Source organism: Chrysoperla carnea, chromosome 3 (genome assembly GCF_905475395.1).
Source record: "Chrysoperla carnea chromosome 3, inChrCarn1.1, whole genome shotgun sequence".
In the NCBI taxonomy this organism is placed as follows: Eukaryota; Metazoa; Arthropoda; class Insecta; order Neuroptera; family Chrysopidae; genus Chrysoperla; species Chrysoperla carnea.
Genome location: NC_058339.1, coordinates 41870442 through 42014620, shown reverse-complemented (window position 1 = coordinate 42014620; position 144179 = coordinate 41870442). Strand labels below are relative to the sequence as shown.

Genomic DNA, 144179 nt, shown 5'->3' with positions numbered 1-144179 from the left:
ATGGGCTAATACAGTTTACAGTAGATCTGGAAGTCGAATAATGAATGATCCGCATATATGACTAGATTTTAGAAATTAAAGTTACAATATTATTCTTTATTACATATTTAACTACATACAAACAAAAAGAATGATAATTATGTAATTTTATGTTACATTCAATGCAATTCAATTTTTTTTTAAATACCGTCGTAAAGAAGTACACAGAATATTAAACATAATAATAATAATAATAATGAAAATTAAAATTAAAAACCAAAACTAAATAACACATACTTTATTTATTTACTTCTTCATCATGAATGACAAAAAGATTCTTATCATAATCACAAAACACCACACATGTACAATAAATATAATATTGTCGCATGTCTTACAATTATTAAAACCGGAAATATTATTATTATATTATTATTACAAACAAATATTATTTAATTATTTTTTTAATTTTTAATATAGTGGTATTATTTATATTTTAATAATTAGTGGTATTATTTATATTTTAATAGATACTGTTATTATGAATTTGCGGTAGGCTACACCTGTTGAAAAAAAAAATCAAGGGTATTTTTTTAAATTATTTAGTACGCCTCTTATATTAAATTGGCATATGCATTGCATTATTTTTGAATTAATCACCCGTTTATACATTCTTTTCTGAAAAATTTATATCGATTCTCTGTACGGTTTATGCGAAATTAAAACGATTTATAGTTAATTTCTTATAAATTGTATAGAGATCGGTATAAATTTTTCACAAAAATTGTACAAATGGGTGATTGATCATCTTCGCAGCCTTGGAATTTGTCAGTTGATTATATATACCAGTGAAATTTACAAAATTAAAAAAAAAAATCAGACAAATTTTTCGGATACGGAACCCTATGAGCACTTGAAATCTATCTAAATACACTATCCATTAAATTACCTTTCAAACGAGGACAAAAAAATCAAAATGGGTTCATCCGTTTAGGCGCTACGATGCCACAGACAGACACACACATCAAACTTATAAAACCTCTTTTTTTAGTTCGGGGGTTTAAAAAAATATTATAAAAGCTTATTAGTTGTAGAAAGTAGAGAATAATTTTTTATGAATCACTCATACACTTATACACGACTATTAGTAAAAGTAGGAGACGCTCCGATTCATTCTTGATATTCTAAATTGAGCGCCTCCAGCCTTCAGACGGGCAGACAATCAACCGGAAATGGACTTTTTAGTTAATTTTATGAACACCTATACCAAAATTTTGTTTGTAGCATCAATATCTTTAAATATTTCAAACTTGAAACTAAACTTAGTATAACTTGATATATATTACATACATACAGGGTATAAAAATAAGAATAAATTTCATATTGACTAGCTTATAAGTAATATGCACGCTAAGATCATTCTACTTCTTAGGTCTTCAAAAACTAGACTTCGTAATACGAAGGACTTTAAAAATATTAGAGGGTATCGGACACAGAATGCTCAAGACAATTATATACGTTATAATGTAAAATACAATATATTTACTTCAGTGACATAAATAACATAGAGACGAATTAAAATTAACATCTCTTTTGAAAATTACCTTATTACACCTTCATTATTTTTTTTCCATCAGCTGCTTTTCTTAAAGCAATTAAAATTTTTTTGTCTTTATTTTTATTTTATCTATTGTAATGTTATTTCATTAATGGTATATTTTTTTTTTTATAAATATTTTAAATATGTACAAATTGTCAATTTGTTTTAGTTTTTGGAAGGTTTTTTTTTAAAAATTGTAGATTTATTTACGTACTATATATGTATTTAAATTGTTTAAGGTTCACTGATTTGTTATTCAATTATTTTTTATCCATTTAAATAAAGTTTTGTCCAATTTAAAAGGACAGTTTTAATTAATGCACGCGATTTTGATCAATTTTGTTTATAATTTAGTAGTTTTATCCCTGTCACTATTACATCTGTCACGCTTATTTAGTTATATACATGTTTTAACTTTTAAAGAGAAGAATATTTCCATATTTATACCCTGTAGGTATATATGAAATATATCAAGGTATGCTAAGTTTAGTTTCAAGTTTGTAATGCTTAAAAAAATTGTTACTATGAAACAAGTTTGGTATAGGTGCTTATATAACCACCTTAAAAACGAAAAGAGATATAAAGCTAAACTTATATCGTGCTTAGAACGCAAAAGTCGAGTTCGTAAATGAGCAACACAGGTAAATGAGCAGCAACATGTTTGAAACAAGAAAGGAAATTGGTCTTGTAAGCCAGTAGAGATAGAACAAAACTTTAGATATAAAAAATGTTCTTTATAAAAAAAATAAGCAACTTTCGTTTGAAACATTATTTTTTTGTAATAATCACTGTTTTCAAAGTCAATAAGCTGCGAGGGCGCAAATTAGCGGCAAATTTTATAGTATATTTTATATGTGAATATCAGTTATGTGTGTGGCTATATCTAAAAGTGGATATCTTTCTTTACTTGCCTGACGTAAAAGAAACAAACGAATGCGTTATCAAAACTGCCGATACATGATATTTCAACAATTAACTCAGTCAATTGTTTGTTTTCAAATAGTTTTTCAAATTCTGGTTAGCAATCGATGAAATAAAACGTATGAATGTGATATAAGAAATCACATCCACTCAGCAGACCAAAGGGATCACAAGAGTCCACAAGTGATTGGAAGTCCAGTTCTCTTCTGCAATTTATAAACTCCCAAAATCAAATAATTTATTCCCGATTTTTATCAGTGAACCATAAAATACAGTCTTAATGGATACACTTAATAAGTATTAGTTTGGATTTTTAGTTTCAGTCCATTGATTTATAAATGCAAACTGGTCGGATATTAATAATAAATAAAATAATAAATGAATGATTTTTGTTACATGATAAACATTTTTAATTAAGATACCTCTAGTTAGTTTAATAATCATTAATAATAATATAGTTCACGTATGTGTGTAAAAAAAAAGGTGGAACTGTGAATATTATTTATTACAATAATTAATATTTAATAAACTTGTATGATTTATTATTAATAAAAATATAAAATATTGGTATAATATTATTATTCGGTATATGTTAACTTTATTTAACACATATATTCAAATTATAATTGTATTTGTACACAGATGCTGTAATGTTTTGGAGGTGGAGCTAGGAGCTTCTAATAGCTTCCCCAAACTTGATTATGCAGTATAATACATAAATTTTAAAAAACTTTTCTAATTTAACAAATACTTTAATAATTATTCTGGATACATTCTCCGAATTATGGGGTACATTAATTTTACAAAACAAATGGAAAAAAGGTTTTGCAAATTCTTAACCTTCTTCTCTAACATCTTCGATAACATCTAAAAATTCAATATTGTTTTGAGCAGGCGTGGACGAGTTATTTTAAGTCAAAGTCACCATTGTTATACGTTTATTGCGCGCCATAAAGTTTATTGTGTGTCTCTTTATACAAGTCCGCATTGCTCATAGAGGAGGAAGTGACACAAGTATACGACTCTTCTACCTATCTCTGTTTCTCTAATAGTAATGAGAAAGGTAGAAAAAAAATGTTGTCTCTCTGTCTTACTCGTATTATTGGTTGACACTGATTAGGGTATCACTGTCATACTCGTATGTTAGATACAGAAGTCTGAGTGGTTTCTCTAAGCCACGTTTGCCCAAGGATGGTTTTGAGGTATTATGTCCATTACAGTCAAGTTCATAAAAAATGTTACTGTACGTAATGCTTAGACATAATGTATGTACACCTACTCAATATACTCAAGTGCATACTTATAAGTTGTTGCTTTATTGTTACGTTTTCTTAATCAGTAGAAAATATTTCAAGTTATGATGTAAAATGTGATACATAAAGCCAACCGGTAAATTTAACCAATGCAAAAAGTTAGATAGTGAATATCTCTTAAATGATGGGGAAAAAATTATGGCGGACGGGTCAATGCAGTATGCGCCAGGCTCACACTGCATTGACTCATCCGCCATAACTATTGCTAATGTTACAGTTCCCTCAATACAGTACACACTATGGCGTTCACACCGACATTGGGGGCATGGCGATATCTACAAAAAAATTCCTACCGATCACCGTTCTTGCAGAATAAGAACTATATATCAACCACTTTAAAAAAAGGTTTGTTGCCTTTTTTGGGATATGGTACTCGAAAATTGTTATTGTAAAATTGCAATCATATTTTTCAAACTGTTTTCGGTCAGGGGAAGAAAATTTGTTTTTTGCTGTGAATATCCATAAAAAAATTATAAATTATAGTATAATATACCTTCAATTTTACAAAATTATTCTGTATATAGGATGTATGTTGGTATATGCAACTGTTTTATATCTCGTAAATACACTGTTTTTTTATGTTCTATGAATTTTAATAAACTTATATTATAGTTTTTGATAACATTTATGAAAATGAAATATTGTTATTATTTGCATTGCATAAAAATAATTTACAGTACAGCCTTATCTATACATGCAATTTGTATTTATGGGTAGACACAAATAAATTTGTTTTGTAGAAATACAATTTAAATAATTTTTTTAAATCAAAATATTAAATCAATTTTGCTGAAATTCATTTTATACCTATCAAAATAGAAAATTTTACTTATGATTTATTCATTACTCAATAATGTAAGGCGTGATTGCACAAATAAAACCTAAACGAATCACTTTGAGTAGATAATTTGAAACAATTTACTTACATTATGACCACTTAAGGTAGTACTAAATTATTATTTTATACTTTTTAGTCCGTTATAATAACAAGGAGTACTCAATCGGAATTATATAATGAATGAATGTAAAATGTTTTCAAGGGATGGGAGGAGATCTTTTGAGTCGGTTCTGGGGGGTTATTTTTTTCAAGCAGCTGTTTTAACTGCTAGGAGGTGTTTTTTAGTGCTCGTTTACAAACGTACGGTCGTATAATTTGAGATTTTTTGTTCGGTCGCAAAACGAGCAAAGCTCGGTCCGCTAAGGTACTTAAGCTTTAATATAAAGAAACTTTTCCAGTAAACAAACGAGTTATATAAGAAGAACAAAAGGGCTTCAAGAATCGATTTCATGTCGTATAAATGTATGAAACAAGCATTGTAATATATTTTTTGATAAAATCAGTTATTAAATTTCATATTTTTATGTTATTCATTTAAAAACTATTCTAATATCTAGTACAGGGTCTTTCAAAAACAATTCTTCGTACTTCAAAAGGATAATTTCAAATATATCGTTTGTATCAGAAATCCCTATCATATGCATTAAATATCATAAACTTTGAGGTTTTACTGAAAATCTTTCAAAGACAAATTTTTAGAAATAGAAATAACACTTAATCAAAATTAGTTTTGAGTTCAAAGTGAGTTCAAGGAATCTCGCCGAAAATCCAACAAAATTAAAAACAGGGACCTGTTTATACCTGTTTTATTTAGGCTTATTTTTATACCATGTATATGAAATATACCAAGGTATATTAAGTTCAGTCCCAAGTTTATAACGATTAAGAATATTGATGCTATGAACAAAATTTTGGTATTGGTGTTCATAAAATCACCTAATTAGTCCATTTCCGGTTGTCTGGCTGTCCGTCTGTCATCGCGATTACTCAAAAACTCAAAGAGATATCAAGCTTTTATAGCGTGCTGAGGACGTAAAAAGTGAGGTCGAGTTCGTAAATGAGCAACATAGGTCAATCGGATCTTGTAAACCGTTAGAGATAGAACTAAAGTTTAAAGGTAAAAAATGTTCCTTATAAAAAATTATACTACTTTTGTTTGAAACATTTCGTAAACATCACTGTTTACCCGTGAGAGCGCATATTATGCGCAAATTGTATTATTATATGGGTATATCAGTTATATGTGTGTGAGACATATATGTATGTGTAATGCGACAAATTAATCAACTCTGTCTATACATGGTATTTTAACAATTAATTCAGTCAATTGTTTGTTTTCACTTGTTAAATTTAATTCATGTCCGAGCTTTTAGATTAATTCTTGAAATGTAGCATTTTTATTTCAGTGCGATTTCATAGAGATGTGCCTTTAAATGTCCAGATTATTTCTGATACATACTGTTACATTTTGTAAAATAATAAAATTCTTTAGATATTATTTTTTTGAAATAAGAATGCTTGAATATTAAAAAAAAAACTTTTAATGTGTATTATACAAACTGTTATTTTAAGATTCATTTTTTTCCACATATAAGCCATGAAGATTGCGTGTAAATTACTAAAACATGCAATCAATATAAAAAAACAAACAAAAAAAAACCGGTCAAGGCATGATGGTATTTAATGCTCAGAAGATTCCGTATAATTTTTGACGAAATGAAAAAAAAAATGTTAGAAACGCACTCAACTGAGAATAGATACATCAAAGTCACTTTATTTTTAGATGAATAAATTTTTATCGTGCTAAATGTCAATTTTCGTAAGATTATAATTATTTTGTTTAAAATTTATATTTAAAGAAATAATTATTATTATAAGAAAATGTATTTAAAGAAATTTTTGAAGTTAAAATTCATTGTTTTTGCCATATAACGACTTAAAGAGAATTTTATGACTTTTATATGGACGATTATTTTCCGAATGTTATGTCTAAATGATCTATATTCGTTGTGTGTGCAGTCATGGTAGGGTCAATAAAATCGTTGCCAGCGCTTCCAGTGAAAAATTTTGGCGTTAAAGGAGGCTGTTATGACTAATTTGCAATTCTTTACATGTAAATGTTATAGTGAATGTCAAATTAAATTTTTGAAAAACACTAATTTATTAAACTTAATGCATAAAAAATTGTGAAAATAAGAAATTAAATTGCATAAATATTATTTTTTAAATGTAAATTATCATAATTATTTATTTAAATTTGTGAGACAATAATATTAATAATTCAATGTAAATCATAAATACAATCTATACAATTATATATGCATCCATCCAATTCTATAATTAAAGTAGTGTATCGTTACCATGGAAACGCCTCCTATAAAACTCACACACGGTGCTAATATGTTTGTTTTTCTGTTGTACTACGTAAAATTATTGTATGACTGTGAAATGATTAGTCCTGGATATAAAGACATTAATAAACTTGTTTAAAAAACTAAAAAATATCTAACGAAACAACGGTAACGGTGATCATACCTCGAAACGATATTTTAATCCGCTATTTTCTAATTAGAATTAGTGCAATTTAATATCACGGTTAACAATGAAGTAGTTTTTTATAAAAAAATATCATTTGATGGCTTAAAGCTCAAGTGCTTCCTCAATCGGGCAATTGAGAATCTATAGTGGATCTTGTAAAAATCCTCGCCCAAATATGTTTTCTTTCATAGCAGGTACTGCTCTTAGGATCATTACATTTCTGCAAACATATTCTTCTAACGCCTAAATGTAAATAACACTAACTTGCAAAACATTATCTTCAAAACAACACTCTTGATAACAACGCAGTCCTGATAAGTTAAGAGGCCCTAACTCCAACCATTTTCTAAAATTTGTTTCTAGTGTTTTGTGAAACTCTAATAAAATCACCACCAATTTAAAATATAATTTTTTCATAAGCAATTTATTACATTAACATTAACAGAAGTTCATTCCAAAAAAATCAAAATTACCTACAATGAAGATTTTTTTTAACTCACGAAAAATTTTTATTTTTTGGAGATAGGGCTTCTTATGTAATAACGGCAGAATTTATATTGCTTGGGTTCTAAAGTATGCAAATAAATTTCATATAAATATAATTATATATCTGACTAAATTATAGATACGTCTTTTTTTTAAAAATTACTCAGCTAGTTTTTAGGCTAAGTATTCCTCGTATTTTCTATCATTTCATCGTGTCGACCCCCAGAGTTTGTTCATGTTTGACGAAAAGAACGGAACCCTGAAAATTATTATTTAGTATTTATTAAGCAGGTATCTAAAAACAAATAATATAATATGAAATACATAATTTAGTTTAAATGTATGAGTCAATAAAAAAAATGATTTATTTTTTACGCGTAAAAAATGTGAAAAACTTGCCCTAAAATATCTGAAACAAAACCTTAACAACATAAAATTTTGTATTAAATTGAACTGATGAAGGTTTTTGCTGATGAACTTAAATTGAAGCTTTTTATGATCTGATTAAAGAGAATTATATACAAATATTTGTATACCATGTATATATGAAATATACATAGTATATTAAGTTTAGTCCCAAGTTTGTAACGCTTAAAAATATTGATGCTGAAAAAAATTTTGGTATAGGTGTTCATAGAATCATCTCATTAGTCCATTTCCGGTTGTCCGTCCGTCTGTGGACACGATAACTCAAAAACGAAAAAAGATATCAAGCTGAAATAAATTAATATTTACAGCGTACTCAGTACGTAAAAAGTGAGATCGAGTTCGTAAATGAGTAACATAGGTCAATTGGATCTTGGGTCCGTAGGACTCATCTTGTAAACCGTTAGAGATAGAACAAAAGTTTACATGTAAAAAATGTTCGTTATCAAAATATAAACAACTTTTGTTTGAAACATTTTTTTGTAAACATCATTGTTTACCCGTGAGGGCGCAAATTAGGCGTAAATTGTATAGTATGTATTATATAAATTGCATGAAACCCTGCATTATGTACAAATGTACGACATACAGGCGTGGATAGTAAACTACTCAACTATTTAAGCTTTCGCCAATCAAACAAAACTTTGAAGTTTAAATTATGAATACTATCAAAAAACACAATCGCCCAAAAGTGCATAGCTTGTCTTTATATGGCACGTGTTATTTTTCGAAGTTGTAACTCGTTCAAGGTGCAACCGCTACGTTAAGACTACGATAAAACTTTTCGTAGTCCTCAAGATAAAGATTTAAAAGGCTAAAATACGACAAACCAATAAACAGACTTACATATCTTGGTGGACATTCAATTTGAAATGAATTTTTTGAAAGATTTCATACCTGAAACAAAAAAATATATAAAATAAATTTTTGTGTTAAAAAATTTTGCAATTGAACTTAGAAATGCAGTTAGTACACACATACAGAAGCTACTTAGAAATATAGAATTCGAATTAAATACTCAAAATTTCATCAATAACTACTTTATCGGTGTTGCCTACACTACTAAAGTGGAATAAAGTATAATGTAAGTAACCTTCCTCATAGGCATATAATAATTATCACTCCAAATATATAATTTATAACTATTCAAAAAATTTATATGATATGTGGGTATATAAAGTACATATTATATGCATTGAAACAGATTATTATTATAGAAATGAAAAAAATGACCCGTTGAAAATAAGGGTACGATATTATTGTTAAAATATATTTGGTTTCAGTGCATATTACACAGGATTCTACAGTGCGGAACCCGTGGTTAAACACAGGCTATAGAAATAATATATAAGTAATAAATATCAAACCCTTTTATTTATAGGCAATTTTATTACAGATATGATATACAAATTACATACTGAATCATGTTATATTTCAATATTATTTCTATAGCCTATTTTTTTTTCAAAGAAATGATAAATTGATAAAAAACTATGGAAGATGTCTTGATATGACAGATAACAGCCTAGAGAAATAATATATAAGGTAGTATAACTGATAAGATAAAAATTTTTCAACAAAACTATATTTATCAAAGGAGAATCATGTTTATCGAATATATTTTGCACCTATAATTTATGAATGGCTGATTATTAATTTGGCAAACGCATTAATCTAAGAGGCTGGATGGTGCATGAGTTGTCGTCTTAATTGTGGCGATGACATTGGCTATAGAAATATTTAATTTATGTATCTCAAAATTTAAAATATTTTCAATACATTTCAAAATTCTATAAGACAAATGAAGAAAGTATTTTAGACAAGAATCAAAAGATTAAATTTTGAGAAAAATAAGCGCTACATTTTTAATGTACCAAGGTACAAAAAGAATATAGTTCCTAACGGGTGTCCCACGACTTCTCTCGTTCATTTTTTCATACAATCAATAGTTTGAGACACCAATTACGTATTTTATATTATAACAATTCTTTATATAGTAACGAACAAAGAAAATAAATAAATCAAAAAAACTCGACTACATAGAATGTATTCTGGAAAGAGGAAAAACAGGTACTTACGAATCTGGATTAGTCAATCCCTAATTGATGCAGTAAAGACTTAATTTTTTAGTTGGAAATTAGGGATTGTAAGCTTTCGATTGTTTTGATTAACTTTTCCAAGCTCAAAAGTACCTACCTATTCCATACTATCTTTACTGTCCATTTTTTTTAAATTTGTATTTTTGGTATTTTTTAATAGTATTATTTTTCTACCATGCATATGAAATATACCAAGGTATACCAAGTTTAGTCCCAAGTTTGAAACACAAAAATTTTAGTTAAAAATGTACCTTATAAAAGAATAAACAATTTTGGTTTGAAACATTTTTTCGTTAACATCACTGTCTACCAGTGAGAGCGCAAATTATACGAAAATTGTATAGTATATATTATATAGGAATATCAGTTATGAATGTGTGGCATGCATGTATGTGTAATCTGACATAGTAATCAACACTATCTATACATGATATTCAAACATTTAACTCAGTCAATTGTTTGTTTTCGCTTGTTATAAAATAATTTAAAGAGTTCTGATTGATTTAAGACTTTGAAGCTTTGGACATTCCATATAATGATTTACGTATTCAAATCTTACATATAGTATACATTTTACAGTTACAAATATACGATTTAAATAATAATATTAAAATGTAATAATAATACATTATTATAATATGGTTTAGTTATTGTTGTAATATATTTACAACCTAACACATAAATTTACATGATACCATACTTATAAATATATCGGGTGTTTCATAATAAACGTCACAATTATAAATATCATATTTTATATAATTTGTAATATATATGATGCCCACTCTTTGGCGGTGTTACCTATTTGATATGCTAACTTACACGCTTATGACTCTTAAAAAATATAGAATATGTACATTTTTATGATTTATTTATTTAAAATTAAAAATTCAAATTATTTTAAATTCAAATTAACAGTATTTTTAAGAGTTTAAAGTTATGGTAAAAATTTATAGTTAATTTCTTTATTCTTGTTATAATAATTACTATATTCATTTACGAACTCGACCTTCCTTTTTATGTCCTGAGTGCGCTGTAAAACTTTCAGCTTGATATCTGTTTTCCTTTTTGAGTTATCGTGTTGACAGACGGATGGACGGACATACAGCCGAAAATAGACTAATTAAATGATTCTATATGAACACCAATACCAAAATTTTTTTCGTAGCATCAATATTTTTAAGCATTATAAACAAATGCAGGTGTTTCAAACAAAAGAATGACGGTTCTTTTCTATATAAAATCTCTCTAAGCCTTTTTTAGATAAAGTTAATGCATGTATCTTTAACTCAAAATAAAAGACCATGTTTTTATTTTTATAAAAAAATAATTAAAAACACCATTTTGTTCAGCGTGGATGAATCCTTGAATGATATAATTACTATGTCCTTAAATCAAAATATAATTAAGATATTATCAAATGAACGTCAAAATGATGTTATGCAATATACAAACATTACACAAAAAATTAAAAAGAAATATGTAACATCTATAATTAGAAAGCATACCGCGCCTTATATTTCGTCGAAAAAGTTAGGTAATTGCAAGAATTGAATGATAACTGAAAAACTATAAGTATACCTGGAATATTTGTTTTTGCTTTTATTCGAAATTTACGTTTTGTATTCTTTTCTTTCGGTCTACACATATTTTGTTAATAATCGTTTTGTCGTTATTAATATGAAGTAAAAAAGATTATAAATTTCAAAATTTTTTATACCATTCTAACAGTCGTGTCCTTATTAGTATGAATTATAAAATTATCAAGTTAAATTTCAAACATCGGTCTTTCGAGCTTTGAAATTTATCATGAAAACTGTAATTTTCCATTAAAAAGTCTTGAATGAAGCCTTTTATTTTATATAAGTAGTCAAAGGGACTAACTTTGTATTGCAGGTCTTACCTAATATACTGGAATTATATTTGAATTTCATATGTTATAAATATTTTGCTCCTGTATAGAAATCAAAATCGGAAAGTGAGTCACCTTACTTTATGATTAATAAAGAGTTTATTTTTACATTAGATAACGGAACCTTAACACATGAGGTACATATTGGACTTTGTACTGAAAGTTGGAGACCACTTCACTACTCTAAGGGATGAAAAACTTTACTTATTTAATCACCAATGACTTCTAACAACTAATATAACGTTTACTTTAATATAAAAAGTGAGTTGCGTGTGCAAACCACTGGCATTATAAACTGATTATACATTAAAAGTATATATTTATTTATATATTTACATAATATTTTACATAAATATATTCACAAATAAAAAAAATTTTAACTTACCTACACTAATGCTGGTTTATTTAACTACCACATATAAGACTTCTATATAATACTACTTATTACTTATATTTACTCACTGATGATTACCTGATTATATTCAAATAAAATGTATAAATAGAATTGAAGCACGTTGAAATGTTTAAGATTATTAAGGGATGTTTAATCGAAAGCTTGCTCATTTATATTACAGTTGTTAGAAAACAAAATTCAATTCAAATTGGAATATGTATCTACTCTCGAAATGAAATAAAACTCAAACATTTTAGAATAAAACTACAATCTCTTATTAATAAGTAAACTAAAAAGTTAAAAAAAAATTTACCTGCAATGTAAAATTTTATTGAACAAATCGTGGGATGCAGTCTACATTTGGTCTTGAAATACCTGTCTTTAAATGATATTGTCTTGCATTGAATATTACAACATTACAATTAAAATTATTTTTAATTTAAGTTTTGAAACTACCACTTACGCTAGCCAAACATATGTTTTCCCGAAGCCTCCACCACAAAAGAATTTTTTTCATATTAAATTTTCGATTCACTTGGGTATTGAGATGCGGATGAAAATCATGTTAAAAATTTCATTACATTTATTCATACAGATCAAGTTATACCGATTATTTGTTAATTTTCCCAAATATTATTTTAGTTATTGACGTTGGTTTTTTGAGTAACTTAACTATACCTATAAATTTAATGTAGGTACACTTAAAACAATTTATTTTTGACATCAGTTTCATATGTTCAAAACTATCAAAATATTGTAACGAATCTGGTATCGTGAGTGGCGGTAAAGGGCTTTTCTAAGAAAAAATATAATTAGAGATATAGAGAGTTTGGTATGAACAGGCGATATAGAAAGTTTAAAGTTGACGGTTGATCATTTAATATATTATTAATTATTTAATATATTGTAAATTGATTTAATGTGACATCATTATAATTATTAATGTACTTTTGTGATAAACTTTTAAGGATTTTTATTGTATTAAACCCAAATGGGGGGGGGGGGGTTTCCACAACCTTAAAACATATTTGTGATATAAAATTGAAAATCGGTAAGATATATTTGAATAAAATAGAAATTTTCGGGTAAGGAAAACATTTCGTGAGCAATCATCGGACATACAAACAATAACTATCGATTTAAAATATAAAATAAATATGTATATGGAAATGCAAAGTAAAAATAATGATTATTGTTGTTGGTCTATAGCTGTTAACTGCTAACTGTATGAATAAACTCTTTAATTTTTAAATCATCACATGTTTTGTTATATTTGTTGTTAATGTTAATATTATTTCATTTTTAAATATGATAATTATTAAACAAGGTTATTTTATATAATGCCTACTTACCCACGTCATGTTAGTTTTTGGGTTGTTTTTTTTTACTCTAAACTTTGATCATTCAGCTAAAATGGCTACTAATTTTGCCCACTAAAAGATAGTGTAAAATTGTGAAAATGTTACCAAAGTATGAAATGAAACATGCTTCGTTGCATGAAAGTGCCTTAAGAATTTTGAAGCTATGTAAATACGAACCAATGCAAATGTTGGATACCAAATGCCTTGATGAAGAAAAAATGATAAATACGAAGTGTTAATCCTATGCCTGTAAACTAAAAACATTTTGTTTCCCGGAGTGTTTGATCTAGTGGAAAAATAAAATATCCTGACTTTTTAGAATTTTTTTTTACCCTTTATTGACTAATGAAACAACACTTTATTGACTAATGAAAACTTTGATTAAGGTGGTTGTCTTTGTACAATATTGTAAAAATAGTGTACCACATCATACAGCAGTGATATGAACTCAACTGTCCATTTATCACGTAGGTATTCTGTATGATAATAGCATGATAATAAACGTCTGTAATTCTGTATATAATAGACATTTTTCTTACACTACTTATACTCTAAATATAATTGTTTCTGTCGAAAAAAATTTTAAAAAACTTTGAGTAATTATATCTCGAGAATGAAACTGTCAATAGTTTTGGTTTTTTTTTTAAAACTCACACGCACAAATACATGAATGTTCAGTTAGTTTTTTGCAAATACTTTAATTTAGTTTTCTTTCTAGAATTTTAAAAACTTGTTAAAAACACAACAAAACGCAACCTTTCCTTTGCTCTCCATGTTAATTATCCGAACTTTAATTGTATTTAACTCGAGTTAGAGACGTTCAATCGAATTCAAATTTTTTTGGTTAATGTATTATTATATTCCTTATAAGTATACACAAATTTAGAATTTTCTGTCGATATGCCCATAGCAAGACAACAACCTTAATGGCCTAAGAACCATGTATAGTTTCAAATTTTTGCTTAGATCAGATGTGTTTGTCTAGGTTAGGTTTCTAAGTTAATTCCCGGATTTCTCTTCATTTAGAAACATATATATTGGCATTGTTCATTTTTACAGCCGGACAAGTTACTTTTCACTATAATACACCACTATGAAATCAGTTCTGTACTTTTATACTATTTTGTAGCATTTTGGTTCATTTGGGTCCACATTTATGGACAAAATGTTTTTTTGTATTGACTTTCATCTCGCAGTGTAAATGAAGTAGAGAGTCGGGTCCAGGACGATACCTTGTGATACACCAGATTGAATAGGAAACAAGTCGGATAGCTTCTCTTATAATAAAAACTAAAATTATGAATGATTTACGACAAAGAATGTACTTTTCTGCTTCCATTTTTATGATATTTTTTAAAAAATCAGCTATTATAATAGTATAATTAGTATTATTTATATATATATTTTTAAAACAATGAACAGTATATACATACATAGCTAAGTAGACCTGTATATAATACAGTACCTATATACAATATTTATTACTACTTATTAATAAAAATCACATTTTGTTACGATGATGTGTGTTTGAGGAACTTCACATGAGAATTGTTCTTTTTTAAAAAAGAATAATATTATTATTATAAATGTTTATAGGAAGTCAGTAAAAATTGTTTTAATATTTTAAACTTTTATGAAAGAATGTTTTATTCTTTTGCATTTTCATTGTTCTTCAAAAAAAACATACATTCCTTTTAGATAACTTTTAGATAAAAATATTGTTTTATATATGGATATATTTTTTTAAAATTTATTTTTAAATGAGTAATTAACATGCTATTGATGAATGACAATCCATCTTCATCAGGTACATTGTCACCAAATTTTTATAAGATGGGCACAATTTTCAGTGTACAATTTTTCAACGGTTGTTTTTTTTAACAGTGAGAAGTTATCGTAATTTGGAGACATATTGTCCAAAAAAATTTTATCCTTTAAATGCGGAATAGTATTTTAAGAAAATAATTTAAGTGTAATATATATTTTAATATAATTTTCGATAAAACTATTACTATTTTATGTTAATAAATACACGTAATCCCCATTGAAATGTAAATACGTTTTTGGACAGGCGCGTTTTCTCAGCTATTGAATCAATCGAATGTGCTCATCCTATTGATATGATAATTCTTATTTGCAAACTTTAATCCATGGAAATTTATCTCCACAAAACCAGCAAACTAAAAAATTGGCGATGATCTTCAAAATAGATTCAGTTTGGAAAAGGCATAACATATAATTTTAATATTATTAATTGCTATGGAAATGAAGGGTCAAATAAACCTGACTCAATTCATTTTGAAAAGTGAAATGGTAAAATAATAAGGTAATTCAAAAAAATAATTCAAAAGAACAAACTCAATTCAAATATTTCAATTTCAATTGTAATATTTCCAAAAATTCGTCCCAAAAAATAATATCTCTTAAGTATCCTATTCATCTCATTTGATGTCCTTGACCATCACTATGATAATGATTTACGAAGGAGTGTTTAAAGTTTATAGTGTTTATCTGTACGTCTGTGTGTTTCTCAGTGGCATCGTAGCCCCTAAACGGTCGAACCGCCTTGATTGATAACAGTTCATAGCTTAGTATCCAAAAAGCGGTTTACAAGGAATAAATCGCATTTGTCGGGGGTTTTTTAAATTTTGTAAATTTTACTTATTTATAGGTTTATTTAATCTATTTTCACACTTTTCATTTTTGTAATTCAGTGAAATCCTTATGCCACCTTAATACAAAATAATATCAACTATATAATAAAAACCATGCCAAATCGTGTACTTAAACATTTTACGATAAATAAAATACATCATGACATCTGGCAACCGTTGTTGTATCACTGATTTAAGTTCACCAATTATTATAACTGAAAATCATCAAACTCTTAAAATAATCATCAAAAAAACAAATGAATAAATATTACATGCAATTATACCTAATTACACATTCATACTTATAGACCGTGAGCCCATTCTAACAAAATATCTTTGATAGTAAGGACTCAAGTATCGAATTAATTCAAATCGATTTTTTCAATTTACGATTTTTTATAATATTTTTGTCTGCCGTATATGTTAAAACAAAGTTATTGATTGACAACATTAACTAACATGGAAAAAAAATGTTGGGAAGTTTCTGCTGTTGAATGGGTTCCAAAATAAAGTACAATTATAAAAACAAATCCATTTTTAACCCCCGAACTAAAAAAAGGGGTGTTATAAGTTTGACCGCTATGTGTGTGTGTCTGTGTGTTTGCCTGTCTGTCTGTGGCATGGTAGCGCCTAAACGGATGAACCGATTTTCATTTTTGGTTTCATTTAAAAGGGAATTTAACGCTGTTCTCATCTATGTTTCATGTGCGGGCTTAGAAATTTGTACCCAAAAAACTAAAAAATTGGCGATCTTCAAAATCGATTCAGTTTGGAAAAGGCATAACGTATAATTTTAACATATAAATAATTACAATGGAAATGAATGGTCAAGTAAACATTGCTCAATTCATTTCGAAAAGTGAAATGATAAAATAATTAGGTAATTCAAAAAATTTGTCCCAAAAAAATGATAGCTCTCTAAGTATCCTTTTCATCTCATCTGATGTCCTTGATCATCACTTTGATATTGATTAAAGAAAGAGTGTTATAAGTTTAAAGTGTTTATCTGTGCGTCTGTGTGTTTCTCAGTGACATCGTTGCCCTAAAACGGTCGAACCGACTTGATTGAAAGCATTTTATAGCTAAGTTTCCAAAAATCAGTTATCAAAAAATAATTCGCATTTGTCGGTGGTTTTTTAAATTTTGTTAAATTTGTAAATCTTTTGTTTGATATAAGTAAGCTTCATGTGTTGACATTGTCTTTGTTTTAATTTGATTATTACGAAACTTAACATTATCAATCCTTAAAAGGCTGGCAGGTAATAATCATTAAAATATCTCTGGTTATGGGCTTAATGTCTATAAAATTACATGTGCATACTTATGTGTGGTGCAAAATAACAGCCGTTACCTTCATCTAAAAATCCTCTCTAAACTTAAAAAAACATAGCCAAAACAATAAAAAAGCGTACTCAAATCAAACAAATAATAATTGAAATAAAAATAAAAACAAATGTAATTCAAAAATAAAAATAAATAAAAATGAAATAAACAAATGATAATTTCTATTTATTTTTTATTTATTTATTTATTTGTGTACTTAGTAATTATTTTATTTGTTATACTTTTTGTATTCATTTGTTTTGTTAATTCCCCAGTGAATTTATATACTTACTCACATATACAATAACTCTTTTCATTCAAGTTTTGTTATTAGTAAGAAAATAAAAGGTTGGTGTACAAAACTCACATAACCTCAACACATAAGTTGAACTAAAACCTTGAAGGGTATTATGATAATAGCCATAAAGTTATATGGAAACTTAAACTTTACGGTGGCATCGCTAATTTTTCCGATCTAGTACACTAATCAAAACAAAACTGTTAAAAATAACTGAGAGTTGATCGAGGTTGAGACAAAGTAGCCTGTGAAAAAATCAAACACTATCGAAATCTTGCTAATATTAGTCCGTTTCGAAATTATGCGAGTAAAAAAATAACGGTCACTTATGAAAAGTGAATTCCATTTATTTGTGTTTAGCCTACTTTCAACTTAAAGCTACCGCTATGTGAAAAATCGCAACCGGTCATTTTATTTTTATTGCGGAGAAGTATCTTATTCTGGGTAAGCGTCGGGTGATTCAACTATAAACAATCTTAGGTACTACACATGGTTGTTCAGGTTGTGCCAACGCGTAATGCAATCAAAAAAAAGAAAAAAAAACTAAGTTCAACGAAAGTAGATTCAAATGTAGTTTTCATGCTCATAGAAATTGACGCCCGTGTGATTATCCCTCTTGTGACTATTACTCAGTATTTTTAAAACGTATATGAAAATAGTTTCACACATAATGCAGTTTTTGCTTCTCAATTAACATTATTCTTTGCAATGACAACGCATGGATCGCTTAATCAAATGGAAATCTTAAGATCATGCTACATTTTGTATTTAAAATAAATTATCAAGATAATAAAAATAAAAATAAGTACTCTATCAATAAAATAGTCATGGATAGGAACTGAATATCAATTTTCGAGAAAAAGTAATAAGAATAAGAGTGGCATTTTAAAGGCCCCTAAATAACTAAGGTTTTCAGCTTCAAACAAAAAAAATTGTACTCCTAGAATTTCAAGTGCCAATAGTTCACACGGTTTGAAATTACCAAGATTTAACTTTTGTTTATTTTTTAATTATTCTCGACGCTTCCACCAATATCGAATAATAATGATTTTTTTATTTTGCTTTATTAAAAACGTATTATTCGGCAAACAGCAGAAAATAATACTTTTCAGTTTTTATGAAGCTATAAAAACAACGAAGATGAAAGCTATACCAAAAATTGGATTTTACAATTAAGATTTCAGCGCCATAATGTCAAAAATATCAACTATCATCTCCTATAAAATTATTTGCATCGGGCCAAGTAAATTATTTTTATAGAAATCATTTCATTTAAGATCAAATAGAACTTTTTTATTCTAAATATATTTTCACACCATAGAAAACAAAAAAAAAAATTGGAAATTTTTATTAATTTATGTTAAATTTTTCTTTCTAATCAAAATGTCGAGTTTTTTGAGAAAAATTAAGAAAATTAAAAAAATTATATGTTTTTTTTACGGTGCTTTCAGATATTGTTATCAAAAGCGGAAAAAATTTCATGTATATATTTCGCCATGTTTTTTTACTATATAGGTTAGGTTATCCGCTGATAATTTCATCAGCTCCTTAATTTCAGAGGGTGAGTGCACCTCCTTCATGCATATACCATGCACTACACTAGCTCATCACAACTATTAATTTAATTAATTTTGTTGCGATGAGATGGCGGGAATCGAACCTGCTACCCTAAGTATACCGCGGACGGAATTGGTTACGCCTTAACCAACTGAGCTAATAGGGCGACTTTACTATATAGATAGAGGTACAAAATAAAACAGACTCACTTATTCTCTTACGCGAATGTATTATTATTATTTTTTATATGAAAGAATTAAAATATTATACCCTAAATCATTTTGATACATAAAATAAATAAATATACAAGATATAGTTAACGGTATCATTTGTGTGAATTTTTGGGCGGAGTTGGTGTGGTCGATGTAATTAATTATTATTATAAATGAGAACGTTTTTTTTGTTTTGTTTTGTGATGTTTTGTTTATTGTTTTACATGTAGATTGTAGGTATAACTATAGGTGTGAGTATTCACTAATCTTTGAAATCTTGTATGTGAGTGATGTATGTTTAGGTATCGTTTATTATTAATTTTTTATATTTTTTTATTATCAAATATAGGTTTTTTATTTTGTGTTATTTTATGCCACATAAATGGGTGAATTGAGTAACTTGTAGATTGTTTAATGAGTTCTTTAATATAACCAATTAGTCCAGTGCATTGACGAAAATCGAAAAGGGGAGACCCCAAAGTTTTTATCAGTAGATATTTGTATTCATTAATTCAGTGTTTAGAGACCTTAGAGAGAGCGGGTTGTTTAGAGACCTTAAATCTGATTTTGCGTATTCGCGAAATAAACTCTTCACCTTGAATCTTTTTTGTGTTTTGGCCCTTATCTTGCGTTATTCATTAAAATTTGATGATTTTGGTGTCGTTGGACTTGCTTTTTATTATCAAACCGATTTATTTCCAAGTACACGCTACATTTGATAGAAAATAGTTGTTCGTGTTCGAAGACAAAAATTTTTTCGTGAATTTCTTTCTGCAAATAGGTTTTTAATATTGTATCTTATTTTTCAATAGATATGGAACTGAAATTATACAGCGTAACTAGCAGATACCCACCCGCTTTGCTGAGAAATTTCTTAGATTAAAAATTTTCGGTGGAGAACTTTAACTTTTTTGATAATGAAGTTTTGCCATTTTGACATTGTAACTTTCGATAAGTCCAATCATTTAATTAACTTGATTTTTATACTTTTTGAATCAAAATTACCCCATCTATAACCCCCTCTTACCCCCTCCAATTTCGATAAATCTCAGTATTTAAGGTAATTTTGACCCAAAAAGTATAAAAATCGGGTGTATTTGTTTACTGGTCGAATAGTTTTTGTGATACGGACTAAAATCGATCCAAATATTGCGATATCTCAGAAACTCTGCACCCAATCATTAAATTAACCAGATTTTTATACATTTTGGATCAAAATTACTCAATCCACCAAGTTTCATCAAGTTCCAAAACAAAATTGCGTTTTTCTTGATTTTTTAAAGGCCACCCCTTAAAAAAATTACAAAAAATCGAAAATTTTTTTATATCTCCAATTTCGATACTCAGTACATAAGGTATTTTTGACCCAAAAAGTACAAATATCGGATGCATTTGTTGATAGGTTGACTACAAAATAAGCTCTTAGTCATTATAGATTAAAATAGTCCACCCTGTATATTTTATGGTTAACAAAAACGTAGAACATATTTAAAATTTTATGACCAGTCTTATACTCTTATAGTGTATAAACAATATTGTAAAAAGTAATGTAAACTATCAGATTAGCAATGAAATGTAGTTACTTTATAGTAAACAATTGTAGTGAACCATGTTGATAAAAAATCGATAATTTTTTATAACTAATATACATAATATACCTTTTTATTAGTTTTTTTTTTTTTATTATTTATACCTATGTAACTGTTATTGCTTATTGTTGTAGACTAAATCTTGATAATATAGCTGCCTTCAAACAAAGCAACAGTTAGTTTTCATTATTTGTTTTTATAAAATTTTTAAAGACCTTTCTTGATCTGAATTATTGATTGAATACGTCGATAACAAGGTCCGTATATTTATTTCTCGTTTAAAAAATTTTTTTCTGAAAGAATTACAGGGTAGGCAATCAATTTTTATACCATGTATATATGAAATATACATAGTATATTAAGTTTAGTCCCAAGTTTGTAACGCTTAAAAATAATGATGCTAGGAAAAAAATTTTGTCATAGGTGTTCATAAAATCACCTAATTAGTCCATTTCCGGTTGTCCTTCCGTCCGTCCGTCCGTCTGTGGACACGATAACTCAAAAACCGGCCAATTGGGTCTTGGGTCCGTAGGACCCATCTTGTAAACCGTTAGAGATAGAACAATAGTTCAACTGTAAAAAATGTTCCTTATCAAAAATTAAACATTTTTTGTTTGAAACATTTTTTCGTAAACATCACTGTTTACCCGTGAGGGCGCCAATTAGGCGGAAATTTTATAATATGTACTGTACTTGATTATTAGTTATGTAGAGTGTCACATGTCTGTATGTGTAATGTGATAAAGAAATCAACACTGACTATGCATGGTATTTCAACAATTAACTCAGTCAATTGTTTGTTTTCACTTGTTCAATTGAAAATAAAACACGTTTTAATGAGGATAAATCGCAATAATTCATTAGAAATACAAAGTTATGCTATTTTTAACCCCGAACTAAAAAAAAAGGAATGTTATAAATTTGACCGCGCTATGTGTGTGTCTGTGTGTTTGTCTGTATGTGGCATCGTAGCGCCTGAACGATTTTAATTTTTTGGTTTTTTTTTAAAGATAATTTAACGGAGAGTTTTCTTAGCTATGTTACAAGTGCAATATTAGGTTTCCGTACCCGAAAAAACTAAAAAATTGGCGCATATGTTCAACATCGATTCAGTTTGGAAAAGACATGAAATATAAATAATTACTATGGAAACGAATGGTCAAATAAGTCTGGTTCAATTCATTTCGCAAAGTGAAATGGTAAAATAATTTAGGTAATTTAAAACAATAATTTAAAAGAACAAAGTAAACTAAAATATTTCAATTTCAATTAAAATATTTCCAAAAAGTTGGCCCAAAAAAAGATAGCTCTCTAAGTATCCTTTTCATCTCATCTGATGTCCTTGACCATCTCTTTGATATTGATTTAAGAAGGAGAATTATAGGTTTAAAGTATTTATCTGTACGTCTGTGTGTTTCTCAGTGGCATCGTAGCCCCTAAACGGTCGAACCGACACGAATATAGAATGTACTACTAAAAACCTAATATAAATTCAATTAGTAAATTTACCATTTTTTATTAGTAGGAAAAAACATCAATTTTTAATAACTAATTAATAAAATTTATATTTAATTGTAAATTGATTTAAATAGCATTTTATACCACACGTCGATAACATAAAATTTAGCTATAATTTAAATTATTATTGATTTTTATTATAAATAAAGCTATAAATAATTTAAAAAGAAAAAAGGGCATGATTAAAATGTATAAAAAACAAACCTTTTAATAGGTTTACTAACTTATTACACAAATTTAATTTAAATAGGTTTTTTATTTTGCAATACAAAATAACTATACACTTTTATTTTTTTTAAAGATTTCAACATAAAATTTTATGTTTAAATTTTTTTGTTTTCATTAATATGGAGTAAAAAGTGTAAGTTTTTATATATGCGAAGTATATCGTTTCATCGATGCGTGACTATAAGCTAAATTTCAAATTATTTTTTATATTGTGTTTCTTCCATTATATCGAAATATTGATTAAATTATTAACATCCAAATACATTCAAAGAATACATTCAGAAATTCTTAGAGTTAATGATTTTTTATATTTTATATACAGAATGAAAAATGTCACAATTGAAAATATTAGCATTAATTTTGAAAAATACAAAGATTATTTATATTACCAGATGGAATGGTGTAAAAATTTGTTGTGAAAGTTTATTGTTTTATAATAAGGATAATAAATTTTATATTTATAAGGTAATAATTAGTGATGAGCAAAATTAGTCTTGATCTTGGTATTTTCAAGATAAATATAAAATATATTTATCACTTCGACAAGACCGATCGAATTTACTTGTATATTATATATAAAAATTAAGCTAGTAGGTAATACGGAAAACGATGGGTTTCATATTGGGTATTGGACTGTCCTTGAAAAAAAGTAAATGTAAGGATTGTAGGATTGTCGTCATTTGAATTTCAATAATTGAGTAAGACTAGTAATTAAGCCCTATCTTTTATACAGTATTCATTAAGAAACTTGCTGAGGGTAGATCAGACTAGGTCGGGATCTTCCAGAAAATTACATCTTCATTCTCTCTATATTTTTTGTAAGTATAAAAATATAATAATAAATTTTACGTCACTGACAATATTTCGTGTTTATGTAATAATTTTAATTTTTTGGATATAAACAACCTTGACAAAAATTAACAAGCAACACTTAAAATCGTACATTTGATATAAAATTCTATTAAAAAAATTACTGCATTATTATTAAAATTAGATAGATATATACAGGTAAATATTAATTATTATTATTAAATAAATGAATTTTAAATTAGTCACTTTACTAATAACAAAAACACCAACCAAACACACAAATAAAATGCAACAGATTGTGAAATTTAATTACATTAATAAAAATATTTATTAATAATAATAATTTTTAAATTTTAATACTAATAGGCAATAATGTTATGAATAATTTAAAATTTGTACCATTCAAATTAATATTTATTAATAAATTTAATGGGTTATTGTTAATATTCTTTATTACATCTCTGCAAAAAGCAAAAAATTATAAAAATCCAATTTTTGAAGTGAAAACTTCTTTAGGCACGTTGAGCTTTTTGTCACCCGTCACACTCCATACATACCACATTGAAAATAACGATTCTAAGCCGATCATTGAAGCTAAGCAAAATTGAGCACGCTTAGTTCTGGGATGAGATATTGCTTGAAAACACTGTGTTCAGAAACGATTACTATGAAAATTCAGGATATTGATTTCCATTAATTTGTCACAATGGTTAAGGTTCAAATGTCATTTTTTCTCATTACCAAACATCTTCTTGTTACCAATCCTCTAAACGGCAAAAAGACCCAATTGGCCGATGTTGCTCGTTTACGAATTCAACCTCACTTTTTACGTCCTAAGCACACTATAAAAATTTCAGATTTATTTATTATATTCGTTGCATCAATATTTATAAGCGTTACAAACTTAGGACTTAACTTAGTATACCTTGATATATTTCATATATGCATGGTATAAAGAGCTGTAATAAAACACCTTTTACAAACAGGTAAGCAGAAAAATATAGAATAATTTTAAGTTTAATTTTAAATTTCAATTTTGAAAAGCGTTTTGTAATTGAAATTAGCTAAGTATTCTTAACATATTCAGAGTTTTAATATTCAATATACAGTTAAAATTCTTTTCTACTGTTCAGGCCACTGGTAAATGTGTTTTCGAAAACTAAATATATCTTATTTAAAAAACTTTTGACAAAACAATATTCTAGGTTTGTTTTCATTTGATTAACAAACTTTAATAACGTGAATTCCTACCTAAATATGATGAAACAGGAAATTGTAAGCAACAAATTATTTCAGTCTCTATTCACTATCGTCCATCGTTTCAGTATCAAAAAGAAATCTCCATAATTTCATGTATAAATAAATTCAAAACTAAACAGATTAAAATAAAATAGTTAAACCAATAAAATGCATAAATATGCTAACCAGTAACCACTAACCATTCTTACACGTAAATTTACACAATAAGTAAAGCAAAGAAGTAAAAAAAAACGATATGTAGTATTATATAAAACGTAACCAAATACGTTGAACACCAATCAACATGGTACAAAATATCACCAATTCAAGTGAAAAGAGTGACATCATGTCACTATTGTAATGAGAGGAGATTCACTTCATTCGTTTGTTCTTTCAACTGTAAAATAAGTATGTTCTGGTTATGAAGTGTGATTGAAATTGATTATGAAAAAACAAGTTTTATTAACCCCCGAACCAAAAAATGGAAGTTAGACCACCAAGTTGAACCAAGAAAGGGGAAGTTTGACCGCAATGTATTTGTGTCTATCTGTATGCCTGTGACATCGTAGCGCCTATAAGGATGAACCGATAATTTAATGGACAGTGTCCTCAGGTATGTTTCTAGTGCGAGATTAGAATTCCGTACCCGAAACAACTTAAAAATAGGCGATGATCTTCAAAATCGGTTCAGTTTGGAGCAGGCTCTAAGGAAAAAGATAATTAATGGAGAGTGTTCTTAGATAGGTTTCAGGAGCGAGCTTAGAGTTCTGTACTAGAAAAATTTGTCGGGGGCTTTTTAAATTTTGTAAATTTTACTTGTTGATAAACTGAATCATTTTGTTTAAGTGATGAGCAAAGTAACTTCACAACTGTTCGATCGACTCGCCTGAAGTATCGAAGTTTCTAACCAGATGAAGCATAGCATCGACGCTCCTAAACGGATTAAGCGTGCCATCAAAGCTATTAACCGGATGAACCTTGAAACATAGCAAGAACAGTGTTGAACTTGTGAGAAAATGTTCTTTATGAAAAACTTTTGTTTGGAACACTTTTTCCAAGGAAAAAAATTTTTTTTTTTAAATCCGTTTCAACGTACGTAGTTTCCAAAAATGCCATTGAATCTTGAATAACGATACTTTGGTGACCGTCCAATTTTCTCATGAAAATTTGATAATTATCAGCTTTTTTTCAAAAAACATTGTTTTCATAATTCGGGGGTGTTTTAAATTTTGGAAATTGTAATCTAAGCCAATATAATTTTTAGAAAAAAAAACTAACATCGCAGAACGCGATGTAAGCTGCTTTTTGATATGTTATTTGGAATTCTTTGGAGAGTGTAAAACTACGCTTTGAGCAAGAAAACATTTGTACTACCCGCGTTATGCTTGAAAAAATGCAAAACTTTCAGACTTTTCTCCATTTTGCAGTTCAATTCAAAAATTATGCACTTTTGACATTAGTTGCTACTACCAATTAAAGTAAATTGATTTGTTGGGTATTTTATTTGGACCTATTAGAGGAATGCGAAACTACGTTTTGCAAGCAAAGAAAGTTGTACTTCTTGCGTAATAGGTAATATATTTTTTTTTTTGCTTGCAAAACTAAGTTTCACACTTCCCTAAGGGATCCAAATAACATACCAAAAAAGCAGCTTTACACGACGTTCTGCGATTCGAATGTAGAATTTGACTGGAATGTAGAATTTGACTATTATGCTGACAAATAATAATTAATCCAAAACAAAACAGAACGACTATCTTCTTTTATCGAACAAATTTTATTTCTATACAATTTAAAGATTATTTAAGTCGATGGTATCCAATATAAGAACAAACTTATTAGGTTATATGTTATAAAATACTTGATAAAACGCAAAGACTTTGAGAGTAGTATTGCCCTAAGTATATACAAAAAAAGCCGCTTACAAAGATTACACAACACAAACCCACCTATATTTATCTGATAACCCATATGTGGAAATATCATCGGCAAAAAACGGACGATTAGAGAAATGGCAGTTTGCAAAAAAAAATAAAGAGAAAATATTGTGAAACAAATACAATGGATAGCCAACGGTGAAGTAGAGTTTATTTTGAATACACATTTTGAATCATTCTTCCAGGCATCATGGTGGCTGATGGTTGGATTGTTGATTGGTGATTGACTGATGTCCATTTTAACACAATTATTCGTGAGATCTGATGTTTAAACAATATCTCTGTTTAAAATCTTTTTTTTTTTTTTTATTATATGGGCAATATCAATTGTATTTTATTAAGTTTCAAATCGATTTCAATTGAATTTTTTTGAAAAAAAAATTTTTTTTTGTTATAGAAAATGATAATAATTTGTCTTAGATTTCCGTTAATTTTATTAAGTATCTGATTTGATAATTTAAGTGCACAAAGTTATCATTTTCTTTACATCTCTTAATAGATTTTATACATGAATGCCTGTAGAAGATCGAATTATTTCTTTGTTATTTCGAAATAAATATCGAATATAGTGTTTTATTTTTACGTATAATCAAAAAATTTTAATTGCATGCTACTCATGAACTATGTTTGTAAGTTGGTGTGGCGGATTAAAGTAAAATTAAATTTGATAGATTTTGATGAAACTTTTTACTTTTTTAAGAATGCTGTAGCTAATTGATTAATTCCATGTTCAAGGAGCTTGTAAACTTAGGTAATATGTTTATTATTTATGTTCACTAAATTATATCTTTCAATTATTTGAATTAAAATTATGTCGACAAATTATATGTCTTTATAGTTTACGACTATTGTTTCATAAAAACATCAATACTTATACAAAGTTTTTATACCATGTATGTATGAAATATACATAGTATATTAAGTTTAGTCCCAAGTTTGTAACGCTTAAAAATATTGATGCTACGAAAAAAATTTTGGTATAGGTAAATCGATCGGAAATCGATCCGAAATATCGTTTTTTTTCGAAAATTACTCGGCCAATCACCAAATAAACTCGATTTTTAAATTTTTTTGATCAAAATTACCTTATAAACTGAGTTTCATCAAATTCCGAAACAAATAATTTTTTACGAATTTTTCTAAGGGGTACGTACCCCTTGAAAAATTGATACAAATTTATCGTCTCCAATTTCGATAAAACTCTGTATATAAGGTAATTTTGACCCAAAAAATACAAAAATCGGTTTCATTTAACGATTGGGCGAATAATTCTCGAGATAATACCGGAAATCGATCCGAAATATCGTTTTTTTTCGAAAATTACTCTGCCAATCGCCAAATAAACTCGATTTTTGAATTTTTTGGGTCAAAATTACCTTATAAACTGAGTTTCATCAAATTCCGAAACAAATAATTTTTTACGATTTTTTCGAATTTTTCTAAGGGGTACCCCTTGAAAAAATTGCAAAAAATTGATACAAATTTATCGTCTCCAATTTCGATAAAACTCTGTATATAAGGTAATTTTGACCCAAAAAATACAAAAATCGGTTTCATTTAACGATTGGGCGAATAATTCTCGAGAAAATACCGGAAATCGATCCGAAATATCGTTTATTTCGAAAATTACTCGGCCAATCGCCAAATAAACTCGATTTTTGAATTTTTTGGGTCAAAATTACCTTAGAAACTGAGTTTCATCAAATTCCGAAACAAATAATTTTTTACGATTTTTTCGAATTTTTCTAAGGGGTCATAAGGTCATTTGGGTCTTTGCTCCGTAGGACCTATCTTGTAAACCGTTAGATATAGAACAAAAATTTAAATGTAAAAATGTTCCTTATAAAATATTAAACAACATTTTTTCGTAAACATCACTGTTTACCCTTGAGAGCACAAAATTATATAGTATGTATATTATGGTTATATCAGTTATAGTATCAGACAGAGTAATCAACACTGTCCATACATGGTATTTCGACAATTAACTCAGTCAATTGTTTGTTTTCTCTTGTTGACGTTTAAATTTGTATACAAAATTTAATATATAAACATAAATAATAAATAAATTAGTCATTACAGTGCTAGGAAAGAACTACCTTAAGCAATTACATATGCAATTGGTTAAGGTAGTTCTTTCCTAGCACTGCAGTCAAAAATTATTGGCTTATAACCCATGCTATACGTATATTAATAACTATAGAGCTCTAGAACTATGTATAGAAGAAAATTACCAGTTAGGAATTAAAATACTTCCGTTCTTACGTTTTGAAAGCAACAATTTTCGCTGTTTTTCGCTGTTTCGTTAGTCACCATATACAAATTCCGTAGATTTGACGAGATAAACTTAATTAAACATAAGCAACTGTATCTATTATTAAAATAAAAATTTTTTATCAGGAATTTCACAAATACAAAGATTTCGAAATACCTAAATAACTCAAATACCTAACAAAGCTTGAAAGCAATAATTTTTCCCAACATAATTATGTTCTTCCTTTCTGATATAATAAAAAAATTTCTAATTATACTAAAAAATAAATGAATTTTTATAGTACGGGAGCTTATTTGGTATTAAATAAAATATTTTACTAATACCTACTGGAACCGAGATATTTGCAATAACCAAATCCATCGTAAAGCAAGTCATCTCAGAAAAATAATTATAACCGAGATATTTGCAATAACCAAATCCATCGTATAGCAAGTCATCTCAGAAAAATAATTCTTTTTTTTAATTATTTATCGCTTTACTCGAAAGGGGGTACCCCCTTTTATTGCAAATATCTCAATTTCTATTGCAAATATCTCAGCTTCTAAATACGTGAGGAGTCATCAGAAATGTTTTAATAGAAAACTTTGATATCAATATTTCTTATTTCAAACTTTCTTCCATATCTTATGTTTTCTAGAGATTCTGAAAAAAGTGATTTTCAGGGTAGTTTTTAAATTTTTTGTACCCCTTTAATAGAATTTAATATTTTTTAACTATGTATACTTTAAATTTATGTCAAAACGAACTTATATTCCAAAATGCTGGCTTCCAGTTTGAATGGTAGTTAAAAAGTTTATTTTATAGGACTATTCTTTAAAACAATGCTAAAACCGTGTAAAATTTAAAATTTGAATAACAAAAAATGAAGGTTCTAATTACAAGCTCTTACAAACTACTCCTAGACTATAAAAAATAGAAAGAATCTGATGTATAGACGGTCAATATTGTAGAAAAACGATTCGGTATAATCAATTGCTATTCTACACCATTGTATTTAAATGAAAAACCAATAAAATTATATAAGAATGTCGCATAAAGATCAAAGGTATATAATAATTTAAGTTTTACGAAACAGTGCGAATGAAAACAAAAAATTTTTACAAAACGGTACACGGTAATAAATATATTTGTAATAACAATTGGGTACACTTTATATATCTATATATACATGTATATGGTTGGTTCTTATAAATACGCTTGGTTGTGTGAAGAAAAATTCACATTGAATAGAAAGAAGATTTGATGGTTGTTTTTTTTTTCATGTGATTTAAGTTGGTAATACAAACTGTCATTCTAAATTCTAACCTTACAATCATCATTACTTGTTATGGAAGTGGAACGGCACCTTTGTGGTATAGAAAGAATACGTTTTTATAGCTACTGTGCATTAGTAGCGACATCTGTTTCGAATCATATAGTGATATTTTTTTATTTCTACTTTCTTTTCGTTTTTTCTTCATTAAACATTTTCTGTGGATTATAAAACTATTTTATTTATGATGACATATTTGATAATGTGCACACAAAATGGTTGATGTATTTACTTACTTTTACTTTAAGCGTACATACAACACAGTTACATAATATATCAAATGTAATTTTACCATTTTTGGTGTTCTGTAGTTTTATTTTTACTGATTAATTATAAAACGGTACATATTGTTTAGTCCAATTTAAAATCAATGTGTAATTTATGTTTAGGGGAGAGAAGCCATAATCGTACTTTAAAAAAACAGTGCAATCGATCTAATTTTTTTTTAAATTTGTTTAAATCAAATGATGTAGTATTGCTTTGCCTATAGCTTTCCAAGAAAACATAAATTTATAATCAATTATCATAAGTGATACATATATATCGATATCCTAAATAGCACTCCGTCCGGTTCCATTAGAAACTTATTGATCTCCAAAAAGAGGATAATAAATTTATAACAGTACTTCACCGTTTAGGTATAGTTTAATTCATGGGCAAACGTGGCTTAGAGAAGTCTCTCATACTTCTGTATCTAAAATGCGAATAAGACTGTGACAACCTAACCAGTGACAACCAAAAATACGAGTTACAACATTTTTTTTCCTATCTCATTATTATAAGAGAAACTGAGATAGGTAGAAGAGTCGTATACCCGTCTCGCTTCCACTTCTATGAGCAATGCGGACTAGGATAAAGAGACGCACGATAAAGTTTATGGCACACAATAAAGTTAACTCACCTAATTAGTCCATTTCTTGTTTTCTGTCTGTCTGTCATCACAATTACTCAAAAACAAAAAAAAATATCAAGCTGAAATTTAAAAAGTAAAGAAACGTAAAAAGTGAGGTTAAGTTGGTAAATGAGCAACATAGATCAATTGAGTCTTGGGTCCGTAGGACTCATCTTGTAAACCGTTAGAGATACAACAAAAGATGTTCCTTATAAAAAAGTAAACAACTTTTGTTTGAAACTTTTTTTCGTAAACATCACTGTTTACCCGTGAGAGCGCAAATTATGCGCGAATTGTATAGTATGTATTATAGGGAAATAAGTGTGACATGTATGTATGTGTAATGTGGCAGAGAAATCAACACTGTCTATACATGGTATTTCAACAATTACCTCAGTCAATTGTTTGTTTTCACTTGTTCCTTATTACAATAAGTTAATAATTAAAGTAAAAAAAATTAAAGCAAAAACCCTTTTTACGATACTTTATAAAACACGAGTGTTTAACGATTGAAAACCTGAAGAAGAAAATTTTTCTCTAATCTTTGAAATTTAACGACGAAAATATTCATTTTTATAAAAAATTAAAAGAAATTATTTAATTGGATACTTGTATAAACCAACCAATAAAATGATAAATGATATAAAAAACATAAGAAATATTATTATAGGTACTACCAACTATAAAGAAATAAATGACTAAATAAAATAAACATACAAATGTGTGTGGTATTCATAATTATATTATTATGATTGCTTATATTTTTTAGATGTACTAAATTATTTTATTTATATTTTGTGAATATGAAAAATGAAATAAATGTAAACACGAGCCAACTGTCTAAAAGATTTATAAAATATTGTGTTTTGTCTCCTTCTGTTTAGCTAAAAACTTTCAGTAATAAATACCAATTAAATTATTATACATTTTAATGACATAATATTTTTGGCCGAATATTATTAATTTATTTAAGGTTTTTGATCTGTCTTTCGTTTTCCATAACATACTTTATCTTTCATGTTTAAATTGGCTTATATTAATTAATTTGTAGATTAATTATGATTAAATATGATTTAACCCTTTGATGGCAATAAATCTTATAAATGCTTCTATATATCATGTCTATGTCTTCTCTGTAGGATCTTTTGGAGTATATAGAATGTTCGATATACATCTTGGCATATAAATATCACGAGTATGTCAGAATACATGCGTTAAGCAATGCATCTCAGTGAGAGGTATTATATACATGTGTTGAAGCTTCGATATGCGTTGAGATAGTTGCTAGACAATTGGAAAGTGGAAGTTTATGATGAGCTACAACAGATAACCCACAATAAAAGTCACTTTTGAAATTTCATATAACAGCTATAATATCTCTTACTTAAATGCATTGCTTAACGCATGCACTCTGTCATACTCGTGATATTTATATGCCTAGATGTAAATCAAACATTCTGTATACAGAAAAAATGTTTTAAATGGGTGCAACAATTTTTTCGTTTCAATAATATAAATGAAATTTTTATTAAGGTAGTACCAGCATGAAATCACTTTTCGACAGATTTGGCCGAATTTTTTTTCTCGGGTTTATAATAGCTTTATTTATGAATTCCTAAAATTTCATAATTTTTGACCGTTTAGATCGCGAGATATTTAAAGACAAAGTTCGCGATTTTGAGGGTCATGTCCTATTTAAAGCATGTAAAATGTCCGGTCTCTCCAACTATTTTTTATGATATTATTATATATTGAAGAAAAAGTAGAAAAAAATGTTTATACAATAAAATTCTAAAAAAAAAATTTTGAAATTAATTTTCACTTTCGAGATATTAATTTTGACGTAAATTGATCGAAATTGGGACGTTGGCATAATTATTTCCCATTTTAAACGGTCAAAATTTCTGAAACTTTGGGAATTAATAGTAAGCATTATTAAATTCTTAAATTTAATTTTTCGTTAAATTCTGTCGAAAAAAAAATTGTACCATTGCTTTAACATAGAAACTGCAAATACCATGCTGGAAATACCTTAATGTTATTATCCTCACATTTCTTGGCAATGACGATTTGCTTGAGTTTTCGATTCAACAAGACCAAAAGATGTTTTTACGCTGAAATGTCTCGTTCTTTATTATCTGAAAGACTATACTACTTGTATATGTTTATCTACTTAATTTTAAAAAAAAATGCAAAACCATTTCATCAATGCTACGATGCCATAAACAACTTGGTCAGACCTGATATGATGTCGAGGGCTCAGTGGTGTATTATGTATTAGACGAAGTAAACACGCTTGGAAGTTATTAGGTAAAAATGACATTAATTGTGTAAATAAGTATGAACAAAATTATTGTCTGTTAATTTCTGCAGAAAGGGAAGGGATTCCATATAATTTCTGCGGAAAGGGTAAATTTAAAAAAAAAATAAACAGCAAGCCTTGGTGCTCGCAATAGCCAAAAAATATGAAAAAGAGACTACGGAAGAAAAAGTTTGCAGCAGGTGAAGCTGCCTAAAACATTACTTCTTCATTATATGATCGGAAAACATTATAGAGTGATATATATACCTAGTAATTATAGACGGACTGGTAGATGAACTTCAAAAGAAGCGAGAATTGTTTAGTAATTTTTAGAGTAAATTTTTAAGCAATTTTAACACAGGACAAGGTCAAAATATCAAAATAGTGCAAATTTGTTAGTAACGAAGTATTCTGGTAATTCACAAAAGTGCTTTTTTGATTAAAGTGTCCATTTACGTTCTTATTTAACAACGATAGCTCCAACCGGAGAACAGTCTCGAATAATCAACGCAATTTTACAGGTTCTAAAGAACTAAAAAATAGTGGATAATGGATAGAATTTTATTACGAGTGGCGCTAATTTTAGAAACTGCTTATGAGCGTAAAGTTTCTTAATCCGCCTCAACGGTGGTTGCTTCAAATTTCCAATTTAATGATCTTTGGTTGATATATCAGGACTCCAATCCAACAATATACCACTCACTCATGACTTAAAACAAAGTATTATAAGAACATAAAACTCATGAAATTGAATTCATCGAATGTTGATCGGTAATTTACCATGTGGTTGCCATATAAAATAATAAGTGTATGCAAGGCAAGCATGTATATTTGATATTCGTCTCTACAAAAATACACACCACTTATAAAACTGCGCTGGAGGTAAATGGTGAAATCGTGACCATTAGCAATCCATTGGATTATCACAGAAGAAAACTTTTAACTCTTTTTTAATATGTATAAGTTGTAATCATGCTTACAAAATCGTATTATTATTATTATTATTATTATTGTTGTTGTAAGCAGAGCTCTTGTTTACTTGTTACTTGGGTACAATATTGGTTTTTATTAAGAATTTAACTGGCGCTTCAGAAAACTTTTGATTTTTATTTTTGTTTGCATTATTTAAAATGTTCTGTACACTTTTATTATGTTTTGAAAATGTATAAGATAAAATTTTATTTGTTATTTGATGTACAGAATGATCGTTTTCATTTGTAATAGAATTATAGTTTACAAATAAAAAAGATTGTATGAAAGGCCACTACGTAAAGATACATTTTAAAGAATGTAGTACTCCGTAACCTTTTTCCGACAAGATTAATTGTAAAATTTTAAATCAAAATGATACCATAAAAATAATACTTATTGGATTAAAATAGTATTATTATTAAAAACTGACCACCCATAAAGCATATAAAAGCTAAAACAAGAAATATATTGATATAAGTATTTATATCTCTATAATCGTTGGTGCATCTGTTTGAAATTCTTCTTCTCTGATAAAACTACTTAATTGTCTTCAGAACTTCTTAACTGATAAAATTCACATAATAAATTTGAAAGTTTACCGCCGGTGATGAAGGTTCATTCGAACTGCCATCCTCTGCAAGTAAAGCGACCTCAGAAGCTAAAATCTGAAAACAGATCAAAAATCAAAACAAGGTCTCAAATTGAGAGTTCACTTGATTCAGCACTCTGTCATGATCCTTCTTTAGAGTATAAAACACTGGTAATGTAGAAACCATACAAATTATAAATGAGCGATACTATATTGTGTAGCGACCACTGAGGCCGAACATCAGAGGTTGATTAAAAGAATCCTTGGCTTAACCAATTTGTATATCGTAATTCATATAAGTAGGGTTTGTCCAACAAAGCGTACGGGTAATGGTTAGTGACTTAATAAAATATTGGAACTGATTTATAATAATTAATATATCAATATGGAATGTACAATGCGAATGTTATACGTTTGTGTAATTTAATAAGATGAAATAAATAACTTGGACAATACATGGGTTCAATATATTACCTAACCTAACCTAACCTATAATACACAACAAACAACAAACAATACCTATATTAATAAAATAATATTGTATAATTAAAATAATAATATAATTTGATATATCAATTAAATAAAAATCATATACCTGCAATATTTGTTCAAAAATATAATTTTAAATTCGATTATACAGTCTATACAAAAATCATTTATGTCCTATGCTGATCAGTCGTGAGCTATAATAAAATATTTGAATTGAATTTTTTGATACTATCTTGTTGAGAATGTAATGTTGCATATAAAAGTGCATGCAGCCAATCCAAAATGTGGTCGGGTATTTTTTAACAAATTGTTTTTACTTCTAGCCATACTATTTTTTGGTTCTGGAAATAAAAAAAAGACTTCAAAAGAAAAACTTTTCCAAAACAAATTAATATGCATTAAAAAGTAAAATAATAACGATTATATAATGTAGTTAAAATTTTTGTTATTTTTGCAGTCGGTTTCAGACAAGAAAACAAGAACAGCTTGCTATATTAGCTTGGATGACACAGACTCCAAAAATAGAAATAATTTTAACTACCTTATATTATCATTATTTTTTTACTTTTTAGTGGATATTAATTTTTTTTTTTTTTTTAAGTTTTTCTTTTGAAGTTGGTTTTCTATTGGTTAAAACTTTTTTTTAATGTGATTTTTAGTGAATCTGAAGTACACAAAATAATTTGTCACTAAAAAAAGAATCATCGAAATCGGTTGGCGTGATATTGAGTTATTCGTCCTCTTGTTGTGCATACTTAATACAAATTTAAGACTTTTATGGTTTTCTCATGGATGCCGTTGTCAGAATGGGACCAACATAAAATGGGTTCTGAGGTAACACACATAAAAAAAAATACAATCGAATTGATAACCTCCTCCTTTTTTGTTTGAAGTCGGTTCAAAAATATAAATCTTCCCAGCTCACAAGAAAAACATTTACTTAGAAAATATTAAAAATATCACACAAACACACACAAAAACCTGGAAAAGAATAAAACGCGTGAGCTAATGGATGGAACTTAAAGATAATAAAGAGTTATGATGTAATTTTTTGATTAATAATTCGACACGAAATCATTTTAAATGCCATAATAAAATAATGATTTTAGTAATAAAACAATAGCATTAAATTTATTCATATAAAAAATATAATAATAATATTTTATTTATTAATGTTATTGTTATCTTTAATGCTTATAATCATATTATATAGAATTAATAATGCTTGATACTTTAACATTTTTCCATTTTACTAGACAGATTATTATCAATATCGCCATTAATTTAACTTTGGATTTTTACTTTACCGTAGACAAAGTTTAAAGGTTAAGTATTCGCACCATGCGTGAGTTTTATAGTAGGCGTTTCCATGGTTACGATACACTACTTAAAAATTAATATTATTGTCTTACAAATTCAAATACATAATTATGATAATTTACATTTGAAAAATAAAATTTGTGCAATTTGATTTCTTATTTTCACAATTTTTAGTGCATTGAGTTTAATTAATTAGTGTTTTTCAATAATATTAATTTGACATTTTCCATAAGATAAACATGTAAAGAACTGCAAATTAGTCATAGCAGCCCCTTTGTCGCCAAAATTATCCACTGGAAGCGCTAGTATCGATTTTATTGTCCTTACCATGACTTCGCAAACACAACGAATAGTGATGGTTTTTGTTATAGGTAAAAATTAATTATTATTACTAACTTTGACTTTTTTTTGCTACAAAAACTATCTGTTTATAAATAAATATACTTGATATAAAAATTAATTAGATATTATTTGAAGTAAATCATTTTTTTCCCATAATTATACCAAAACACAAACCTTATGCGAATTGGGTCCCAGCTAAATTATCTGAATTTTCGATATGTTGTAGTTCTGAAGATCAGTCTCGTAGTTATGAATTCTCTTTTCTCAATCCATTCTCTTTTCAAAATAAGTAGTTACTGATATTATTAGTCTAACCGTGGAATATTAGGTTTGGTTAGGTTAGAGTGGCTGGCCTGGGGTGGAACACACTTAGACCATAGGGTCCGTTGTGATACCGAAAAAGGGTTGGTCCATCTCCGGCCACTACTCCATGAACCATTTGGAGCTGTTTAAGAACAGCAGGGGAGCTTTGAGAGCTCTAAGTCGGAGAGGTCGTGAAAGAGAGGCTGGCTCAAGTAAGTCCATCTCCTCATGACAAGAGCTGGGCAGTGACAAAAAATATGAGACATTATCTCCTCTTTCTCATGGAGTGTTACTAATTTTGTCTATTTTCGAAATGCTTAGAACTACAACAAAACAAAAATTAAGATAATCTAATTACAGAATCAATTACAATTCCAAAGATTATGCGTATTTTAGACCAATAAAGCGTGTTTTTTACTTTTTTAAACTATAATTTATTTTATTATTTTTCATCGTGGTAAGTTAAAAGTTTGTGAACTCTTTGGGTAAAAAATACATTAAAAAAATATATATTAACGTGACTGTATTCGACCTAAAGACCTTCCGAATGCTGAGCGGCTACCATAGCCACCAAACGATCGTTAAAATGTCTATTAATACTTCAAGATAATATAAAAGTAATATCGATAAGATTAATAATTGTAATGTTCCTGGTCAGGCTACTAGGATTAAATTAATTCGTTGTTATTGAACCTTGTTTGTGTGCAAATTTTCAAGTAAATCGGACAATTAGAGGTAAGTTAAATTTTACTTTTCAGATTTTATTACATTAGCGTTATATTCTTAAAGAGAATAACATAACTACATTTATCACAACTTTATCAATGTTTTGTAGATATTTATCCGGAAGAGATTTTAACCTTAAACTAACAAATCGGTAAATCTGATATTATTTTGGCTAGCAAAGTATAATTATAGTTTTTATATACATTTATAGTCTTAACCACAAAAAATGTTTATTCACAAACCGCAACTCACTTACATGAATAAAATTATAATATTTATCTCCTGTGGTCAATTTCATACATCCGTATGCAGAATTTTTTGTTATCTAACACTATAGTAAGGTGTGGTAAGCACGTCAAGAGTCTGTTCTAGAAGTCCTTAGCTACTTTTACTCCCTTCTCCCTTTCAGGAATATGGCATGTGATTTGGACCAACTGTTTGATCACTATATATAATTTTTAATAATACTCCTTCAAAAGGTGAAGTCATTTTTGTCTACTTCTTCACTCAAAAATAAAAAGTGGATCTTCTGCAGTAGTTTACTTGTTCAAGGCAGTTTTCTATGACTTTTCGTATATTTTTGGATGTTATTTTAGCCCAAACTTTACAGATGTTAGCTTTTAGGTGCTCTAACGTTGCAGGTTTTTGGATATGGATGCGTTTCTGAAGAAAACCCCATAGAAAGAAATTCATGGCGCATTCCTGGCTAAATGCGCGCAACGATGATACGATACACACGCCTTTCCTGTACTACTATAGCACGTTATTAAACACACATATCACGTCATAAAAATATAAAGGCAATTTTGTTAGAAATGTGATAAGGTATTATGTAACAAATAAACCGGCGGTATAAAACCACAACTTTCAAATTCACACTGTTTATAAACTTCATATATACTTTCCTCTCTCAGAAAAATTAAATTTTATTACAATAAATAGTGCATTATGCCATTATACATCTAGGAACCGGTTCAGTGGTCGAGCGGTCTAAGGCGTTAGTCTTTAACAGTTTGGCTACTGACTGGGAGGTTTCAGGTTCGACTCCAGGCAGCGGCAGTGTGAACTAATTATAATTAATGGGGGTGCAGAATTGAACACATTGTCGTCGCTTGGATAAGAACGAAGTAACCGATTCTACCCACATCATAAAATGTAATTGTATATATGTAGTTAAATAAATAAAAATTAACAAATAATGAGGTTAAACCCCATTATTATTATTACATCTAGAAAGCAATAGTAAAGCATGATTTAAATCTCAAATTCATTTCCAAAAACGAAGTCGAGAGTGAAACACATTCAGAGACACACATTCTTTACTTGCTCCCGTGATTTCTATACTACTTTTCTGCTCGACGGAGGCGAAAAGTGGCAACTTCGTTCAGCACAACGGGAAGAAATTTGACACTAACCGCACGAATAGGAGAAAAATTTGTTTGCAAAAGATAGAACCAACTCCAAAAAAAAAAAATGCACAAATAAGTAAAGAAGAAAGTACCGACTTCAATAAATAATTTCTTTCCGAGAAATTTCGCTTTGAAGTCGAAGCTAATCATATTGATTGGAATAAATAGTTATTATTATTTTTTATTGTTAGTACATTTTCTCAGTTCTATCTTAAAATATTTCTATTCCAATATATTTCTACTTTCTAAGTTTTATACTTTAATTGAAATACACTCAGAAATCATTCTTTTTAAACCACTGATGAATTGTTAAGTCACCAAGATAAATAAGAATATTGAAAAAAAAAGATACAGCAGAAAAAAAAATTTAATTATCAGTTAAATAAAAATCCATAAAAAATATCAGCACAGAAACTCATAAATAAAATAAATATAATAATTTATGAAGAACATAAATTTATAATTAGTTATAATTCTATCGTCTCGAATGATAAAATATAAATTTAATATTGATGACCCATAACATTCCAGATCATGTCACCTTTAACACCCGTCCGTCCGTAAAACTGTATAAATTTCAACAACAACAAAAAATTAAAGAAATGAAAAAAAAAATCTAAACAATATGAATATATTGAACAAGTAAATATGACGCCATATTTATGGATTAAAGATATTGTTTTATGTTTAAGTGACGAAAAAATCGCAATTGCTAACATACATGAATATTTTTACTTCCATATACTAGTTGCAGTTTTAATTATACAGAGATATTGCGTGTTTATTTACACAAAATCAATATTATAGACCGTGAATTCATAATTTCGAAAATGCTATTTAACTAACTGTATTGATTTAATATTTATTCCGGAAAGAAGAAGAAACTTTTCCAAACATTTGGTCATTTGCTGACTCTACATTTTCGAGAATAACATTGATAAAAGTTCAAGCACTTTCCTTATTTCTATGCAAGAAATTTCACATTAAATTGAAATAAATATTTTACTCAATTATATTACTTTTTTCGTTAGAAATTGCAATGACTTTCACCATAAGTTTAATTGAACTTTCTTACACCCGATATATATCCCATAAATGAGCGTCGATAAAAGTCTGAGACGTTCTATTTTCATTTTTTCATGAAGTTGGATTTATAAATTATTTAGGGAACTTTTTCATTTAAATATGTTTTGAAATTTTCTTGTTCGTATATAGAGGTTGTGTGCTGCACATATCATAATTTTTTAAGCTGAATTAGTTTTTATTTATATTTATAAATAAATAATTATAACTCTCCGGTCATGGGCAGCTGTCGTTAAGAAAGGAAGTGCTTCTCTGATAACGTTCTAGTGATATTTTTTAACTTCCACACGCAAGTCATAATATTTTCACATATATAAAAGTTTTTTAAGTAAAAAATTCATATTAAATTTTTTTGTTTTAAATACACTTTTTCTTCATCATGATAATAAAACGTTTTTTTTTATATTTTTGTAGCAAACATTTATTTTTATTCAGGAAATATAATAAAATGTAAAATGATTTATTAGAAATTATTTTCAAACAATTATTTATATGCTACTTAAATGCTTTTTTTTTATTAACTTCCCAGTATAGGAAGATATTGTAATGTATCCGATTTTCGAAATCGAAATTTTCGACGTTTTTACTTTACGTTTTAGGATAAGGCATTAACACCATTTTGGAGAAGAAGTATGTGTGTGTGTATGTACGTACGCATGTTCGTGGTTATTGTCTTCCTAATCGATATCGCACGAATAAAAGTTGGTATCGACTTCGTTGGGGTGTCGATCGAAGCATATTCATGGCAATATGATCCAAAAAGTATTTTGTAACATTATTAACATTTTATTATTTTCTCTGTTATACCTCTTTCTTATATTGGGAAGATATTTTGCGATTTTAATGATCTTTTATAAAAAAACTTTAAAATTACTACACTTTTATAAGATGAATAGGAATTTTTACCATAAGCAAATTTCTAAAAATATATTTAACATCAGAAAGTTGATGCTCATATTTTCAAAGTCCATAGCTACCACAGTCTGTTATAAAAAAAAAAAAAAAAAAAAAAAAAAACATTTTTTTGTTCATTACATGAAACGAAACAGTAGCTAAAAACTTTCAATCACCATTAAAACGAATATCAAAAAAAAAGGCCGCAGGTGTGGAAGTGTCAGTAGTTTTTATTTTGAATTTTCTATTTCTTCAAGGTAATCGAATAAAAAATGTCGATTTTATTTTTTTTTTTACTATTGGGAATTGTTTTATTCTTCAAACATATTACTCACGATAGAATAAATTAATCATGCTATAAAATATTAATTAAATTTTACAAATTTATTTGAAACAGAATGTTATTTGGGTAATCAGAATACCAGAAACTTACCGCTGTCGAAGCTAGTTTAAGAGATTGGAATAAGAAAATCAATAGTTTCTTTAGGAAGTCAAAAATTTATAGGTACTTATTTAATACAAATTATGAAAGAAAACATACCTGTAATAATCTTTTTTACAATAAATATTCCCATTTCGGGAGAAACACGTAACTTCACCATCTAATGTATGCCGACATTGACAACATTGTAAACATGCTGCATGCCATCTTCGATCGACCGCTTGTAAATAGAACCGATCGGATATTAACTGTCCACAACCAGCACAAATCGCTGCTAATGGTGAATTATTGTTATTTTTACAATGACCAGGCAATGTTTTCGATGTCCTAGTCCGAATATTATCATCATCTAAATCACCAGAAGCACTTAGCACATCATTCACACTATTTTGTCCGTATGGTCGATTCGACGACGGCGGTGGAGGTGTTGTAACAGGTTCTAATTTTGGTATTTGAATCGGTGGAAAATGTTGATTATGATAGTCGTGTGATGAGATACGACACATTTCTGAGGAACTTAACGCACATGTACTATTATTATTATTATTATTATTATTATTATTGGACGGATTGTTTTGGTGACACTGTATATTATTATTGTTATTATTATTATGACTTGGAGTACTACACGCACTACCGGAGGACGTAGAAGATGAACTTGATGAAGATGATGAAGATGTACTTGAGGAATTACTTGAGCCACTGGGTGTTGAACATAAACTACCACTAACTTTTACAACCGCACCAGGTGGTTCATTATCACTGTTATTTGTGTTTGGACCGCTACTGCTACCCATTGATGAAGCTGTAGCATCACATGCTGGTAAATTTGGTGATAAATCGCGTGATGGATCATATGCCGGACCAACGTACCGTTCGTGTTGGTGTTGTTGCTGAAACAGATAGAAAACAATTTTTTTATCTTATTTTATGAAGAAAATAATTAATTATTGCTTACAAAAAACGTGATAAACATTTCGCAGTAAAAATACGACTAAACGTACTTATATAAGTGAGTTGATCAAATGTAGTCACTGTAAAGCTTTTGGTTTTCGTGGTAAATGAGAGGAATTGAGTTTTCTGATAGTGGTTTTTAACAAGAGATTACTGATAACGGTGTATTTTTAAGACCAAATTGTATTCTTAAATGATAATTTTTTATTTAAAAAAAATATACCAACGTTACCAGCAAATACGATTCAAAAATAGTAGAAATCAATCTACCAGAAAAGCTCCAAGAATTCTATGTTTTACCATTTTTATATCGAAAAAGTATTTTTGATTTAAAATACTACCCCCGACTGTAAAGACGATTTTACTTACACTAGTCAATTATAGTCAAAGGAATAATTACTAAGAAAATGCCCTACAACCAATATTTGAATCAACTCGTTCTGGTATCTACTCGAGACATATTTCAATAAACATATTTCTCGAATTGTAAAATTCAATTTTTCAAGATATTTATTTATTGGAAAATCCAAAATGTAAACATTGGTAAGAGCCTAATTTTAACTCTTTCCAAACAATTTAACGTGTCCGAGCATCTTTTTATATGCATGTCTACCTGCGGTATTGTGCCTCCTAAACTTTTTTGTTTGAAAAGAAATTTCTTCGACATTGCTTTTAGCTCTACACCAAATACACGTTTAGGGCCCCGCACCCAATAACATCTAAAAATGAGACGATGATCTTCAGTCGAATGAGCAGATTTTCTTTCGTAAAACATAGCTGAGACCACTTTCGAAAAAACTACCTTTAAAAAATCAAAATCGCTTCATCCGCTTAGACCAAATTTTGTGTCGGGGGTTTCTTTAAATATATAATTTATATGTTATAGAGGCTGTCTATAAATTAAAATTACTGATTTGAATGACATTTTATGAGTAAATTATGCATACAAATTGTAATATAATTTTCACTTAGCGTGATAAAAGTGTATCAGACTTAAGTTTTATGAACTCAAATATTCTTGAAGACGTAACAGTTAGAAATCACATGTTAAAAACTATTGTTACTCACGTCAGAATTCCTTTTAATAATATTTTAGATAGTGCTACTGCTATTCGTGTTTAACAAATACAATACAAAGAGTACAAAAAATAATATGTTATGGCAGAAAAATAATATAGTATGTATCGCTTTTCACAGAGCATATCTGTGATTTAAATAATTTTTTTAGTTTACATTTTACAGTATGAATTAGCTAATCGTAATTACTCTTTTTGTGTATGTTACTCATTGCTAATTTGGTGTAGGGTGTAGGAATGCACATTGATATTTTCGTGTACCTACAATTTATACTTTTCCAAGTACCTGTCGAATTTGATAAGCAACAAATTTGACAGATACTTGACAGATTTTTCAAATTTGACAGATACTTGGAAAAGTATAAATTGTAGGTACACGAAAATATCAATGTGCAGTCCGCCACCAAATAAGCAACGAGTAACATACACAATAAATGTAATTACGATTAGCTAATTCATATTGATGATGACTACTTGGTAGTCGAAATATGTATTGATAAAATACAAAAAATTGATCTCGGAAATTGAGGCAAAATTCGAACTATATTTGGAAATATGAAAAATCGATATGACACCGATATAACGGTGCCAATAAGATATATCCCGATTGCTTGTCAATTCTTCCAGTATACCTTAATAGAGCATATTTAAAGACTTTATTGCAAGTTTTTTAGAAAAACGATTTAATACCGATGTTTCAATTTGTCAATTTTCAATATTTTCTGTATGATCAATGGATTTTCCTGAATTACCATTTTCTCTAAATGGTCAAGATTATTACAAAAAAAATTAAATAAAAAAACAATAAGTGCCTAACTCTCTTTAAAAAAATATGAAATTACTTCCTTAATTTATCGAATATAATATCTTAGAACTATTTATTTTTCATACACACAGGGAATTCAAAAAATAATCGTATTTATATAAATTTATAAGATTAAATACACAGTAGGTAATAATCGCACATTCGTATATCACTTCAAATAAAAGTTCCGTTTACACGTGTAATATGTCACGTAATATCATTCGAATGGAAATTAATATGCACGCAATATTGCATGATTCACTTTACGCATTTTATTTATTTCTATAATTTTACGTCTATATAATATAAATCAATTTTGAAAATATTGTGAGATTCAAAATTAGCGTAAAGTTTCTACTAGGTATTTTCTCCTTTTTTTTTAAATTTATAAACTCTTCTGGTGCGAAATTTTAACTTGAGTTACGTCCGCTCAAATATGAAAACTGTTTTCATTTTAAAACTTTAAACATAGATTTTAATTTGAAAAAGTACCTAAGCATTTTGAGTAAAACAGCCAAATCAGAAATAGGTTTTTTTATCTATGAATTTCTTGTATTATTTTGCAAGTTTAGGGTTACATACCCGAAAAAATAGAAAAATTGTCGATGATCTTCAAAATCAATGCAATGACATATAATTTTAACATATAAATAATTACTATGGAAATGAATGGTCAAATAAACCTGTCTCTGTCTCTGTTAGGTAATTCAAAACAATAAATCAAAAGAACAAAGTCAACTCAAATATTTCAATTTTAATTAAAACATTTCCAAAAATTGGTCCCAACAAATGATAGGTCTCTAAGTATTCTTTTCATTTCATCTGATGTCCTTGACCTTTTATATTGATTTAAGAAAGAGTGTTATAAGTTTAAAATGTTTATCTGTGGGTCTTTGTGTTTTTCAGTGGCATCGTAGCCCCTAAACGGTCTAATCGACTTGATTGAGAACATTTTATAGCTAAGTTTCCAAAAATCGGTTTACAAGAATTAGATCGCCTTTGTCGGGGGTTCTTTACATTTTGTAAATTTCCTTGTACTTAATAGTGATTTAAAAAATTTAAAACATATCATATTTTAGATAGATTTGTAGATTTTTTTGCAAACTTTTTCCCATGTAAAATTCAACGCCATGAAAAGAACTTCGGAAAGTAATAATGCACAAATCAAAACAATTAACAAAAAAACAAAACAGTAATAAAAAAGCATTTATTATATTACACGCATTAGTTTTACGATAATTAATGATAATAGATAAAAACATTAAAGGAGGGATTATTATTATTACTAGTACATTAATTCATAAAAAACAAAGATAAATATACAATTGAATAGATTAATTAAAGTAAGATACATATATAAACATAGCGTTCTATCTTTATAAGTTTATAAAATTGCAGAATAATAACTATTCTAATGTATGTTGTTTTTTTGAGTACCACTTAAAGTTACGACAATAAGTAAAACTTTATTATCTTACATTTGTGTTAATTCGTCGTTGTATTAAAATATATGTATTTAAAAAAAGTGTTCAATTTAATTATATAGGTGTTATAAATACCGATGTAAAATTAACATTAACGAAACTTTATTTTATTTAAAGTGTGTAAAATGTAAGCGGTTTTATATTAGCGGTTACATAAATAAATATGTAGCAAAATTGTTTATGGATGTTTTTAACACTTAACTTGCATCGTAAACTTTATAATACCAGAGACTATACATATATCAGTTTCGACAATCGGACTGAGTAGCATTGGTTATTTATACATGCATGCAGTCTGGTAGTATAAAATTCAACTTCAAATTCAAAATTAATATTTCTCTTAATATTGTATTGGATTGATGGATTACGCGATATCAGTGAAGGGTTAAGAATTTGTACTTATAAAGTAGTAAGACATTATTACTTTAACCATAAAATTTTTAGTACCTTGTATTATCTCACGTGAAAGTTGTAACTTTGAAATTGATTCTGGTAATCTATATAAACATATAAGAATTCAAGCTAAGTGATCGATCAATGCACATCTCAAACCACTGGATCTAGACCAGTGGGCCTGAAATTTTGTACACACGTTCCTTAAGAAATGTAAGTGAGCACTAAGAAGGGATTTTTGGAAATTCATACTCTAAGGGGGTCAAAAGGGGATGCGAATTTTTTATATGGGAACTGCATGTTAGTATTTTTTATAGACAAATATAGATCAACGTATGTTATAATGTTACCAAGGTTTTTTTTATATACATAATTCTCCTAAGATTGGGTGCAGAGTTTCTGAAATATCGCAACATTTGGATCGATTTTAGTTCGTATCTCAAAAACTATTCGACCAGTTAACAAATGCACCCGACTTTTGTACTTTTTGGGTAAAAAATACCTAATATACTGAGCTATATCGAATTATTCAGATAAAAAATTTTTTTTATTTTTGTAATGTTTTTAAGGGGTTGAAAAAATCGAGAAAATCGGAAAACAAAACTTTGTTTTGGAATTTGATAAAATTCATATTCATTTTATGCAGCTGATACAAAATTATTATGGCGGGAGCGCTGAATACAATAAGTTTGGTTTCAAATAGGTTTGCTTGGGGTAGACGGTAGTCTTGTGAAATTTTATTAGTAGGCATCTTTAAAGAGCTATCCAAACAAGGGGAACAAACTTATAAACCATAATTTTTAAGTTGAATGTTTCTTCTTTACAGAGTAAAAAAGTACAAAACAAGAGATTATACTTTGGTCTCAAATTTAGAAAAAATCTTTTGTTTTTAATAAGTACTTAAATTAAGATTTGCTACCATATTGGAAAGAGAAATATTTGGAAATCAATATTGGCCTCCCATGTCGTAAATAAAACTATTACATACAAAGAAATTTGACAAGTTATTAATTTTCAACAATTTTTTGTTTCAATTTATGTTTAATGTTGTGTGCAAAAAAGTATAAATCAGTTTTTTTAAGCTTTGCCAAAATTGTTTTCAATTTAGTTTTCAAGATAAGGATCATGAATGAAAAACAATGATACTATTTATATTTATAAGAATTTACAATCTACAACAGCAGTTGTTTAGTTTTCTGTGTATAAAATGGGCCATTAAATTTAACAATATAAATGCTTGCAGCTTATATTTTATAAAATTTTTGGTCTAGTACCACGCTACATAAGAGTTGGAGATAAAATGAACATGTGCAGGTAAATATTTTATTGATGTAAAACCTTTATTTTAAAATACTTATATTTTAACTCACATACTTTTGATAATTTACACATTGTTTCATAAAACTGAATCTTTTTTAAATTTTTGCCAAAATTTCATTTTAATTTTGGTATAGCCTCAAAATTTCTGAACTGCACAAGTAATCACGAGAAGGTGAAGATAAATGCATTCTCGTGAGTGCCTTCGTATTATTGTGTCTTGTCCAACTATGCTATGCTACTTCGCGAGAGTGTAGAGAGATATGTTTCTCCTCGATAATTTGTTATCTTAGTGGCGGAAACCAGAACTGAGTTTCGAAAATTTGAACGGTAAGATGAATTGGAATGTGGTTAAAATGAAAATGATTTCATACTGGTTACTTTTGGAGTCGCAGAACACGAATAATACAACAAAATTCGTACCCGAGGTACCTTGTGCCTAGGGTGAACGGAAATTTCGTCATCTTCGGGAGTTTTCGGGAAATTTATTTTATAATCAATCCAAACAAGTCACTCGGGAGTATTTGGGGTCGCTGAACACTAATATTGCGACAGAATTGGTCTCCAAGATTGCTAGTGCTCAGGGTTCCTCGGAAACTTTGTCGGTTTTTAGTGTTTCTTTTTCGCGTCTACTATCAAAATAGCGACGACTAACATGTCTCTCAGACGAATAATTGAAATTGGGGAGAATTTGTGGATACCACAAAAATTTTTGAAATCACTCTTTCAAGAATGTAGTTATTCTCTGTAGAACTGCATGGTAATGAATACTATATGGATATTGTATGTGATTTAACCATAAAATAATGATTTTTAGTTGGTAGGTCACGAATCATGGAGACGACCTCTACTCCATATTATACGTAGGTATATACATAATACCATGTAATAACAATATCAACACCAAATCATCACATCAAATACCAAATAAACCACTATTACAACACATAACAGTCATCAACTTCAGTCATCAACATCATCATTTATTTATTTATTCTGGTAACTCTCACGTTAAATTATATTACAGCAAAGCAAGCTATGGAGTATGGACGATGATGACTGTCGATCAGAGATCAATTCAGAATTACTTGAGTACCTACATGTATTCAAGAGAAAGTTGTCTAGGTGAATCTCCAATGTAATTTTTTAACACGCTTATATTGACTTCGATTGTAACTAACAATTCATTCCATTATCCAGGATCAGGATCACTAGGATAAACGATGATATCTTTTATACTTTAATATTTTTTTTTTACAACGTTCTGGTGGTGCAGTGATACTCGCTTCTAATGCGGCCGGTCGAAACCCGTCTACGTGAATTAATTTTTTTTTTAGTCTTATTTTTACCAAAAGAGTAAGAGTTTAAATTTAATGAGACTAAAAAAATAATTAAATATGTGTCAAATTAGCTTATTTAAGGAATGATGTAGAGACCATCTCCCTCTAGCGCAAAAAACGTGTTTTTTTAGTTTTTTAAGCTATTAGAGGTTACCTGCGTAAAGAATAGAAAGTTCTTTCTTGTTGGATGCCAAAAAATACACCCTCCAAGTTTCAGGTCTCTACGATCAGAGGTTTAGTGTGTGCGTTGATCCGTCAGTCAGTCATTCAGGACAAAGCATTATTAGTACAGATAATGCATTATTATGAAATTTGCTAAAAGGTAGTGGCTCAGTAAGTGTTTTATGTTGTAATAATTTTTATTAATTTTTCAAATGGCTCTTATTTTGTCATTGCATATCCAACCTTGACGACCTTACTTTACTATTCGTTGAGGATTTCAGGCAGAGCACCAAAGTTCATTTGGACTTTTTATAATATGTGTACTTAAAAAAAAATATAAAAAGCTTGTTTGTTTGTGTGTGGCATAATATAAAACTATATCAAACAACTATAAATATATAAATACGAATTATACACATAGTTTTAAACATCTTAGGTATACATAGGCTATTTAAATCAATTACAGTGAAACCTTACAGTGAATAATCAATTACATATTTTATATGGTGTGACGAATTCTTACTTCAGAAATGGATTAACCGAGTCAATATTAGAAGAAGTCGTTAGTAAAGTGATTCTTATGTATGTTAGTATAGTGAACTTAATTCCCTCTGTAACAAGTTACTTTGGCAGAATTCTCTTTAGCAGTTTAGCACTTTAACATTTATTAACTCAAAAAGTTCTTTCTTATCTTTTTCAAAGATTAAGGCAGTCTTATTTTCAGGAAGGCAATCAATCTCTTAGTAGTGGGATCCTAACTTTGAAACGAAAAGATGACATTATCATGTTTCATGTCAAACGTGAATAAAAATCAGTTTTGGTTTCTTTAAACTAATGATAACATACATTTGAGTTTAGTTTTTTAAAGTACATGATTTAAAAACGCTTAACTATGGGAGGTTTTTTAATTGACGAAGGAGGAAGCTGATTCAGGATCCATTTCTGCAACCTTTGTCAACAGATGGTTATAAACACGTAAAATGAGAAGTAGAAAATATCAGGAGCTGATAAAACATAAAAGCTTTGCTTGTTAAGATAAACTGTCTTTGTCTGAACTTCGTTTCCTGGTAAATAATTTTTCATGTTTAACGCTTTCATTATTTAGATGTCAACCATTTAAAAATTTGTTACAAATGTTACAAACTCGCATAATTAAGTATTAGACGCAATTTGACTGTATTATTGTTGTTTACATAGACGATTGGTAGATTGGTACCAATGTAGAATGTATAAAAAGCAAAGTAAGTACTTACTTATATGAAATAAAATCAAAAACTTTATGGCACGCTCGTTTAAAGTCATGCTCAACTATAGATTCCAAATCAAAATACAATTTAAAAAAAGTTATTCTTATTGGTATATACAAGGTATATGTATATATTGTGTTTAAGGTGGTATATGTGTGTGTTATTATTTTGTGTATTATATCAGGTAACAATAATCATTATTATATATTTATACGTACATAGCTATAGATTAGTTTTATACATTGTACCATATGCTGGAGTTATAGTATAAAACAAGTGAAAATTCTTAAATCTTAAAAAATCCCGATAAAACAACGGGGAATGAAATTATGTACAAATTTTCAACGCTCAATACCAATTTAGAGGGGCTGTAGACATAAGCAAAGCCCTTAAAACATCTTAAAATGCGTTTTTCCCTAAAAATCTCTCTCACCTGAAAAAATTTTCTTGAAACAATGCTAAGAAGACTCTTGATCATATTCACTTTTAAACATAAAAACTTGAATCAAAATATATTCATCCATTTAGGAGGTACGATGCTGAAGACAGTGTTTTTTCTTCGTTAAACTTATAATACCCTTCCTTTTATTGTGTTGGACGGTTAATAATACCGAAAGAAAAAAAATTCAAGCTTTTTGCAGTTCGAATTTCTGTGGCCACTGACAAGAATCATTCTGGTTCACTACATAGAAAATTACTAAGTATGTATAAGACCAGTTAATATAACTTTTTACTTACCAACAAACTTAATATCGAAAATAATTAGACTAATTAGGCTATCAATATTATACTTATTAGAATTAAAATATTTTCATAGCCTCCTACGGAGCCATTTTTTTATTAGCTTGGTATGTATTTATGAAACGGAATATTTGAATGTCATTTTCACCCACTTCAAAAAGTCTGATTGAATTGAAAATTTGCACACTCATCAAGAACCGCTAAAAATACAATTATTTCAGTTTGTCCAATTATCTTGATGAGGATCTTTAGAATTAACGATTAACTGAAAAAATTTGATGGTGGAAGCGCAGATAAGAAAAAAACAGAAACTTTTGTAACCAGCTGAACTAGCAATATTATTGAACTAGTAATAGAGAGAGATAAAGAGTTTACAACATGGACAAAAACAGTTTTGCAGAAACGCCCTTTTATGAAGATACGGTAGATTACATACTATTCAATTAGCATGTTTAGCATTATATTTTGGCTTTATATATATACTTATTGACTTAATAATTTGGTAGTTCTGGAAAACAATAAATATCGTTAACTATTCCTGAAACACTCTATATATTATGAAGTCCAGTAGAGTACATTTTACACATTACATGATAGCATGTAACAAACAGAATACAATACGTAGTACGAATATGAATGTATATTTTAGAAAAGTAAATACTTTTGAGGTTTACCAAGTAGTATCAACCAATATTGTTTAAATTACCTATGGTGTAGTATTTACAGAAGAGTGAAAATGTTGTGAGTACATAAAATTAAAACCCATACAAAACATTGTATTACTTAGGTGTACAAGTATGCACAAAAAAGTTAACACATAATGGCTTAAGTAAAGGTAAAATTATATAAATACTTCTACTTTTGTTGGCAGATGTGCTATCTGACATAGTATTCAATTTAACCCACCAACAAGTGAAATTTGTTAAATTTAACTTATTTAGACATTACAATGTTTTGTTCGTCATAAATGATTGTGTTTAACACCTGACTAAAAAGAAAGGTTGTCTGTCTGTGGCATCGTAGCTCTTAAACGGAAGAGCCGATTTTGATTAATTTTTTCTTATTACCTACAATGCCACAAACGTATCCAGCAGATTGATTTTTTGTCGGAAGTTTCTTTAAATTGCTAATTAATGTATTATTTTTATACTTGATCACATAATTTAAAGAGACAACATTTTAATAATTATTCACATGATTGGCGGAGTTTCACATAACCCAGGGAATTTCAATATTTCAGGGAATACTAAATATTTATTTCATACGAGTTGTAACACATTGAAATCATTTTTTGTTCTAGATTATACTTATTGCTGTTGCTTATTTTTATACGAAACATTTGAAATTCGGAATTGTTGATACTTTTCATAAAAGTATTTCTTTTGAAATGAGTTTAGAATTTGTTTTCTAATATCAAATCAAGCATACCTTGATTCAAGTGCTAAAAATTCATTTTTGCATGTGTTAATAGAAGAAAAAGTTTTCTTAGCTTTGAAGCCATTTTCAAAGTAATTTTCCGATTATCCCGGTCAGGATATTCAGGATTGACTTTATTGATTTTTAATATAATAAGAAGATTAGAAGAGTGTCTTCTAATTATTTTTAATACTATTAGAAGACACTCTTTCGTAGCTAGCCGAACTAAAAAGTAGAAAATAAACCATAGTTTAAAAACTAAAAAATCGCGCTTTTATAATTAGAAAAAGAAAAAAAAGTGATTAACAAAAAATTATTTTATCGTAAAAAAGGGTAAAATAGGACAGCTCTGTTTATTTTTATTTTTTTAACTTATTGATATTATTTTCTACTTTTCAGTTCAGCTAGTAACAAAAGCATTTTTTTTTAGTTTCTTGAACTATTATTTAATTTTTTAGAAACAACCCCATAGATTTTATTATATAACCAATAATATATTGTCACCCATTAAATAATTTAATAATAGTGAAAAAATAGTCCTTTGAGAGAAACCAAAACAACACCAATTTTTTTTGAATTCGATTGTACCTTTAAATTTAAAATATTATTATAATGTGTACTTACTCATAAATGTATAATAAATATGATATTAATCATTTATAATATAAAATAATAATAAATTTAAGCATAAACCATTTATTTAACAAATCAAGAGCGTTAAATAAAGGTTACAGCTACGGGCTTTCATTCACTAACTTGCATAGGTATATGATTTTGTATTTTTTATGATGTATGAAACTATACCATTTTTATTTTTATCAGATGATATTTTTTTTTATACTCAAGTACAACATTTGGTATAGCACACGTTAATCTCATTTTAATACATATTATTATTGAATTTAAATTAATTTTTTGTTTAAAATAAATACACCATAACTGATTTACTAAGTATGAAAGTTTAAAAAGTATATAATAGCTTACGTGCGTCAATCTATAATGATTAATCAAATAAATGAAAAATTATACGTTTATGTTGTTAAATAAATTTATTCAATTTAACAGTATTCATCACGTGCAAATACTGATTATTTATTTACTTCAGAGTTTGTGAAATATTTCGGAATAAAGACAACTGAACTAGGATAATTACTTTTATACTTTATAGATCAAAATTACCCCATCCACCAAGTTTCCTCAAATTCTAAAACAAAACTTTTTTTTTCGTTTATCTCGATTTTTTCAGAGGGGAACTCCTTAAAAAAATTTCACAACTCCTTTGGAAAATTTTTTTAATCTCCAATTTCACGCTGTATATCGATCATCTCTGTGTACAATAGTTTAGCCTCAGTTGTTTCATTTCACTTTATTACTTACAAATTTAAGTTTTACAGAAATCTTTACTTTTGGATACGGTATTGATTTTACAAAGTTTAATATTACACTTGAAACCACAGAAGAGAATGATTAGAATTATTGATTTCAAAAACGAAACACATCTATTTTGAAAAATCATTTATAAAACTAAGAAAATCTTACAAAGATCAAATTACTCTATCTAAATAAGGGGTCGCGCCCTATTAGTTCAGTTGGTTAAGGCGTAACCAATTCCGTCTGCGGTATGCTTAGGGTAGCGGGTTCGATTCCCGCCGTCACAACAAAATTATTTTAATTAATAGTTGTGATGAGCTGATGTAGTGCATGGTATGTGGATGACGGTGGTGGACTCAGCCTCTGAAAATGAGGAGCTGATAAATGAAATTATCAGCGGAAAGGTGGTAAAACACATATATGGTATCGTAAGGGGTTCTATAGCCTAAGTGTGTCCTTCGTGGACAGCTAATATAACCTAACCTAACCTAAATAAAGGACTTCAGTATTTATTGATTTAAATTATGAAAGTAAAATTCATTAAAATAATTTAAAAAAATTGAAAATTTATGCAACATTAATTTTATTATTAAACAGGAATCAAATGAACAAACATACCTTATAATAATTACTTTTTAAAACTGAAGAACATGCAGCACGCAATAACTTTTATAGGTGTTTGGTGCGCTTAGTTATCAATCGATATTTTTTAATACAATAATAAATTAATCATTAACATATTCTTTATATTTTAACCTGGTGTGTTTATACGTGTAGGTATATCTCAATAAAAAAAAAAGATCAATTATTTATTTTATTTAATCACGAATAGATAATATTTATTGATTTTACAAAAATATTGTGTAATACAAATTAGCATATGTACCTAATAATTTTCTAATCCGTTAACATGTGCTTCCGGATATCATTTTCAGAGGATGTGTATTTAATATTTAAAAAGAATTACGTAATTTACTCAAAAGGATGTACTATATGAAAATATAAGAAACATGAAGTTATTCTGTGAAGTTTATTTCCTACTCTCTTTTCTCTGTTATCTAAATGTATTTTAAATGAAATTTTCTTCCTTTTTATGATAATCTTGGAATTGATTACTAATATAATTTAAAACTAAAGGTTATTTTCAATAATTAAGAAGGTGATGAATTTTTGTCCTTCTGTTTTTCTATCTTACAGTCTTAATCTTTACTTATCATCGAAAAACTTTTAGATTCTTCTAGACAACGAAATAAATACCTTTAGAAACTTCCTTCATTCTTCAAGGAACTTCATAGAAAATCACTTTATAAATTCTTATTCCTTCAAAATAAGTTCAATCAACACTATCATTAAAAAGAAAAAATGAAGATATTTTACTTTCTTTAAGAAAAAATAAAAACGAATTTACGATGTAAAATAAAAAATAAAAAGAGGGGTTTCGTAGGACACCCGATAGGAACTTCGTTTCGCTATAATTATGTATTTTTATTTTACAAAAAATATTTTTAGTTAAACATTAATAAATATTAAAAGATAATAATTTTTCGTAAAACAGTAAATAATCGCCTTTCATATGAAATGGCAACCTTTAAACGTTTGCAAACTTTTAAAAAGTATTCGAGAATTTATAAATACTTGGCCCACTGCTAGTTGTCATTAACGGGCCAGGGTTATCATTCCAGCATTGAACCGTTCATCGGCCGATAATTTAAATACTACTTGGCCCTTTGCTGGTTGTCATCAGTCGGCCAATATCGAAAATAATATTTGGCCCATTGCTGGCTGCCATTAATAGGCTGGCGTTATCATCCCAGCATTGAACCATTCATCAGCCATTGTAGTGCCATTAAAGGGCATTCATGGCCCGTTCTAGGGCCGATTGTCAATCTTTGTATCTGTATGCTACTACTTTGTACTAGTTTGCTAAAACCTCGAATGGTCGTTTAAATCTTTTAAGCAAGCTGAAATTTAAATTTTTTCGAAATTTTAAAATCCAATTGTTTATAATGTTAATCAAATAATGTTTTTCTTAATATTAAAAACTTTTTTCTTCATAATATTTTGAAAACACAAAGTCAAACTGAACAAAATTTTATATTAATCTTGCCTTGCATGAAAGAAATAAACTTAAATTTTTGTTGCGATATTAAAGATACACCCTGCATTATTGTAAAGGGTTTAAAACAGAAATTTACATAAAAATACAATAAAATTAAATTTATTACAATATTTTAACAGTTATAGCAAAAAAATACTACAAAAAACATTCCTGAAAATTAAAAATGCAGAACTAAATATGAAATAATAATTTCATTTCTTCACCACTTAAACAATAATAATAATAATATTAATTTCATAATAAAACTAACATTACAAGGGTTGTGTATGATAAGTAATTTTTAATATTTTTTTTTAAGTATTTATGCTTCCGGTGAATGGTATTTATAAAAATATAAAAATTATTGAATAAACAAACATCTGTTGTAATAATAATAATAAATATTCGTAAGACGCACGTACGTACGAACGTATTTTTAATTTATATTTTACTAGAGTGATACCCACCCGCTTCGCTGGGTTTAAAAGTAAATATTGATAAAGCATGCTCTCACTTATCCCCTTTCTTTAACACTCGAAATGATGGTAAGGATTATTTTACACAGGTAAATTGTATGAATGGTTTTCTATTTTTTTGAATGTATAATAGTAATTATTCATTGAGTATATTAGAAAAGATGTCCGTGAAATATTTTATATTGAGTATTTTTTACAGAAATCTGTAATTTATCGTAATGTCAAATGAGTACTTTTACAGAAATCTGTAATTTATGGTAATGTTAAATTCAATTAATTTTTAATTTTTTTTTTTTATTAATATATTTTTATAAATTATATATCATGTGTTATTCTGAAGTATGAGCTATATTGCTGAACATTTTCATTAAAAACCATTCGCTAGTTTTAGCGTGAAAGCGTAACAAACAGACAAACAAAGAAACAAACATGCTTACTTTCGCTGTTATAATATATAAAGATAAGTTATAATACCACTTATTTATTTTAATATAAAATCATTCATATCATATTGTGAAGTATGTGTCAAGATCACAGCTTAGTGGGTTTAAAATCTAATAATTCAATATATTATAAAAATATGTGAAAACAAATAATTGACTGAGTTAATTGTTGTAATACTCTGTATAGAAAGTGATTAATATCAATGCATGAATTATTTTTTTTTTTAAATTAATTATAAGGAGTCGGTGTCATCCAAGGAAAAAACTCTGATAGAACAGTTTGCTACATTAGCTTGGCTGACACCGGCTCCAAAAATAACAATAATTTTAACTACATTATATTTTCGTTATTTTTTTACTTTTTAGTGCATATTAATTTGTTTTGGAAAAGTTTTTCTTTTGAAGTCGGTTTTCTTTTTGTTAAAAGTATTTTTGTGATTTTTAGTCTATCTTAAGTACACTAACTAATTTGTCATTAAAAAAAATCATCAAAATCGGTTGGCGTGGTATTGAATTATTCGTCCTCTTGTCGTGCATACTTAATGCAAATTTAACTTTTATGGTTTTCTTATTTATGCCGTTGTCAGAACTAGACCACACTGAAATGGGACCACACGGGAAACACCAGCTTTCAAATAGATAAATAATCATCAAAATCGGTCCACCTAGTCGAAAGTTCTGAGGTAAAACACATCAAAAAAGACAGTCGAATTGATAACCGCCTCCTTTTTTGGTTGAAGTCGGTTAAAAATAAAACTACACATATAACATGTATTTTATGATATTCATTTATATAAATTTCGTTTACCAATATCATATTTCAAATAATGTAATCAGATATGCTCAATATATGGATTTAAATTTGACACGGAATTTATGGATAAAATTAAGTGTTGAATCAATTTGTTCGATGAAATACTATACTTGAAGATATAATTTTTTATTTATTTATTTATTTCTATTATTATTAATATTTCTTTTTTTTGTAGATAAATATATTTATTTTACTTTATTTCAAAAATAGAGTAAAAATTATTATTACCAAGTAACTTTCTTCATTTTTGGTTCCGTACAGTTTAACCTTGTAATAATTACATTATTTATATGTGAATAAATTAACATAAATATCTGACTTGTATGAAAAAATTACAAAATAAATTTATTTTATATAAAAATTAAATTTTTTATTATTGAATCTGTTAAAGTTTTTGCAGCTGAATCGTCATAAATTTTTCAGATCACGATCGTCATCATTTTATCAGGTTGATACTTTTTTTTTGGTCCAATTTTGATTTTCCGAAAATAAAGTTAGTCTACAAATTTATAGTTTACAGTTTCTGTCGTAACATACTTCATTAATAAGGAAACACTTTGATGTATGACTAAAAAATCAGTTTTCGTTTGTAGGCAATCGTATTTTGGGTTCGTGAATTACAAAAATCTCAAAAACTTAAGAATCTGTTGAAAACAGTGATATCGTCAAATGCAAAGTTACTATTAAGCCCATGGATAGTTTAATTTTCAAAAGTCTATGATTACAGACAGTTTTTTTCAAAATTTTAAAATATAAGGCTATTATTGACTACACTCTATGACAGCAAAAATGGTTTTCTTAACTCAAGAATATTAGAAAGAAAACACAAAACAAAATTTTCTTATGATAAAAATAAAATATTGGGCTAAGAAATTTTTTCCTCATTTTCAATTCTCTTTCCTAGATACAATATTCTTGGATCCAGAAAAAATTTCTCGAGTCAAGAAATTCTTTTCTCTGTGTATAGACAATTTAAATTTCTTCAAGTTAATTTAAGTCTATATCTGCGATATAGTTTTTCTAGATACAGTTTTCGAGATACTTGCCATATATTATCAACTTTAGAAAAATTTTTGAACAGAATACTTTAAATTTCTGTTACCAAGCCACTGAAACACCATGTATCACTGAGTCGCTTAGAAATGATGCGGAGAAATCTGTTGAATTTATGGATTTACAACAAAACTGACAAAAATGTAAAAAGATATACCGCCCTTTCTTGTGAAGTGATAAAATAGTTTAAGAGTAGAATTAAAGACAACTTAATTTTACTTTTTTTTTGTGGGGGTTTGTTGAGACATTATTATACCCTAAGTGGGTTCTTTACCTATATTTTATTTTAAATATATTTGTCCACTTTGTTGTCATTTTTATTTTCAGGTTTAAAAAAAAAAAAAGTAACAGGTAAGAATTATTGATGTTGAAGAATGATGATGGTCCTTGTAAAAGATTAACATGTCTACTTTTATTTAAGAATTATTAACAAAAGATACAGGAACGTGTCTCTAAAATTTAACACTCATTCAACAATGACAGCAGGACTTTAAATAAATAATTCTTTATCAGTAGACCACATCTGCCTGGAAAACGTTGAAAGATATCCTTACATATAGGGAGGTCTATTTATTTGTTATTCTATATGATTTAAAATTTGTCATGTATGGTATTAAAGAAATGTTATATTTAGCAAGAATTGAGACATCTCATCATGAGTATTATGTATTCATTTTTTATAACAATAGAAAGAACTAATCTCTGTACAAATTGTTACAAATATTTTGTTGGTTTCAAATATAAGACTAAACAAGTGAAAACAAACTGAGTTAATTGTTGAAATACCATTTATAAACAGTGTTGATTACTCTGTCACATTACATATACATTCATGTCACACAGACATAACTGATATTCCTTATAATACATACTATACAATTTGCGCAAACAGTGATGTTTACGAAAAAATGTTTCAAACAAAAGTTGTTTACTTTTTCATAAAGAACATTTTTATATTTAAACTGTTGTTCTATCTCTAACGGTTTACAAGCTGAATCATACGGACCCAAGGCCCAATTGACCTATGTTGCTCAATTACGAACTCGACCTCACTTTTTACGTCCTCAGCACGCTATAAAAATTTCAGCTTGATATCTCTTCGTTTTTGAGTAATCATGATGACAGACGAACAGACAGTCGACAGACAGACAGACAACCGGAAATTGGCTAATTAGGTGATTTTATAAACATCTATACCAAAATTTTGTTCATATTTTTGTCAATATTTTTAAGCGTTACAAACTTGGGACTAAACTAAGTATACCTTAGTATATTTCATATACATGGTATAATAAAATATTGATTTCCTTTGGTTTGGAAGTATCATTTAAAGCCACACATGAGACCGATGGGTAATCTCGACTCATAACCGAAACTAGATCAAGGTCAAACTCAGAGAAACTAATAAACGAAACTCGTTTGATTAATGCTGAAACTCTAAAATAAATTAAAAATCTATACTATTTTAGAAATTGTGTTCCCGACATTATACGAGCGAGACGTACCCGTAAATGATTGAGATTGTTCGAGTTAGCTTTCAATAATTTTTTTTTTGAAATTGTTGGTAAATTAAACCAATAATCTGTTTATTTTACCAACTTTTCAACGATTCCCTCCCCAAATTTGATATCGTAGGAGGCTCTTTATTTTCGAATTATAACAAATTTGGTTCGAGAAATAAAGACAATGACTGTTCGAATCTTTTTAAACACTCTAAATATAAGTCTTTATAAACACTCGGAGCTTCCACGTGGCAGCCTAAGCAAAATCTACCTTAGCAGAGTAGTTATGTACGTATTTGCCAAATTTCACAAAATTTTATAAACTACCTTCAATCAAACGTAGTTTGACAATGCCAATGTTTGGTGATAAAGCCATATCGAAAAATCCTCGCCGGGATTACTTATTTTGTGGTGATAAATATCTGCGTCCCGATTGAGTCAACAAAATTAAGTCTTGGTTTAAAACGGCAATAAGTTCTGACGCAGCAATTTCGTACAAATTTTTATCCTCCATCTACCGGACCAATATTTTTAAACAATATATATTTTTATACCATGTATATATGAAATATACATAGTATATTGAGTTTGGTCCCAAGTTTGTAACGCTTAAAAATAATGATGCTAGGAAAAAAATTTTCTCATAGGTGTTCATAAAATCACCTAATTAGTCCATTTCCGTCCGTCTGTGGACACGATAACTCAAAAACGAATAAAGATATCGAGCTGAAATTTATAGCGTACTCAGGACGTAAAAAGTGAGGTTAACTTCGTAAATGAGTATCATAAGTCAATTGGGTCTTGGGTCTGTAGGACCCATCTTGCAAACCGTTAGAGATAGAACAATAGTTTAAGTGTAAAAAATGTTCCTTATCAAAAATTAAACAACTTTTGTTTGAAACATTTTTTCGTAAACATCACTGTTTACCCGTGAGGGCGCCAATTAGGCGGAAATTTTATAATATGTACTATACTTGATTATCAGTTATGTATGTGTCACATGTTTGTATGTGTAATGTGATAAAGAAATCAACACTGACTATGCATGGTATTTCAACAATTAACTCAGTCAATTGTTTGTTTTCACTTGTTTTACCTCAGATGTTTAGATACTTCTTTCCGTAGTACGTTTGCATTTTCATCACGATAATTACAGTAATACCCATAAAATAATACAGTAATTATATTACATAAATTTGTTGTTGTCTTCACTTGTTGGTTTCAGATCTCAGTCATTTCAGGTGTTAGAGTTGTAATATAGTAATTATATTCTATGCGCAATGAACATTATTGCGTGTTTTTTTTACTGTATAATTTAAAAAAATACAAGTTTACTAAAAAAAAAAATTTTTCTTACAGTATGTGTCATTAATTCTTAGATATTGGTAATGTAGTGAAAAGCTGTGTAATGCAGCCAATAAGCTGTCAAGTACATATGGAAGCGAATATAGAAGAGCGAACAAAGTAAAGACTTCAATCGAGTGGCTTTAATTCAAAACCGGTTATAGCGATTGAATTCCTATATATAAACATATACAGGTTGCCCTATTAGCTCCGTCCGCGGTATGCTTAGGGTAACGGGTTCGATTTCCGCCGTTGCAACAAAATAAATTTAATTAATAGTTGTGATGGACTGGTGTAGTGCATGGTATATGCATGAAGAAGGTGCACTCAGCTTCTGAAATTTAGGAGCTCATAAATGAAATTACCAGCGGAAAGATGGTAAAACACTTATATGGTATCACAATGGGGTGTGTAACCTAAATGTGTGCTTCATGGACAGCCAATATAACTTGAACTAACCTAACCATATACAGTGTGTCGCATTTAAGATGAAGACACCCTCATACTTTCGTTATTTGTAGGAATACATTATATTTGGCACTGTCATACAAGGTGATGGGTCACATTTCTTAAGATACTTAGCCAAAATCAGAATTTTAAATTCAGGTAACTACAAACTGACAAGCAGGACCAATTCTTAATATTTTTGCCTAACGTCAGAGATGGTTAGAGAAATCGAAAAAAACTATTAGAAAAATTTGCATAGAATATTTTAATACATAACACAATTAAATTATCAATTTTTTCAGTTTTTACATTCCAAGACTCTGTAAGTGGATGTACATCATAAAACTGCTCCAAAACAAAAAATGTAACTCGATTTCAATTTTTAATCATATTTTAACCGAACATTTTACAGGCGCGTAGAAACGAGTGTGTGTGCTTAAGTATCTACCAAAAATTCTGGCAGAACAGGATTCGAATTCTGACTGTGAATCTTTTAAATAATATTAGAATTATATGTAAAAATAATTCTCGTACAACTATTTTATTGTAAAATGTATATTGAATATTTTACATGCTTTGTTGGTTTTCAATCCGATAAATACTTAAGGTAGTATATGTAAAACATCTTCGTTTTTTTACAATAAAAATCGTTTCAATACTCATTCCATAATCATTACTTTATAAAAACGGAAATTAATTTAAGAAAAACATGCAATATATTAAAATATTAAATCATTTCAAAACATTATAATTATTATGATTCGATATTTACCTTCTGTTATGTATATAAATATTATATTTTATAACGGTAAATAAAATTAGTTACATGCTAAGTAAGGGTCTCTATTTCTACGAATGTAGAGATAGTTGTCATAAAATCAAATTCACCGGAGTTGGTGACAAACTTTCTCATGGCATCTAGTCATGGAAAATTGAACCAAAAACTTCTCTACTTTTAGGAGCGTATCATTTTTTTCTCATATATCATCGTTGAATAATTATTTACACACCAATGAAAAGTTTTGGAACGATGTTCCTTATCACACGATATTTGCTGGTTGGGAGTTAAAACCAAAAAAAAAACTTCAGTAGACCCCCAAAAATTGACATTTAGGTTACACAGGAAACTAAAACTTTTTCAATCGATTCAGATTGCCATCAATTTTGAGAAAATGTAAAAATCTTTTTATCACTGTCAATTTGTATTTTTTGGCAAAATTTTACCATTTAAAAAAATTTAGTTGTGAAAGTTATCCGAAGTTAAAGAAAACAGAGATAATTTAAAGTACAATGCAATTTTTCTATTTTGTCATAATAAATATGTAATCAAACCAAACGTAATGTACTCACATTGGGTTGACTACTCAATGAGAAGTATGTCTTTTTTCAATTAAAACTACAATTATTTCATACAATAAAAACTAAAGTGGCTATAAAACATTACCTACTTCAATTTTCTTCTCTTGTTGCCACTAGCCTAAACACAAATCGCTACTAGCCTAAACGTGAGCGATTCTTGGAATCACTGTTTCATACAGTTTCGTCTAAAATGGGTACAAGACGATAATAAAAATTTGTCTTGTTTTATTTGTTCCATCTGAACTAACTCAATAATTTTACCAAATTATTAATTGAATTTGAAGCCATATTTAGTTTTTTGTTTGGAAATCTTCATTTCCTCCACTTCGCGACTTTGATACTCATTGTCAGTGATTTAGTTTTCTAATTTTTATAATGAAAATTAGCATTGGTGACTCGTTATATTCGTTAGATTTTAACAAATCTAATATGATAAATCGGTAACACTCTACGCTTTTGTTAATTATTTTATATAACAAGTGAAAACGCACAATTGATGGAATTAATTGTTGAAATACCATGTATAAACAGTGTTGATTACTCTATTACATTACACATATACCCATACATGTCACACATACATAACTGATTATCCCATATTAATACCTACTAAAAAAATTTGCATCTAATGTGCGCCCTCGTGAGTGAAAGTGATGTTTACAAAAAAATGTTTCAAACAAAAGTTGTTTATTTTTTGATAAGGAATATTTTTTACATTTAATCATTTGTTCTATCTCTAACGGTTACAAGATGGGTCCTACGAACCTAAAACCCAATTTACGAGTGCGCTTTAAAAATTTCAGCTTGCTATCTTTTTCGTTTTTGAATTATCGTGTTCACCGACGAACGGGCGGACGGACAGACAACCGAAAATGGACTAATTAGATGATTCTATGAACACCTATACCAAAATTTATTTCTTAGCATCAATATTTTTAAGCGTTACAAACTTGGGACTAAACTTAATATACTGTGATATATTTCATATACATGATATAAAAATGACCTTGTTTTATTGTAAAGTATATAATATATAAATCCCAACGAAGTAATTATTGTAAATGAAAATAATTTGAATCAAACATCAGACAACATCTCAGATAGACATCTTATTATAAGATTAGTTTTAAAGTTGTTGATTGACTTTTAAATTTGTAATTTGTGTCGATAATTTATGTAAGTGCAACATGGTGGCATTACCTATACAGTTTACAGTTGTTTGTTTGTTGTATACGTATAGATAATGTAACAAAGATTTCAATACATACATACATACATACACACATAAAGTACCTACATACAATAATAATGTATTATTAATTAATTACTATTTACCAATTAGTATTAACTTGAATAAATAAATGTTTTGTGCAAATACAACATTGTTTATTAGCTTGTTTTTAAAATTGTATTATAATGTATTTATGTAAATAAGTATAAGTATAATGTTGTCTATATGCTATTTTTACTATTTTTTAATAGTATTATTTTTACTTAGATACTTATTTATCATGCAAAGTTATAGATATTTATCAGACATTAAACTCATATTTTCTACAAATCATATTTTAGACCGGGAGTTGATGATTCTTAATAACCGAAAGTTGATGACCGATGCTTTGCTCGCTATTTTTTGAGTTAAAAAAACACAAATATTATCACTAATTAAGAACCGAGTAAAACCAATTTGAATGTCCCAGTAATGTACTTTATTTCGTTAACTATAACATATACACCAATAGATGTCAGGAAGAGTCATATTTTGCAGTGTATGTTTCAGCTTTTCATGAAAAGACGGATCAAACAACGTTTTTTTAAAATGAAACCTAGCTATATCGACTTTTCGCTCCAAAAAAACCGTGCATACTCATTTTCACGAAAATCGTTGGAGCCATTTCTAAGATCGTTGATATAGATTTAGGTAAAAAATACACCAGAATGTATTTTGTCCTCGCAATCAAATATTTGAAACAAAAATAACCTTTTTTTGGAACTATGTTCCTTATCGCACGATATTTGTTTGCTGATTGGGAGTTAAAGCCAAAAAAACTGCAACGGACACCATAAACGGACATCTAGGTGACCTAGGAAACTAAAACTTTTTCAATCGATTCAGGTTGCCATGTATTTTGAGAAAATGTCAAAATCTTTTAATAACTCTCAATTTATATATTTTGTCAAAATTTTATGTTTTACTATTTAAAAAAATTGAGTTGTGAAAGTTATCAGAAGTTCAAGAAAACAGAGATAATTAAAAGTAAGTACTATGCGATTTTTATGTTGTGTCATCTAATTAATCCAAACGGTATGCTCTGACATATTGGGTTGACTACTAAATCAGAAATATGTCTGTGTTAAACTAATACGACAATTGTTTCATACAGTAAAAACTAAAAGAATCAAACAAGTATTTTACTTCTAAAATTAATACCTTAAATTTTCAGAAAAATATCTTGTAGATAAAAAAAAGTTAAATTTATAATATACCAAGATACGAAAAGAATATAGTTCGTACCGGGTGCACACGACTGCTTTCACTCTTTTTTGTCTTGTATTTTAGACCTCAAATGGGTTCTTTTAAGTTTCAGCTCCAGTATGACACAAAAATTTAATCAACATCGTCGCTCAAATAGTTGTTTTTTGTTTAAAAAATTTTGTCTGGCCAATCAAATCAGTTTATTGAATTCATTTGATTTAAGATCAAATAAGGGATTTTAATTAAAATATATTTTTAACACCACAGAAATAAAATAATAAAAATTATTATTAATTTATTTCAAATAATTATTTTGTTTCTAATTTATGATATTTGAACACATCATTTTTAAATTTTTTTTGACTAATATCTAGAAAATTATAAACAACCAAAAAATTAACTTAATGTTAATTTCATAAAAAGTTTGTCTTTTTTGTTTGAACGGCAATTATAAATATATTGACTTATTGGTCACCTTATAGGTACGCTATTCCATTAAAGTTGGAGCTTGTTAGGCTAGAAAGTTTTAAAAAATGCCTTTAAATAAAATGTATGTAATTATGGAACTTAAATATGTTGTTATAACTTATATAAAGGGCATACCCTTGTTTTCTGAACAAATGTAATCATAATAATAATCATTATTTTGAGTTCTGAATTGAATCAAATAATCTCTGTTAAGTCATAAATATTTTTGAAAGAAATGTTTTTAAAATTAACGGGTTTAAGTCAGAATAATTATATACTTTCTTACTGTACTCATAAATATTTATGTTTGGTTCAATGCATTTTAGTAGATTGATAATGGTTTTTTTTTTCTTGGTTTCTGATACAACTACCGTTTATGTGTTTATGGTTGAAAATTTTATAAGATTATAATATACTGTGAATCTTATTACGATTCTTAAACGAGAATCAAAAATGAAGTACATAAAGTCTAACGCATTGTATGATTATATCCAGAAACGCATTATTGTTATGCTGAGATTAAATAAATATAGTACGTACATCTGTTGACAACGGAACATTCAGATTCGATAACAAGTTCTCCGTATGAATATTCTCTAAACACAAAGAGCATTGGGTAGGGCAACGGGCTCGGTTTCCTTCACCGGAAATTCGTGAATAAGAGGGAAAAGTGAAATTTTATGCTATGACTGAAAATCCAATTATTGGGCAGACTATGACTACGAATATCAGATTTTGACGAAAAAAATGAACACTTTAACGTGCGTAATGATAACCTTACAATTCTACAGACAGACTGGCATCAAGTAGCGAACCTCTAAGCTTCGTCTACTCAATCTTAAAAAAAATATTATGTTGCCGATTTTTCAAAACAAACCGGTAAATATCAATGAAAACTTGATATAGATTCCATGAAAATTCATTGAAATTGTGACATCTATTCCTATTCTTTCTAGTAGCCACTGCAATACTCATGATAACTTTGAAGGTAAAAATATTTAGCATACTTGCCTCCAAGGAACTGTCCTATAATGGCTATACATGTCTTGCATTTCCACTGATTCATTCAGAATTGAGATCCCATAGACATCAAAGTGCTTTTACTGCTCTTAGTCAGCTCAAAATAGGCCAGGAGATAATAGCTAGAGATGAACCAGCTTCTCTTTTCGTGGAACACTGCGCATAAGGTATAACCTAACCTAACCTATTCGTATTTTCTTATCATAATGAATGAGACAAATGCTAGTCTACAGTTGCTTCTAGTACTAAAGTGGCTAGAACACAAACACGATGTACATATTTGTCCATTTTAACCCAGATCAGGTTTTGTCAGGAATATTTACTCACTTAAATCAATCATTTTTTGACTACCTCTTCGATTTGAAGTAACATCACCAATTAGAATTTTCTGCTCATCGTGATGTAAAGAAACAAAGCTAAAGTGCGTGTAGTGCCAAAGGCTTCCAGTAATATTACGTAACCTGTGAGAGTTTTTTAACTTAAGGGGACACCTTATGTAGAAAATTATAAAATATGATTACAATATAATATATTAACTATAAATAGGTGTAAATGACATCCTATGATTTATATGAAATTTTTTATTATTATTTTATTTATGCATTTTTTGTAGTTTGAAAACAACACATATGAATCGATTGTTCAATCATTCATTTATTTATTATTGTTGTTAATTTCTACTTTTTTATTTTTATTTCACATATTAATACTGTCATAAATTATAAATCATGACATTAAATATGGTTTTTTGCATATTTTATATTTATAAATTCTTTTTATTTTTATTTTTTTATTTTTTTTGTTCTGTTGTTATTTTTATACATTTTAATGTTTTATTACATCAATGTGATTTTTATTACTTTCTAATTATGGTTGTGTACTTTGTGTTATGTAGTTCGTAAATGTAATTTGTTTTTTATTTCCTCGACGTCACATTTAGTTTTCAGTATCTTGGGGATGTTGTTTTTTTTTGGTCATTGGAAATGAATCTAAATAAGATTTCGCTTATTGAGCGGATACCACACAAATGTAAATTTTGGAATTAAAAATTAAAGAGATAAATACAATTTGTTGACCCCTTAGAATATGGAAGTAACAAAAGAATTGACATATCAAAATTTTTGTGTTACCGATCCAATAATGGAGTTACACTAAATCTTTGATTGTAGAAAAAAAATTAAAATTCCTGCTATTTTGAGAAATTTTTATTGAATGTTACATAGACTTGGACAGTAATTATATCTCGTTCACCATTTTTACAGAAAATTTTAATTTATGGTTCATAATGTTGCTCATAGAAGGCGTAGTGAAATATCATGACTAAATTTAATTTATTTATTATACCATGTATGTAATATATATCAAGCAAGGTATACTAAGTTTAGTCCCAAGTTTGTAACGCTTAAAGATATTGATGCTACAAACAAAATTTTGGTATAGGTGTAAAATTTTGGCTCAGGGCGTAAAAAGTGAGGTCGAGTTCGTAAATGAGCAACATAGGTCAATTGGGTCTTCGTAGACCCATCTTGTGAACCGTTAGAGATAGAACAAAATATTAAACATAAAAAATGTTCCTTATAAAAAAATAATCAACTTTTGTTTGAAACATTTTTTCGTAAACACCACTGTTTACCCGTGAGGACGCAAATTAGGCGCAAATTGTATGGTAAGTATTATATGGGAATATCAGTTATGTATCTATGCGTGACATGCATGTATGTGTAATGTGACCGTGTAATCAACACTGTCTATACATGGTATTTCAACAATTGAGTCAGTCAATTGTTTGTTTGCACTTGTTTCTTAAATATTTTTTCAATATATCTTTATAACTTATAATTCATGTGTTAGTCTAATGTATGGGCAAATCCATTCAGTAGTTTTTGCATAAATGCATAACAGAAATACAAAAAATCAACCTTACTCTCACATTTATAAAATGTAGGGATAACTTGATAAGCGAATCTTAAAGTTTAGTTTTAGGGTCATTTATATAAATAATAAATCGAAATGAATATCAAACTAGCTGTATAATATTAAGCTTACACATTTTGTGAATATCTCACTCTTTTACGGATAATTTTACAACGAGCAATATAGCAACATATGGAAATAGTATATGTTATAATACGTAAATATTATTTTCTCATATTATTGAGTAAATTATTAGGTATGCGGGTGGCCTCATTTTTTTTTTTATTTATCAAATTATATATTAATTATAAAAAATGAGATTATTATTATTTTTGTATAGACATATTATACATTAATCATACGGTATATTTTACAATTCAATCAAAATATTTATTACATGTGACTTTATATAATCATTGAAAATGATATTTTTTTTAAAACAAATATTATTATAAGATTTATATAATAAATTCAATTTTCTTTGTTTAAACAATGGTTTTACACGATTTGCTTACACGATTACATAATTTTATTTTTTTTAATGTCGTAATACTTTAAATACAAGAAACAAAAACGGTTCAAAAATATCAATAGATCGCACTCGATAGGCCATTATCTTTTATCCTATTCTGCAATTAAGGTCGTACATCTTTCTGTAGGCTGATGGATGTAGATGGCATTATTTTAGAAAACGGTCTATTGAATGAGTAACAGAGACCAGACCATTACCACGAATGAAGTAAATGATTGTAAAATAGTCCGGATTTACTATTGTAAATATTTGCATTCATTGATATATTTTTTTAATTTATGGCCTAAAGAAGTCATTCAGATGAGTCAGTGAGCACTTACAAACTGGGAACTAAAGTTAGTATAAGTTGATATACCTTATACCGATACTAATACATATCACCGGTTGAAGAAATCAAAGCATCTTTACAAAAATTAAAGCTCTGGGAGTCATATGTGAAGCTTTACGATAGTTTTACAGTTACAATGTAAGTATAAATATAACCTCAGTTAAAATCACGTCTAGCTTTTACCTCTAGAAACATTGAACGCAGTATAGGAAGTCTTATCCCGATCCCTATCCCTATCCCTATCCGTATATATTATAAATGTGAAAGTAAGCATGTTTGTTTGTTTGTTTGTTACGCTTTCACGCTAAAACTAGCGAATGGTTTTTAATGAAACTGTGCAGTCATATAGCTGATATATCAGAATAACACATGAACTATAATTTATAAAGATTAATTTAAACAAAAAAATTAAAAAAAAAATTTATTAATTTAATTTGACATTTACCATTTTTTAAATTTTTACAGAAATCTTTAATTTATGGTTCAAAATGATGATTATAGATGGAGCAGGCCTATGCTCATCATTTTTAACCATAAATTAAAGAATTCTGTAACAATTTAAAATTGTAAATGTCAAACAAATCATAGCCAACTTTTCTGACAAACTCAATGAATTATGACTATTTTACATTTAACAAAATTAAAAACTGTGTATATTAAAACAGGGTGGAGGCTATAAAGCGGTAGTTTTTACTTTTAAGCCCAGTGAAGCGGGCGGGTATCGATCTAGTGCTAAATAAAGTAAGCATAGCATTTGGAATATAATTCTTGTAAAATGTATATCATCTCATCACAGTTGACATTCTAAGCCTCATATTAAGTAAAATATTGTATTTGAAATGATAATTTGAGAACAAACAGATTTATCATATTTGATAAGAATCAATTTTAAAAGAAACATAACAAAATAATAATCATAATAACACCTTGCAAATAAACAATCATATTCATATATGAAGGAAGGTATTCTTACAAAAAAATAATGATATATTTAAAAATAATTTCGATTGTATCAAATTACCATCTTTTTAAAATGCCATTATTTTTCTTTCCTCAACAACAGAAAAACGAAGATATGTATCTGGTTATAAATGAAACAAGAAGAATAATACAAAAAAAAAAATAATAATGTTTGTGTTATAAATAACCCATAATTTACAAGGAATTTAACAATAATAAAAATTAATTTTAATATATTTGATTGTGATGTGTGTGCAACAAGCTTTAAACTTTGATAAAAATCATTCATTCCCCAGATTATAGATATGTTGGAATAAAAATTAGTTAATATGTATTGATGAATGGACAATGATATGGAATTTTCAATGTCAGGTAAAAATACGAAATAGTTAAAACACATCCGATTTTTTTGGACTAGATCTTTGCCAGGACATTTTATTCTTGTTCTTAAATACGAGGATCAGCATTTGAATAAACAAGTAAGAGGAAGTGTAACATACAATTCACTGTTGGTGTTATCTACTCATAACAGAATGAGATCTGTTTTTAACCCCCGACCTAAAAAAAGGAGGTTTTATAAGTTTGACCGCTACTTGAGTGTGTCAGTCTGTAGCATCGTAGCGCCTAAACGGATGAACCGATTTTGATTTTTTTTGGTTCCGTTTGACAGGTAATTTAATGGAGAGTGTTCTTAGCTATTTCAAGTACAGGTTTAGGATTCCGTAAACTTAAAATTAGTCAAAGGTTTTTAAATTTTGTAAATTTCACTTGTTTAATGAAAAACTTTATGCTTGTCTTGTAAATACAGTGACTGTTCATACCCTATGAACAGGTATATATAGGTAGCTCCACCGATCTGTTAAGAAATCTAAATTGGTATCAGAAGAAAGATAATTTTATTGCAAAAATAATGGTATAGACTTGCGTGAAAAAACCTTTCATGGAAAAAATTGATTAAAATTAATTTAATCAAAAATAGGCATGAACAATTTTCGATAGAAAAACTATGATAGGAGTGTTTAAAATTCCATCAAATTTCATAAAACAATATGTCACGTCTAGTTATCAGATGGGTAAAGATTGGCCTTATACCGGCTCTTAGGCCATTACAGTTTTTACCTATGTTCATTTAGATAAACTTTATTTCAAAGGATTGTAAGCTAAGGCCAGAGTACATTTTGCCACCTAGTTTGTTTATAAACAAATTGAAAAGCTTTTTTACTAAAAATTTTTATCCCTACCGAGTATCTCCTGTCTGGAGGATGGGGATATGAAGCGAGCATAATTTTTGCATTTGATATTAATTTTCATCTTATCAGAATAACAACAAAAACAAATTTTCCAACTGTCATAAATAATTTCCCGATTATGATTTGACCCGACTGCAGTTTGACTCTCAAACTTACCCATTCAAAAAATTATTCAAAATCTTAAAATATATTGTTTTTAACTTATATTGTTCTTCAAATTTAGTAAATTTTAATGAATATTCACCCATTCATCTTCAATGAAATCATAATAATGAATAGGTAAGTAGTTTTGTAATTTTAATTTCCGTAATTTTATTAACAATAATTTGTTGGCTACTAAACATATCTTACACCTAAAACAACTATTGTTTATTTAATTTATCACGCTTGTGTTCTATCAAATAAAAAGAGTCTATAATTTATCTACATAAATATGTTGATCGAAAAATATCGGCAATAATGGCAGAGAAAACAAAAGTCCGAAGTGTAGTGTGTAGTTACCCTAACTTGCCCTTTTAAATTAACAAATCAACAACAAACAATTATTTAAGCAAAATATATTTGGCTGGTCTATATAAAAAGTCAAGAGTAGTCAAAATTACTAGTACATATTTAGATAACTACAAAACTGGTTAAAAAAAACAAACATTTTTCTAACAACTTAAACTAAAAGTGCCTTTTCTTTTAAAATAATAATTACGTTAATAACATTACAGTCTTTCAATTAAACAAGCTATAAGTAACTTTCAATATTATTTTTCGATTGAGTATAATATGTTAACTATAATCAACAAAGAAATCAAATTCTAAGCTGTTCCTAATAACATAGGCTTTCTGAAATACTAGATCATTAATAGCATCGTCCAATTGGCTAGATCAAGCTAAAACATGTCACTGGTGTTGCCAAAGTTTTGCAATGGACTCTGCTAAAGCAATAATAAAAAAATTATCGTTCACCGGGATGTAGTTTTTATCCGTGTTTATTATGAACAATTATTATTCAGAAAAGTTCTACAACGTACTAAGCTTTCTTTTTATACCATATTGCCGCCGACAATTGTTAAAGTTACCAACAATGCGATAATTAGTCCGCCACTTCCAAAAATTGTATTTTAAATAATAAAAAGAAAAAATTGAAGGAATTGGAATTTGCTTGAACTCATTAGAGGGATTAAATATTAAAGTATTTTTCCGAATAACAATGTTTCATGCTCATCATTAATGAGGGTCACATTTTGTTAAATACTGGTATAAAAAGTTTTCCATATAGAGCCAACTTAAGTAGACAGGCGGTATATTTAAACTGATTAAAAAGAAAATATTGAAAATTTTTCCATTTTTTTTTAATTTTAAGGAAAGTTAAACTGAAATTAAATCGAAATTAAAATAACATTAAATCGAAACTGTTAATCTATCTAAAGTTTGTATTAATTTGTTCGGTACTTGATGAAAATCTATTATAAAATAAATGAAATAACAATTTTATATATTGTTTACAAAAAAGACAATTAATATTAAATAAAGTATAATTTGAAATTTATAAAAAAAATAAAAATAAATAAATAAAAGTAGTAAAAAAATTAAATTATTACTAAGTAGATTGTTTTGTTAATGTAATAAGTAAGTTAGTGAAGTTAAATACACATATATAGATATAGATAGATACTACATATAAGTTAAAAAAAATTAACATTTTAATTGTTAACATTTTAATTTCTATTGTTATTGTTAAATTATAACTGCTTTTATTTTTAATTTTTAAAGCCTTATCTTGATACATTTTGAGTAATTTATTATTCTACAGTATTGTCATTTAACTAACTTATTCATTATTACGTACAGTAAGTAATATATTATTTAACTATTTTGTTTTTTGTTTTATTTATTTATTTATTATTTAAGTTTTGATATCAACATATTCACAAGCAAACAGTAAGGATCTAAGAAAAGTTCAAAAAAATATTTTTTGAACTTTTCAAAAAAATAGTAAAAAAATATCTGACATGATTTGGACAATCCTCAGAGAGAATAATGTTTACCGAAAGCAACTCTGCCTTAATATAAACAACAATAAGGTAGCACGGACAATGAGTAAATTTAGTCAGCAATATACCAATTGCTCCTAAGAACAGCTCGCATCTTAGTAACATATGGATAATACAAAAAGTGAAAGATTTTGGAATTTACCAAGCTATCGAAATTACCGGATTTTTTTTAAATTTTATCGATCAATTATCTAAAACATTCAACACGTCATGTTGTATGCTCGAATTTAAAATTATCAAGTTTGTAACTCGCAAGAAAAAGAAATCTCACTTTTTTGCCCCGTCTTCGGAATAAGGTTTAGTAATCCTACTAACCGAGCTAGATAAGGAAAAATTAATAATATGTACCTATTATACACAGTTGCGGCATTTAAATTTCGCAGTTTCATTCTAAACGAGTAATTTATGGTTGCAAAATGTTAAACTTTTGATTGAAAAATGTTGTTCTGTAAACTATAATGTACCAAACCCTATTACAGGCACTTCGCCTCAAATATAGTACCTATATATTTATTATTTATCTATAATATCTTAAAATATGTCGTACACTCACCTGCGATTAATATCAGGCCCAATCTTGTTACAAAATATACGTACGACATCATTTTGAGGTCAAACCGTTTACAAACCGTTTACATTTGAAATGTCCAAATGTTTTACCAATATTACCCATAGTGAAAATGGTCGATTATGTGGTAAAAATCATTTCTTGATTCTATGTTTGATATTTTATTATTTAAATTAATGTCATTAATAATTATTTGTTTCAGAATGCATTTTTATCTAATAACGGAGGCAATGTATGTTATTCTGGTAACAAGTGTTTGTAACAACATTCCTCCTTTCTCACCAATACATGAAACTAAATTTGTGGTAAATTATAATCGATTTTAAATATATCCAACAAATTTTTAGACCATTTTTTAAAATCTCTACAATCAAATAACGGTGATAAAAAAGCAAAATTTTTGACAACTGTATACTTTCTAATTATAGAGTTCACATTTTTACGTACCACTTTGTATATTCTAAAACAATACATAATATATTTCGTTAGCAAAATTATCAAAGTGTTAACAAATAAATTTACTATTTTGAACATTTTAATATAGAAAAAAAAATACTAACTATCAACAACAGTTTGTGTAAAAGCAAAATATATACACTGAAATTTACATTTTCTACCATTTACCTACCTCTATGTAGAGACTAACATCACGTCGATTCAGATACAACTATGTGGGACTCAATTCTAATGCTTATAAAATAAAGTTCAAACACTAAAACCCCACCGACTACAAAATCACCGTCACAAAATTATAACTCCAAAATAGTTTAAATAAAAAAAGTGGAAAAACTAAAACCACACCGACTACAAAATCACCCTCTGAAAAGTATGAAAACAAGAAAATATTTTCATCTGAAATTGTTATGTTATGATAAAAAAATCGTCAATACAGTAGAAGGACCTCTAAGATTAGATATTTCCACAGGACGAACGATTTTACTTTCAGATGAAAATATTATCTTGTTTTCACACTTTTCAGAGGATGATTTTGTAGTCGGTGAGGTTTTAGTTTTTGAAATTTATTTTATTAAAACTATTTTGGGGTTTAATTTATTTATATAGCTTAATAAATTTTCATCAAACAAGGTTAATGCTTTTTACTTTCGGGATTTAAGGAAAAATCTTATAACCTAGTTTTTTTTTTTGTTATCGAGAGAAAATCCTAATCAAATAAGAAAGCGCCGAGTCGAATGTCAATAGTGTCAATTAATTTTCTGTTATATAATTTTTTAATTTATTGATAAAATATTTAAACGAAAATTTCATCTCTAAATTTCTGGAAGTGTATATAGAGGAATCTTAGAATAATTATACCGTACGGTGTTAATTAAACAGGTAAATTATTTTAATTTTTGTTTAGAATAATTGGTTGACAAGATTTGTCGAAAAATTTTTTATTAGATAATTTTTTATGTTTTTTGTAATATTTAGCTCTACAGGAGAAGTGTAGTGCCTAGAATCAAAATTAACATTTATGTATTTTTTAAAGCCATGCGCTAAAATATCATAATGGAAATTGTCTCTGTTTATTTCTCAACACTATATATTATTTTTACATTTAAAACTTCTGATAAAATGAGTGAACCATATTACATGCTTTGTATTCCATGAAATGTATAGAAGTACAACAAAAGTATAGACAGTCGAAAGAATCAAGATTTTTGACTTTCTGGCAAAAAGTTCTTTTTAGTTCATTTAAAAACTAAACCACATTGACAGCCGGCTTTCAGCCTACTAACATTCTGACAAAATACCCTCATTTCAATACAAAACAAGTGAAAACAAACAATTGACAGAGTTAATTGTTGAAATACCATGTATAGACAGTGTTGAGTACACTGTCACATTATATATAATACATACATGTCACGCATACATAACTGATATTCCCATATAATTCATACTATACAATTTACGCCTAATTTGCGCCCTCACGGGTAAACAGTGATGTTTATGCAAAAATATTTCAAGCAAAAGTTGTTTATTTTTTGGTAAGGAACATTTTTTACATTTAAACTTTTGCCCTATCTCTAATAGTTTACAAGACCCAATTGACCTATGTTGCTCATTTATGAACTCAACCTCACTTTTTACGTCCTGAGTATGCTGTAAGAATTTCAGCTCGATATCTTTTTTCGTTTTTGAGTTATCGTGATCACAGATGGATGGACGGACAGACAACCGAAAATGGACTAATAGGGTGATTTAATGAACACCTATTACAAAATTTTTTGCGTAGCATCAATATTTATAAGCGTTTCAAACTTGGGACCAAACTTAGTATACCTTGCGTGTTACCTATAAGCATGGTATAAAAACTTGGGACTAAACTTAGTACACCTTGCATATTACATTTATGCATGGTAGAAACAGTATCCACAGTAAATAGCAATATCTACCGAAAAACTCCAGAATGATTCAAAGTGTTTCGTACTCTAGGTACTACATCCTACCCAACAGTATACACAAAGTCATAAATATATCAGAAATAAAACCAAAATTTATGAAAATGGGCGATAATATAATGTTTTGTGTAAGTTTAGAATTTATATTCAAACTAAAAATATGAATTGACAAAAATATTAATATTTAATTAGAAAATTTATATTCATGTTTCCGGACGATATAGGTATCTGCAGTTATTTATTCAAATTCAAATGACCTGACAATGTATTTGGCGCTTCAATATCTAAATATATTATCAACTATTCTAAATAAAACATAGGATTTCATGTACAAATATGAGAAGTGATTATATTACCCGAGTACTTACAGTCAACTAATTATTGGGAATTAATTACCAAAATAGAGAAATTTCATGTTTTTAAAAAATTAGTAAGAAACAAAAAATTTTTTTTTACCGATAGCGATGTGACGTCAACACATCGCTTTCGTATCATCGCCATACGGAGAAATAATAAAATGGATTATAGAATGATAAATGGTTTGTCTCTCAACTTGCTTACTATATTATAACATAATTTTTCATAGAAATAAGTCGAAAACTGTGAATTTACCGTAATTCTTATTGGCTCAACATACTTAAGATAAATTATTCATTCATTTGTATATGAATTATTTGCAAAAAAAAAAAAAAAATGCAATTTTTCTATTAAAATAGAATGAGGTGCATTAGCGTAATTTTTTAATGTTTATTTAATCCAGTCTTCAAGGACGGAAAAAACGATCGTGAGAATTTTATGCATACTTTTAATTCGATCGTCGTTTTCTTCACTACCCATTATATGAGACTTAAATATTGTAAGAACATAAAAAATTTATCGGTTACCTTGCGCGAAGATTGTTGTGACCAAATTGGTTCATTAATTACGCACTGATGTAAATAAACTTTCGAGCATTATAAACAGTTTTTTAAAATAAATGTACCGCAACTCTTTCAGTCCGAAGATTGTTTATGTTTAAATGCTTTGTAGTAAGACGAGATATTATAATATTCTATAATTTTCTTTACAGGGGCATCACTTTAGTTCCGAAAATTGACCTTTAAAGGCCAAGTAAGTGAAAAACTATTCCAATACTTTCTTTTTAAAAATAACGTTTCAATGTTAATGTGCATTAAAAAATGTTGTTTGCATAATCACCAGAACAATTCATAACAAATAATAATCATAGGAAAAAATTACTTATCGGTATGTTTACATTAGTTAGACTGACTCCTTGCAAAAATTAAGTACTTAATATGCATTAACTATAATCTTATCATTCAATAGTATATTGCCACTAGACTGATAAAATACCAATCAATGATGATTAAAAATCAATATTTTCTATAAATAATCTTACAACTTTAACTCTGCTTTATATACAAAAAAAAAAAAAAAAAAGAAAGAAAAATCGTTGTGTCATAATAAGAATATCTGCAAATCTTATCGTTTTAAATCAAGACAAGTACAAAATTTACTATATTTCTGTGAACACACTCAATTTAGAAAATACAGTAAAAGTTTGTTTATCTTTGTGGCATTCTTCTTAGTATTTCAAGTATTTCTTTCAAAACTATAAACCTGAACCAATAAGCACCAAGCCACGCTTTAAGCCGATGGATGACCATGGTTATACAATAAATTTTATTGGCTATTTTTATGCGTAAAATACAATTTCAAAATACAAAATTTTACAAAAAGCAAATAAAGGTAATTTTATTTAGTAAAAATTTTAAGAAATCCCCGAATCTAGATACATAATAAAGTCAATAAAGACTACTGAGCTGTCTCTTTTCAAATTGTTTCGAGTGCGCAATTGTCTTAATTTTGCTTGAACAAAATATACCAAAGTTTCTATTATTGAAAAATAAAAAAAATGTTATATAAATATTTTAAGTCCAGAAGCTAGAATATTCATTCATTCACAAGTATTGAAGCTTGAGTAATCATTCAAATTTTTATTTGATTTAAATTATGACCATCTAAAACGGGAATTTGTAACGGAAATATCGTTTAATTTATCGAAGTATCTCTCACAAAAAAGTTAAATACTTAAAAGTGCGCTTCACGTTATTTTTAAAACCAAGAGTAGAATATTTCAACATTTGAATAACAAAATAAACAAAAAGTAGGTCTTACAATGAAAATTGTTGAATATTTAGAATAAATTTATAAAATCTAATTAATTTAATCGTAAAAATAGCATTAAAAATATACAAAATGTTTTACATATATTTCATTTTTTATTTTAATTTGCAAAAAATTAATGTTTTACTTAAATTAATAAAAAAATATTATATTTTTCAGTTGTACAATTTAATTGTGCTCATTTAAAAAAAAAAAAATTTAATAGCTTGATTTTATGTACAAAATGTATATAAATTGATATACATACCTTGCGGAAAAATAGTTAAAATTTTAAAATAGAAATTTTTTGATACTAATAAAAAATCGATATATAAAACAATACTATCAAATAAGGTATATATAAAAATAATGATTTCAATACTGTGTGTACAAAAAAGTACACTTTGTATATTAATTCTTTTAAGTTTGTCCTGATATTTAGTCCTTAATTTGGTTTACCATTGTTTGTCGAATATATTGGCTAAATGTGATTAACTATATTTATCAATAGCTCGTTATAAAATTCTTTAGATTGATGTAAAGTATTTGTATTTATTATTTTTGATCCTCGAATCAGTAGTTTTTTATTTTACAATCGTTTGTTATACAAATTGATTAATAATAGTAGGTAAGTTTTCGAATCTATAATACTTAATATCCATCAAAACCTTCAGACTTTGATTCAAAAGTTCCGATAAGAATTCGGCTTATTTGAATGAATATTTTCTGTTGGCATTTATGTATCCGCTTCATGATACTGGGGAGAAATACGTGCGGGCTATTTGAATAATAGAGTAGATTAAAAATTTCCGATAAGAATTCGGCTTATTTGAATGAATATTTTCTGTTCTGTTGTATCCGCTTCATGATAGAGGGGAGAAATACGTGAGGGCTATTTGAATAGTAGATTAAAATTTTTAGAAGTATCCGCAGCAGCAAAGATGCTCTCTCCCGAAAGGGCAATTTATACTTTATAGCTCATGTGTTATTCTGATGTGTGAGCTATATTTCTGCTTAAAGTTTCATTAAAAACCATTCACTAGTTTTTGCGTGAAAGCGTAACAAACAAAGAAACAAATAAAAAAACAAACATCCTTACTTTCACATTTATAATATATAAGGATTCAACATTTTAATATGTTGGTATATATACTTTTATTCATATTAAAGATAATGGCCTTGAATTTTAATACCAATCTAATGCAAAATAATATAATTTTTCTGGAAGTTGTGACATAAATCAATCATTAGAAGTCAGATTTTTATCATCGTTTATTTCATTTTATAGTATCAGATTTTCTATTTAATCACTAAATGGTATAAGCGTACAATAAATCATATACATCCTGTCACTGTAGAATGAATTAGAATTGTGTTTCTTTCATAGCTTGATATGTTGTTTTCCAGGAAGTATAAAAAAAATTATGTTATATACATAATTAGTTCTTTTTAAATTGATCCCACATTAAATCTGATTTATCATTGATCCTGCCATATGATTTCCTTCAACAGGGAAACCAAAAAATATGGATGGAATTAAATATCTTTTCAAAGAAAAATGTTTTTTGAAAAATGTTTCAATAAAATTCAATTTACGAGACCATATTTTAAAAAACGACACTTATAAAAATTGTACATATCGTTAACAACGACTAAATTTGTTGGTCCCTTTGTGGTTATAACCTATTTTAACTGTACTTAAACTGTTCATAACCATTAAGATACAGAATGATATCTGAAATAATTATCAAATTATTTTATTATAAAATTATTAACTTCCCAGCGGAAGTTAATGTAATGGGGCCGATTTTGAAAATCTCCAGTTTTACATATTTCCGCGGTTTCAAGGCCGCAATATCCGAATCAAACCTTTTTAATGTGAGGTCAGTGTGTGTGTGTGCGTATGTGCATATGTTCGTTCGGCTCGATTATCTCGCGAGCCAGTTATGACATTATCACGTCACTCGGATTATTCGAAGCGTAATCGCATATTTAAGAACTGAAAGAGTTTTCAGCAGAATTACTTGAGCCGTTTTAATGGTAATAAAGAAACTGAAAAAAAATGAAAAAAAAAAGAATCTGAAAAGTGGATAAAACACATAATTTATCTATGGAGATAGTGATCGTTTCAGCATAAGCTGCAGTACATGTTCGAAGAATAATCATAGAAGCTAACAAGACCTTTTTTCAATGTTTTTTCCCCTCTGGAAAGTTATTCGTGTGGACCCTCTGGGGTCGCACTCACACGACTTCAGTACCGACTATGTAGGTACTGCCATTTATTTTAATATGAAATTATCTTATAACAATTATCAAATTATTATACGAAAAGGCGTAGTGAATATCAAAATTCATTTCACCCTAAAAATTTTACAAAGTGTCATTACTTAAAAAATTTATACTTTAATTTATTGGAAACGTTTCAAGAAACAAAATTGTATACGGTACAATTACAAATACATCTTAAATAATAATAGATATGTTTTACCTACTAACAAAAAATAAAAATAAATTCTTAAAGATCTAATTAAAAACATATAAAATTAATAGAAGAGTAGTGAGGTCTGAGAAGTGAACGCAATTCCTCATCATCAAAAGAATTTAACAGTAGTTCAATTTAAACATGTTAGAGATGAACACGCCCCAAGGTGAAGGTAAATCATTTATTTCAAATCGATATAATGTTTTATTTATTATTTGGTTGTTGTAACGGTTTATTAGTCATTATATGTTCATGGCTGATCTACATGTAGTTATGAGACGGATTTATCTCTGTTGACAAACAAATTTTTTAATTAATTTTTCATCTGAATTTACAATTGAAAAAGTTTTTCTAAACTATAAATTCAAACGGCAGTCACGTCAACTCTTCGTTTTAATAACGCCAACGCACGGAGAAATGATAAAATAACATGAATAATGATAAATGGTTTGTCTCTCGGCTGGTTTCCACTGTATTATAACGCAAATTTTCATAGAAACTGATTAATCCACAGCCTCAACGGAGGTTATTACGTCACTACCGTATTATTTATTCAAAAATATAACTATTTCTTATTAATAATTAAAAAATGAATTGGAATTATTAATTTAAAAAAAATTAACTTAAATATGCTTTAGATTAATTATTCATTCATTTTTTTATGAATTTGTGGCAAAAAAAAAATTTAATGCAACTCTTTGTGTAGGTATAGCTTGAGCAATAGTTTTGTAAGCCCGGGCATTTTAAAAAAGGTTATAATATATATAAGTTAGAGTCGAAAAGTCTAGTTGCAATGTCAATGTTGTCTAGCTGTAGTTGTCAATGTCGAAAAGTATAGCGCCAAACTATAACATGTCATCATATTATTCGAATTGACCAATAAACTTATTGTATATCAGCACACAGACACCTTAACTTAAAGCAATATAAATAAAATATACAACTTGTAATATTTATTCTATTGCAAATGTTTGTTATGTTTCATGTCTGTAATTTGTATTAGACTAAATACTTAGTATGTAATGTGGTTAAAAAGGTCGCCAAAATACCAAATAGTATAATACTTCTTCACTAATACATATAAACCTTGATCCTACAATCAAGCCAAATTTTTATAATTCTTTTTGTCTGCCATTTAGAAGAATGATGAAGGTAAGTACACTCATAAAGTGAAATGAGGCTTTAACCGTGGCTATAGAGTCAAAATTTTTAAAATAGAAGTTTTCTACGTTCATTTTCATATTTTGATGATTTTTGTTTAACTCCTGAACTAAAAAAAAGGGGTGTTAAAAGTTTGACCGCTATGTGTGTGTTTCTGTGTTTTTGTCTGTCTTTTGCATCCTAGCTTCTGAACGAATGACCCGATTTTTAGTTTTTTTGGTTTCATTTGAAAGGTAATTTAACGGAGAGTTCTTAGCTATAGAAAAAACTAAAAAATTTGCGAGGATCTTCGAAATCGATTCAGTTTGGAAAAGGCATGACATATAAATAATTACTATGGAAATGAATGGTCAAATAAATTTGTTCAATTCATTTCGAAAAGTGAAATGGTAAAATAATTAAGTAATTCAAAAGAACAAAGTCAACTGAAATATTTCAATTTCAAATAAAACATTTCCAAAAATTTTCTAAAAAAATGATAGCTCAGTAAATATCCTTTTCATCTCATCCTATGTCTTTGACCATCATTTTGATATTGATTTAAGTGTTATAACAATTCATTTCGAAAAGTGAAATGGTAAAGTAATTCAAAAGAACAAAGTCAACTGAAATATTTCAATTTCCACCATTGAAATATTTTGACCATCACTTTGATATTGATTTAAGTTTTATAAGTTTAACGTGTTTATCTGTGCGTCTGTGTGTTTCTCAGTGACATCGTAGCCCCTAAACGGTCGAACCGACTCGATTGAAAATATTTTATAGAAAAGTTTCCAAAAATCGGTTTACAAGGAATAAATCGCATTTGTGGGGATTTTTTTACATTTTGTAAATTTCACTTGTTTGGGTAATGTTTATGTTAAAGAAAAGTCATTGATAATAGATAAAGATAAATGTCAGATAGATTAAAAGAAGATCTATCAGCTATGTCTTTAACTATCAAAAGATATTTTTTTCAAGGCATCTACAAGTTTTGTATCTAAACACATTCGAATATATAAAAGAACTGAAAAATATAAGCAATTCGAAATCAAATCATTCATAACACACTAGAAAATATATACAGTTAATCCTCTGAATTGCAGACAAAAAGAAACATAGCAATTTCACTTCATTTTGGGCTCACGGTCTAATATACTAGACCAGAGTATTATTATTATTTTTGTATTTATCGTACTGAGTATGTACGCATCCAGTGTTTGTTTTTCTTTTAGTACATAGGAATTTTGTAAGGCAATTTGTCGAACGATTTATTATACAATCATAGCCATTATTCATCTCTTAAAATAACAATTTCAGTTGAAACTATTTTGTATGTATTCTTTAAGTAGATGTGTATATTATTAAAACAATTATTGTTATTTCACAGTATGTCTATTGTAATTCTTGATGACACGTATATTCCTTAAACTTTATTTAGCATTTCTTTGCAATACATCTTGGGGGAAAAACTCTTTTACGAAAATACAGGATATATATCAAAACAAGTTTCTTGGTATACTCAGTGTCATTTTCGAATCAAAAAAGCTGAGAATTTCATTGTATTTTTGCAAAAGAAATGTTCGAAAAGTGACCTCTAAAAGTCAACTCTTCCCGAAATACTACACCTAAAAAAATTCACAATAAACGTTTACATCATAAACTTTTTGACATAAAATTGTCTAAAAATATTAGGATTTATTGGTAAAAAACCCAAACCCAGGCTAACTATACTTTTATGGCTAGCAAGTTTATACAAACTTTATTAAATTATTAACAATTTTATTATATTATCAATCAAGGTTGTTAAGGTCACGAATACTAAGTTTCCTTATGTCAAACTTCAAAAAAATTGAAAAAAAAAAAAACGAAAATCGATGGATTCTTGCTCTTTTCAAAAACTGTAGAATAAACAAAATTACATTAGTTCTACATTTTTATCGTCTTCTTAAGGTAAGTACGAACACTAACACAAGTTTGGCACTAGTGGGTGGAATTATTTGTATTTTATTTTCAATTTTGATGATGAATTTTGTTACGATTTCGTGAATGTGGACGAAAAATAAGAATACAATTTTTCGATATCCGCCTTGGTTTTTGAAATATCGAAAGCTCAATAATTAAACAAAATTTTCAACTGTCTATATATTTTGTAAATTACTCCAGATATCGAAAAAAATAGATCTCTCTCTTCTTAAATTTGTGTCTCCACTACTGTGTTCATCTATCCTTAATTAGTCGGGCACAACGGATTTTCAATAATTTACTAAGGTTTTAACTTTAATTTAAATAACATGACTTGAAACTAAAATCAATCTCTTTCATAGAAGTTATGATTTTGTTTATTAAACTTCAATGATTTGTATCAATGAATTCATATTTTAAATTCAATCAAATTATATTGTAAATACAAATATTTAGCTTTACTTGTTCCAATCATTGGGAAATTGTATGAAAGTTTTTTTACTTAATTTCAAGATGAAACGGCCAACTTCGGGATGCGATTGTCGTTATTTTAGTTCTTTTCAGTACAAATTTAATAAAATTAACTATTTGCAATTAAACAGATTATTATTAGATAGCTGATGTTAAAGCTAAATTATTTTTAAAAAAAATGCTCACGATACGAATAAAGGGAGAAGAAAATTACCGTTTAAAGGGCGTTAAGAGCTACTAATAAAAAAATTAAAGGTGTGCAAATAATATATTAATATTAATAAAATAATTGTTCTATGCGTGAGTCAATTGTAATAAATTAAGTAATTAATAGATAAAATGTAATAAAAATTAATTAAAATAGATTAAACAATTTCAAATAAAAATAATTAATTTTATTGATTAGTTGATTAAAATCTAAAGGTAAAGTAATGTAAGTTGCATTACCTAGTAATAAGAGTTGTATGTAGCAAAGTAAATAAACATAAACCAATAGAAGAAGCAAGCATGTGATGTAATGTAAGATGTAAGAGATCAATTGAGATTATGAAAGATTCCAGATTATTATATATTATGGTAGGTACTAAGTAAGTATTATAAAATAATGATTGAGATTCATCAGGTAATTAATTAAACATTTTTATTTGTGTATAATTGTTATGTGTTGTGTATTTACCACAATAATTATTTAATATAATGTATTATAGTTTAATTGTTTATAAATCAGTAAATAATTTTTATAAGACAACATTTTTATTTACTGTTTCTTTTATATATTTATGGTATACCTATATATCTATTGTATTTCTAACCACGGTTATCTATCGACACAGTTGACTCTCGTTTAAAGCTGGAATATTTGCTTAAACATTAATAGTACAGGATATAAATTATGGATTCGACCTTTATCTGTAGACTTACTGAATGAAAATTATTTTTACTAAGTATAAAATTTTAGTAATAATATTTGCAATGGGTTGTCTAAAAAACATGTCCCGGGCTGATTTTAATAAAAAAAACAAAACTTCGATACCTTGCAAACGTTGTTGTTGACCGGTTTTTCATGGGTAACCGAAAACCAACATGGTTCATGTGCGAACAGAGGAGTGTAGTTACTAATATCAACTTATTTATACAAAGTCTGTGAGCTACCCGCTTTTCTGAGCTATATTCCCACTATCACTCCTCTCCTCATACCCCCTTGCGTAGGGGTTACAGTTTAACAAAAGTTGATTATTCATCCCCACTTCCTCGCTTCACCTTCCCACTTACCGAAAGTTAAAAATAGAAAAAGACAATCCTTGAACCTGGTTGTATATCTTGTCAATATTCAAGCCTAATCGATCCTTACTCTACTATATTATGCATGTATTATACATAAAAAACTTCTTCTTGAATTACTCTATCTATTAGAAAAAAGCGCATCAACATTCGTTGCGTAGTTTTAAAGATCCAAGCATGCAATATGGACATAACAGGGACAGTTTTATACTATTTATTGATGACGATAGGGAACAAAAAGAGATAAGAAACTTAGGTGATGCATATTTTTTATGCGTTATACCTACTTTCGAAAAGACCATTAGTCGTAAGGTAAGCTATTTAGCCAAAACAAGTGTAAACAATCAATTGATTCAGTTAATTGTGGAAATGCCATGTATAGTATTGATTACGCAATCGTTTGGTAATTTTATGTCATGTAAGTGAAGAAAGATAGCCACTCTAAGATAGCCACACATTCATATTTGCCACACACACGTAACTGATATTCCCATATAATACATACTATATAATTTGCGCCCTCGCGGATAAAACAGTGATGTTTACGAAAAATTGTTTCAAAAGTAGTTTATTATCTAGCGGTTTACAAGGAAACACGAATCCCAAACCCGCATGACCTATGTTGCTCATTTACGAACTCGACCTCACTTTTTCCGAACACACAATAAAAATTTCAGCTTGATATTTCTTTTTGTTTTTGAGTTATCATAATGGCAGCCAGACAAACGGTCAGACGCACGGACCGAAAATTGACTAATTAGGTGATTTCATGAACACCTATACCAAAATGTTGCTCGTAGCATCAATATTTTTAAGCCTTACAAACTTGGTACTAAACTACGCATGCCTTGCTATATTTCATACATACGTGGTAGATGTTTTGATTGTATCTTGAAGGTTTTTGGCTAAGAATAAATATAATAAATTTCATAAACCGTGCTATTTAGAGATGATACTGTACTACAAGCGTCCATTGAACATTTTTGCTATTTTATATAGAACTCACATAAAATTGTATAAATTAACGTAAATATGATTAAAGAATATTAATTACTTATTTAAAACTAGATTTTATATATACACAGATGATATATTAATTTAAAATTATACAATATGGAAGCAGAGCAACTACAAATGCAATGGATCGATCACTTTGGTCATTGTTTGAATGTTAATGAGAATTATGATCTGAAATTTAATTTGTATCGAAGTAATGTCTACAATTTTAATATTTACGAAGTAATCATTGATAAACACAGGCATTCAAAACAAAAACAAAATATATTGTTCCAATTAAAACCGAGAAAAAAAATTTAATAGTCATTGAAATGTTATAGGAATTATTAATTCTTATTTTGTTCAGTTTTTATTATTAATCATCGATAAAAGAAAAATATGCTTGTGGTATTTTTGAAAAAAATATTCCATTGTGAAAAAAAAGTCAAGAATATATATGGCAAAATAATTAAAAGGCGGCAAGAGAGTAAATATATTTAAGGCCTAATAAGATCCCTCTGAAGTAGAATATTCAAGCACCCAGGTCAAACCAATAATTTTGAATTAAGTATGTACGGCAAAAGGACAAATAACTCAATATCACGCTAACCGATTTCGATGATTCTTTTTTAGTGACAAATTAGTTAGTGTACTTCAGATTCACTAAAAATCACAAATTAAAAAACTTTTCACAAAAAGCAAACCGACTTCAAAAGAAAAACATTTCCAAAACAAATTAATATGCACTTAAAAGTAAAAAAATAACGATAATATAATGTAGTTAAAATTATTGTTATTTTTGGAGTCTTGTTTATTTAGATTTTGATAGTAATTTGGTGGATAATGAATTCATTACCGCACTAGGACGGTAATAAACTATTTTTCTCACGCATACTGAGTGATAAAAGTATAGTTCTTAGCTCACGGGCGTAGATAAAATTGTTTTAATTGGGCTACTAATCTGTAAATTTCTAGACCCTTTTTATTTCTCAATCACACATAGCATTTTGTTTGAATTTTGCATTGTTCCAAATAAAGTCTATAAAAACCATCTTCTAAAGTAACGCACTAAATCGAGCACAATCTTGTAACATAGAAAAGTAATAGATAATGAAATGAAATATTGTAATTTTTCTATCAATTCAATTATCAATCAACGGTAAAATTTCAATGACCTGATTTGTATTTAAAGTAAAATAAAGTCATAAAAAATAAATTGGTCCTTGGAATGGTGACTTGAATTTCCTGTTTTAATTGTGTGTGTGCATGCATATTATATCAAGGTGTTGATATACATTTTAAAGTAAACAAGTCGTGGTCAATACGATTTTTAAAAACCAGACCAATAACCTTTTGAATGTATTTTCATTCTTGTATTTATTGATGAATAAGAAACTCATTTTATACTATTTTAGCGGAATTTCCTTAATTCTTTTAACCTGCTATTCGGAAAACAAATGAAAAAGTTTAAAAATAGTTTAAAACTATTGCAAAAGAGGTTATGGTTACAAATTTGCTACTAGCATTGTTGTGTCGAAAACTTGATTTCCAATTCAACATATGGGTCACAATTAAAAGCTATTTTTACTTTATTATGGAACGGTTTAATACCTGAATAATTATAAATATTGCTTTCTTCTTAAATTGCGTCTGTTAATATTTCAACTATTAAAAAATGAAATGAAGATTAATTCTAAAAAAATTGATTACCTACAACTTTCTTGATGATGCATATTTTTCCGTCAAAGAACCATACGGGAAGCACCAGCTTTCAAATAGATAGAATTGATGATCACTAGAGTGATAAAAAAAAATCATTTTATCGTAAAAAGCGTGGGTATTTTAAAATATTTTATAATGATTTAACCTTTACAAATATATGTCAATAAAATATATACAACAATTGAAATCTAGCACCCCACGGTTTTTTACAATAAAATGATTTTTAATAACTAGTGGTGAATCGGATGTAAACATTAAATATAAAAAAGCATGAAAATTACTTAAAATATCAAATTTATATTGTTTACCTAAAAATTCGCTTATGTATTATAATTTCAGCCATATTTGTGTGAACAATTATGGTAAAACAAATATTCATAATGTCATTTCTTCGATTTATTTCCATACTCAAACAGCAAACCGTAAGGATATCAAATAATTTTTGAAGTAAATTTTCGAAGCAAAAGCAATAACTTTCTATCATTAAGTCAATAAAATCAATATATTTATATTTATAAGTAATTGTCAGTAGGTATTATTATTTAGTAACAGGTGTTATTTTTTGTGTTGTTATTACTATTATCAATATCTGATGTTTATAATCAGAAGAGACACATGATATCACCATCACCATATCTCTGCTACTCATTTATTCTTACATATTTGGGTATGTGAAAATGTAGTTTTAATAAAATAAATAAGAAAAAAAAACTACACTCGTCTTTCAATTTCAACTTTTTAACATATAAATTTGGTTATAATGTATACTTGTGTGCATAAAAAAAACGGCTGAAATGATTTTTCCACTCTCTTACATTTATAAAATACAAACGCAAAATTCAAATGTGTTGTCCAAAACTTGCATATTAATGGCATAGTTTTTAAAAAATATTAATTTTTAAGTTGTCTGTGTCGATTATTTTCCCATTCCCAATTTAAATAAATAAATAACTTCAAAAGTAGGCATATTTAACATTGGTCTTATGGGAAAACGGTAAAAGGATGATATGTTTTCATAGACTTCTCCAAAACCAGTAGGTGCGAGCAACCGTAGTGCGTGCAAAAAGTTACAAAATTTTTCCCCCAATTTTGCTGGTAAATTATGTTATAATTTGACCATATAAGACGAAAAGTAATAATAAAATTTTCGGACAACTAGAGTAATTTTCAAAATATCGAAAATTGAAAATTTTGTTTAGTTACTTAGCTTTCGATATTTCGAAATCCAACGCTGATATCTGAAAATTTAATTATTATTTTTCGTCTTCATTAATCAAGATATTTTGTTATATCATACTTTTTATTATCATCAAAGTTGAAAATAAGGTACAAATTATTTAAAGCACAAGCCTAGACTTGCCTTGGTTCTCGTTCTTCCTTTAAACGGCTGGGTTTCAAATGCTTATTTTTGTATTTAAATTAGGTGAGGATGATTTGGTAGGATGAAGTACTTCTGACACCGGAAAGCGATTGTGCATTTCCCGTTTACTAGTTCGCTTTCCCGATGAAGCTGCAAAAATTGAAGGAACAACAGTCAGACGTTTTGGTGACTAGGCCTTCTCTTTTCAGCGAATGATTGAAAGCAAAACGACAAAATTTTTCGTGTTCTTTCGTTTTCTTTTCCATAATTTCGTTGTTGTTTTATCGGCCACTAAAAATGTCCATTATTATTTCTCATAGAATGTAAAATAAATCATTTGCATACTAGAAACTATATAACGATGACATGTTTTACAATTTTATAGCAGACATCCCGTAAAACATTAAGGTGTAAAATGTTAATAGAGCATAAAAGTTTTCGGTAATTTTCATTCCATGCGTTTAATAACAGGATGCATATTTTACAATTTATAGCTAACGAAACATAAATTATCCAAAGCACAAATCTTAAAAAATATGAGATCTAAAAAAAAAATAATAGAGAATTTTCTTTTTCTTAAAAAAATGGCGCCCTTTCTATGAGACATACAAACTTGTTACAGACCTTTTAGAAAAACTATGTGTATAATTTTTAAAGGGCATATTGGGTCCCACTTGTTTTGAAAACTTTCCATGAATACAAAAATGTTGATTTTAAATAATGAATTTTAAAAAGTTGTGAAAATATTTTATATAGAATTATGTTCTAGTTTCAGATTCAAATTAATGTTAAAAAGATACCTCCATATTTATTTATTTTTTTGGTTAATCATAAATGCATTTGTATAGACTTTTTCATCGATTTGCTTTTGTTTCGGACAGTTGTCAAAAAACTATTCAACCTAAGAAAGTTAAATATATTTTATCTTTTTCAAACAGAGCTTTTTGACAAGGATAGAAGGTATAAGATATGACTTTACTTGATTGAAAACAGTCCGAAACAAAATAGAATCATTTTGTAAAGGAAAAGCCCTATCAAGTGACTGGCTGTATTGTTTTGCTCAAGAGTATAAAAATAATATGAGTTTTGTAATTTTATACAAAAGAAAACTGATTTGTTTTATTTTCATTAAATAAATATAAAAATTAATTATTATTTACAGTTCAAATATTTTGGAGCAAACCAATGTTAAAGCCTTGAAATATGATTTTAATAATTTCAATAATTTCAATTAAATACAAATATTACTTTTTGTTTTTGTTTACTTTTAATCATGCATACGATATTTATTTACATCATAGGCTCTCGATTACAATTGATGTTTTTAATATGATATATACAGCGTAAACTAAATGTTGACAAATATCTTGTCTAGTAATCTTGGTAGGGCGCTTGACATGAATCCAAGTCCGGGTTCGAGTCCTGATTCGAGTGTATTTTTTTCAATTATCTTTAATTAAATACGAATAGACTTACTGTATGATTACATCCTCGTTAGATATTTTAGATAGTTTTCATAGACGAAAGATCATTTTCTACAGTACCTACTTAGAATTTATTTCTTGATAATCCTGTCTTTTTGAACGCGGTTATTACGAGCCATCGTCCATTAAAATTAATAATTTTTTTGTATTGAATTTCTCATAAAATTTTTGTTCAAGTTATAATGTTCGATCTGTATTCATATTTTATATTTTGCTGTTTGTTATACATAATTTAGTTTATGATGTATATTAAAATAGTTTTTTGTATTGCTTACCATGCTTTTTTCTCGCAAGATTTATCAAAATTATAAATGTTGTAAATTATGTTTAATTTTTTGATATATTACTGTAATAAAAATATTAATATATGAGCCAAAATTTTAATATTTATGCATGGCCAATGTACTATACCGTATGATTCTACATGATAGTATTATAAATAATGTGCGGCAATTTTTTACATATCTCTTTGATCAAAATTTTTATGACTTTAGAGAATGAAAATTAAAAATTTTCAATGTAGAAAATTTATTTTAATAATAAAATTCATACCTTCATATGTTAAATTATCTATGAATTCAAAATATTGCCAACTTTGAATTTCATCATATTGAATGACATTAATCAAAATATTATAGTTTGAGTAAATTTAGGTTTTAACGAACCGATTTGGTAATAGAGTATGTATTTAGACAATTTATCTTTGTTTAAAGGTATTTTCAAGAAAGTCTGAGTACGGGAAGTTTAAGAAGCCGGTGATCCAGAAGGAATAAGTTTCTACAAATTGTATTTCATTGGATGTAATAAAATAAAACCATTTAGCTACGAAAATTTTTGAATAGGGAAAACTCACTACACGAAGCTTGATTGTCGCGTTTTTTTGTCCGATAATATAATAAATTGATTATATGTATACTGGCATTAACCCTATAACTAGACATATAAACAAATTACAAGTTAAATAAACTAAATTAAACTTACTGAGATTTATAAATAAGTGTTTATAAAAGTTATAAATTGCTTTAAGTCACTTTTGACAGTTTCAAAAAATATTTTACTTAAAATATTACAACATTAAATGCATTTGGTATATGTATATAAATTGTCCGATGATGTATACAGTATATTATTTTACATAAATAGATTAGAATTCACTAAAATTTTCATTACAGATGGGGTCGGATAATAAATTTTGATTTTCGACTAAGCAAAATAATAAATATATTCAGTCCTGTTGAATAGATAGATCTATTCGAATTGTCTGTAACTGTGGTGTCGTTAAATCCATTGGCACTTTTAGTTATGCAAATAAGAAATTAGTTATTTGATGCAATTCAGTTATTCTTACGATTTATAAATCAACATGTTATGCAATATGTAGTTTTTCTACCATAAAAATAAATATGTAAGAAAAACTACTGTTTTAGTCAATTTTCTTATTTAGTTTTCATTTTGCTTCCTGTTTTGTTGATTTAAACTTTATGCGCATAATTTTATTTAAATATAAAATGTTGATATTTATATATTTCATCTAAAAAGATTTCCTGGCCGCCCATCGAAAGTTATTAAATCAAAGAAATGACTCAAAACAAAGTCTGATCTTATGGAAACTTCGATTCTGTGTATATATAGGATACTTGATATCAAGGGGTGTAATAACTTATTTATTGGTTTATAGAGCTTAAGAAACGGAGTTTAAATACTACTTGCGAACGACTTGACTTGAGCTTGCGAGAAAGCTCCATCGTCTGAGCATATTTGGCTATGCAAAATATTCTTGTTGAATAAAACTTTCTTGCGGCATGTTTCACATTCGGCGAATGAGGGTTAGAATAAAAAAGATTTTTACCGGCACTAAATTTTATAAACTAGTAGTCCGAAGTCCGAAGAAGTTAAGGTGCGATAGCCCTTTAGCAGATCAGCTGAGTGGTCTATATAGCTGTTGGTTTTAATTTGCTATTTCAAAACTTTTGTAATATAAATTAATAACTGATGTCCTACGACACATCATGCTTACATTTTTTATCATTGATTTGTTAACTCTATCTCTGCAAGCTAATTGCCACCGGTTATCGCATGATAAAATGATTTTCTCAATAGACACTTGTGTTTCTTTTTAATTGGTTAATCCGACCCCAACTGATACATTTATATATGTTATTGTTTGCAATGTCAAAACAACATTACTGACAAATGATTTTCAGACATTTATCTTCTCAACAAAATTTTCTAAAACGCACCATTATTCATTCCCATAGAAAATATTTTAATTTATTTCCAAAAAAAAAAAAAAGAAACAAAAAATAAATTAAAAAAATTAAGATGTTATTATATTTAAAATTTTATTTTTTCGACTACTCATTAATTATATAATAAAAAAATATTTTTACAAAAAAGTCAGATTAATATTATTTTAGCTTCCAAAAAAATACTAATAAACATCATGTTTATATTTAAAATATAATAAAATTGAAATGTTTATTAGAAAGTAAACATGGAATGCGGTATGCACAAACAGAAAAACCACCCAAAGATGGACACTGCTGTTTTGAATATACGTTTGTATATTGTTTTTATTATTTCTTTTTCTTTTGCAAATGGTTTTTTATGTAATTAAAAGTAGTGTTGGGTTGAAAAACTTTATTTTGATAATTGAGTCTTTTGATTCAATCGGTATTGGTGCAGGTTTTTATCTTCTTTTACCCTAGAAAAGACTCAAAACTGCTTATATAATAGGACATAGCTGTTTCACTTCTTGAAGTTTTCCTTTTCTTTGGAATGAAAAAACAGAAAATTTATTAAACCGTCGATATTTTTATCGAACATTTCATATCGAACTCCACATATAATAACATGAAATTCATATAAATTAAATTCTGATATAGCCTAGAATTAAATCGGAATAGAATGAAAATCAAAAGAATCGTGTACAAGCTAAAAAAAGTATTTAAAATAACTCTACTAAGTATTTCTTAAGCTGGTAATGAAATAATCAAGAAAAAAATAAGTATTTTTGATTTTATTTTCCAACATGGTGGCGCAAATGATATTTCTCAAGGCCATTAACTCAGAAAGTTCATTAATATGCGTATCTACAACAACTCAATAATCAATATGTCAATACGATGTTCTTTGACCATTAAGGGTGCCGCGACTAAATATGGTATTTTATTAGTTGATTATAGTCTCACTGTATAACTTGAAACTCTGCAGTAGGTAATTTTAATAGCACGGGTTTTTGCTACAAACAGGATCATACAACAATATACATCTGTTTCAAAAATTAATTTTATTGAAATATTTATGTGGCTTATTTCACTAAAATAAACTGGCCAAAATTTTTAATCATTTCCAGTGTTGACAAATTTTCTCCTATTCTTCTTGCTTGGTAATATATTTGCTTTGTGCGTAGTAAAAGATCCTTGAGATTCTTCACACAGCACGAAAAAAAAAATTTTTTTTCAGATGAAAACTTCCAAGCTCTACACAATGGCCTCAATTTTTATAACAAACGACTTTGGATTATCACCTACTATCATCAGGCTATAATTTGATTTTCATGAATGAAATACTCTCGCAAATAATCTTGAGATTCAAAAATTTTGTCAAAAGAAATGGTTATTAAAAAATATTAGAGCAGGATTTATTAATATAAGTACATATTTATAAAATGAAATTAATTTTCGAATCAGTATTGCTCAAACCAACACTATTGAGAAGAACATTTTTATTGTATTCATAATTTTGTTGCCTTATCAAGATGAATATTCTATGGAAATTTTGTGGCATAACTGTTGTTATACTTAAGAAATTTTAAACACTTTATAACGAAAGATAACAAAAAAAGTTGCTCTTAACAATGGTAATCCATTTATGTGAAAAGTTAATTTACACTGAATTTTTAAATATTAGAATACCTTTTTAAATAGTAAAATGCCTTTTTAAAATTATCGAATACTACAATCATTTAAGCTTCTAACTCTCAAAAACGCACGCTGAAAGGGAACATATGGTGTTTGACTAGTACAATCTAACGAAAACAGGAAAAGTAATAATGCAAATAACTGGGAACAAAAGAGATTTTGAGATAGTGCAACCTTCTCAAAAGAAACTATTCAAAAATGTAAATAATTTGCAGAGGAATTTTTGAAGAACCTTGTGATTCCGTCTAAATAGAGAAGTCGCATTAAATTTTTTTGCCACAAATCCCTATCCCTATATCCCTATTCTTTAGATATATTATAATTGTGAACGTAAGGATGTTTATTTGTTTGTTAGTTTGTTTATTACGCTTTCACCCAAAAACTAATGAATGGATTTGGATGAAACTGAAAAATAATGTAGCTTATACATCAGAATAACACATGAGCTATAATTTATAAAGATATATATATTTAAAAAAAATTCAATCTGACATTCTACTGCCCCATCTATGGTCATCATTTGAACTATTTCTGTAAAAATTTAAAATAGTAAATGTGAAACAATTCATGGCCATCTTTTCTAATATATTCAATGAATTATGACTATCTTACTCTTAAAAAAAATGGAAAACTGTGCATATATTTTAGCTGAGTATAACAATCCCTTCGGGTGTTATGGAAAAGGGGTAAATGAGATCAAGAGAGGTGGAGGCTATAAAGCGGTAGCTTTATCTTTTTTAGCCCAGTGATGTTATAATATATCGAAAGCAAGTTGAGAGGCAAGTCATTTATCATCTTCAATGTTATTTTATCATTTTTTCTAGCGATGGCGTTACTATAACGATATTTTGACACCACTGGCGTTGGAATTTACAGTTTCGAAAAACATTTTCGATTGTATCCATTACATGACTAATCAATTAAAAAAAAGCTTTCGATAAAAAATAAAAATATGCAGCTTCCATTGTATAATTTTTGTATGTTATGAGAGTTTTTGTAAGCGGTAATCGCATAAGTAAGGAAAAATATTTAGTCTTAACTCCCAAAAAAAAATTGCGTAGTTCACTTCAAATAAATTTCCAATAATCATTTAATAATTGGTATTTTGCAAATAATAATATAATCAAATTTTGTTTTGAACTCCCCATCAATCACTGCATGTTTTTGTGGGGCGAGAAGCCAAAATGATTGCGCTACTTTGATGAATTTCCAAAGAATATTATAATATTAAAAAATGCAGTGTAAATTAGCTTTTCACATAAATGGACTGTCACTGTTATAACTACTTTTTTTCATGTTTTGTTGTGTTTTTTGTCTTACATTTTATTATTTATCTATGCATAGAATTTACAAGGCCTACAACATCAAACATCATCATAGCATATACATCATTTCAACATCAAAGTAAGTGAATGAATGTATGATTTGTGTTATTTCTTATGCTAAAAAAGAGTGTGATAATGTACGTAATTATAATACATGGCTATGCAGTGATTATTTTTTCAGTGATAATATTTCTTTGATAATGAAAAGTCTTCTTTAATTGTGAATATTTAGAAGATTTTCGTGCGTCGAACTCTCTATATTAGTACACATATTATTGACAGAAAATGGAAGATAATTATTTTAACAATAATTCTTTCGTGTTAAAAAATGAAAAATCTTTTGTACTTATATACATAGTGCCAGATAATATTTTTTAAAAAAGTAAAAAGATCAAGAGGTGTCTTGGGTCACCCAGTAGGAACTATATCCTTTTCGTACCTTGGAACATTATAAATGTGGTGTTTACTTTTTTCATTTACAACATATTTTTCTGAAAATTTAAAGTATTCATTTTGGAAGCCAAATACTTGTTTGAAAGAATTTAATATTATAGCTACTATAGGGAATAATTGTGATTTTATGAAATTTACTATATGAAAAAATTATAATATTAATTTAGACAAGACATACTTTTGATTTAATAGTCAACCCAATATGTCAGTACATTATGTTTGATTTGATTAGGATATTATGACAAACCATAAAAATTGCATTGTACTTAGTTTAAATGATCTCTGTTTTCTGTAACTTCCAGAACAAAATTTTTTTTAATGATAAAACAGAAAATTTTGACAAAAATACAAATTGATAGTTATAAAAAGATTTTGGCATTTGGATTGAAAAGTTTTAGTTTCCTTGGTAACCAAGATGTCTGTTGCAGTTTTTTTGATTTTAGTTCCCAACCAGCAAACAAATATCGTGCGTTAAGGAACATAGTTCCAAAAATCATTTTAGTGTGTATTCAAATCATTTTAGTGTGGCTGTAATTATAATATGATTTAGTTTTAATGATGATTAACAAATGCAATTCATATTTTTACAAAAATAAGGCTGTATTATTAATGCGAATCCATTGTTACTTAACGCACTCGCTGCTAGATACATAACGTATTTGAGCCCTTCTTAATTTAAGAAATATCCGAAACAGTGCCAGAGATCTTTGTATAGAACAAAAACAATTACACAAGTCGAAGTTTTGATTATAAACATTTTTATCGGTATCTGCTTGATAAGGATCTTGTCCACTGTAAAGCATAATGTGATGATATTTTAAAGAATAAGGTAGGTTTTGAAACAATTGCACTTCTTAAAACGAAATAATGCTTCAGTATATTCAAGTATTGAAAGGCAAGAATTAAAATTATATTAGAACCACTTTTTATAATATTTTAGATAATAATATTTATACAATAGATATTGATTTTAGATAATAGTTTATATAATAGATATTGCTTCCATAATTCCGTAAAAAACGTAATATTTATCAATTGTTTTCAACATATACAAATCAATAAAAAATAATCCAATAATAAAAAGATACGGTAGAGTAATTTTGACCAACTTCAACACTTGATTGGTATAATTCGATTGAAAAATTCACGGAATATTTTTGTAACAAGTATTTTACTCTCAGAATTAATTTTTAGCGACACATGTACCTATGGGAATTTTCTAACAATATTATGAGTAAAAATTAACAAAGCTTTCATCAATAATGTTATTTTGCCAGAATATTTCCCAAGCTAGCATTGTTATTGTTTTTGTCTTACATTAATAAATATTCGAGTCCATACCTTCGATAAATAATCAAAAAGATTGATTAACACGATAAGATAAAGATTTTTTCCACGTATATTTGTAAATCAATTTATAGCATATAAAAATAATTTAGATCTAATTGTAACATTAGATCTGAGCAAAAAAAAAAATTCAATTAACACTTAAAATGGTAAATGACAACGAATAATAAAGTACAACAAATGTACGTATTTTGTATTATGATTTCTTTAAAAGGGGCACACACATATAATATCATAACATCGCACGATATCATGTTATCAATATAAATCACCCTGTATATAGATAGATAAAATACAATTTAAAATGTTGTCAATCAAATATGGTACATACACATATACACATTTTAAAGAATTTCTTCTTCAAGGGAGAAAGCTTTTGGTTTTACACCAACAAATAATTTAAACGATATTTTAAAAGATATAAATAACTAGAGTGATACCCACCCGCTTCGCTGGGTTTAAAAGTAAAGATTGATGAAGATTCTCTCGCTAATCTCCTTTCTATAACACTCGAAATAATGGCAAGGATTGTTTTACACAGGTAAAATATATGTATGGATTTCTATTTTTTTAAATTTATATTAGTAATTATTCATTGAGTATATCAAAAAAGATGGCCGTGAAATATTTTATATTGACTAAGAAATCTGTAATTTAAGGTAATGTCAAATTAAATTAATTTTTATTTTTTTTATTTTTTTATTAATATATGTTTATAAATTATATCTCATGTGTTATTCTGAAGTATGAGCTATATTGCTGTACAGTTTCATTAAAAACCATTCGCTAGTTTTAGCGTGAAAGCGTAACAAACAAACAAACAAACAAACATGCTTACTTTCGCATTTATAATATATAGAGATTTTATATTAAACTTTTAATTGGGAATTCATATAGTTAACGCAGCTTCAGCGTGATGAATTTTATTATTATAAATCACATATATATATATTGTATGTATTAATAAATTAACTAATAATAAAAATCACTTCAATTAATTAGTATGCGAACTTGTTTTCATTTGATGATGTGATATGTTATATTTTTGTTATTTATTTACTTAACGTACTACAAACGTATGTACACTTACATACGTAGTATGTACGTACCTACATGTTTGTATATATAAGGTAGATAAATAGGCAGACGTGTTTTGTATCTATATAGTTTGATACTTATATGTTTTAACAATATACCTATAATTCATTCTATACGTAAAGAGAAATTTTTCTCTGTGAATTTACCCGCGTGGATTTGTAATTTTCTTTTCTTTCAAAGTTATAAATTAACGAAAAACAAGTGAAAACAAACAATTGACTGAGTTAATTGTTGAAATACCATGCCTAGTCAATGTTGATTTCTTTATCACATAAAACATATAAACATGTGACACATACATAACTGATAATCAAGTATAGTACATATTATAAAATTTCCGCCTAACTGGCGCCCTCACGGGTAAACAGTGATGTTTACGAAAAAATGTTTCAAACAAAAGTTGTTTAATTTTTGATAAGGAACATTTTTTACGTTTAAACTTTTGTTCTATCTCTAACGGTTTACAAGATGGGTCCTACGGACCCAAGACCCAATTCACCTATGATGCTCATTTACGAACTTGACCTCACTTTTTACGTCCTGAGTACGCTGTAAAAATTTCAGCTCGATATCTTTTTTCGTTTTTGAGTTATCGTGTCCACAGACGGACGGACAACCGGAAATGGACTAATTAGGTGATTTTATGAACACCTATGACAAAATTTTTTTCCTAGCATTATTTTTAAGCGTTACAAACTTGGGACTAAACTAAATATACTATGTATATTTCATATATACATGGTATAACAAGTGAAAACAAACAAAATATCTTTGATTCTATCATTGCCGGTTTATTTCATTCGCAATTCGTATATTTATGATAATTAAAAAAAGTCAACTGACGTTACAGCGCCGTTCTTATAACTTCGTGAGTTTCCGGATCGTTTTCGCCAATTTGAATTTTAATGATTTTCAATGTCTGTTTTCTCGTTCATATGGCTCCAACAAAACCGGGGGAAAAATTAACCAATTTATCAAGACATTTACTTACATTTAAAAAAAAAGAAAACAAAATGTGAAAAAGGTCTATTGTTTAGATCACTGACGTCTTCTAACAAAGCTCGATGTACGATTTTACTATACTTAAATTAACTTTCAGAAAAAAATACTTCGGCACCAATTGAATGTCAAAAATAAGTAGGACATATATGGACATATCCATAGCGACAGCTAAGGCTTTGCACAATTGAGGTTGCAAATAAAAGCTATTGAAACATCAATATACACCGTTATATAAAACAGAAAACACTGTGAACTGGAACAATTATAATATTATATAATATAACATGATGATTAACTAAAATCAACGAATCATATTTAAAACATTATTAGCACAAATACTTTATACGTTTCGTTAAACATTTCATCATTATGATCAAACAACGTAAACATAACTAGCTGGCTGCCTAGGTAGCGATAATCATTTCTACTACATTAATATACCAACATATCTATGTCATTAAAATCACACCAGTTAAAACATTCTAAGTGTTACTTATTATAACATTTCATATGATAAGTACACTTAGAATGTTTTAATTGGTACGATTATAATGACATAGAGTTTACCTACATAAAATGTAGGTATATGTTGATGGTTAAACAAGTATGTTACATTCAAAGCTCACCAATATTGACAATTAATGTATAACTTTTTATATAAATAATCAATAAATACGGAATCGTTACCGTGGGTTACAGATAGAAGCAACAAACTTTTTAACGTATAATATGCCAAAACCTAGAAATTTTTTTAACAAAAATTATGCATATTCAAACATCGAGCAAAATCTTAAATTTATAATCATAAAAGCAGAACATCGAAAAATGAAACAAATTTATACGAAACTAGCTTGAAACCAGCCCGCTTCACTGGGCTTAAAAGTAAGAACCATCGCTTTATATCCTAAACCTCTTTTGATCTCACTTATTCCCTTTCCATAACACTTGAAGGAATTGTTTTATAAAGCTAAAATACTTGCACAATTTGTTTAAGTGTAAAATAGTGATGAGTGATTTAGTATATCAGAAACGAAGGCCATGAATTGTTTGACATTTACTTTTATAAAGATTACAGAAATCTTTAATTTATGGTTCCAAATGATAACAATAGATGGAACAGTAAAATGTCAGATTAAATTTAATTTTTTTTATAAAAAAAAAATATATTTTTATAAATTATAGCTCATGTGTTATTATGATGTATGAGCTATATTGTTGTACACTTTCAATCAAATCCATTCGCTAGTTTTTGGGTGAAAGCGTAACAAACAAACAAACATCCTTACTTTCACATTTATATTATATAGGGATGATTAGATTATTGGTTGAGCTAAACAAGGTTGGATTTCATCAAGAAGTGAAAGTGGACAATAAGAAAGAAAACCGCCTTAAAAAGATGGTTGCTGGATCATTTCTGCCCATGCAAGAGTTTGTTAAAAATAAAATATTAGAAAAAGAAAAATTAAAAGCTAATATGAATTTATATTTTACTGAAGACTAAATATTTATTAGTATTTTGCATATAAAGAAAATTTTACAACCATATTTAAAATAAACAATGTAACATATATATTTTGATCAATTTGATTGATTAAAACTTTCTTTCATTAAAAATTATTGATTATTGGCTTACAAGAGATAAATCGATGACTCTTACAGTAAATAGTTTATTAAATGGCGGCTTGTTGTACCATGATTATGGTATTACTATTATTATAATAGAAGTAAAACATAATTTATTAATGATACAACGATTTATGTTTAACTTTGGTTGTCCATCTGTTTTACAACTTTTTATATCGTATGTTTGTTACATTTAATATTATCGCTGTTTATGGGACTTTTGAATTATTTAAGAATATCATACATATATATATATATATATATAAAATGTCGTGAATGAGGCCTTTATTGCCAGCTCAATATTTCATGAAGTATATTCATGAAAAAGTTATATAAGACGTTAATTATATACCAAACACCCTGTTTGTTCCGTTTGATAATGAAAACTTTTATAACAAGTGTAATTTACAAAATTTAAAAAACCCCCCGACAAATGCGATTTATTCCTTGTAAACCGATTTTTGAAAAGTCGCCTATAAAATGTTCTCAATTAAGTCGGTTCGACCGTTTAGCGGCAACAATGCCACTGAGAAATACACAAACGCACACATAAACACTTTAAACTTATTACACTCCTTCCGTAATCAATATCAAAGTGATGGTCAACGACGTCAGATGAGATGAAGAGGTACATAGAGAGTTATACTTTTTTGGGACAAATTTTTGGAAATATTTTAATTGAAATTGAAATATTTGAGTTGACTTTGTTGTTCTGAATTATTGTTTTTAATTACCTAATTATTTAACCATTTCACTTTTCAAAATAAATTGATTCAGCTTTATTTGACAATTCATTTCCATAGTAGTTCTTTATATGTAAAAATTATACGTCATGTTTTTTCCAAATTGAATCGATTTTGAAGATCATCGCTAATTTTTTAGTTTTTTTCGAGTACGGAACTCTAAGCTCGTACTTGAAACATAGCTAAGAATACTCTCCGTTAAATTAACTTTCAAATGAAATCAAAAACTTTAAATCGGTTCATCCGTTAAGGCGCTACAATGCCAAAGACAGACAAACACACAGACATACACCTCTTTTTTTAGTTCGGGGGTTGGAAATCTTCAGCATGTAAAGAATGAATCAATAGTTATTAAGATCTACTATTTCGCAGGATTTTAAATCAAATAAATTGTATTTTCAGGAGACATCGAACGACTTAAATTTGAGCAACAATAGACAGGCGTTTAAAAATATTGTCTTCATGGATTATTTCACGAACTTAAGATGTACAAAATATATCGGGATGAAAACAAAAGCTTTCAGCCAGAAAGTAAAAGCAAAACTTTTTATTTATAATTTGCGTATACAAATCATGTACATTCTTGATAAGAAAAACTGTACTTATAAGAATAAAAAAAAACACATTGAATGAATAGTTTACACATAAATAAGCCGCTAATGGCAACTCTCCATATTCATGTATACAGTAAAGTTATAATAAAAACCTTAATATGCAAATTAATATGTTGAATAGCATATATTTAATGTATATAGGCTAGGAGATGGTGATAAACTTTGCTTGAAAACTTTAAAGCTTCCTAATGTCTGGATTTTGGATAATTCGGTAATCGTAAAAAAAAAACCCGAAAAATGAATCCTAAAATATAATTGACCAGGAGTATTGTTCTAATTACGAGTGGGTTGGGTTCTGAAGTTTTTAGCACTAGCGATCAAAAATGGGCCTCTATTACAAAAACTTATTCGGTCGAATTTTCCAGGTCTATTTTTTCCTAGCATAATTAATTTCCCATAGAGATAAAATATGCCTTGTCCCTAAAAACGGTTGTATTTACTCTGTTTACTAGAATGCATTTCCAAAAGAACTTTTGACCATTTTAAAATCAATTTTTTATCATCATTTCTTAAGACCCTTTAAGGAATACAAATTATTTTTCTGAAACGTTTGTGAAAGATATTGAGGTAGTAGTTGGAAAATTGAAGAAAATTAAAGTAAATTTCAATATTTTGATTACTTGCTTACCAATTATGTTCATTGGTTTCAGCAGCTTTAGTAACTTCAAGAAGTCAATATAATACATGGAGCATTTTCAATTAAAAAACTATCGTATTTTTTTTCTCCAAAATTACAAACAAAATTTTCGACATGATGGTCGCACAGCGGTTTCTAAATAGCAATGACGTATCTTTAAATTTATTCGAAACATAAGAATGGGAAGTAAAATCAGTCCCAATCTCTCAATCCAGCAAAAAATAAAAAATATTTAAGGGTGTAAGAGAACTTGAATAGTAAAAAAGTATTGTTCCGCCAAAACTTTCAAAAAAACGCTTCAACTAATTTTAATTTTTAACCCCCAAACTAAAAAAAAAGGGTGTCACAAGTTTGGCCGCTGCGTGTATGTATCTGCCTGCCTGTCTGTCTGTTTGGTAATTTAATGTGTTGTTGTATGAGTGGTGTTAGCTATGTTTTAAGTGCCATTTTAGGGTTCTGTACCCGAAGAAACTAAAAAATTGGCGATGATCTTTAAAATCCGCTTAGTTTGGAAAAGGCTTTAAGGAAGAAGGTAATTTAATGGAGAGTGTTCTTAGATATGTTTCAAGTGCGAATCTAGAGTTCCTTACCGGAAAAATTTGTCGGAGGTCTTCCAATTTTGTTAATTTCACTTATTAATTGAACTAAAGACTCCGTCCGTTTGTAAAGAAGAATACAAAAGGAAATCCAAATTACTATCAGTTATTTTCTGATCATCATTTCAAGTTGCATTTTACAAGTTTTCATTCAGTGTACTTTCATAATTTAGAAACATCAAATCTTATTTCAATTTGGAATAATTAAAGGCTCTATCCACAGTTCAACTTTTCCAAATTTAAATGTGTATTTGCTGATTGATGCATATAGAGCGCCCATTATGGAATGTTTATAAACGACGAGTTATTATAATGAATTCTTCATTTTCAATATATTGACTCGTATATATGAAGAACAAACAGTTAGGCTACAATTCACTTTCTGAATTTGTAATCTCTACGGACACTTCGTACATAGTGATAGATATTTTATGTATATGCATTAGATTCATATATTTTTTTTTAATTCTGTAGAAATACAAAATGAATTCGGAACAGGTTGTTTTTTAAGACTTTGATTGACAAATGAAATATAAAAGACAAATGCTAGTGAGTATTACTAATAGAAATCAGACCCAAGACTTTATTTTCTACAACGTGTTTTCTATAATTTTACTTAATATAATAGCTGCCCTTTTTCTCGATTTCTTCTTTCTGAACCCGATTTGCCTGAAAATTATTAACATGCGCAGTTTCATTATTCAATCAATATTCATTCACATTAAAAACAAACATTTACAAATATTTTAATGAATACTCCGATGTCAAAAATCATGGAATGATACAATCTTCTAATTTAAGACATTCATACATTCTTCTAATTTAACAGATTTAAAGCACACAAACAAATGTTTTAACTTTACATAAGAGTTATTTTGTACTCCTCCAACTGACAAAGCATGGTATCTTAGTTTTTTAAAAATGCTTTATAAATTATTTAAAGACTGACACCCACCGTTTTATATGTCTTCCCGTGTCTCCCCATGTTTATTGATTTGCCACGGATTTCTAATACGTCTGCAAAATTTCAAATAATTGAGACATCTGAAAGTGGGTAAAAACTTGATTGAAAATTCTATTCATTTTTACCGTTACAGCTTATTAATAAATCGTGAAATTTACAAAATTTAAAAAACCCCCGACAAATGCTTGTAACCGATTTTCGGAAACTTAGCTATAAAATGTACTCACTCAAGACGGTTCGACCGTTTAGGGGCTACGATGCCACTGAGAAACATACAGACGCACAGATAAACACTTTAAACTTATAACACTCTTTCTTAAATCATTATCAAAGTGATGGCCAAGGACATCAGATGAGATGAAAAGGATACTTAGAGAGCTATCATTTTTTGGGACAAATTTTTTGAAATATTTTAAATGAAATTGAAATATTTGAGTTGAGATTGTCCTTTTGAATTATTGTTTTGAATTTCCTAATTATTTTATCATTTCACTTTTCAAAATGAATCAAGTCATGTTTATTTGATCATTAATTTCCATAGTAATTATTTATATGTTAAAATTATACAATATACCTTTTCCAAACTGAATCGATTTTGAAGATCATCGCCAATTTTTTAGTTTTTGGGGTATGTTACCCTAAGCTCGCAATTGAAACATAGCTAAGAACACTCTTCGTTAAATTACCTTTCAAAAAAAAAAAATTAAAATCGGTTCACCCGTTTAGGCACTACGATGCCACAGACAGACAAACACACAGCCACACACACATAGCGGTCACACTTATTTGTTTTAATTCGGTGGTTAATTAAAAAAGTGGCTATTAATATAGACAATTTGAACCTTAAATATATCGTAAAATATTTGACATTAATTTTCGAGATGAAATTAATAACATTCTATCAGAAACATTAAGAAACCTATGTAATACATTAATGAAGTATGACTATTTTGAAAGATGTTTTTAATTTTGTAACAAACATTTCTATAAAATATAGTTTTGTTTAATTCTTTATGTGGTTGTAGTTCTGTTCATAATGATTATTGATTAATGTGTAAAATGCCGTATGCTGTTATATAAAAACTTAAAATGAATTAATATTGTAAATAATTACAAAAATGTATGTAAATATCAGTTTATATTTCTGTTAAAGTCTAGTCTTTATACATACCACATCATATCCTTTATAGTATAAAAGATATTTATTTTAAAAAAAAAAGCTATTTAATTCTACACATTTAAATTATTTGTATTATGAAGAATCAAATTTACTTGTTTTGAAAGCTTGTATAATTTTCTATAAAAAGCTTTGCTTGATTATATGTGTTTGTAGAATCCAAACTAATTTACAGGATGTATCAAAATAACATATCATAATATTCAAAAAGCACACCATAGAAGTGAAATTTACAAAATTTAATAAACTCGCGACAAATGCGATTTATACCTTGTAAACCGATTTTTTTAAACTTAACTTTGAAATGTTCTCAATCGAGTCGGTTTGACCCTCCTTCTTAAATCAATATAAAGTGAAGGACATCATATGAGATGAAAAGGATACTTAGAGAGCTATCATTTTTGGGACTAATTTTTGGAAATATTTTAGTTGAAATTGAAATATTGGAGTTGACTTTGTTCTTTTGAATTATTGTTTTGAATTACCTAATTATTTTACCATTTTAATTTTCGAAATGAATTGAGTTTATTTGACCATTCATTTCCATAGTAATTATTTATATATTAAAATTATATGTCATGCCTTTTCTAAACTGAATTGATTTTGAAAACCATCACCAATTATTTAGTTTTTGGGTTGTGTAACCCTAAACTCGCAATTGAAACATAGCTCTCCGTTAAATTACCTTTCAAATGAAACCAAAAAAATTAAAATCGGTTTATCCGTTTAGGCGCTACGATGCCACAGACAGACAAATACACAAACACACACACATAGCGGTCAAACTTATAACACCCCCTTTTTTTTTAGTTCGGGCGTTAAAAACAAGTTTTTTTACGCATAAACTTAATTACAAAAGTCGTTTTCAAGCATATGGCAACTTGTAAAAAACACCCTCTATATAACGATAAAATTTCTTTAAAACCAAGTTCACATTAAAGTTCAAAACCAACTAAATTAATAAACCGTTATAATTTTTGTGAAATAAGCTATAATAATCACGCCTAAAGTTCTCTTAAAACTATTTTAAAATGAATATTTTCGAGAAAAAATTAAGTAGTTTGCATTTTAGTTACAGGAATATGTTTAACTTTTTTTTTCTATAAAAAGCAATTAAAAACAATTTTATATTATGATGGTGGTACTTACAACGGATATTTACAAAAACTTATCGATCAAACATAAATCAACTTTTTTTTCTACATCTTCTCTTCCAATCACAACATTTGTGCCTTTACTGACCTATACGGATGATTTGACGATGAATGAAATATCATACATATTTTATATACATACTACATAGTCCAAGCTCTTATGCCAGTAACGAACGGGTCACTAATAACAAACAAGTGAAATTTACAAAATTTAAAAAAAAAAAAAAAAACCGACAAATGCGATTTATTTTTTGTAAACCGATTTTTGGAAACTTGAAGCTATAAAATGTTGTCAATCAAGGCGGTTCGACCGTTTAAGGACTGAGATGTCACTGAGAAACGCACAGAAAAACACTTTTAACTTATAACACTCTTTAATTAATATCAAAGTGATGGTCAAGGACATCAGATGAGATGAAAGAGATACTTAGAAAGCTATCATTTTTTGGGACAAATTTTTTGAAATATTTTAATTGAAATATTTGAGTTTATGCTTTTGAGTTTTGAATTACCTAATTATTTTACCATTTCACTTTTAGAAATGAATTGAGCCATGTTTATTTGACCATTCATTTCCATAGTAATTATTTATATGTTAAAATTATATGGCATGCCTTTTCCAAACTAAATCGATTTTGAAGATTATGGCCAATTTTTTAGTTTTTTTGGGTACAAAACTCTAATCTCGTTCATGAATCATAGCTAAGAACACCCTCCGTTAAATTAACTTTCAAATGGCACACACACATTGCTTCCAAACTTATCATACCCCTTTTTTTAGTTTAGTTCGAGGATTAAAAAGTGATAATGGTCAAGTCTTTTGGCCTAAAAAAACTAACCAATTTGTATCAAAAACACGAATTTTATTAGGGTAGAACGTGCAAGTTTAAGTTTTAAGAGAAAATGTATAAAATTTGGTTTAAAATAATTCATAAATTAACATAGTTCAAACTAAATTAAAACATATAAAAAAATACTAATGATAGATATAGGTATTAAATCCAATTTTGTTGGTGGCAGCGCAGATTAGTTTCAGCATATAATAGGAATTCATTACCTTTTAGTGAAGCGAAACTTTTAAAGACATTATTTTAAAAAAAACCGTGCAGTTATTCATTCACTCTTTAATAGACAAAAAATTAAATTGACCAATCAAACGTAGAGAAACTCAACTTATATTAGGTATATTGTCGTTCAAATTTCTTAGCCCAATGTGTAAAATAAAAGGTGAATTTGAAAAAATTCTTATTTATTTTTAAACGAACAAATTTGAGAAAAGTTTCATTACACAATTAAGCAATTCTTCAGTCTGCAGTAACTTATAAATTAAGGACAAATGGAAACATTTATCTTTATTTGTGAGTTTTTAAATATGAAAATATATAAAAAAAAAATATATAAAAATTACGACATTTTTGTTACTGCTATGGCAGCTTGGACTAGGACTTAAAAATATAATCTTCTAACTTACAGACAAGTTTAAAAAAAATAATATTTTTTGATAATTTTGAACTAATTATTTAAAAAAATTCAAATACATAAATTATATTCAATATCATCAGTATAACAAATTTATTTTTAATTTTATTTATCACTTTTTTGAAATAAATTATAAAAGACCGACAAATTTTTTATTTTTTTTTTCATATGGTAATTTTTTTTTTATATCATACATGATTTTTTTTTATTTTATATTATATTTTGTAACAGATAAAACTTTAACTTTCAAACAGTGTTCCAGGCGTGTAAGAATAACTGAAAGTTGAAAACTTAAAAAAGTGTAAACTGCGTGTAAAAAAAAGGAGACATTTTTTGGAGTAAAAAATTTGAACAATTTTATCGTAATTAAACGATCAATTTACTGCTATGCCAAACTCAAATTCAGTTTAATCTTGTAGACTTTCAAATAAGATGTGCTTTATTAATTAACATATGAAGGGCTGTGAATCATTCTCAAATCGTACAAAAAAATTGGTTTAAAAGATTAAATACCAATTTTTAATCACAAATATCATATCCTCAATTGTATCATGTACATTACCATAATAAGAACCCGATAGAAAAGCATGTTTTTTTATTTGTATACTTTCGAAAATTTACTAAAAATTACTAAGGGAAAAAAATTTGTTAATATATTTTTATGTAATTTTATATTGAAAATGGTTTTTCTAAGCTATAAATTCAATGAAAAGGGACATGAACATATCGCTTTCGTAACGGCATCGTACGAAGAAATGATAAAATAACATGAACGCTGATAAATGATTTGTCTCTCAAATGGCTTTTACTATATTACAACGCAATTTTCCATAGAAACAAGACGAAAATGTGAATTTAGAGTTATTTCGGTTGGCTCACAGCCCGATGACTGGTGTAAATACGTCACTACCCTTTCTTTTTTCAAAAATATAACTATTTTTTATTAATTATTAATAAAAAAAAATGCAATTATTATTTTAAAAAAATAACTTAAATATACTTTAGATGAATTATTCATTCATTTAAATTTGTGGCAAAAAAATTAATGCAACTTCTCTGTATTTATCCGTTGCTATTAAAAAACACGCAGTTAATCCAGATACACTTGCATTAAGTGCACAATTTGATCAAAGTTAGTTTATGAATTAATTATTTTTTATCGCATTTTTACATTTTCTTTTAACTTTAACATGTTTTTCCGTTTACAGCAAAACCAAAATTAAAGCTTTACTTATTATCACTTTATTTAATCATGATATCTCCCATTGTAATTATCGTGAATGTTCGTTGTTCAATTACTACACGGCTGTAGATTCATGGAACATCCTGTGCACTGTTTTGTATATATAGAAGACGAAAAAAATATGATAATACGAAACATAATATCAGAAGTTGTCCGTTTCGACGATGTTTGCAACGATCCTAGTGACTACTGACAGTAATGTTGGTATATATATTTTTTATAGATTACAACACAAACATCACTAGAAAATAAATTACTTTTATCATGACAGTTATTGGAGAGAACTTTTTTTTATGTATAAGTGTATTTATATTTTTTAAACTGGCTTCATTCGGAGTCTTAAAATGATTTTATTTTTTTGTGTGAAAATAAAGTACATACATATATTTTAAAGGTGTATATATTGCTATAAATATGTAGAAATATGTATTAGGAATATTGTTTCATCAGTTGACAAATACTATTGGAACGAGAGCTGGCAACGTTTTCAAGTGTTTCTTTAAGAAAACGAATTTATTAAAAGTGACTTAATTTTGGTTCATTCCTTACTAAATGAACATAGATACGAATGAAGTTCATCTTAAACCTGTAAACGCTCGCGCTGTACACGCGCTAGTATAGGAACTGAATATCTCGCAAATAAAAATTACATTATTTAATTTTTTTTAAATCATAGTAACATAACATCCACGCTAAAGTTGCTTGACTAGTCTTAAAATAATTTTAAAATTAGCAATCAGCAAATAGTAAACTCAATCACTCTGAGATGCCAGACGGAGATTTTCCCAACAAGGAAAGAAATATCCAAAATTCAACGTTTTTAAAATCAACTTTGCCGTGGCGTTTCTAGTACCTCTTATGCCATATGGCACAAAATTAAACCTGAGATCTAAGGTGGCTGTGCGAGCGACAAAAATTGAATATGTTTTCCATGGAAACGTCTTATATGAAAATTTTAAGTAATGGATACTGTAATGAAACACTTGAGTCAATTTAGAGAATTTAATGTGAACACTTTGTACTACAGTGCAGTTGAATGCAGATTTAGATGGCATTGTATTCTTATTTAATAAATTGGGGCTGAATGTGTTTGGAATATCAAGTTTGTAAATTGATTTTATGTGAAATAATTAATGTACCCTTGCAATAAAGCGTTAAAATATGTCGAAGGTTTAAAAGAATTCACATAGTGGTGTATTGATTGTATCGAATCTACCAATGATAGACTGTTAAAATATAATATTTCAGGATTTTAAACATATATTACATGCTGACTAATTCGATTACAACTTTGGGTCAAGAAGATGCAGGTTCCACGGTAATTTATGAAAACCTTAAAAGCTTTTGTACATTATTCTACAAAAGCCATATTTCCACATAATTGAAATTTTTGTCTGAGACACTAGACAAACAAATTTAAGATTAAAAATAACTTACTGTATATCTTAAAAAAAAAAGAAACAAAAAAATCCTTTTTTAATAATATCATTTTGAAATGAAAATAAATAAAATGCTTATCGCACATCTAAAACACACAAAAAACAATATCAATTGTTTTCATTTGAACTTTCAAGGTTATAAAATACTAAAACATTGCCAACTTTTTATAAAAAATATATAAAATATTTTGAAATTTTTGATTGTAGTATAAAATTCCGTATAGGTATAAATTTTCGAAAAAAACTATATAATAGAAGCAAAAATTTAGGGGGGAAATTCTTTGATAGCTTCTTTAAATAGTAAAATTTATTTTATAATAATTTATTTTTATTAAAAGCTTTGCAAGAATTTGAACCAAACTTAACTACACTCTTTTAGTAAAATTCGATATAAGAACTTTAAATTTTTCTCTATAATTAAATTTTCACCGAATGAATGTAATTTCCTGTTATAAGATTACTTGAATTTTCTAAATACTGCGGTAGAGATAAGATACGTAATTGAAATTAATTGTATCAGTGCCGTAAAAAGTATAAGGCAAGCATTATATTAGAATACTTTCGAAAATAATCGGTACTTAGAAAAATTAGGCTTCCGATCGTTACTTAAGTTTCAAAGAGCAAAATTCATTTAGATTTTACTCAAGTTTCTCTTTGGTTGCTCCGAAAGGTATGTGAAGGTCATCTATCTGTTATCATTGTGATATTTCGATGAAAATTAATTATTATAGCTTATGTTTATAGTGATAAAATTTATTATTTTATTCAATTCGTAAATTCAATACTCAGTGTTCGTAAGCCAACCTTATACCAGTGTATTTAAATAATTAAAACTATTATTAGTTATTTTTATCTATTAACTCATTTTAAGAATATTGATAAAAATTTTTTAACTGCCAAAAAATTGTATTAAGTATTATTTTTTCGAAAAAATCTGTATCTTAAAAAAATATTCTGATTTCGAGTCATAAAAGCACATTTTTCTTTTATAATATTAAAATTAAAAATCGTAATTTTTAAACTGTAATCACGTGACCTAAAACGCGGGCAAGCCCTGATGTGATGTCATATCGGTATGAACCATAGACCATCAGTTGGTTCAGTGTAGACAACTGTGTATAATATATCCATAGATAGTAAGTATTTATATTTATTATAATTAGTTGTCTATGAATATATCTGTCAAATGTGTTATTTCATATAATGATACCGATATTACGTCACCAAATTGAATGCCCGCGTTTTTGACAGTTTAAAAAAGGTTTAAAATTTAATTTAAGTTTTTGGCAAGAAAGCGTGTGTATTTTTCCGAAATAAATGTTTGGTGTCTTTTTATAAGCAAAATCAACATTTTGAAGTACTTTTTCAAATATAGTAGAATATCCTATTGAACTGTGCATATTCAAGTAAGAAACTAATAGATCACACGAATTTGAAGATCTTAAATTAAAAATCTTATAAAAATTTTATTAATAATAAATTGAAACCAGAATATATAAAACGGTACATTTTAAACATTTTTAAATGAGAGTTTTTAAAAAAAGATTTAAAATGTTTCATTATATATATGTAACGTTACCATGTAACTAAAACTTGAGAATACCAAAAAATATCTATCTCATATACTAAATGAACATATATACAAAACAAGTTGAAGACTTCTTCAAAGGGAAAATATCTTTGATAGTAAATTACTGACGGGTTTCAAGTTGACTACTGTAATATGTTATATATTTATTTCATATTATTTAAAGACGACAAGTCTTCCTTATCGTTAGGTACATATTTTATATTCGAGTTTGAAATATGTATAATGATATCTATACTTCTTTCATTGCCATACCATACTATAACAGACAAGAAACTTACTCTCATAGAAAGATATATTTCTATAATCTCAAACAGAAGCACCAAGAATGAATGCTGATGTCTATTATGACTTTATACCGCGACGGATAAATCTTCAAGAATTATTTGTAGGTAAGTATATTATAAAATTAAGATTTTAAGCAATAAGGAATGCAATTTTTACTTCAAAAACTTTCATTGTTATTATTTTATTAGATATTGGTACGTGAGCTAAGAATATTTTCGAGAAATAATTTGAAGACAGCTGAATTTTGAATATTTCTTTCCTTTTTGAATCTAGGCATAAAAAATAGATACTCAGTCATGGGGCTTGTTTACGGAAGTAAAAAGTTAAAACTTTGGAATAACTGTGTTTTTTTTTGTTCTTAATGAATCATAGTAGGAATAATTTAAATTGCATTATTTGAAATTATTAACGTGTGCATACAAAACTCTTATAAATAATAAAAAACGTATGAATATTAATCAAATTAGTTAATAGATAATTGTACAGCTTTAACTATTATTACATAGGTGTCGTTTTTTCAATTAAAAAGAGTCAATTTAATAGGTTACGGTGTTATAATTCGCCATGGGAACTGATTCTAGCGCTGTCTAGTGGTAGAAAATAGAAGCTGTCTATGACAAGTCAAATTTAAATTAGAATCACCTAAATACTTGATAATGTCATTTATATTTATTTCAAAACTTTTATTATTCATTATGAATAACTTTTGACACTTTCGTACTCTGTTTATTTAAATATATTTCTGTTTAAATTTGGCTTATCATAGATCGCTTCTATTTTCTACCACCAGAGAACGCTAGAATCAGTTCCCATGGCGAATTGTAGCCATATGTATAGCATATTGATGGCGCAAAACCATAGGCTTTTACTTCAAAAAAAAGTCTTAAAAATACTGGTAAGCGGAGTAAATCGCTTTTAGTCCCAGACGTACTTCATCCCTGTATAATTTCAATAAGAAATGTCTATAATCCAGCAGCCTTGTTTCAAGCTTTTACGCCACGTTGACTACTCTTTAAACAATAAATAATTTTTAAATAATCAAAATTTGATTTTCTTTTTTAAATTTCTGCGAATTTCTCCGTTTTTAACATTTCTTCTTTGGAATAAGAAGCTAAAATAAAAACGGAGTATAAGAGATACATGTCTATATTCAGACTTGATCAATTTTTTTTTATTACATATATTTGATAAATAATTTTAAATTTGTATAACGTTATCAAAAAATATAAATAAATAAAAATGTTTTATTGATTTTGAAACAATATTTTGTTTGTTTATAAACCAAGAGACCTAATTAGTCGAACAAAATATTAAGTAAATTTAATAACAAAATTATATATATTATAAATAAAAATAATATACAATAAATATTATGAATCAAAAATATTATATTTCATAATTTTTTTTATGCATGTTATTTTGTGGGGTATTAATACACGATTTTGACATTTTTTGCATTGATATACGTGTCCCGAATGTTGTAAAAACAAATAATTAATGTGAGTAAAATGTAAGTACTTCTTTCGAAAAAAAATTTTTGCACTAGTTGCAAGATAATTCACTAAAAAACCAAAAAAACAATGTTAATTAATAACCCCGATTTTCAAATAAAAAGATCTTTCACTTATTTTGTTTTGCGCCATTAGACAGTTGCGAAAATTTACAAACCCCCCCCCCGTAATATGTTCACTCCTCCGTATACGTTTCTGAGGGTAAAACATCTTATTTTATTATAGTTAGTAGCCATAGTATATGACATATGTCATATATACTTCATGAAGCCAATATCGAGACTTAATTAATTATTTTCTCGATTCAGGCACTTTTTCCACTTGTTATTCTTGTATACGTACCAACGCAATAGGCTTTAATAGTATCTGCCAAAATTTGCCCTCATTCAGTTCTAGCCGCTTTTTGCCTACTCTGCCTGCATGGTAAATCCGACCCTACTGCAGATACCATTTTACAAGGTGTAATAATTATACATATAATTTTACATCAGCTATAGCTACTAGTCGTAGTACCCCTCGGTATAAGTATCATTAATAAATTTGCTTTAAATTAAACTAACGAATTTCTCTACGAAATGAGTGACATTTATTACGACAGCGAGCCTGACTCTTACTGCCAGTCCGTAGTCTGGCAGCCCGTTTTATCTAGTGCTACGTTAAATGATTTTTTCTTTTGTTATTTGATTATCTTGATCTTAGAACAACAAAAATAAAATGATATCCATAAATTTTGAACCACACAAAAAACTGTCCGACTTGGAAAATGCGTTGATTTTTTTGTTGGTTTATTTTCGAAATTTCCCGGAATGACTATGTTCAAGGTTGGCAACCCAAGTAGATACAATAACCAACCGCATTTTTTGAGAGATTTAAACCAAAAAAAGTGATCTAGGTACCCGTGGAAGTAACCTCTGAAACCATGACTGTCTGTATCGATATGAACTACAGTTTGAAGAATATTTTTCATTTATTATTATATTCGATGTAATAAGACTCGTCTGAATACGTATAAATAAATTTTCGATACATTAACAACGTACACATATTATAAATAAATAATAATAGCTAAATCATCGAAGCTAAACGAACCGAAGGAGACTTAACGCAACTGAATTGAATTTAAGTTATGTGATATTTTATAATAATGCAATACACAATTCTCTTACATTACATTACAAACATAACATAATATAAAACCTAACTGGTTTACTTGTTGTTTGTTGCCTGAATGGCGCGTCGTGGTAACGATACTAATACTTACCTACTATAACTAACTGTTGCCTGGCTGCTCTCTGCCTTACAATATATATTGTAAGCTTACATGTACAACTTTTACAGTACAATCCCTATAATTCGAATATTCAGAAAGCTAAAATAAGAGGCTATTTGACTAATTTCTGTAAACCATCGCAAGATTATTATTATATGGTATTTATAGAACCCATAAAAAGTGTTCACTTAAAAAACATAAAACTAAAAATATAATTTGGCTAAAATAATCAATTTCATAGAAACATGATTACATCATATACGTACACAAATTGTTACAGCAGTTATGTTACTGTACTTAATACTTAGATGTGGTTTGTATACATACACTCAATACACGCACACAATTGCATATTTATCAAATTTTTTTATTAACGTTTCCAGAAATCGATTTAAAAAAAAAAAAAAAAAATGGCCAATAATCTAAAAGCTAAAAGACCTTGAATTCTAGATAATAGACTGAATTTCGCAACCAATATGTATACAAAATGTCAGGTCGAATTCAGACTCATTTTCCTCGTTAGTAGAACAGCCCATATGTATTTATATATTTTTTTCTGCTTTAATATAAATCTGTTCTGTATATTTTCGCCTTATTCTTCGCTATTACACAATCAATAACATTGCACACACTTATTTTAAAAGGTTATTATAACATAATTTATTCCGTATGCAGTACTTGTTGTGCACATAATAGTAATAGACCGTAAGCAAATAACGAAGCGAGAAATTCATAATTCATGATTCTTATTGTTTGCCTTCTTGACGATTGGTAATGCTGAATTTACCAACATTATTAAACATTTTAAATACTCATGTAATTGGAAAGTAAAATTTTTAATTATCGATTAATTCTCAATCAACAATAGCAATTATTATGGCGGACGAGTCAATGCAGTATGGGCTTCAGGCCCATGAAGGATGGCGATATCTACAATACCACTGGTGGATCGCCCTATTCAATATTGTCATCTTACTTTCTTTAACATCGATACTATACTATGTCTCTGTACAATACCAGCATTATAAACGCCATACATTTTTCACCGTGTATGACAAAATTAAGAAATTAATTATGAAAAATAAAGTTATTGACAATACAATACGTGAAAAAAATCGCAATTGGGCGTTTTCAATCTTACAAATGACAAAAAGTATCATGAAAATTTCGTTTCATTATGAGCTCACGATCTAATACGTATGACGCGAATTGATTTTGTTATAAAGTACTTAATGACAAAAAAACAAACAGCTTGCAGAAAAAGCTGTGTTACTCTCTCATGTTCCATTAATAATTTTATTAGTTTTCGTTAAATTTACTAAACACACGATCATTATTATTGAACGTTTCAAATTCGTGGTGTTACACTTTTATCACGGATTATATTTTCTAATTAATTTAAGACTTGTTATAAGATTTTATTTATATTTGCATGAAATAAAAAAAAAAACTTTATAACAACAAAAAAATGAATTAAAAAATATTTTTTTCATAACTTAAAGGTGTTCGCACAGTGTACTGGAAAGGGGAAAGGTAGCTACCGCATGGTTAGAAAAAATAAAATCGTCTGGTTTAAGATTGAATTTTTGTTGAATTAAATTTGAAACAAATACCACGATACTCGAAAGAAAATTCAGCGAATTTTGACAAATATTTATTTGAGTATGTATTTGATAACTATGGTCACGTGATTACGATGTATATATATATATATATATATATATATATATATATATATATATATATATATATATATATATATATATATATATATATATATATATATACAGTGATGATAGATCGAAGGATTAAGTTGATTTAATTTTAATTTTTTTTTTTCGGTTCGTATAATTTTCCATTCTGTAGCCTTCACTTTCAGATAGTATAGTGATTTATAGAATGCAATTTTATGAAGAAATTTTCTTTGTAGTTTCTGAATTCAGTATACTGTTTACAGAAAGTACCGTTTCGATAACAGTTATTTTTATTTTTTACCTGCTACAAAATAAAATTTAGTCGATTAACTTTTCTATCTAGCTAACACTATTTACAAAGATATTTACACGGTATTTACAAAATATTCTTCGATAATTTTAATCAATATTAGTAATATATATTCTTCTCTGACTTTTGGCATCGATCGACATGAAAGTTAAAGTTGGAAGTTTTTATTATTCAATTCTAAGAAAAAATTTGTGGAATAAACAAGAAGGTCAATTGGGTCTTGGGTCCGTAGGACCCATCTTGTAAACCGTTAGAGATAGAACAAAAGTTTAAATGTAAAAAATGTTCCATATCAAAAATTAAACAACTTTTGTTTGAAATATTTTTTCGTCAACATAACTGTTTACCCGTGAGGGCGCCAATTAGGCGGAAATTTTATAATATGTACTATACTTGATTATCAGTTATGTATGTATCACATGTTTGTATGTGTAATGTGGTAAAGAAATCAACACTGACAATGAATGGTATTTCAACAATTAACTCAGTCAATTGTTTGTTTTCACTTGTTAAAGCAACATTTTTACATTTATAAAATTTTGGCTCATCTAGTTCTAGATTATCTAACGTATACAAGCGTGTTTAGAAAAATTTGTATTTATTTTTAAACGGGTTACCTTTCTGGATTCTAATGACCGTTTTAATGTTTAAGTAAAAAGATCTAGGTCAGTCGTAATATGTATATGATTAAATAGATATTTTTATCATTTTTATAAAAATACATATATTCTTATATAGATTTGTTCCATTATTAATTGTAAAAAATATATAAAAAACTGAAAGTAATAATAATATTTTTTATAGAAAGAAAGAGATCATTTTATTAAAAAGTTTGTCACGTAAAATCTACATAAACTAAGCGAATTCTCTCTTTAGAATAATTATAAATGGGATTGTCACTTGTTAAGAAATTCTTAAAAATTTATTAATAGTATTATTACAAAAAATTTTAAATTTTAAACAATTTTAAATCGTTTTTCCTAAAAAATGACAAAATAATATTTTGCTAGAATAAAAGTGATAATTTAAAAAATCTCTGATGGCGTCAAGAAGTCAATATGGTAGTCATAAACAGGCTTCAATGTTAAAAAAGTAACAATTGTTGATGGAATAAATAGATCATTAAAATAATGGACTATGAATAACAACTAAGTTCAATTCATACATTTGAACACTATTGTTATTCATTACTTTGGTTTCTTAATATTCATCTACTCCACCTACGCAGTTCGATTTTAATCTTACTTTTTCGGGACTCAAAATAATTTTCCAAAAAAAAAAAACGATCACAACTTAGTATCGAACTCCAAGCCTTCCACTTGGATTCCAATATCATAATGTTATATTATTCATCTTTAACTTAAAAAATTTTAATTGTTCTTAGATCAAACGAGAAAATTGTAATTTGGTACAAAATCAACAGCTCATTTTTCTTAAGAAGAAAATTCGATAAAAGAGCTTTCTTAACATTGATCATAACATTTGTTTTTTACTTATTATAAAACATTAAATATCAATTTTATGGCCTTTCAAAGTTTTAAAAAAAAAAATTATTTCTTTGATAACATTGTTCATTGCGTATTAAATACACATATAATTGTAATAAAATATTTTGCCAACGCAAGAAAACTATGAACAAAATATTTCTATCAGGTTAAATACATTTTATATTTGAAAAATTGTATAATAAAACATTAATTTTAATCATTAAAAAAAAAACTATTTTTATATTAATTCAATAAACAATATCAAAGTAATTTATAATAAGTAACACTCAATAGCGCTGAAATGATTATCAATTAATATGATATGAATATTATTTAAAAAAATAAAATAATAATATTAGTTTAATTCAAAAATTCCAAAAATCTAACAAAAAAAAAGGTTAAATTTTGTGTTTACACTTCTCTCAAAACTACTGGTTATTATTAAATTCCGGAATTAGTTAGAGCCGGAAACCTTTTTCACCTATTGGAGAACTCCACACAGTTAGAATTTGACCGGATAATTATGTCAGTAGATCATGAATTAAAACATATACGCACATCTTTCCATGGAATAATTATATTGTAGGGACTTCAAAACAAAAATTTTAGAATTTCGAAGATAATTTTAAATGAAAATAAATTGTGTTTTTTTTTTAATTTATGTTTGTTTGTTTAAAGTTTGAAACCTCAACCTTTATTTAGAGGTCCTAGAATAGTTTTCTCTCTTCTCCAGCCTCGAAATCCTATATCTCAAGATAAACAAGTGAAAAACAACAATTGACTGAGTTAATTGTTGAAATACCATGTATAGACAGTGTTATTTGCATAATTTGTGCGCTCACGGGTAAACAGTGATGTTTACGAAAAAATATTTCAAACAAAATTTTTTATAAGGAACATTTTTTATATATAAACTTTTGGTCCATCTCTAAGGGTTTACAAAATGGGTCCTACGGACCCAAGACCCAATTGACCTACGTTGTTCATTTACGAACCTCAACTAGATATCTCTTTTCGTTTTTGAATAATCGTGATGACAGACGGACAGACAGACAAAAGACAGGCAGACACCCGGAAATGGACTAATAAGATGATTTTATAATCACCTATACGAAAATTTTGTTCATAACATCAATTTTTTTAAGCGTTACAAACTTGGGACTAAACTTCGTATACCTTGGTATATTTCATATACATGGTATAAAAACAGTAATAATATGACATTTTTTTCATTTTCTGTTCAAGTTAACAATATTATTTTACATTCAATGGAATTCAAGTAAGGACTTCAAACCTTAAAAGGTAATATATAATGTTTCAATGAGGAGAGAATAACTTCCAGGAAAATCATTTAATGAACATAGTTCACATGTCAGTTTGTACTTCTTCACCTTATTTTTGGTTAAATCGAATGAGTATTTTTGCTACGAAAATGAAATACAATGTGAAAGTAATGATCTGATACAAAATCGCCATCTCTCCAGCTCAAAGCAGTACTTTAAGTTTTTTCCATAAAATGAGTCTACGTAAGAGCCAAAATGTATATATACAGTCAAAAACGGTAATAGTGACGAATCGGTTTTAACGACGAAATGAAAAGACCCAACTTAATCTCTAACATTGATTATACTGACATATCGGCTATAGCGACCAATATTCATTGGAATTATATCTAGAAATTTCGACTTTAAGGACCAACACAATTTTTTTAAGTGCAAACTTTTTCAGTTAAACAAAAGGGCCTCATTATATTATTTAGAAACAATATTAAATTTTGTTTTGAACATCATCAGTTCAAATATCGGTTAAAGCGACCAGTTGTCATAGGAATTAGTCAGGAATAACGACTAATAAATTCTAGTTTTTATTTTGAAGTAAGTATATATAGAATCTTGAAATTAACTAAAACTCAATACCTTGAATGTTTTTATTCCCTGCGCTTCCACCATAAAAAATAATAAATTCACAAAAAAGATTATAGTTTTGAATACGGATTGAACAGCTCAGGCAATTTTCTTACAAAGATTGCTTTGCAAGGATTTTATTCCGTTTTCGGTTTTTTAGAATCTTTTGTAATAATAAAAATATCAAATATTCATTAATATTAACAAGGGATCACAGCCTAGTGGTAATAGGACAGTGACTTATATTCCAATATACCCACGTCCTATTCCTTTTTTTGCGAATAGAACTATGACCTATTTTAAGTACTAGTTTCTTATAAAAAAAGAAAAATTGACGATGTTTTATTGCAAAAGCTACAACTTTTCGAGTTCATCATTAAAATTTTCTTATAATTTTTCCCGTGTATGTGTGAATAAAAAATCGCAATAAAAACAAAACAATTGAATAGGTACTCATTTTCTACCTCAATTATTAGTATATTACTGATACCTTCTTATTCGCTCCGTGCATGAATTTTATTTCAAGCAGTTACCAGAGTAACGAGATACAACTTTATTTTATGGATGGACATATTAGTCTATGGATTGTATAAATGTTTTACATGGAAAATTTAATACTTTAAAAAAAAAATTTAAATAAGTAGTAATGTTAATTAAGAATATTTTGTCGGGCAAATTGTTGCAGGTTTTCCATCATCTTGGCACTTTCAGGCAAGTTAAGTATGCCAAATATGAAATTATAATTTTCAAGATATTAAAATGTCCTTTCTCTTTGGCGTGATAGATAAGTCTAGGTTTTTAATCGTTTCCTCAAATTAATTAAATTACCCTTCCGTTTTTGCAAAACAACAGTTTTTTATTAGCCCGAAAATTCAGACGATTTTTCGTCGAAAAATCAATTTTCGTAAAGCTTTTCAATAGATATAATTTTTCGGCTGTTTTGTTCTCTAGATGAAACAAAAGCAACTATATCTTTTTTAATTACAGTTAGTTAATTGAGACCGTCGCTAGACAAAATTTACCCCAAATTGTTTATCCGTGCAATTTTATTGTAAAAACATTTTTTTAAATCTTATCAAATTAATCAAAAAATGGTAGATTGCTCCAAAAAATCTCACCAAAATCAAAAAAATTCAACATATTTCCCAATAGAAGATAAACAAATAAAAATATTCAAATTATTTCATACCCAATGCATTCCGGGCGATGTTATTTGTTGTCGAATTGTATGTGACAAATTTTCCTCATCTGCAAACACTCCCATCTGCTGAACACGGTCGGTACACGATGTTGTAAGCCCGCGTATTTTATGCGAGCAATTCTTAAACACCGTGTCCGCCGGCAATATGATTGTTGAATAAGACACTACAACAACTGAATATCACTGTCATAAACACACAGTTTTTTTTTAAATACTTTTTTCAAAATTTTTGAAGGACACTGTCAAAGATGGTAAAATATGCAAAACACAAAATTGTTTAGATTGAAACACAAACGTCCCAAACAGTTTAGACCAAAGTTATATAATTATTGTTAGTTGTTAAATATACAATTTTAATTGTTTAACTTCATCACAAATTTATTATAATTTAAAATCAGTTTGAAGAGAAACAAGAATATTCATATCGGTCACAAACACAAAGTAAGAACAAACAAAACAAATGAAATTTAATACAAAAAAAGGTCAAAACATAAATAAATAATATAAATTGACTGATTATATTTTCTTGTTCATTTATGAATTATTATTTATTTTGAAAACAAACAAAAAAACAATTTTTTTTATATTATTGTACATTTGAAAGAAATTGAAAATTGTTGTTGAAAAACGTTTGTTTTTAACACTTGAAACACAACAAATGTGGGCGCGCATGTGTTGTTTATAGTGCGCACGACAATATACAACTGGACTAAACAACAATATTGTATAAATACATTGTAGAGTTTGCGCATTCAAATTAAACCACGTGTACACGTTGCACGTATGGTAGGGATATTATGTAGTTGTATGTTGCATGAGTACCAGCCCACAATATTCAATAAATGGGATGGTGTTATTATGTATTGCAGGCGTGTACACACTACCCATACAGCTACACTACCTACAACACTACATCTACAATACTGATGGTAGTATACTACTATTTATTGTGAGATAGTGCTACTACTCTACTAAAATACCATTACACTTACAAATATCTACTACAAAGTCAGTTCTATGAATAACATATGTGTTAGTGATGTTTTACTATGTTTGATTATGTTTAGGGCAACCAGAAAATATGCTCTGCCAAAATGATTTAAAGCGTTTGAATATGCTTTATTAATACAAACATATGCTTTTTTCATGTGATGAAAAATATGCTCTATAAGGGTACTAAATTGATATAATTCTTTCAGGTTTAATCCAAGTGAAAAGCAAATGTTTGCTCGAAATGAATGATCGAATTTCCTCCAAATTTAAACAGATTATACATATTTGTAATTTGTTGTTATGTAGCTAAAACAATTCGTGAAAATATAAACCAATCATTTTTTTGATAAAAATCATTATTAGTTCAATTTTCAGCAGAATGCTACCCTCATAAAATTATTTAACAATAGACTTTCAAGTAGCGTTTGAAGCCACAAAAACTGTTTTTCTTAAGTTTTAATTAATTAAATTACTTGGAAATTTCCCTCCCTAGCCCAGAAAAGTAATTTTCTAAAACCATTTCGCCACTATTATTGATTTTTTATATTTATCCAAAGTTGGTTGCTATCGTTTAACGTCTTCAGAAAAAGTAGCTTGTGTATTTCGTAGGAAAAGCACATTCCAGGACTTCTATGGTTGTTGCAAATTCCATAGTCATTGGAGAAGGTATTGCTATTCCTATTAAATACACAAACTACTATTCGGAAACTGAACTTATGATGAAAACTACCAGTGTATTCAAGCAATTTTCAAGCCGCTATTGTAAATTATCTAAGCACATCTCGCCGAAACTTCTTAATGATTGGTTTCTTGTTGATGAAAATGACATTCTCAACAAATCGCCTTCAAAAGTATGTCTACACACACTCAAAAGTATGTCTACACACACATATGGACAAACGTACAGACACAAATTTTATATTGTGCTGTTTTTATACCGAAAACATTTTTTGGGAATTTTAAATTGAATTTCCGCACCAATTCCAATAATTTCCCAGTATGTGGAAGTTGGTACTAGCAGTTTTGAATTTTAGAGCTGATTAATTATCTACTAGTTATAGATTATGATTTTATTACAAAGATTATGCATGTGGAATATTTTGGTGGAAGCGCAAGGTAATGATATAAGAATTTCTACGTACATTTTATTAAATTAATAAGAGGTTAATTTAATATAAAAGTTTTGCAATGATTGAAAAATTTGGATGTTTGAATTTTTTGGATGCGGATAAATAAACAGATACAGAGGGCGATTTCTTTTTTACTAGATTTTATGTATGTTTGTGATTACAGCAATAACTAACGCGGATTGAAAAAAATGTTTCGAGTGAAATATCAAATGTTTCTACCTCGTGATTAAATAATGCGAAGGCTTTTCTAGAAACACTATTTCTTCATTTATAGAAACAAAGGGTTTTCCTCAACTTCTTGGACCATTCCCATAGTTTTATAAAATATTGTTTATAATTTCGTATGGCGTTTGTATACACACCGCCTGCTTTATCGAAATATATCTATCTGATTTTTGATATACTAGGGAAAAAGTATTTATTTATAAACATTTCCTTAATTGCTAATTTGACACGATCGGACTACTTTCAAATATAAAACCAATCTCTTATTTTCATTTACCGACCACCGACTGACTACCACATTCAGATTGTCACAGATTTTAAATAGAAAACCAAATGTGTTTTATTATCCTCAATTAAAAACTAAATAACAATGTCTAGTTAGTTATATTTTCAAACAAAAGGATTAAAAATGTTTGATGGTTTAGTCCTCTACTAGTACTAACTGTCTGATGATGTCTGTTTTTAAAACTGTATCTACAGTTTGTTAATACTACATTCATACAAACGTATTGTTGAATTCATATAAATTAAAAGTTTGTAAAAAGTGACAAGCAACACTAATCGGACAGACAGCTAGCAAATATTTATAAGTGTAATATAATCACTCAAATGTAATGGAAGTTTGTATCATATTGAAAGAACTATTCACAATTTATAACCATTTACTAAAGTGCTATGCTTATATTTTCAAATTGTTTGATGGTTGTGGTGCCCCATTGGAACTATGTTCTTTATCGCGCATTCGCTGGATCTGGACAAAAAAATTGTCGGACCAACACATTTTATAGTTTAATATCTTGAAATATTCTGTACTATTCTCAGTAAGGCTACGGTCTTGTGGTTACGGTACACAGTGAAATATTTATATTAAATTTCTGGATAAAATATAATGAAGGGATTTTTACGCTCAAAATTGATAAGGAAGACCATTTAGATGCACAAGTTTCTTTTATTTGGCAATAATTATTTTAAAAAATTTCGTTAAAATCGTCTTCAAAATCAATTAATTCATTTTCTTTTTCAATTTTTAAATTTCTTCTGTTACTGAGTCACTTTTTAACTTATTTATGGTTGCTTTTGTTTCACTGGGAAACTGCTTGCTCTTTTTTTTTTACTTTTGCGTTAAGCTATCTTGATCTAATAATTATCTCAGTCTTAAACGAAAAGGCGCACGTCAAACGTCATCAAACCCATCAACGTCAATAGAATTTTTTTCGAATTATATTTTGTTAAATAACTTCTGATTCTGATCTTTAGTAACGAAGAGCCAAGTAAGATGTTCAAGAATAAAACACTAAGTACATTATAGTCGAAATAAAGCTTATCGCGCACCTTCATAAGTATGTAAATGATGTGAGAAATATGTTAAAAGGAGCTTAAAAGTAAAAGCTTATGGGCTAGTAGCTGCTTATACTTATTAAGGATGTTATAATACAATGTCATAAAAGTTTGAAGTTAAAGTTCGAGATTAAAGTTCGCATCGTTAACACGGAGTGCATAGGAGAGGTTTTTTTTAGTATTATTTTGGGATGCAAACTTAACCAAAATATTTCTGCTTTACTATAGCACTTCAAATATTTTAGAACTCATTGTACTTTCAAATAATACTAAATCCATCTACTAAGCATGTTTGACAAAAAAAAAATGCATAGATTTTTCAAAAGTATAGTGATGACAACAACTAACTGACCAGTGGTCAACCAACTCATCAAAAAATAAAATATAATAATACGTACAATATGTACAGATACTACTAAAAACATCACCTGTCAAAACGCGTGTTTGAATCCTTTTCAACCAACATTCATCCGTAATACAAAATCCATAACACACGAGCGCGCTATAGACTTAAACTTTATACACTTAATCCTCATAAATTGGGTATTTTCACAAATCGTATGACTGACTGCTATATTTTATCAATATAATATTTTATACTGTAATTCTAGTGCTAATGTTAGATGATTTTATTTCAAGTCTTATAGTCCGTAAGATGTATAAACTTTATCCACTTATCTCCTCATAGGAAACAGAGATTTTAGTGCTGAATAAAAGGATAGCATAATCTTACTTTGCCCTTGGAAGCCCTTTATTTTACTTTGCATTTTTAAGCCAATGTTTTTTTGTGTAAACAACTTGCAAGAAACAAGGAATTGATATGTTTTTATACCATGTATATACAGTGTGTCCCCGGATAGACGTAACTATACTTGTAAATTTTCTTATTTTGCATTTTAAGAAAAAAATTCAATCTTTATAAGAAGTTTTGCTTATTGTGATAAGTATGTAGGAATATTTAAAGCTTCTAAATAATGTATAGGGTAGCCAAAAATTTGGTATCACTATTTTTTTTTTTGGGTAAACTACCCTTCGTTTTTAAAAGTTGACAAAATGTTACTAAAAAAAGTTACTCGAAATTAACAATTATGACTTTAAACAAAATATCAAGAAGATCCGTATGCTTTAATTATAGCATCATTTTTCATCAGATCTTTCCAACTTTGACAATTCCATTCTCATTGAATGTTTATCTGAGAAAAGAAATTTTCTTTATAATTTTCTAAACTAGTCCACAAAAAATTACACTTTCGGATAGTACATGTTAATTGATTTGTTATTATTTTCTTTCTTACGTTTTTATATAATTAGAGCTTTTGTTCAAATAAAAAATGATGCTATAATTTAAGTATACGGATCTTCTTGATATTTTGTATAGAGTCATAATTTTTAATTGCGAGTAACTTTTCTTAGTAACATTTCGCCAACTTATAAAAAAGAAGGGTAGTTTACCAAAAATAAAAATAATGATTCCCAATTTTTGGCTACCCTGTACATTATTAAGAAGTTTTAAATATACCTACATACTTTTCAGAATAAGCAAAACTTCTTATAAAGAATGACTTTTTTTCTTAAAATACAAAATAAGGAAATTTACAAATATAGTTACCTCTATCCGGGGACACACTATATATAATATACAAGGTATACTAGGTTTAGTCCCAAGTTTGTAACGCTTAAAAATATTGATGCTAAGAAAAGAAATTTTGGCATAGGTGTTCATAAAATCACCTAATTAGTTCATGTTCGACTGTCCGTCCGTCCGTTCGCCCGTGAAAACGATAACTCAAAAACGAAAAAAGATATCAAGCTGAAATTTTTACAGCGTACTCAGGACGTAAAAAGTGAGGTCGAGTTCGTAAATGAGCAACATAGGTAAATTGGGTCTTGGGTCCTTAGGACCCATCTTGTAAACCGTTAGAGATAGAACAAAAAATCAAATGTAAAAAATGGTCCTTATAAAAAACTAAACAACTTTTGCTTGAAACATTTTTTCGGAAACATCACTGTTTACCCGTGAGAGCGCAAATTAGACAAAATTTGTATAGTATGTATTATATGGAAATATGAGAGTTTAACTTAAAATTTAACTGTGATGGTATAAAATTAGCTTCAGTTTCTCTTACATGTTATGAAATATGATTTTATTATTAAGTTACTATGGTCAGTCAGTATAAAGTCTATAAACCTATGAGGTTAGTTTGTTATTTAGACAGTCAATAGATTCTGTTGATTTTGTACATGTTTAATATATATATATATATATATATATGTTATTTGGCTGCAGGACACACGAAAGGACTTAACAAACAATAATAATAATAATAATAATAGCAAACACTTCATTTCATATTTGATAGGATTTTACCAATTATTTATATTCTATAACAAATCATAAAATTTGTTTTTAAAAACTTACTTATTTATACCTCAAACGTTTTTGAAACATAATGTTTAATTGATAGATTTTATTGAAAATTTTTAAACACATCAATGGCTATCGTTGAACAAATTTGTAAAATATTTACTCTGTACGATATTTTTAATTGCCTATCTAAGACTGGATTTATGAGTTCAAAAATTTTTTAAAGCTATTCTATACATATTTTTGATATCATTCTGGGCTTGGAAACTTTATAATATCTTAAAGACTCCACTTAAATATTAGCTTTTATTACCTTGATTTTATATGTGGCTATGTAACAGAATCATTTTGATGGTGGAAGCGCAGATAACAATCCATATTATTGATTAATTATAGTTTAAAAAAAGTAAAAAGCACGCTTTTGCAGCTTATACTGAAATAAAAAGTAGAAAATAAATTATAGTTTAACAAAACTAAAAAAACACGCTTTTGTAACTAGTTGAACTAAATGGTATAAAATAATTTCAATAATTTCCAAAAAAAATACAGTGATTAAGAAAAAATCATTTTATGGTAAAAAAGCGTGGGGTGATTAGATAATTCATAATGACTTTACTTTTATCCATCCATAATATATTTACAAAGATTGAAACCAACCACCACCTTTTTACGATAAAAATTTTTATCTTTTTCTATATTTTAGCTCAACTATATATAATTCGAATATAATATTAATATATAATAATATTCGAAATCTACTGAGATAATAATACTAAAAACGAGCTTATTAGAAATTTTAATTGAAATAGCCTTCGCAGATTTTCCAAATCACTAGAAGCAAGACAACCAGGGAAGGCAGTTTTTTTTCAAATCTTTGATCGTTAATAACTTCTTAGAATAACGATACGATCTTAATTGGGACTTGTAATCCGTTTATTAAAGAATTTAAATAAAATTGGTTTTCTGAAAAATTTAAAATTAGTTCGTAGTTGAAGTAGGTATTATACTGTATTTATTGGATCATCTTCATACAGAGACACAAACTAAATGAAAGTTTAAAATTAACTCTTTTAAGAAGTTGGTATACACAAAAATGATTTAACCTTTAAACAGTATAATTGATATTGATTTAAAGTATTAAAATCAGAATATATTTAAGATTGTTTTTTACACTTTTAAATGTTCAAAAACAGTTAGCATATGTGTTGAAGGTGTATGGTAGATGTTTACATAAATAATTTTGGTGTCCTTAAGTAGATGATAATAATATAACAACATCAGCAGTTTAAGGTAAGCAGTCAGTAGTAACATCTATTTATGAATAAGTAAATATTTAACAACTTCTGTGAACCATTATCACATTATTAAATAATAAACTAAATGCTTTCACAATACATCATGTTTGTTTGTGTAATATTATTCGACCAAAGCTATTAGGATATTCAGTTTCCTTATTCGTTGTGTGCGTAGTCATGGTAGGGACAATAAAATCGATGCCAGCGCTTCCAGTGAAAAATTTTGGCGTTAAAAGGGGCTGTTATGACTAATTTGCAGTTCTTTACATGTTAATGTTATAGAAATGTCAAATTAAAATTATTGAAAAACACGAATTAATTAAACTTAATGCATTAAAAATTGTGAAAATAAGAAATCAAATTGCACAAATATTATTTTTCAAATGTAAATTATCATAATTATTTATTTAAATTTGTGAAACAAGAATATTTAATTTTCAATGTAAGTCTTTAATGCAATCCATACAATTATATATGCATCCATACAATTCTATAATTAAAGTAGTGTGTCGTTACCATGGAAACGAAACTCACGCACGGAGCGAATAAGAACGATCTGTTTTTAGAATTGAATACAACATCAAAAATTTGAGATATGAGCAAATATTTTTAGCTTCTCAGAGGTTAATGTAATGGGGCTGATTTTCATAATCTCCAGTTTTACATATATCCGCGGTTTCAAAGCCGCAATATCCGAATCAAAGCTTTTCAATGTGATGTCTGTGTGTCTGTGTGTACGTATGTGCGTAAGTTTGTTCGGATTATTTCGCCTCGCTTATCTCGCGAACCAGTTATGATATTTACAAGTGTCTTTTCAGCAGAATTAGTTGAGCCGTTTTTTAATGGTAATAAAAAAACTGGGAAAAACTAAATAAACAGAATCTGAAAAGTGGATAAAACACATCATTTATCTATGGAGACAATGATCGTTCCACCATAAGCTGCAGTACATGTTCGAGAATAATCTATAAAGGCTAACAATACCTTTTTTTAAATGTTTTTCCGTCTTCTGGGAAACTAGTCGTGTGTACTACAGGGATCGCATTCTCACGACTTCAGTACCACACCGACTATGTACAACCAATTTTTGTTACTTGAAAATACTTAGCTTTTTGAATATTATGTTCTCAATAACACTTCGTTCAAATATCCATCGCAAGTTTTACGAAGTTTTACGAAGGGTAATGGGAAAAATTTATATCAAGAAAGAATCAATGGTTTTGACAATCTTTACCCTGTATATTTTAAATCTTTACACATTAGAAGGATTATTTGAATAATATTTTTAGTTTATATCCTAAGATTCAAATGACTTACCCGATATCATAATATTACTTATACAATTTCTTTGGTTAAATTGTATGGAATTGGTTAATTTAGTCACTATCGGTTTATACTTATAATTGTCGGTTCATTGCTCTATAATAAGATTATTGATTTCTATCTGAAAAATGTTTTAAAATATTGAGAAACCCGTAAACATTTACGTGGCCATATAACTTCACTATAAGGCATCAAGATTTTAAAAACAAATGAATTAAATTTAATACCTTAAGGTTCATTCAAATTTTGAAAAAATTGTAGATATTTCGTGTTCTGGAAATATCAATAATAAGAAATATATATTTAAAATATATACATTTTAAAATATATTGATTTATCATTTATCACTTTCGATTTTAGTAGCTGGCGTCACAGTACAATTCTTATTGGGTGGTAATTTAAATATACAACAAATAATAAAAGTCAGTTAAGGCGCCGATTCAGAAAGTTAAAAATGTGTTAAATGCATAAAAATACAAAAACAATTCTTAAGAAATATTTAAATTTATTGTAGATTTTGTAGGTCCACTACATCAAATTAAAATATTTGCTGATTTGAATGCGACCCATATAGTCTACATCATCAACATCTCTGATATAATTAATAGAAATAATTTAATTATAAATAAAGTGAAAAAATATAAATATTAAAAACTTACTTACTTAGGTGAATTTTTAATATAAGCTTCATGGAAATAAATATAGAATATAGAAACCGCATTTTTCTAGCAATGTAAGTATTAAAATAAATTGATGCTCATGTCCTATTCTGATATATTTGCTATAATATTGTTAATAATAAAGTTTCTTCAAAATCAATCCAACAGATTTGCGTAAAAGCGAAAAAAAAAACATTCGCCTTTATAATAACAGTTAGGATAAGCAACTTCATGCTTCCTTGGTCAAGGACTGTCTAAAAATTATGAGTTCATAATTATTAGTCATCGAAAATAAAATATAGCCCCACTTAAACCTGACTGACTGACTCAATACAAATTCTAAGGCACTTTCATTCCTTGCTAGAAGGGTGGGATTTTCACCATTCAACTCAAAATAATGTCAATTTAACAGAATACTACGGAAAATTGTATTTTCTTCATCGTAATTCCTGAAAAATTGGAAAAACACCCACCCAACTATACCCTTTTTCTTCGATAAATGCTAGAGAGATGCTATTTTTTTTTCATTTGGCGGGATTCTTCAAACCAATGAAGTTATTTGATAAACTTTTAACCCCCTCCCCTTAAGTTATGGGGCGAATTTGTTGGGAGAAAATTTTGTTGACATTACAATTCATGTAAAGTTATTTTCTGTGACGTGGAGCCAAGGCCAAAGTTGCGAGCAAAGCGAGTAATATTTCGTAAATCTAAAAAGTTATTTTCAGCCACTTCTAAGGCAATGATAAACCCGAAATAAGTGGTCAGGTTTGAGATAATATTTTTCTAAAATTATTCACTTTCTTTGAAAACTAATTCAAGGCATCTGTGGGCTAATGATGAGCCAGTATTTCTTTCTTGAACGCTATAATATCTGTAAATATCAAATGAGCATTTAGTACTATTAATTAATGCCTTTAAATATTAATTTTATGCCAATGATTAGTTAATCTTAGCTAGATCATCACTGTTTTGAATCGCCGCGAGTAAATAAATAATGCTAGTAAATGACGAGGAATTGATGAGCTAAGAACATTCATGTAAAGAAAATAAGCTAATGATGAGTTTAATATAAAATTAACTGTTTTACTAATTGTGCCGAGCCATTGAAGAGCCACACACACATAGCGGTCAAACTTATAACACCTCCTTTTTTAGTTCGGGAGTTAAAAATGATTAAAATCGTAAAAATTATTTAATTTATTAAAAACTGGTCACCCTGTACATTGGTTCAAAGAAATTCGTAAAAATATCTACAGTTTTTGTATTTGTAAAAGGATACTCTCGTGTACTAAATTATATTTTTCGTTCCATATATAATAATATCATTTATAGTTTTCTAATCAGTAATATATAAGGTACATTTGTATATTAAGTATAATATAGTTCTGCTGCCACTATTATTGACTTTTGTTTATAAGATTTGTTGACTGATTGAATTGAAATGGATGTATTACATTTACAATTTCCAATACCACCCACAAAGATTTGTATGTACCTACCTAAGTATAAAGCTATTTTATATTTACGTATAATATAATAATAAATATACGAATGTGTATTACATTACTTTTTGTTTATTTACATCTATATACAAATTTGTTACTCGAGATATCAATACACGAGCCTCAAAGTCTCGTCTGAATTCTTGTATCCTTTAAGATCCGAAAAGAATAAAAATTCAACATAAGTAAGTCATTTTTAGTCCGCTTTTATTAGCTTGGTATGTATCTATAAATCTAAGTAACGTAATCTTTGAACATGATTTTCAACCACTTTAAATGTCGATTTTAATTTCAAAACAATAGTTTAATAAATTTGTGCGAGTATCCAGATCATTATCGTCAGAATAAACGCTGGTTAGGTTAGGTTAGGTTATATTGGCTGTCCACGAAGGACACACTTAGGCTATAGAGCCCATTGTGATATCATATATGTGTTTTACCACCTTTCCGCTGATAATTTCATTTATCAGCTCCTCAATTTCAGAGTGCACCTCCTTCATGCATATACTACACCAGCCCATCACAACTATTAATTAAATTAATTTTGTGCGACAGCGGTAATCGAATCCGCTAACCTAAGCATACCGCTGACGGAATTGGTTACGCCTTAAGCAAATGAGCTAAACGATATTTTCTATAAACAAAACATGTTAAAAAAATTAATTAGAGTGATTAAGAAAAAAAATCATTTCTTTGTAAAAAGCATACAGTAACAAAAAATATTATGTTGATATTCGAAAAATAAATTGAAACCGCAATGGCTCATTTGAAAGCATAAATTTTTCTAGTTTTGGAATTTCCGCTTTGTACGCAGGGTTAAAAGTGTGACACATGTTATACCTAAATATTACATAAAGTTTAGATGCGTACTAAAATTCTAAAAATAATTCACAAAATTTGTTTGTTTATTTTTCTTGAAAAAGAAGATATTCGCTTTCCAATATTCACTTCTGAATTTAAATTCCTGTATATTCGAAAATAATCATAGCACTGATATTTGTTTCATATCATTCGAAAACTGAAACTGCCTTCTTATAAGCTCTTGTATATTTTTCTATAAAAAATTTGTACCATCTTCCCACTTTTCGTTTTAAAAAACATGCCAAGAAACAACTTGAACTTCTACAAGTTATAACGTCTTAAAATTGAGAATCTTCCCTTCGAATTGTATATAGAGGTGGTATGAGTGATTCGCAACCGATTTGTTATTCCATATTCATATATATTTTAAATGTACAATACAATACTTATTATATATATTATATTTATGAGATTATTTCAGATATTAATTTTGTAATTTAATTCAATTATAACATTATTTGTAGGTATATATAAAACATATGCTTATCTTTAATTATATTATTTATTTCAACTTTTGTTTTGATCTCATCAAATTAGTTCCTGTTTATCAAAAAATCAAAATTGTTATTTCTCATTATATGACTGTTTTCATCAAAATATAATAAAAAAATGTATACTTATTTTGTTTGATATAGATATGTGTCGTCAAGCATACAGTATTTTCATGAGAAATTATGATTTATGAAAGTTTTGATCATTAACTGAATTGCTTGAATATTTCGTAATTTACTTAGCTACCTTCATATATACTCCACAACTCCGATTTCCAAATAAAGAAGTTAAACAAAATTATACAGTATTATTGAATAAGATATTAACGTTAATGTGAGATTCGTGGTCCGAAATGCTGTTAAGACTCAAAAAGGAGAGAAGTATTTTTTCTTATTTTTAAGAAAATATTTTTTTATCTAAAATTTTGTTAAAACTCAGTATCTAAGGTAATTTTGACCCAAAAAGTACAAAAATCGTGTGCATTTGTTGACTGGTCGAATAGTTTTTGAGATACGTACTAAAATCGATCAAAATATTGCGATATCTCAGAATCTCTGCATCAATTTATTAAATTAACCAGACTTTTATAATTTTTTGATCAAAATAACCCCATCTACTGAGTTTCATCTAATTCCAAAACAAAAATTTTTCCCCGATTTTCTCGATTTTTTTCAGAGGGGGTACCCTTTAAAAAATTCGCAAGTAATCTGAATTTTTTTTTTTGTCTCCAATTTCGTTAAAACTCAGTATATAAGGTAATTTTGAGCCAAAAAGTACAAAAATCGAATGCATTTATTGACTGGTCGAATAGTTTTTAAGATCCGGACTAAAATCCATTCAAATATTGCGATATCTCAGAAACTCTGCATTGCAACTTATTATAGGTGAAATATTTTTAAAAATCGGTTAAGTAGATAATTCAAAAATGACGAATTTTCATACAACTTATCAATCCCTTTTCACCATAAAAATTGCAGAATTTCATATAAACTTTCATCCCCAATTCGCTCCTTTTAAAGAATGAGTATTTATGATAAATATCATCAACTTGCAAATATCCATTCAAAAGAAAAATCAAAATCGGTTTTTCCGTTTAGGAGCTACGATTATCAGGAAGATGAGTAAATGATTCATGGAATATTCCCCCTATGCATTATTATTTGTGAATCATTTGGTTATTCAGTCACGGAGGTTAGGATATTTTATATTGACTGTCCACGAAGGACACACTTAGGCTATATAGCCCATTATGATACCATATATGCGTTTTACCGCCTTTCCGCTGATAATTTCATTTATCAACTCCTTAATTTCAGAGTCTGAGTGCACCTCCTTCATGCACATACCATGCACTACACCAGCCCATTACAACTATTAAATATATTCTTTGCAACGGCCAGATTCGAACCCACTACCCTAAGCATACCGCGGATGGAATGGGTTACGCCTTAACCAACTGAGCTAATAAGGCGACTTTCAGTTACGGAACTATTTTATGAATTAGTCCCAGATTGTCAATAAATATTAATGTTTGATAAACCATTTATTTATTATTATTATTCCAAAAATATGTATATATTATGTGAATTGTCTATTATAATATTTAAACTGGCTTTAATTTATTGATGTCTCAACGGGAGCTGAGGCCCTCCTATGGTCGGACATAGCACGCGCGGTGATGTATTTATGTCATTAATATACTAGTAAAGTCCATTCCATTGATTGATTATCAAGTTTGTTTATTTATTACAAAGTTTTGTGTTAAAGTTTTCAAGAATCATTGAAAGTTATTAGAACTTACCTACCTTGAAGAATAAATAAAAACTTCGGCAAAGTGATACATCTTAAAACGAAGAAGGTGGTTATGTTTTAAGCTTTGCAGCTTAGATTTGAAGCTTAGATTTCCAGATATATCCTACAGTTTTTTTACCCTGATCGTTTTTTCATTTTACCTATACTCGATGGTTGTATGTCTCAAATTTTCACAAAATATTTAGATTAAGGTGTGTATGGATCCAGTAAATTAAACAAAAAAAAGCATCTGTTTAAGCGTATCTCTTAAAATCAAGTGAGAATTATCATTAATAATTATCTCGAAAATTACGATAATTATCATGTTATTTACACCAGATAAATATCAAGTAATAATTATCAATTATTCATTCTACGATTAAAAATTAAAAGTAATCGATCAAATACTTTATATCAAGAATTATAAAAATTATTAACAATAAAGTAATGTTGGAAATGAAGCCTTAATCTAACTTTAATAATCAAATCCATGATTTTCATATTAATCATATTGATCTTAATCATTTGTCTTTTATTGATGAGATAATTAGCATTCAACTTAATATTGAGGATAAGTACCAATTTTTGATAATTATCCGGATATATCCGGAGAGAAAAATTTTAAAAATTGCCTGAAAAAGCTTAAAAGCAACAATTCTATATTCCCATACAGAAGATTCGTAATAATAATTAAAAGTCAGTTTAAACTTTAATACCATACCATAAAGTTTAAGTCTTAGTTGGGGGGTTCCTGGAGAGTAAAACAATTGAGTGACGTTAGTATCGTATAAATATTAAAGCCAATATTTATCAATATTTATACTATTGTAACATTACTCAAAAACAAATTGTCTGTGGTAAAATGTCAATTTAAATGTAAACGTCTCTTTGCTGTATATCTATAATATTACTAAATCTAAAAGTTACAAATTTCTATAATATTAAAAAAGTGTTGTGTGTTTGTGACTAATGTAAGGTGGCGGTTTTTGTTTTTCACATGATGTAATTGTTAACTTATTAACTTTCCTATCTGACCCGTGTAGTAGAATAAGTATTAAAAAAACAGAATCGATTGTTAGGTGGTACGATTTACTGTTTTTAAGATATCCAACGAACACTATCTCATAGTTAAAAATTAACGACGCAATTGACATACAAAAAGGAGCGATCAGTAATTGTAATTTACCATGGGTACAAATCTTTAATAATTATTGTCCCACTTTAATAGTTTGAGTAATGCTGATTGAGCTTGTTTTTGACTGTGGCAAAATTGAAATCTCAACTCATATCATGTTGTGTAAACAAGATAACTAGAGTAAGAGCAAACAGGATGGTGTTAGTAATTTTTTGCGGGGTATTATGGTACAAATATCGGTTAATATGACGATTTATTTCTTCACTACTAGCGTCTACTCGTGGCTTTGGTAGCAGTTAGATAGAAATAAATAATTTATATTAGTACTTCTAAACAATTTATTTTTTATAAATTTGTGTACTTTTTTATTCGTAGAAATAAATTAGTAAGCATATAATATAATAAAATCGCATTAATCGCACTATTGCATTAAATACTAATAAAATCGTTTGTAATTTAAAATAATTTCTACATTTATTCCTGAGATTCCTTCTTTAAAAGAAAATAACTGACCACCTAACCCTAAATTTAGCTGAAGCACAAATAAATATTAATATTTAATAAAAAAAAATAACTGATTGAATTGAATTTGTTAGTTGGTGGTCGTAAATGTTAAAGGTGTTGATCTGCAATCACACTATCGTGATCTTCACCACAGGGGTGCATCTTTTTTTTCATGAAGAATGTGTGTTACAAAAAGACCTTCATATACTATAGACATCATCGAACCCAATGAAGAATGTAATAGTATAGCTAAAGAACAGCGATTATATAATATATATGGCGTGTCACGAAAAAATTATATCAATACCGTGTGAAAGACATCGGAAGAAATCTGAAGGGTAAATATTTTTTAATCAATAATTTTATCAATAAACCCCCATTTCACGTAATTATATGTTAAAGAATGGTGCTTGGGGTTTTTATATGAAAGCTTAAAAATATTTTGAAATTATAAAAAACTTAAATTTTGGTAACTACATTTCAGGGATAAATTTTATGCAATCTGCAAAAATAAATTGAGGTAAAAAATACAAGTTTTAAAAATTTATAGGAGTGAAGTTCTACAGTATGAAATGTGTGAACTGGGGGTGGTTATGCTGTTTAACGATGACTTTACCATTTTTTTCTTATATCTCTGTAAATATAAACTTCGTGTAAGGTATAAGAACTTTAGGATCAATATGAAGCAGTTTTGCTGCACAAAAGCTACCACTCGATCTTAAAAATGACGACATTAAAACATTTTTGATCCATTACTGAAATAGTCCTTAACTATATTTAAATGGATCTATTAACTTAATTTCTTAGCCACTTGATAGAATATTCAGCTATCGTATTCAAAAAGATGTTATAATATTTCAATACATAATATTCGATCAGGGTATGATTTAAAAAAATTTAAGATAAATTTGAGTCAAGCCATGGTCTTGCTTTGCAAGACTTATACATCTACAAGCAAAGCCAACTGAAATATAAATCTATGTGGCACGTAATTAAGAAGGCTTCAAAACCAAAATAAATTAGTGCCTCTGACTTAAAGGAATGTAAACTGGTAAATTTAAAAAAAATATGCACATGGGAAATTCGTAAGAATTGAAGTTTATACGATCCCCAATGTCGAATACAATTAGGGTATATCTTGAGGGTACATCTGTATACCCTCGTTCCTCACTCGTCTATGTACTACTTCGCGAGAGTGCAGAGATTCCAAAATAATACAGTTTTTCAATTTTGGATCTTGGATCTACTTGATATTTAATTCGGCCCTGTTCTTAACGCATTAAAAAGAATATTGATAAATTATTATTAGTTTAAACGCCATTTGTCATTATAAGTATTTTATTGAAGTCAACATAACAGAGAATCCAAGAAATATGATCATCGGTTGTAAGTAATTTATTATTGTTATTATTATTTGTTCTATTGTTCATACAGAACATGAATGATTCTTCTTTGTTGATGTAATGTTTATTTTTTAAACAAAACCTAACATCCCTAGTGGGTACATGATATCACAATAGCGATCGCTGATAGTAAGTAATGGTGATTCTTATTAAATATCCGGCTCTTAAAATAAGAAGAAACCAACAACAACAACAATTCATCAACAAGCTGATAATATTAAAATGCAAGGAGTAAAATAACTTGACCAAAAGTTGAATCAAAAGAAGGGAAGCTCTTGGGTCGAATGCAGGAAATGTTTTCTACCGAAATAAATTGGTAGTACATAGTCGGTGTGGTACTGAAGTCGTGTGAGTGCGACTCCTGTAGTCCACACGACTAACTTCCCAGAGGGGAAAAAAACATTAATTAAAAGGTCTTGTCAGATATAGATTATTCTTCGAAATGTGCTGCAGCTTATGCTGGAACGATCATTATCTCCATAGATAAATGATGTGTTTTTATCCACTTTTCAGATTCTATTCACTTTTTTCCAGTTTTTTTATTACCATTAAAAAACGGGTAAATCAATTCTGTTGGAAACTCTTTCAGTTCTTAAATACGCGATTACGCGTCGACTGATCCCTGTCACGTGTAAACGTCATAACTGGTTCGCGAAATAATCATGGCAAAAGAATCCGAATGAACATACGCACATACGTACACACACATAAACAGATATCACATTGAAAAGGTTTGATTCGGATATTGCGGCCTTGAAACCGCAGAACTATGTAAAACTAGAGATATTAAAAATCGATCCCATTACATTAACTTCCTCTGGGAAGTTAAATATCATTGATGAGTTTTCAACGTATCTTAAAGTTACCCATTTTAATGGCTCCTGAAACAAAAAATATCCTTTTTAGCCATAAGATTTATTTCTGAATGATTTTTTAATAGCATGTTTGATAATAAAAAACAGTAGAGGAAAATTTATCTGTCTATGAAAGAGGGCGTTTTTTAAGCGTGAAATTTCAAATTCGTATTAAAAATGGAAGGTCGTAATGTCATTTTCAAAAATCAAGTTTCATTTTATTTAGCTACCTATATATACACTTTTCAGTTTATTTAATCTTGTTATATTATTCAAAACATCGATTGAAATTCCTACTATTTTTTACCGTAGCTTTTACAAATAGAATTTTTTGTAGAAAAATATGAAAAAATGTGTATCAATTAGTAACAGAAAAGAAAATAATTATCTATTTCTTCTTTTTAAAAAAATTGTCATTTAATGTCATCATTTTAATTCGTATATATACCTATACAGACACAGACTCTAACATCGTAACATTGTTTTGTTAACTTATGTGAGAAGTTTCAGCTGATGACTGACATACATAAAGTAAAGTAAAATAATATTAATGATAAGAAAAAAACCTCATTCAATTCTGAATATGTGCTTCAGTCAATATGCAGATAAGTCTACTCTTTCTATATAACATACACGAACGATTGACGGCAAAAACGATCGACGTACCTCTATGTATATTATTTATATACAGGTTTTTGTGTAGAGTTAAATCAATTCGTAAAATGTTGACATACAAAAATATTTTTAGTATTCCGTTACAGATGAAAAAGAAATTCTCAGAA

At 27.9% G+C, this 144179-nt stretch overlaps 1 protein-coding gene across 1 annotated transcript; it reads right to left on the bottom strand.

Moving 5' to 3' along the window:
• Positions 1 to 42467: 42467 nt before the first annotated feature.
• LOC123296040 (putative uncharacterized protein DDB_G0277255) lies at positions 42468 to 125679 on the bottom strand. The gene is made up of 3 exons (XM_044877501.1): positions 125516 to 125679; positions 42682 to 43475; positions 42468 to 42495 (listed from the first exon to the last, which is right to left on the bottom strand). The coding sequence occupies exons 1-3, from the start codon at positions 125588 to 125590 to the stop codon at positions 42468 to 42470; spliced, it is 897 nt and encodes a 298-aa protein (XP_044733436.1). The 5' UTR covers positions 125591 to 125679.
• Positions 125680 to 144179: the final 18500 nt, after the last annotated feature.

Bases quoted from the DNA above. Each gene is read 5' to 3' on its own strand.
- LOC123296040 (XM_044877501.1), bottom strand. From the start codon at position 125,590: ATGGGAGTGTTTGCAGATGAGGAAAATTTGTCACATACAATTCGACAA. The intron at 43,476-125,515 runs GTATGAAATAAT...TATCTGTTTCAG, and splicing joins CATCGCCCGGAATGCATTGG to CAACAACACCAACACGAACG. The intron at 42,496-42,681 runs GTATGTTTTCTT...AATATTTTATAG, and splicing joins TGTAAAAAAGATTATTACAG to CATGATTAATTTATTCTATC.